The 122,128-nt window shown below is 38.6% G+C and overlaps 2 protein-coding genes and 1 non-coding gene across 5 annotated transcripts; 1 reads left to right on the top strand and 2 right to left on the bottom strand.

Moving 5' to 3' along the window:
* Nucleotides 1-1,847: 1,847 nt before the first annotated feature.
* Nucleotides 1,848-96,440, bottom strand: SPATS2 (spermatogenesis associated serine rich 2). Of its 3 annotated transcripts, none has more exons than XM_031462631.2 (13): nucleotides 96,288-96,440; nucleotides 47,536-47,804; nucleotides 35,764-35,843; nucleotides 32,471-32,579; nucleotides 31,305-31,354; nucleotides 26,184-26,442; nucleotides 24,816-24,995; nucleotides 22,285-22,420; nucleotides 11,592-11,650; nucleotides 7,875-7,984; nucleotides 5,545-5,647; nucleotides 4,096-4,310; nucleotides 1,848-3,043 (listed from the first exon to the last, which is right to left on the bottom strand). In XM_031462631.2, exons 2-13 carry the CDS (start codon nucleotides 47,558-47,560, stop codon nucleotides 2,732-2,734), a joined length of 1,638 nt encoding a protein of 545 aa, XP_031318491.1. In that variant the 5' UTR covers nucleotides 47,561-47,804; nucleotides 96,288-96,440; the 3' UTR covers nucleotides 1,848-2,731. The 3 variants fall into 3 exon arrangements, with proteins under 3 accessions (XP_031318491.1, XP_031318490.1, XP_064347021.1); XM_031462630.2 differs by having other exon boundaries at nucleotides 96,292-96,440; XM_064490951.1 differs by lacking the exon at nucleotides 96,288-96,440 and adding an exon at nucleotides 56,149-56,338.
* Nucleotides 96,441-100,243: 3,803 nt separating this feature from the next.
* Nucleotides 100,244-100,373, top strand: LOC116156645 (small nucleolar RNA SNORA11). Its single transcript, XR_004140488.1, has one exon. It is a non-coding gene; the product is annotated as a small nucleolar RNA SNORA11 (small nucleolar RNA).
* A 6,957-nt stretch (nucleotides 100,374-107,330) lies between these two features.
* DNAJC22 (DnaJ heat shock protein family (Hsp40) member C22) lies at nucleotides 107,331-112,386 on the bottom strand. The gene is given in 5 exon segments (XM_064490950.1): nucleotides 107,331-109,178; nucleotides 110,223-110,313; nucleotides 110,315-110,932; nucleotides 110,934-111,155; nucleotides 111,882-112,386. Coding segments are annotated over 4 exon segments (1,002 nt in total). The 5' UTR covers nucleotides 111,047-111,155; nucleotides 111,882-112,386; the 3' UTR covers nucleotides 107,331-108,998.
* Nucleotides 112,387-122,128: the final 9,742 nt, after the last annotated feature.

Raw genomic sequence — 122,128 nt, 5'->3', positions numbered from 1 at the left:
CATGCGTAGTATGGTTCCCATTTATGTAAAAGAAAGAAAAAAATGTATTTGCATGTCTGGATTTAGAAATTTTGTGAAAAGATATACAAGAAACTTACCAGTGATTTCTTCTGGGGAGTGGGACAAGGTAGGAGAGTATTTTTTACTTTTACATCATGTATCCCTTCATACCTTCAAAAAATTAGTCTGTTACTACTTTTTTTTAAAAGTGAATTTAAAAAACTGCCATAAATAAGGGGCCTAGGAAATATTTGGGTGTTCCTAATGAAGCCGTGCTAACTTAGCTTTTCTCTCTCAAGTGGTCTATAACTGACAAAGCTCAACCTGAAGTCTCTAGGCTGGGAAAGGGCACGACGCTGATCTCTAAGAGGAAATGGAAAGAGAAGGAACATGATGATTAGGTGGGATCTCCCTCAACACACAGCGGAACTGCCCAGGGTACAGAGCCTCCCTTCTCTTGGGAAGCAGAGAGCTGTTATGGGGAGCAAGGAATGGGCCCCACAATTCAAACTTAAGATAAAGCTAACTTCTCTTCATGGAAGAAAGTCAAATTGGCAAATTTCAGAGCAGAATATCCACAACATGAGATCCTAAATGAATTATGGTTTAGATATATTGTCTAAAAAAAGAATCACAGAATGTATATAGTATGATCCCTTTTTTATAAAAAACAAAACCAAAATTAAAAGCCCATACATCTATGTGCATGTGAACATATACTCTTTGAAAAAGGTTTATAAGGATATATGCCAAATGATTAACTCATTACCCCTGAGGAACAGAATGGGAAGGTGGAAACTTTAACGTTTTCCTTTTACATTTCTGTATTATTTGATATTTTAAATACAACTTTTATAATTAAAAACAAAATGTAAAAAAAGTTTCATAATTTTCAAACTTTTTATGGTCACAGAAAAAAAATCCTCAAATATTTTTCTACAAAGAGATTTTAATTTCAACTTCAAGGCAGTTTTGACAAATATGTGGCTTCCCATCTGTTTAGATGGTTAAATACAGTCTTGCCTGGATACAGGGACAGACCTCATAATCCTTCAAGGTCACTTCAATCTCTGGATTTCCTATAAAGTACAGGTAAGCAATTAATCAGAAAAGCGGGGATTTTTCCTGATACCAGAAGGCTGATAGTGTTGTTGGATAAATTCCCCCAAATGAGGTGACCAGCCCCTTAGAAAATGGCTTCCTAGTACTCCTTGACTACTGTTCTCTTTACTGAAAGACACACACTCGCTCTCTTTCTCTCTCAGTCTGTGCAACCAACCTGAACCCTGGAAGCTCCGCTTCAGCCAGAGCCAGGGGAAGCCCTGAGGCAGCTAAGTTCTGCACCACTGCCACTCACAGTTGGGTTTCAGACTTGGGAGAACAAAGCTGGGGAAGAAAATGCTCTGCTGTTATTAAATCATAGAGGCTGGGGTGAGTGTTGGGGGGGGGGGCTGGTACCAGTGCCACCTGCTACATGCTGGAACCCAATTACATTGTGACATCAACTACTCCTGTGAAGGGATGGGCAGTGGAGGTCAGGGGTGGGGACAGAACTTTTGGTTGCCTGGGGGAGCTGTTGGCAGCTGTAGTTTTTCTGAACTGGTAGGCTCTCTGGAAAGTCACCATTCCCTCTCCTACAGACCTGTTCCCGTGAGGAACAGCTGCATCTGCTCACCCTGGCTTTCACATTTAATTCGGTTCTGAAGCTAAGTGGGGGACAAGTGACTGAGGAATTGGACACCCTCAGTGAAGCCCCCGAACAAGCTGCAGAAGTGACTTCTACCCCATGAGGCCCAAAGAAAAACAGGTAATGAAATGAAGTCACTTCCTGCTGTGAAACAAACGTGGGAACATTTATGCAATTGTTTTTATTTATTCAACTCTAAAGATTGACTGCGGCAATTTTTTGATGGGTAACACCTTAGATTAACACTAATTATATTGCTGTAAATTTGGTTCAGGGTCAGAACAGGAAATCAGGAAAGAGAGAACAATAGCAACAAAAATCTTCAAACATTGAAACAAAGAAATACTTTTTTTCCTTTAGTTAAATGCTACTTTCCCATAGACTTCCCTAGACTGGGTTGCAGTCTAAGGTAATAGGAAACAAGGCTTTGGGCATTTGGAAGAAACTGCAGGTTAAGCTATGGTGCTAAGCAAGAGACTGAACCCTGATCTGAGCGTCAATCTCAGGCACGTTCTGCGAGCAGAGGCAGATTCTCAAATGTTTCCTAGTGTTCTTTACTTTTCACTAATTAAATTTCCTCTTCTCTGGCTAATTCAGTGCAGTTCACCATCCCCTCACTGGTCACACTCTGTTCACAGGGAATCTGACAGGCCCATGTGGTTTCTGCTTAGCCTGGAAAGGCAGCAGGACCAGTTCTGATCCATCTCCCCCCAGAAGCCTGAACAGTAGGGGCTGCCGAGGAAGGCCTCTTCAGGCACCTGAAAGGCCGGGAGCACTGGGAAGAACACTGCTTACACTGACTCCTGGTGGAAATGACTAGTCAGAATCAATCCATATCACTGGGAAAGGTGAAGGGAAAACACAGTTTCCCCTCCAAAAATGGTAAAGAGGAAACGAGGAAAGAAGAAATCAAAGTATTTAGAATGGCATAAAAAGTGATATGCGTAAACTTCTTTTCGTTATTAAGTCTAACTATAAGTTTCCTAAAGTCCAGTTACCAAGTTGAACTGTGTGGGACAGAAGAGAGGTCAAGTGCAATTTCCCTCAAGAGTTCCCGGCTTCAGGCTGAGAGGTCCTGGGTTTGCGCTGGGGGAGCCCCCTTTTGAATGAGGGCTTGGGTGGGCTGGGCTCCATGCTGGCTCCAGTTCCACTGGTCCCTGCAGGATGAGCCTGGCCCTGTTCACTAGTGTTTCCTGGTGCCTGGGATGGAGCGCTCTGGTACCTGGAACCAGATGAATACCATGAGCTGTTTCTGTAACGACCCACACTGTCATGTTGCCCTTGGTTCATGGGGTCACTGGACTTTTGGCCTTGTGACCTGTAGCTTTGTCCTCCTCGTCTGTTTCCTGGCAATACCTAAGGACAAAAGAACACAACGTTCAGAGCACTGTGGCGTTATGGCCCCGCTTTGTTCTAGTTCAGTTTATAGAATTCTGAAAGCCTCATAGTAGTATCTCATGCTTGGGACTCGGTTCTCTCTCAAGACTCAGAATTTGCTCAGCCAATCCAACCTAGACACTATATCAGAACTAATAAATCTTCCACTATTTTTACCCCCACCTTTCACCCCTAGGCTCTTCTCCACTGAAGAGGAGTTCACTTTTCGTTAGCTGGGCAGAAGAAGAAAGCTAACTCTGGGTTATTATAAGCCCCCAGCTGGGAAGTATCTTATCACATGTCTGACTTTTACAGATCATAAGCCATTTGTAAAAATAATGGACATTTGGAATAATACGATAAATGTCATTATGCTCTACTCTGCTATACATCATGAAGCGTAGATTGAATCATGCTGCTGTGACATTTAACACATCTTTCACTTTACAACCCAGAAAGCTTATGACATAGGATTTTATTTTTGTCCTCTAATTCCAATGTAACACCAGTTCTGAAGAATTACTGACAGCACTGCCTTGGATTACTCTTGTGTATCTCCTTCACACCAGGGAAAAGAAACTATGGATTATGCTTCAACTTTCCTGTGTTTGCTGCCCACCCTAGCAAGTTCACGCTCTCTCGCTCTCCCTGATACGTTCTCCGTTGTGCTTCTAGGGAGCAGCTGCTGCAGATGCATTCTGGTGAGCCTGCCACTGTGGTGCTTGTCTACCTCGAGATGGGTGCACGACTCCCAATGTGACCAATTACCAGGCAATCCTACCTACAACAGCTGGGATCACTGCCAACACCAGGAAGTCAGCGGTCTTGGCAACAAGAAATCTACACTGGCTGGTGGTTTGGAACATACGTACCAAATGCTTTCTCTGGAACTAACTGAAGCAGGAGGGATTCAAAATAGGTACGGAATGGGCATAAAGAGAGGAAGGTAATGTACTGAACTGTCAGCATTTAAACTGTGACAACCTGGTAGCTTTTCTTCCTTAAGTTGCTCAGTGTGGAAGCTCGGTTACCTCTCGATGAGGCTGGTAGGTCCGGCCACTGGAGTTTGCTGTGGCTGCAGGAGCCTCTCTTGGTGCCGGGTTTTTCTTGTTAGCACTTGTAAGGCTGGGAGCAGAGGCACAAGTGGAAGAGGAAGCAGCAGAGGCATCACATGGGCTACTCAAAGACACTGATGTAACTGAGCTACATCGAGATCTGGTTGAATAGCTGTTCTTTGGATGTGACACTGAGAGAGAAATATGAGAAATATGCTGTCATATGACAGAAAAGCATGTTGGGTAACACTTTCCCTATTTCTCCATTTCACAATGAGCAACTTAAAGAACTGTCTACCTGAGTGATCATAAAGATAAGTTTATAAATGCGTAAGGAAGGAAAATCTGCCTTATGCCCTCTTCCTCCACTCCTGCCAAATCCTCACTGCTTGGTAAAGGAACTCTGAGACAGGAGAACCTTATACAATTGCAGCGGCCCATCCCCCCACCAACTGATGACTTCTGGGCGTTTCCTACCACCTAAACTCCTGGCGGTGGCTCCAGCCGCTGACTAAGCCTAGGAACAATAGTATGGGCCATATGTTTGATTTCCTATGCAAGAACACTCCAAAGTACAGACTTCGCAAAGAAAGAAAAAGTTAAAGAAAAAGCTAAATCCTTTTAAAAAGATTCGAATGATTCAAGATGAGTTAAATATGAACAGAACTAGTCTTTACAACAAACATGTATTTTCCCAAAGTTCCTACTGCAAAAATAACCCCAAATTCAAAATACCAAGTGAGCTGAAAAATATTAATATTTTCAGTTCAAATTTTGCCAGAATTCAATGGTTTAAAACTACTCCCTAGATTTTTTTTCTTGGCTTTAAGCTTGGACTCATGTTGAGTTCACAATCCCTGCCCTAAGTCCATTATTTCACTTTCACACTGAGCCAGAGAGAACAGAGGAGCTGAGCTCAGGGTTTGGGTCTGACTGATGGGTCACTACAAGCTCTCACCTCAGAGGCACACCTCCTCCCACTGCCACACACACATCCTTTGTAACTATTAAGTACCTATTCTGTGTCAGGCAAAGCAAGCATTGTTATCTCCATTTTGCAGAGGAATAAACTGAGGGGCCAAGAGGTTAGGGTAGAGACAAGGATTCAAACTTGGTCTGACTCCAGGGCCACATGCTCTTTATGCTATATGCCGAATATGCCTCAACTCAGCAGAAAATGATGAAACAGTATGACTGCAAATTAAGGGAGCTGGAAAATACCCATCCTTGTGAGATCAAAGCATCTGCATCCATTGACTTGTTAAGTATCTCAGTTTTCTTTTCATAAAAACAAGCCAACAAACCCAAACACAAGCAGCACTGAGAAGAATCAGTGGAGAAATCAACTGGCACTTGGGTCTCTAATGACTAGAGGGTGGTCTTCTCATCACCATCCCTGGAGCCCTGAATCCCTCATCATCTCACCTTGTCCGAACGAATCAATGTTCTTCTTGAGGGTCTCTACATCACAGGTGAACCGGGCTACTCGTCCCAGATCCTCGTCATATTTACGTTCACTAACAAAGTGCTGGAGAAAAGACAAAGAAAAGACTCCAAGTGAGACAAACAGTATCCATGGAATCTCCAGTTTGCTATAAACAGATGAAACAGTTACTTTCAACTGTCATATTTTTGTTTCTCTGAAGTTCACTAAATGGCCATGATATTACCAATGCTGTGCAACTGACAAAATTCAATCATTTTCTTTAAGAGCCCAAAGATAAGTCTATTTGGGAACTTTATTAAACGCTACATGGTGGTCGTTAGGTATAATCAGAAGCTATGGAGGATGGAGAAGGAATTCATGGTGGAGAGCCATCTTTCTTCCCCCTGTTGGCTACTCTCGACATTGTTCCATCTTACACAAAGGCAGAGGCAGCAAAAATGCTCATAAGTTACAATGATTCCATTTAAATAGATGGTTTGGTGTTCTTTAATAGGAACTTCCTTAGGAAACCCACTTCATCTCTTTATAAAGTAGGATTTGTTAGTTCTTGAAATAGGAACAATTTCTTGAGATGGAAAATCATTCATGTGAAAAGTCAACTTTGCAAATGAGAAGAGCATGCTGCAAGTAATTTAATCCTTTTAAGCAGACTGAGCTGAGAAGGATCCAACCCCTTGGGTCAAAACTAACTATTCTGTAGAAATAGTGAGACTAGAAACGTGTCAGGAATAAAGTGCTTTTGGGGGTCTATTTCAATAAACAATTTCCAAGGTCGCCTAGAATCATTTTTTTTTCAGATGAAAAGGAGAGAGAAAAAGAAAAGCTAAAGGCCTGGATATAATTTAAAAGAACTGAACTCCTCAGATCAGTCCTCTAACTAGGGGTGGCCTAATTCCACTTTGGATTTTCAAAAGGTAGAATCAAATACATCAAATCCTTGCGATGCATCTAGAGGCAGTAAATGGGAGAGGAGAAATAAAAATTACCTCTGGGCCTTGAAGCCTTAAAGCTTCAGGGTACACTGTGGCTTAGGAAAGCACATGAACGTCTGTAACAAAGCCTTCAGACATGTAAGATCAGTCTGAGATTAATTCTGAAACAAATTCTAGGGTTTGCTGAGCCAAAGACATAACAGCAATGACGGAAATAAAATGATCTGGAAATAAGACATTTAAATTGCACAGCACCCACTTCGGTACACTGAAGACATGGAGAGAAACAGATCCTTAGTCAGCCTGCAGAAATATTTCTAGCAGCTTTTCAACCACGTGGGAAGGGGAACAGATGAGGCCTGTGAGAGCCAGAATTCTTATCTAATTCCAAAGGGGTTTCCGGCTTCTCCCTGATAGTTGAATGAGGATGACTGGCATCAATGCAAGGAAGACTTTCTATAAAGTTTAGTAATGTAGTCTTAGTTAATCAGAAAATGGTAATTTAAAATTTGCATTGTATATTTCACTAGTTCTCCTCAATAGAGGCTAAGGGCAAAGAGCAAGGGAATAATAACAAGGACACGTGGAAGGTCTTAGATGATCTTCCAACTATGTTTTTATTTTACAAAGGCTCTTATACAGCCTCCCCATTCGTCTTAAAAATGGCAATAAGTCTCACACATTCAGAAAGAGCACAGTAAGGGCTCTGGAGTAGAGAAGGCCAACTCCCGTGGTTCACAGAGCTCACGATTTAGAAACAAGGTTGACGTGTGCTGGGATTGGCAAGGGGAGATGGAAGGAACAGGACGTGTCTGTGGAAAGGAGAGCTGACGTGGCTGGAGTACAGAGAACGAGTCGGGTGGTGAGAAAAGGACGGCAGCAGGGCCAGGCCATGTGGAGACCTACAGGCCATCAAGGACTATAGTCTATCCGATGGCACTGGGACATTTGAAGCAGGTTACCGCAGCGTGAGGAACAGATCTGAAGGGGTGGCGAGAGTGGGGCAGTGGCCAGGTGGAGGGGTAGCATCAGTTAGGAGGATATTACGGAAGTCCAAACAAGAGTTCACAGTAGCTTGATAACGGTTGTGATGAGTGAGAGAGAAAAGCTCAGACCTGAGATTTCGCAGAAGGTCAAATGGACAGGGTCTGCTGATAGATTTAATTGTGGGAAAAGGAGAAATTTCCTAAGGTTTCCAGCTTGGACACTGGATAGATGACAGTACCACCTACAGAAAAAGGGGACCTGGAAAAGGGCCAGGTTTGGGAAGAAAAGATCATGAGTTCAGTACATTAGAGATGGCCATGAATTACGGAGATTTGCTACTTTAGTCCCCAAGGGTAAGAAGAAAGGCAGAGAAGAGAAGGAAGTTTTACCTTGATATCTGCTCTGAGCTCAACCAACTGCTCCTCTGACATTCGAACAGCCACGTCAGTCATCTTCTTTAGAAGTTCGGCTTTCTTTTGACGGCTGAGCAAAATTTCCACTGCAGAGAAAAAGGGAGTATGACTCTCAGACTCTGCTAAATAGGACAAAGAACTGGAAATACAGGACATGCAGTACGTATCTGGGCAGCCAAAGGCTTCGCTGCCCACCCATCCAGAAAATGAAAATACCAAAGGTCCAGCTTCCACTTTCCTGAGGAACTCTGAAGGCAGTTAAGTGCTAAACGCTTTTTATGAATCATAAAGACTTGTAAGTCACTTGCCATTTCTCCTTCTCCTCTTCCCAGTTAAAAAAAAAATTTTTTTTTAATCAAGAAGCATTGAAATTAAAACAAAAAATGCTTATGGTGAAAAATTAATCTAAAATAAATGGGTATAAAATGAAAAGTAAAACTGTGTCTCTTACATCCGATTTTGTGGTCCCTTCCCCAGAGGAAACCACTGCTAACAATTTCTTAAGTATACTTCCAAATACATTCTCTGCATGTACAACATCTCTCTCTCTCTCTTCCCTTGTCACAAATGGGAGTACAGCACATACACGGTCCTTCCTTCACCTTAGCTATTTTCACTTAATATATCTTGAAGTTCATTCCTTACTAACACATTAGGTTCCCCTCAGTCTGTTTAATAGCCATCAAGTATTCTACTATATGGATATAACACAATTATTTACCAAGTTCCCTAATGATGGGTATTTAGACTTTTTACAGCCTTTTAGAAGCATCTTCTTTGGCATGCGCCCAGATGTGTAACTTAGATAAGTCCATGGAGGATTACAGACAATAAAGAAATCTCAGAGTAGAGAGCCAGGGGCTACAGAGGACAATGGGCAAAAGAAATTCTCATAGAAAGCAGAACTAGGGCAGATGAAGCAAGGAAATTTCTCCACCACTGAAGCAGGGACTCGACTACTGCTGTCCAGTAAGATTTGATTATTGCTTTTCCAAGTGGGAATTTTTACTGTAATTATCCTCTTCTTTCTCTACATAATACTGGAGGAAGGTATCTAACTTTTCTTTTAGTTGATGGAATCCCAGACCACAACGTGTCATATCCAGACCTGCTGGAAGATCTGAAATTACCCAGAAGTCCTGGATTTTCAGCTGAATATATGAACTAGAGACCATGGAGGTGCTGCCATTGGGGAGGTGTGTTTTCATTTCAGAAAAAAGAAGCATCTTGGGCAGCTGAAGGGTGGACTGTAGCAAAGACTGTTCATGACTGAATAGCCATTCTCCTCTATCAGAAGTCTAATGTTGTTGCGTACCAACTTGCTTAAGTAAAAATCTACATTTCCTAGCTTTGCTACAGATGAGAGTCATTTAATATAGTTTGGCAGATCTAAGCAGAACTCACAGGGCCAGGCTTATAGGAAAGCTCTCTAAAGGAGTCTTAGGTAGCGTGCAACATTTTGCCCCTCCTTGACTGGAGTCATAGGAGGTATCTTTTGACCATAAGCACACTGTAGGGATAGCTGTGGCTGGGGAGAAGGATAGAGAAGCCTGGGTCCCTCATGTCATGTTGGAGATGCCCTGCAGCCCTGGATTGCTTACCTGTGGACCTTTCATTTCCTGAGAGAAAAGCAAACTCACATTTACTTAGGCTATTCTGTAGTATGCAGTCAAACTCAATTCCTAATTGTTATACATAGAATCCTATAACATACCAAGAAATTAACCAAATTTGTTAGAAAAAACCCAGAATTTTCAAAGAGCTGTATCAGGTATTACAAAGAGCTGAATGTCTTTAGCAAGTTTACTTAATTCAATTGCCACACACATGCCACCATGGGCTGCCTACACCAGTGTCAGGTTAATCAATAAGGTCACACTTTCCCAATAAGCTAGGAACAGGCACACAGTTTCTCAACACAAAGTTTCTCAACACAAAGGCCCAACAGCTACAAATGATCTGTTGTTCTGTCTCCCAGGATAAAACCTACTTGCCATTTGTATCAAATTCACTCTTCCTCAGCTCCAGCATTCTAGGACTCTAAGACAAAATTACAGATCTCAAGATGGAAAAAACATATCAAGTAAAGATTTCTATATGTATCAGATAACTGAGAGGATCTAATTTTGGACAAGTCACATTTCCCCCAAAGGAACTAGTTTGATTAATTGATTAATTAATTAATTAAAAACCCAACTCCTCCATAAGGCTGATGTTAAGATCATATATGAATGAATGTGAATAAAGTCTGAACTGTGAATATATAATTAATAAAACTACAATGTGTAAAAAAGAAAAATACCTTCTTGATATCATCGGTAAATGAGTAATTTCATTATTGTCATTGAAAACTTGGATTTTTATCATGGGAGAAAGGAGATACAGATATAAAATTGATGAATTTTATCTGAAGTTGATAATATAAGATTGGCCATGAACTGGTAACTGGTTGAGGCTAGGTGACGGGGGTTAATTATATTAGCCTCTATTTGAAGTATGTTCAAAATTTTCTATAAACGATGTATTTTAAAAAACACCTTCTTCTCAACAGTAAGGACAATGCCTTCTTACCAGTTGTATTTTCTCTGAAACTTCACCTTCAAAAAGAGAACACACAGGCACAAGACTGGACTGAAACTGTCACATTTAGAAATTACAGGATATACCACTCCATTTTAATGAAATCTCACGTCTGAAAAACTGTGGATCACTTTCTACCATGTATTCAGCATTTCATGTTAAATGGATAGAAACTGATCTCAGCTCAGTGCTTCAAAGCTGCCTCCTCTGGCCCATGACCATAGACACAAATGATTTAATTGTAAGTCATCATCTCAGCCTATTTCCATTCTTACCAGTTTGAAAGCAGGCTAAAAGGAACAACCTTCCTAATTACAAATCTGGCATTCAATGCATGAAGATAAACTGCTGTTGAAAAGCCCCAAATCAATGTCATTGTACAAGGTGCAGTTGACGTTCCCTTCTTTTCATATAGCTGTCTATCTTTAACCTAACCCGTAAAAGAAATTACAAAAAAAACAGATACCTGGTTCTTTAGTATAAAACCACACAAATTATCCAAGTTAGACTCTATTCTTCCATAATCTATTTTAGTAAGTTTTCGAAGAACCCCAGTCATGGTATCCTGAACCCTCAATTAATCGACTTTTTTCCTACCCAATGATAACAGACACTGAGTGAAGTTTCTACAAACCAAGAAAACAAAGAAAGTTCTGAGCGTGGTAATGACAGAAATGTATACACTAATTATAGGCAACCTAGTAAAGTCACCTCTGATTATGCCAAAGGGTTTTTTTTTTCCCAAGTAGAAAGAAACCCAATGGAATTGTTCAATTACTGGAGGTGAAACAAAATGAAATAAAACCCAGGCATCTGGAAGATACTTTATTTTCCTAAGCTGGTGCTATGCTGGCAGATACCATGATATAGTCTCTTAAGACACTAAGCTCTACATTCAAAATATTAAAATTTGGAAATAGTAAAAAAAAAAAACAGGCTCTTATAAAGTTGTTTCGCCTGAAAGGTTTCATATGACACTACAGTACAACCGCTCAAGACTGCATAACTAAATATATAAGCTCTTACTGTGGCATTTATATTGAGCTTTTGTTATGGGGGTTGAAATGCGGGTACGTATTAACTGGTAATAGCTTTAATAAAGATCAGACTTACTGGCTTCAGCTTTCACTTTGTCCATTTCAGCAAGTAATGCCACTTCTCGATCCATTAAACTACGAAGAGATGACAGGGAAAAAAGGTTTGATCAGAAACTCAAGCAGAAAAATGTCATATTGTAAATAGTGGAGAGAGGGTTATAAGTTTGTTCACTAAAAGCATCTACAAAGTAAATACTGTATGAATCACGTGAAAATTCTCTTTCACCCTTAGCAAAGACTATTCTAAGGATTCCAATTAAAAAACCTGGTTCCCTTTTATTTCTATGTATGTTACAGTAAACCAGTAGCTAGACATGTAAGAGTTGAGAACCAGTAGATGGCAGTAGTAAGCTACAAAACATTTCTTGGTAAGTTGTGCTTACCAAGAAAAATGCAGAAGTCCCTGTGGAAATCATATATTTCTACATATGTGCTCACATATTTTTCATTTTATATTTTGGTCTATAAAATTGGACAGCTTCACTTCTAATGAATTTTTACCAGGCAATACCCCTGCCAGAGCACGAAAAATTTATCCATAATTAGGATATAGATCTTCAAAACTTTACCACAATTGCACCAAGTGCACTGGCACTTTCCCTTTAGAATGCAGAGTAATCAAAAGACATACATACACGTGCTGGTTTTGAGTAAACGTTTAACAGTAATCCATGAAATATGGAATCAAAGGTTTCTGGGAGGCTTTTTACAGAAAAAGAACATTAAACAGGCAATTAGAATTTTCTCCACTGCAAATGTAAATGGTTTCTAAGCATGAAAGCTTTTTCATGTCCTTATAAAAGAACCTACCACCTTTAATGAGTGTATAAAGAGATAGCAAGTTGCCCCAGTATTCAACCTCTGGAAGGAAATAATTTTCTTTACCATATCAGTTTGCTTAGTGGTGGCCAAAAAACCCCCCACAAAAACCAAAACATAAAGTTAAAATTTTAATACCTGCACAAACATGAAATGTTCCAACTCTCTTCAAATTTAAAAATCATCCTGATTTCTCCTTTTGAATGGGAATATAACTACAGAGTTAATAAAAGTTCTACTCTTGTTTCTGGCTGTAAAGCTAATCATATATATACATACAAATGCATGTCTGTGTATACTAATTCAACATAGCTCAGTATGTAGTTACGTTAGCACAAAGTGGTTAATATGGAGACTGTAGTGTGAGATATAAAAAATATATATAAGGCAGGGTCATTTTCTCAAGGAGCAAAATCTTTTAGAGTGAAATGCTGGAGAACACAGGTTTGATAATCATTATGCATGATGTTAATACACAGACTTGTTACCAAACAAATTTGGTTGGCTTATTAATCTCAAAGCACCAGACTAGAGAGAAGATACAACTACTGTGGGGTAGCAATACTTTGCTAAGAAAGCATTTCCCAAACCTTGGCAAATATTTTGCTCCAAGAACTCTAGCAGCATTTGGAATACCTAAAAGGCAAAACAAAAGCATATCTGAGACAGGAGCTGCCCAGCCTCGAGTTTAGCATTCTCTCTCTTCTGTTGCTGAATCACCTTAAGGTGCAGACACTGTGTCCACCAGATGACAAATCTGTCTCTGGCAAAGCTTGTAAAGTATTTATTAAAAGACCTCAGCAAACAAGTAAGCTTTTTGCAGCTTACAGTCTTTACCATGAAAAAGTAGAATGTCACATGACACTTTCAGCAAGGCCAAGAAGTTCTGCACCATCACAATCAGACTTTTCTGTGACAGTATGAGCTACCACATCATGATGGCACTTGTTTTTTTTTTTTTCCCCTGTAAGAATGACTAGCACCCATTTAAATAAACTTTGTTTCTTGAATAACTCATTGGTGATCATAAGAAATTCATAGGGCAGTGTATGGACAACCATATGACCACTCCAATAAAAAATTTTCATTGTCAAAAAACACTGAAAAGCAGTAAGCACTTCTATTTCTTTTGTGTGTTGTTTGTCGTATTTCCATCTATTGGTAACACCTTTGGGAAGGGCCTGTGATGTCAGCCAAGCATTAAACAGAGGAATCTATTGGCTAACATCTGGGATCTTTCTCAGAGAAAAGGGTGATAAATATCTGTAATTTTTCATTAATTTTTTTACAAGCCTTTAAAATAGAAAAATGAATAAATATTAAAACATATGTAGTATAAGTGCCCGACTATTAGCTTTTTTGATTATAATGTAAGTGCCTGACATACTTTTGGTTGCCGACATCCATTTCAAAGACATTCATCTCAAATAAGTAGACTGCCAGCTACAAGACTGATAAAGAGCCAGGCCACCCCACCCACAAGTTCCCCTTTTAGAAAGCCCTGGGTGACCTAGATAACTGGCCACTTGAGTGACCTTACTTTTCCCTCCCACGCTTTAATTCTTGCTCTTATTGTTTTTTTATTATGTGTTTTTTGGTTATTATTAATAATGGTGCTGGGGATTGAACCCAGGACCTTGTGCATGCTAAGCATGCGCTCTACCACTGAGCTATACTCTCTTCCCACCTATTATGTTTTAAATTCACTAATAAAGAATAAACCCACAAAATTCCAGGCATCCCACCTTTGACCCCAATAAAGGCATGATCCCAGGTCTGTGCTCTCCCTTTAAACACATTTTGCTGTGTGATTCCAAGAGTGCCATGTACCCTCTCAGACTTACAGAGTAATAAACCTTTTTTCAAAGTTTTTTTCGAAGTTGCTGAGGTGCATAATCATAAGAGCCACAAGGAACAGTCCAGCTAAAACACTGGCTTGTGGCGGGGGTGGAGGGCTTGCCACAAGCAGTACAGAGCCCAGGTGAGTGCCCCCAGGCATTCTTAGCTGATAGTGTCGCTAAAGGTAGGCTGAGACTGACACAAAGCAATATAAGAACCTTCTTTTTAAAAGTATATCACATAATGTACTACAGTTGTGTAGAAGAATGACTGTATTTTAGGTAAGTAATGCAAAAGCAGTTAGGGATGACGTCATGATGTCTGCAGCTTTCAAATGGTTCCACCAAAACACAAACACACACACAGAGTAAACAAACTGATCACTGTACTATCCCTTCAACTTTTTTGTATTTTGAAAGTTTTCACAATAAAAAGTTGCAGAAATATGTGCATCACGAAATAGAGAAGGCGAGAAGAGTTCAAAAGTGGAAAGTAGGCTAAGGATAAGGATAAATAACAGGCAAAAACAGTAATTTACTGTAACATAACTTCATGACAATGAAAAAAATAACACTAAAGTTTTTCATCTGTTCTTAAGCTGAACAGTGGTCCCAGTATAGATCTGTGGCCAAGAGATTCAAAAGCACCTGTGGTTTGACGAAATAGCTTTTAGATGCTGTCACTGCAAACAATGAGTCATCTCAGAGAGTGAGGAAAGGCTCATTCAGACTGCCTGACTTTTCTGTTACCTTGCTCACTCCAATACCTGAGGGTACTAAGCTTGCAACTGTTCCGTCAAGACTTTCCTGAATGGAAATACACCATGCTGAGCATCTGATACACTGGACTCTGAAACTGCTAATGAAATTCAGCTAAATATTGCTGGGACTCTGTTGAGAAAGACACTGGGTCTTATTAAGCGTGGGCCTTATACAGCGTAGAGAATTTCCATATCCTTTCGGTGAAAGATGGTTTTAGATGTCCTGTCACAGTTGTTAAGGAAAATGACTGGTCAGTGTCTGAATGTTCTGTATTTCCTTCCCTTCTTACCAAGACTTTTGACCATCTTCACATTTGCTCGACTTATTCTAAAGCTTTTGTGTAATTTAGTTGCTCAGACTAGTTGTTCCTGTAGCATCACCATTCATATATCTGAGACATACTGTGTCCATCATTTGAAGTAAGCCCTTTATTTAATATATTTAACATGTAGCTTACTGACTAGTTATTGCCTTCAGTAGTAATTCCTTGACACCAAAAAACTGTTAACTATCACTGTTTACTTATGGTTGTTGTGTTAGAAAATAATGTTATAAGGGAAATAAATCTGGTAATTTCTGAGCCAATGATTTCAAGGGTAATACCCTAAACTACTCAATAATGTTCTTAGAAAACATTTGTACTTTTATTTTATTAACTGAAAATCTAAAACCTATTTATTCTATTTCCATTAACCAATCAAAGCAGAAATCCAAGCCAAGCAAAGCCAGTGCAAACACATCTATTTCTCTGACGACACCTCCCCCTTCTCATATAAAACAATCAAAAAAGAGAATCATCAGTAGTTTTTGTTAGCAGAGAATTAATGATGCTTCCTGTGTTTTTTAAAAGTCTATACTCTCAGCCCTGGCCTTATGAGTACGGTCCACATATCTGGGCTCAAAATAAAAACAAAAAGCATCACTTAGGTAGCCAGGTCATCATACTGAGCTGAACAACTGGGGTAAAATGAATTCAAAGAACTAGTTTATTAAGTCAAATTTGGATCTTATGAAAATTTGGTTCCTCTTTGTTAGGAGTCCTTTACAAAACATGTAATGTGATTTTCATACTTTCAAGAGTCTCAAGTAGCTTTTAAGAAGTTAGAATATAAATATAAGCTGTTCTTGTGGGACAGGCCCTCAATGGATAATCTTTCTTTCTGTTCTCTTCCAGTGGTCAAAGGCATCTCAGTTTTAAAGTAATACTAGAGACTATGTAACTTGACGATATTTTACAATAAATTTCAGAAAAAAGATCCAGTAGCAATCCAGATTACCAAGGAATTTATTGTTCAAGTTTCTAGTTGGTAAGGAAAAATAGTTGGAGTGTTAAGCCACATAGCGAATAGCTGACTAGATCTTAATTTGAAACCGTGATTTGGTTTTTTGAATCTTTTTTCTGGAATTATGATGACAATGTCTAAAGGGAGACATGTGTGGACTAGGAAGGCAAAGACCAAAAAATAAAAGCAAAGAGAGACACCTGGTATGACCCAAAAAAGGAAATATAGTAGAAAAGTGTTACTTAATACCAAGTATGACTTCAGACAAATTATTTTTTTCTGTGCCCATCTTTTCTCATCTATAAAATGAGTATAATATTACAAATGAGATTATTACACAGATTAGAGATACTGTACATAAAAGCTTCTGACATACAACACCTCAATAAATGGCAGTAGCAATTGTTCCAATTTCTGTTCTTACTGTGATCTCTCAGTTTCAGCGGAATATCTGTTTAGTAAAAGGCCCTCATATTACTCTGGTAAATCTTATACATTCCAAATCCACTGTCTAGAAATTCTTAAACGCATACACATACTAACACAGTGTAGGCAGTTATACAGAGGTGAATCAAAGATAATTTTAAGTGAAAAGAATGCATTACAAAATTATAATCTCACGGGTGGGAGTATAGCTCAGTGGTAAAGTGCGTGCTTAGCATGTGCGAGGTCCTGGGCTCAATCTCCAGTATTTCCATTAAATAAAAAACTAAAAATTAGAAAAAATTATTATCTCAGTATGATTACAACTATTAAGATTATTCATATATACAGGTAAGGGACAAAAGGGAGCACAAAAAGATTTATGTGTTAGGGTGGTAGAGTTATATGACTTTAATTTCTATTTTTAAAAAACGATTTTTATAATTATGGGAAATATAGTAAAAGTAAGAGAGAATAATGGAAACTTAAAAAAAACGAAAAACAAAATTCAGACTCCTTCTACGCTGGTCTGTGACTTCATCCCTCACTATGTTCAACTAACTGCCCTTTAAGCTCCAGCTACACTGTGAAGTCTCCACATGTCCCTGCTATGCCTTTGCTTCTATCATCTCCCTTACTAAAGGATCCCCCCCCCCCTTTCTGCCAGGGTAAATTCCATGCTTCTTTCAAGGCTTGATAATGATTCATTTCTCCAAGAAATCTTTTCTAATTGACCCCACTCCACAGTAACCTTTCACTTAATCTTCTTGCCTTTCCCACAAAGAAGATCTGACCTGAAGAATACCTTAATCACAAGTCATTCCAAATTGTGACTTAAGAAGAGTGATCTAGGCCCTTCTGAATTACAAAATGAAAGGAATATTGAATACTCCTTCTTATAGTTTTATTCTTGGAGTTTTATTTTATTGAACTATAAGAAGTACGTATAAAGGCTTTCATAGGCTCAGTCAAAATCTTGGTCCTCTTCATTCTAACCCTATTCCATAAAGACTGAATTCCCCAGCCCCTGAATTCTCCTATAGTGGGGATCTCTGTTACATAGCTTTTAAGCCGAGGAGGAAACAGTGTATGTGATATGCACCAAGAGTCTCCAGCCTTCTTCTCAAGCTTTAGTGGGGAAGTGAGCCATCAGCGATGGGTGGGATGAAGGTCATAGGTTACCGCAAGTCAGAATATAGAGATTCAAATGTTGAGCCTACAACTTATGATGTCATGTTAGGCAAATAGCTTAACCTAAGACTCAAATTTAATAATAAAGTAAAATTTAAAACTCCTAAAAAAAATTCCTACTTCACAGGACAGAAATCTGGATGAATAAATCAGATAATATGACTGAACATGTTTGGTACTGCAATCTTCATATGTTATTAGTTGTTTTCAGAGATGGTTAAAGAGTTAAAATTTTATTTTATTTTACTGAAGTATAGTTGATTTACAATGTATTAGTTTCTGATGTACAGCAAAGTGACTCATACATATATATATTCTTTTTCATATTCTTTTCCATTATAGGTTATAATAAGATATTGAATATAGTTCCCTGTGCTACACAGTAGAACCTTGTTGTTTATCTATTTTATATATTTTTGTTTATATCTGCTAATCCCAAACTCCTAATTTATCCCTCCCCTACCCACTTTCCCCTTTGGTAATCATAAGTTTGTTTTCTGTGTCTGTGAGTCTGTTTCTGTTTTGTAAATAAGTTCACCTGTATCATATTTTAGACTCCACGTATAAGTGATATCATGGTATTTGTCTTTCTCTGTTTGACTTACTTTACTTAGTATAATAATCTCTAGATCCATCCATGTTGCTGCAAATGGCATTATTTCATTCTTTTTTTATGGCTGAGTAGCATTTCACTGTATATATACACCACATCTTAGTTATCCATTCATCTGTCCACGGACATTTATGTTGGCTATTGTAAATAGTGCTGCTATTAACACTGGGGTGCATGTATCTTTCTGAATTAGAGTTTTCTCCAGATATATACCCAGAAGTGGGATTGCTGGATCATATGGCAACTGTATTTTTAGATTTTTAAGGAACCTCCATACTGTTTTCCATAGTGGTTGCACCAATTTACATTCCCACCAACAGTATAGGAGGATTCCCTTTTCTCTATACTCTTCCCAACATTTATTGTTTGTGGACTTTTTAATGATGGCCATTATGACTAGTGTAAAGTGACACCTCACTCTAGTTCTGATTTGCATCTCTCTGATAATTTGTGATGTTGAGCATCTTCTCATGTGCCTATTGGCCATCTGAGTGTCTTCTTTGGAGAAATGTATATTTACGTCTTCTGCCCATTTTTTGCTTGGGTTGTTTCTTTTATTGAGTTATATGAACTGTGTGTATATTCTGGAAATTAAGCCCTTGTGGGTGGCATCATTCGCAAATGTTTTCTCCCAATCTGTAGGTTGTCTTTCTGTTTTGTTTATGGTTTCCTTTGCTGTGCAAAAGTTTACAAGTTTGATTAGGTCCCATTTGTTTATTTTTGCTTTTATTTCTATTGCCTTGGGAGACTGACCTGAGAAGACATTGCTGCGATTTATGTTAGAGAATGTTTTGCCTATATTCTTGAGTTAAAATTTTAAATCAAGGAACATTGAGAATCATGGAGGTAAGTATTGGTGGAAATAAGGTATCAGTGTACTAAATACACAAAAACTGAGGAATAATTTAAAAACAGTGTTATGTGTCTTCTTGATAACCCACTGCAGTAGCCCATTCCTATTTCTATGCTTTTCAGACATTTTTGAAAGTGCTTTAGTTCATAAAATGATTTCTAAATTTTCAGCATTTCTATAGTAGATGGACTTCAAGGATCTAAAAGCCTTTGTTAAGACTACTGTGAGTTTAACAGAAGAAAAAAGAACCTCAAATTAAAGGTAGTAAATTTTCCAAGGTGAATGAGGAATCAGCCAGGAAAAATTTCAGTCTTCAGCACAGAGTTACATTAAATTTATGTGTTGCAGAATCTCAAATTTCTTACCCATTCTCTCCTTTTAATAAGTACCTTTTGATTTTCAATAAAATAGAAATTTTATTTAAAAGGTAGGCTGCGTGTGTATCCTGTTGGCATTTTTCACCAGCACATTATATGACAACCGTCCAAAGTAGACTATAGACTCTAGCTTCACGCTCCACTTCATTTCCTGCTCTTTAATAGCCTTAAGCTGAAGTTAACTAAGAGCTCCAACAATATGTCAGATAAATTTTATTAATTAACAAGAAAAGGAAACTCAGGTCTAGAGATAGTCATTACTGGATCACCAGTCAGAACAGATTTTACATATTATATCCTGGAAAGCCTCTGATTTCACCTTCCCACAGGTAAATGTCAGCTTTCATTTGACCTCAAAGTGAAAGCAGTTATCTGTATAATTCCCCTAGTGCCCCATCAGGTGTAATGTAATCTTATTGCTGCAAATTTGTTAGAACTCTTTTCTTTTTTTAATACTATAACCAACACAAAAAATGGCTTCCTAAGTGACATTAACTCCAAGCTCTGGTTCAGTGCCATATGGAGTTAGCTCACCTGCCAATTATGTCTTGAAGTAGCAACTACAAGGGGCATTGAAATAAGGCAGTTTAAAAACCCAATCAGCCAGAGAAAAGGACTTTACACCAGCAGGAAAGAGCAGGTAATCTCTTTCCTCAAGTTAAATTGACCTGGTTGCTACACCTGCTAATCAATCCTAAATACACAGTTTCAAGGCAGGAAACCATTTCACTTGCTATTTATTAAAGGAGGCTCCCCTTGGCTGGGTTCCAAGTGAACAAGAACTTACAAATCTCTCTCCCGGAACTGTGTTTCCTGGTTCAGGCTGGTTCTAAATAGAACCAGATTCTGTGGCTAAGTAATCAGCAAGCTAAACAATCATGGAGACTGGAGGCTTGTCAAGGCAAAGTTGTGATGCCCTACTCTTAGATCTTTATTCTTTTCCAAATGAGCCAACAATATCTGATATAATAATAATCCAAGGCAAAGGGCATGACACTTCTTCCCAGAGAGTCAGAAAGAGGAGAGATCAGTTACCTAGAAAAATTACCAGGGGAAGTTAGAGTTTATTTAAGGTGAGTTTGGGAGAATTGGTTGGATTTAGAAAGGTATAAAAATATAGGAGAGCATTAGACTGGAAAAGTGTCATTAATTATTGTATGAAAGAGGAAATGTGAATATTATGTTTTGAGATGAGTAATCTGGCTGGAGCAAAAACATATATAAGAAAAACAGAAGTTAATGACATTAAATTTCTAGCTATAAAACCTGAAAGGGAAAATTCTAGATACAGAACAAAGCATCAGTAGACTTGTAGATGAACTATCTATCCTAAAAATACCTTTTGGTTATGATGACTCAATGGACCATTCTAACACTTTGCAAGTGATAAAAGTAGGGGTCAGCAACTTTTTGGAGGCTTTATTCTACATCTTCGTTAATTCATTCCCTCTTCAATTCTACGGAACAGGAGGACTGAGGCTACCCACACTCCCTCTATCTCTTGTCTGCCACGGCATGAAGTGACCAGACTAAGTTTGTGAACTGAGACAGGCCACAGACAAGTAAGAAAATGGATGGATGCTTGGGAGGCAGATTCTCTCTGTTCACGAAAACTTCCTCTCACATTTCAATCCATGTAAATCTCACAAATAAGCAGAATGGACAGTCTTAAATCCCCAAGTATCAACTTAGCTGCCCGTCTCCCTATCATTTTACTTAATATGGTCCTTAGGTCTTTTCCATTTTCAAAAAAGTCCCTTATAAAATGCAAATACCCCTAGAAAGCAGAAAGTATGGTTTAAAAATTAGTTACCACCTTAATATCTAATAGTTAAAACAGCTTCAGTGTTCTAGAAAAAAATTAGAATATATTTCTCCTCCCAAAGACTTTATAATCAAATACATTTGAGAAACAACAAAGTATGGCTCTGTCTTACAAATTCACAATGTACATTAGCATTAAAAAGGCATTAAGAAGTCTAGTAGTAAAAAAAAAAATTTTTAAGTATTTTCAAACCTATTTAACTACTAAGCTCTATTTCCAATACAGAACACATATTAATATATTTCAAGATATGAGCATTTTTAAGAACATTTTAAAAAACACAAAATTCAAATAAATGATTAATAATAGGGCACAGAAGAGACTATTAGGGTGGGGTGCATTAGGAAAGATAAAAGGAGGTAGGAAAACAAAGACATCTTTTCTACTTTATAACTTTGTTCAAAAACATGTCCTTGGTCACAGGTTCCTGGCTAAAAGACAGACACTAATGTAAGGATGCATGATCTATTCTGTAATTAGTTGTCCCTTTCCGAACAATATTAACCTTAGGCCCATTCCTAAAGCATTATGAGTTCTCTCTATCACTCATTCCCACACTGTGACCACAAAGGAGAACAAGGCAGAAAGCTAAATAGAGCATAGGATTTTTAAGCCTTTTCTCACTATGCAGCGTAGTTAAGAGTCAGGAATTAAAGAATTTTGTGAATGGCTGACCATCTTTATAAGTGATCATTTTTGTGCTCCTGATATCAAATGCAACTTACCAGCTCTGTAATTCAGCAAAAGCTTGTTTCATTTTCTTAATGGAAGCATCCATCTCTTCTTTAACTACAACTCGATACCGTGCAAGAGACACCGTGCAGCGCTGGAGGTCTTTCACAGATTTTTCAATGTTGGAACCTTGGGAAAAACCCCAGTTAAAAAAGGAGCATAGGTAACTTGAAAGTTGGATCTGCCTAAGCATGTAATGTAACAAATGTCACATGGACTAAGAATGTTTCCTAAATGGCTACCCTCCTCAACAAAAAACCAATGTTTCTATATATTAAAAAAAAAAAAGTATCCTGGCCAAGATGGAGTAAGAATTGGATTTACCTTCCTGTCTTAAAAAACTTAACACACACACACAAAATATATGAAACAATGGTATTCAGACAATGAACAACAGGCAGTATTCCCCACTACCACTCCACCCTAACCCTACTGAGAAAACAGAAACTGAAGAAGTAAGGCCTATGACTGCCCCAATTTACTGCCACAAGAGAGTTCCAGGAGGAGATGCATGAGGAAGAGAATCCTAAGCTGAGCCTGGAAGTCTCCCTAAATCAAGGGAATAGAGTTGAGAAATCAGGGAGGCCACGGTGGCTAGAATTCTCAGGGCACAATACTGGAGAGGAGAGAGCTACACAAAAAATGAAAAAGTTATACAAAGAGCTACAGAAGATTCTGAGTGTCTTGGTGTGCAGAAACTGTCTGAAAAAGGGAAACGAACCACTGGAAAGGAGAAGGTATATTTCATGCAAGGAACATTTCATGTTCACACCAGCCGGAGTGGCGCACCAGGTAGAATACTTAGAAGGGTATTGTCTCAGTAATTAGCTCTAGACTAAAGGCTACTCTATTTCCACCTAACAAAGCTTAAGAAAGCAAGTTTCAGATTGTTTCCAAATAACAGTCCCAGAGTAAATCACAAGTATATTTAAAGAAATACAAAAGTATCTACCAATCAACAAAGCAAAATTCATAAGGTCTGGCATCCAATAAAAAATTATTAGGTATATAAAGAGGCAGAAAACTATGACTGATCCATAATGAGGAGAAAAACCAATTAACAGAAACAGATGTAGAAATGACACAGACATAGAATCAAGTAGGCAAGGACATCAAAACAGCTAATATAATCAGACACCATAAATTCAAGAAGGCAGAGGAAAAGCATAAGCATGTTAAGGAGAGACATGAAAGATATTTAAAACACCCCAACTGAACCTCTAGAGATGAAAAAAAAATGTCTGAGATGAAAAATACACTGGATTGGATTAAGAGCATATTAAAAACTGTTAAAAAAAGATGAGTAAATTTGAAGATGCAATTCTAGGAACTATCCAAAATGAAATGAAACATAGAAAAAGACAAAACAATTTTTGTAGGTACAAAATTTTCAAAACTCTCTACGCAACAGGATTTAGATGAATACAATTCACCATGTAGACATTACAAAATTGATATGGTTCTCTCTTGGTAGTACAGTTTGAAGCATTACATGTGGGTAGGCCAACTGCACAGATAAAGATGAAATACATTTACCTACCCAACACATTTTAACCAGTTCCCAAGAGTTCTTAAATTAACCTTTTTGTATTCACCAAAGTTATTACAACTGGTAGCTGGAAAACTGATCTAACAAATTTATAATGAGCCAGGATTCATATTTTCAATTTTTAATTAAATTCTTCCTCATATCAACTTGATTTATTTCAAAATTTGCCTAAAAGCTTTCAAGCCTTGTGCCTTTATTTTTGCTTGACTGAACAGTCTCAGATTTGCCTTTCTGCACCAAGTTGAGGGTTGTGTTAGAAAGATGAAAAAGGAGAGCTTCCTTTTTTTAGCTCTTATAGAATAAGTAATTCAATAAAGAGCTACAGGTTACAAGAGTCTTTTACGTTTCTCTGTTTCATTTGTTTAGCGAAGTGGATTGTCATGCTTCGTGTATGACAGTCAGAAGGGCTATTATCTCTATCTGTTTAATTACTGGCTGATTATTTAAATGACTATTATAGTTTCAAAAAAAAAAAAAAGCAAAGGGCTATTACCATCAGTCAATGCTAAGTACCTAAGAGAACTTAATGACCTTGTTTAAAGCTATGTTCTGACAGGTATCAGTAAGAGCATGAAGTTGTGAAGGGAAATTAAAATATTTCTTTAAAATGTAGTGTCAGAGATGGCAAAGCTTTTTACTGTTCCAACAAAAATGAAGGAAACAGCACAAAAATATTGCAGTAAAGCAAATAATACAAACAGGTTAATGTTAGCAGAAAAGTCATCCTCGCAGTAGAGTTTGACCTTCATTCATGAAAAGGATCCCTATTATTGTAACAGGACTGCACAGCATCTAAACTACCATCAGACTCTGTGTACACAGAATTAGGCAAAGGCTGCCCAGAAAACAGAAAAATACTACCTGCTGCCCTTCTGAAACCTTATCTATGGGAACAGAGAAAATCTGTCCTCTTTAGCTAAAAACACAGATTTGTTTTTGTTTTTGTTTTCTCTCAAAGGTATGCCTCTGATTTACCTAGCTTTTTGTTGGTGGAAGAGAGTGGGACATCTTCCTTGCCCAGATTTGAAAACTGAGGTCCTGTGGTAAATCTTGAGAGAGATTTGGCAGCATTCCTATTTTGTTGAGAATTCTGAGTAGAGTGCATAGTTGAAGACTTGGACTCAAAATCAGAGACACCATTCTCCAGCATGGATCCTGTCAAAGAAAGAGGCCAGTATTTCAGAACACAATAATACACAAAGAAAAAAGGTAAAAATGTTTGAGGCAAAATGATGCCTCTTAGAAGGCTGTGAACAAAATCAGCTGACAAAATAGGACAAAGAGCAGAAACAGCAAGGCTATGAGTAGTGTCTGGCTTAGCCCTAACTGAGGAAGAAGAGGATCTGTGTTAATCCATCTCCAAATAGGTTAGCTCGTCCCCTGTACCTTGGTAACTTCTGCAGTTCTGGACACAAGGAAGTGAAGAGAGTCAACATCACCAGCTTCTGAAAGCTTCTGTAAGTTATGTTGAGGAAAAGAGTTTTACATTCTCCCAGGGAAAGTTTTAAAAGCTTTGGGGAATAGAAAGGGCCAAGAGTTAGGAAATGAAAGGAAAGTCAGCTTAGAAAAAAAATGGATGCCACTGACTATCTTTGGTTTGTTTGAGGTGCTATATCTTCTAAGTCTTTTTGTGGGGGGAAGAAAATCTTTCTATGTGTGTGCGCAAACTAATCAACAAAAGAACATCTGAAAAGTACAGCATAATTTTTAAATTGGCATTACATTTATAAGGCCAGTAGCAACAGAGCAAGGGGAACTGGATACACCAACAAGTAATTAAAAAGCTTATTTTAAAACAGATATTCCCAATATCTTCCCAGCACTGATCAAAATGGTTAATTAAACAAAAAAGTAAAAAAATGGACAAGATATTTGAATTTACAACTAACACTAATCTTAATTCTTGACTAGAAAACAAATGTGGGACTACACATATTCCACTTCTCATGAAAGCCATGTTACAGTGATGATTATATATTCTTTACTATGTTACATCTTAGAATAATAATATCAACATCAACTCATCATCATCATTTTCCTTAATAAGTGTGCATTAAAAAAAATTGTAAGGTCACCTTCTGTAATCTCTAAGCACTATGGAACTATTAACTTAGAAGATTTCCACAAGGCTGGTTTAGACCAAAATTAAAATATGAGACAATGGAACAAGAATTCTATTTTTCTAGGCCTTTGATAGTTACAAAATGTGAAACTTTCACAGAAGAGGAAACAAAGAATAGAAGCAAAAGACTAAACAGATTTAATTTATCGTTTTCTCAACTAGAAAGTCATCTGTATTTTTCAATAAAATCCAACTTTTCAAAGACCTGTTAATATACTCACCTGTTCTATCCAGCAGATCTGGTGTAGCAGACTCAGGATCCTCCAATTCTCTGGCATCTATTGAAAGTGTCTCCATACCTTCACTGAATGACTCCACAGACTCAGTATCATTGATGGCACCGTTATGGTAACCATTAATACCTCCTTTCTCTGAGGAAGGTGCAGACTGCTCCTCTTGAACAGAAACTGATTTATTGGAATCTGGGATACTGTTACTTGCTTCTGCTGCAGGTTTTGGTTTGTTCTTCTTCTTTTTGTTCTAATGGTTATTAAAGATTCGAAAAAAAGAAAAGAAAAAGTAGACCCCCACAACCCAGAGAGGTAACTCTAGGTAACCAAAGGCAACCAATGTTACCAATTTCTCATTTGCTCTTCCAGAAATTGAATATATTTGTGTATATATTGAACTACTGACTAAAATAACTATGTAGAATACTTCGGATAAACTCCAACACAAAATATGAAATATTAATGCATGGCAAAACCCACCGTAAGATCAAAAGATAAATTATAAAATATGAAAAAAAAAGTGTAACTTATATACAAAGAGTTAAATACATAAACTGCACTATCAAAAAACAAAATAACGGCCAGAAAAAAAAAATGGCATAGGATATAAACATATAGAATGAAGTGCAATTTCAGTCTAATAAAGACATAAATCTGCACTGTAGAGAATTCTGCATCAGAAATCTGTCTCCCCACTTAGACAACAATTACACTGGCAGAATCTGTCTAACTATTTTGGAACTCTCGAGTCTTCTGATGGCATATAATTTCCAGAGGAAAGACTTAGATGGTAAATTGTGGTTAATTTCAGTCAATTTCAGTTCTGAGCACAGTAATAGCTACCCACTCCCCACCCCCAGCTAGGAAACAGGCGGCTGTGCACCTGTTCTTGGAGTAACTTGCACACAGCTTGCTGGAGCCAGGGTAGGCACAACTGTCCTCCAAATATCGGGGATCTATGCTGTGATCACGGATTGCTGCTGTTGATCACAAAACTATAGACAAAGAGGCAGGCGGCCACTGTTAACTGTACCTCCACCCACTGTTGCAAGCCCTGTTCCCTCTGGCTGAAGTTACTTTCAGAGGAAATTAAAGGGGTGGTACCACCCCTCCTCCAACTTTATTTTTCTTTACTCCCTTTTGGGAGCCGGACATCAAAGACTAGGACATTCAAAAACAATTGCATATATGGAAAAAAACTGAAAGTAACCATGCATGCCTGGGGAAAATCTTAGGAAAGACCTGAGAAGACCTTAGGTTTACACTTTAGGCTGACACTTGGTACAGAGACAGCTTACAACAATTTTAAAATGTAATAACAAAAAAACAGCAAACCCAGAGGAAGGGGGAGAATTTGATTTCCAGAGTTACTACATTATTAGATTCAAATATCTAGTTTTCAACAAAAACTCACAAGGGACACAAAGAAACAAGAAAGTACAGCCCATTCAAAGGAAAAATAAATCAACAGAAACTTTTTCTGAAAAAAAACCTGCTGGTAGATATATTAAAATCTTTAAAACAACTCAGTTCTCAAAGAACTAAAGGAAGATGTGGGGGAAAGTCAAGAAAACAAAGCGTGAACAAAATGGAAATATCAATAAAGGGAAAGAAAACCTAAAAAGAAATCAAAAAAGAAAATCTGGAGCTGAATAGTATGGTAACTAAAGTTTAATAAAAAACCAGTAAAGGGATTCAAAGGCACATTTGAGAAGGCAGAAGAATAAATCACTGAATTTAAGGACAGGAAAATGGAAAGTATTGAGTCTGAAGAAGAGAAAGAAAAAAAGACTGGAGAAAACTGAACAGAGTCTAAGGGACCTGTGGAGCCCCATCAAGCAAACCAATATATGCACCGTGGAAGTTCAAGAAGAAGAGAGAAAGGGAAGAGAGAATGTCTGAAGAAATAATGGCTGAAAACTTTCTGAATTTGGTGAAAGACATAAATATAAACATCCAAGAAGCTTAACAAATTTCAAGAGACAGTGAGATAGATTATAATTAAACCTTCAAAAGACAAAGAGAGAATTTTGAAAAAAGCAAGAGAAAAGTGACTTGTCATACATAAGGGATCGTCAATGAGAATCATGAGCAGATTTCTCATCAGAAACTTTGGAGGCTAAAAGGCAGTAGGCAGATATATTCAAAGTGCTAAAAGGAAAAAAAAGGAAAAAAGGAAAAAAAAAAACAAAACCTGCCAACCAAGAATCCTGTATCTGGCAAAACTGTCTTTCAAATTTGAGGGAGAAATTAAGGTATTCTCAGATAACAAAAGCTGATGGAGTTATGGCACCAGATCTGCTCTGCAAGAGATGTTCAACAAAGGGGGTTGTGTAATGTGAAACTGAAGAACACTAGATGGTAATTTGACAGGATGAAGCTGGAAATCAATAACCAAAGGAAAACTGGAAAATCCATGACATTATGGAAATTAAATAACTCATTTTCAAACAATGACTGGATCAAAGAAGAAATAACAAGGGCAACTAGAAAATACTCAAAAACAAATAAAAATGAAAATACAAAATCAAAACTTACAAGTGGTGCTAAGGAAGAAATTTAAAAACACATTAAAAAGCAAGAAAGATCTCAAATTAACAACCTAATTTTGTAACTTAAGCAGCTAGGGGAAAAAAAGAACAAACTAAACCCAAAGTTAGCAGAAGGAAGAAAATAATAAAGATTAGAGTAGAGATAAATTAAATAGAGAATAAAAAAGCAATAGAGAAAAATCAATGAAACCAAAAGCTGGTTCTTCAAAAAGATCAACAAAATTGACAAACCTTTAAGCTGGACAGGCTAAGAAAAAAAGAGAGAAGACTCAAATTATTAAAATAAGAAATAAAAATGGGGACACATTACTACCAATTCTACAGAAATAAAAAAGATTCAGAGAGTACTGTGAACAACTGTTCACCTAGATTAAATGGTCAAATTCCTAGAAACACAAAACCTACCAAGACTAAATCATGAAGAAATAGAAAATCTGAATAGACCTAAAACTAGTAAGGAGATTAAATCAGTAATCAAAAATCTCCTGACAAAGAAAAGCCTTGGATCCAATGACTTCACTGGTGAATTCTACTGAACACTTACAGAAGAACTAGTATCAACTTTTCTCAAACTTTTCAAAAAAGCTGAAGAGCGAACACTATTTAATTCATTCTATGAGGCCAGCATTATTTCCTTGATACTTAGCCAGCCAGAGACATATATGAAAACCATAGAGCAATATCCTTATTAACACTGATGCAAAAATCCTCAACAAAATAGTACCAAACCAAATTCAGCAGCATATTAAAAGGATTATACCTTGACCAAGTAGGATTTATTCCTTGGATGCAAGAATGGTTCAACTTAAGAAAATCAATCACTGTAATACAGCATGTTAACAGAATGAAGGGAAAAAACACAATCAGATCAATTGATGCAGAAAAAATATGACAAAATTCACCACTCTTTCATGATAAAAACACTATTAAAAACCAAAAAAAAAAAAAAAAAATTGGGAAGAGAAGGAAGCTACCTCAAGAAAATAAAAGCCATATATCAACAACCCACAGTGAACAATAGTCAAAGAATAAAGCTTTTCCTCAAAGATCAGGAACAAGGTAAGGATGCCCATTTTGGCCACTTCTATTCAACATAGTACTGAAAGTTCTAGCCAGGACAATTAGGAAAGAAAGAGAAATAAAAGGTATCCAAACTAGGAAGGAAAAAGGAAAATATCTCTGCAGATGGTAAGATCTTATATGTAGAAAACTCTAAATATTCCACAAAAAAAGTGTTAGAACTAACAAATAAATTCAGCAAACTAGCAGGATACAAAATCAACACACTGCATTTCGATACATGAACAATCTGAAAAGGAAATTATAAAACATTTTTCTTTCTCCAAATTTTAAGAAATTCATGTCTCCAACACATACTTTTTCAGCTTCATGCGTATCTTACATCATTAATAACATTATCTTGGGCCAATAAATTAATAAACTGGTGTCCTTCAGAACATACACAGCCACTCATGTTGGGTGAAAGCAATGGGAAGTTAAGCAAATATTCAGAGTTACAGGTATGGAGAGCTTCAGGAGAATCTGTAGTTCTTCTTAGAAAAAAAATCGATATATGTACAAGGTTATTCATTGGAATATTGTTAATAACAGCAAAGGATTGCAAACAACTTTCTTCTTAGAAAAAATTCAAGGGTCACTGGTCAAAACTGGTTTGAACTCCTAATGAAGTGATTTATGGTCATCAAGAAAGCATTCCAGAACTCCAGTACTAAACTAATAAAGACCCCAAAGAGATTTCATAGAAATACTTGATTAAAGTCCATACTTCAAGTATTTCCTGAAGGAACTAGATTTACAGTAAAGAGCTATGGAAAGCATTTTGAGACTAGCTAGTATCCTTGGGGGAAAGTATTTTGGTTTTAAGCAGATAAGGAGAAGGAATGAGAACTAACATGTTAGACACTGCATTAGGTATTATGTTTGTTAATATTATTTTCCTATTTTAGAGATGAGCAAACTAATGCACACAAAGGTTAAACAACACTCCCAGGAAACAAAGCCAATAACTAGTGCAACAGGATATAAATACAGTTCTGATTGACTGCACAGCCCGAAGTGCCTTCTACCTCCCTGAACTGGAACATCAGTCCCCTCTGCATAGCTAACAGTAGGAAGCTCCTCTTTAGTCTTTAAAACAAAGCTCATTAATATCAGAGACTACAACACAAGTGGTCTGACCTAAAAATCCAAACTATTTAAACTGATCTATAAGATGAACAATGTTGAAAACCACTAGACTAGGTAACTTTCTCTAGAGGAGCTCTGCTTTCCTTGACATGTTCTCTTGTTTAATCCCTGCCTAGTATTAATATACCCTCAGTAAATGCACTGTGACAGTCATTCTGCTTCCTGTCTAAAATCACATGTAGGATACTCCATGGTACTCTACGTACACAGCTGTGTTTCAATGTCACAGAAGAAAACTTAAACCAGGTGAATTGAAGATGCACATGCATATCTTTCAAATATTTTTGCAGAACCTAAATTTTTATATAATACAAATACTGATTTCCTGCTTTTAAACTTAATTCATTTTTACCTTTTTCTTGCCTGTAACTGTCCATTCTTTGAGTACTTCACTGGCACTACCTGTAAAAGAAACAAATTACAGATGTTTTCTCCTACCACATGCATGCTCAAGCAGGAGTTAGTGTCCCTGAATTTCGTACTTGCTGGAGAATTTCCAAAGTTCTTAATAGGAAACGTTAAGGTTCAAGTCTCTGAGCTAATACAGTAAGATAATCATATCATGCTTATCTTTTGGAATACCTGCTCTTTTAGATCACCCTTCTCCATGTAATTTCCTCAGTAAGTTTTTCCAAGAAGAGACTAATGCAGACTAACCATTTTGAAGATTCTTTTATTCACATAGCTTTGACCAATACAAAGGTGGGCTGGTTTCAGCCCAAATATGCCATCCCCTCTTCTACAGAAGATTACACACCACCTTTGCTACGCTGTTTCAGAGAGAACTGTACACTACCCTAGGCCCAAATACTAACATTATAAAGAAAATAGATGATGATGAAGAAATACCTGACAGTATTTGGATCTTATTCTATACTGGCAAATTCAGAAAAATAGAAACAAGGAGACTTATTCTGATGCCACTATCACTGTTCAATGATGCAATAGCTTTAGGCAAAGCTTTCCCCAAACAAGTTATGTGGAAAGAAGTTTGTGAAACACGCCTCAACTCCATAAATCAGAAGGCTTGACTAACCCTACCATTCTTCTGTATATTAATTAGATAAGGAAACTAAAATCCATACATTTGAATCACTTGCTAGAGCCAAACTAAATGGTACTGAAGCCTGGAAAAGAATGCTGAGTCCCTGAATTCTCCATCTGTGGCTGAACCACTGGACTATGCTTTGTCATTGTTTCTTAAATTCTTATTCAATCCAACTCTGATCAAGCCCTTTATTCTATTGGCCACCTAATTTCTTCTTAAATATCATTAGAGAACATTTTGAATAATATCATGGAGTCTTCTCAGCTTCTCAGCTTCCAGATATCATATAGCTTATGAATGAATTACTTCTAGAGCTGAAAGAGGGAGCTTTAAGAGACAATCTTTTAAAAATGGCATGGTCTGCTCTATCACTTATGAAACACCAGGTTGTGGAAAGAATGTTACAGAAGTCTGAAGCAACTTCTATTTGAACAAATATGAACTTACTAAAAAAACTGAGTAAGGATTACCTTCCATGAATGCTTGTACTGTTTTGTCCACACAATTATCAAAGTGCTGCAAAACCAGGATAATTTCATTGTTGCTCTTATTGGGGACTATTGCACGCACTGCATTTATCTGGAAAAGAAGACAGGGTCATTTAATTCTAGTATCAGTAGGTCAGTTGGAAACTGAGGTCTACACAGAGAATAACAGAAAGAGTAACATCTCATTTTTAACAACATGTATCACTATTTAGTGTCAGTGAGAGTACACACAACCATCTCACTGGGAATGGTTAACAGATGAGTGATAATAGCACATGAAACATTAATTTCTAGAAATAGAAGAATATTTCTAGAAATAGAAGATTTGTGCTAGATTTTATTTCAAGAAAGGGTGGTTTAATTTAGGTATCAGGTATTAATTTAGCATCAACATTTCCTCATTTTTAGCAAACTGTAGAAAAAGGTGGAAAGTTTAATGAACCACCAACAATAACAACTTAGATTTTTGTATAGCACTTTTCAAAACATTTATTTCATACCATTTACTTGTATAATAATGTTATCAAAGATAATTTAAGTTATTATAAACGATTTCAGGCGTATAAAACATAATGAACACTCACTACATGACAGCCAGTTTAATAAAACAAAATAGATGCAGTTGAAATGCCCATGAAGTCTCTTATAAATTGCATTTCCCTCCTCTCCACAGAGATTTCTACCTTGAATTTTGTGTTATTTTCATACAAGTTTTTGTACTTTTATGAGGTATGTATGTATCCACAGGTAATACATACTACTGCTTTGCATTATATAAATATTATCATATTGTGCATGTCTATATTCAGTTTGCTTTTTTCATATTAACATTGTTTTCTAGATTTTTTTCATGTTGATAAATGTATCTCTTATTCATTTATTTTAACCGCTACATAGCATTTCCATTGTATGAATATAGACAATTTATTTATTCTCCTGTTAATGGACACGTACATTTTTTCCAATGTTTGGCTATTATAAAAAATGCCTATGTATTAAACATTCCTGTGCTTGCTTGCTGCTGAATACTCAGTACCTGTAACAAATTGTAAAACAACAGAAACAACAAAAAAAATGGGTCTTCTGTGAACAGTGAGAGGCTGTCTCTATTGTATATAACCACCAGTAGAATTCCTGAACAGTAGGGCAGCTACAAATTCATTAGAAATGCCAAACTGCCCTTTAAAACAGATATACCAATTTTGTCAGCTATTCCTAAGGTTATTTTGTATGTTTTGAGAGTAAACATATATACTTTAAAATAATCGCATGTTGTTTTCATTTTTATAATCAATTGTGCATCTAGCAATTTTGATGACTTCATTATTCCTAATAATTTGTTGCTTCCTTGGTTATTCTATGTAGATAACTATATTGTCTATAAATAACAGGAGTTTTTGGGTTTTGTCCTTTCCAATCTTTATAATTTTGTTTCTTGTCTTACTGCACAATGTAAATTATTCTTCAAATAGACCTGATTCTTTTTGGTAGGAAGAGGTAATTAGAAATGAAGATCTAAGAGGTGTGTTTATTGTTACTGGGGAGCCATTATTTCTAGGTTCTTTCAGTGGATAGAACTAGGAAATTTTGTTTTTTACAATATAAGTTCATACTGAAAACTTTAGTTCAAATATAGTATTGAAAGGCTTTTTCTTAAATGGTTTTAAACATTGCATCTCCTTTCTCCAAACCAGAAGTTTTAATTCTTAAAAATATTAACTTACTTATTGATTTGCTTTATTCTGCAATATTCATAAAATAATATTACTAATAACAGTATAATATTACTACTAATGAAAAAATGTTGAATAAAATTTGATTTATTTTCAATTCTTAAATATATCCCTCTAAACATGTACAGTAGGAATACTATATTCAAAAGTCAGTGGGAAGATTTCTTCTAGTTTACCTTCCCATGAAGGTGAAATATTTTTAGGATCTCAACCTGACATAAGTTCTCAGCTCCAATTCCTAACCCAGGACAAGCTTTGGGCTAAATTTCAGGCCTTGTGTGGTAAAACCCATTTGTTTCTGAGGCTGGCAAAAGACATCAGAGCTACCTGGCTCAGGCTTACCACTCAGGTTTTTAGTTCCTTCTATATTTTTGGCCCCTAGGGATTTCCTCTACTTCTTGTATTCAGCTATAAATTTAAAATGATGTATGTTATTTTTCACTTTGTATTTCTAGGCATTTTATATTAGGTTTGTTTTCATGGTATCCAGTCAGCCACACTGCTTGAAAGGAAGTCCTCTCTTAGATGAAGAAAAGTAAAGTATCTTTGTTCAAGTAATAAGCAATCCGTATGAGAACCTAAGTCTTATTTAGTATACTTGCTTTCATATCATTCTATGCTTTTTTTCTTTTGGGCTTAACTGAACAATGATAAGGTTTAAAACTACACAAAAGTGAGAAGGTACGTAAGCTATAATCCAAAGAGGGCTAATTTGGGGGGGAAAGTTATAGGTCAGTGGCAGAGTGCATGTACCTAGCATTCCTGGGTTCAATCCCCAGTATCTCCCTTAAATAAATAAGTAAATAAATAAAATCTAATTACCTCCCCTACCCCCGTCAAAAAAAAAGGGGGGGGCTGATTTGTAATATACACTTTTGAGGTGGGCAAAAATTTAGCACTGATCACTAGAAAATGGACTTAAGGCAAAACTTACTGATTCAGTGATAAAGGTAAGATTCTGATAACTTACAATGTGAGAGTGTTTATAATACTGAACCAACATATATCTATGACTCTGTAATCAACAATATACTTTAATAAGACAGAGAACACACATAAAGCTTTGTCTTATGTCTTTCTCAATACGGCTTATCAAGGGTTATATTACTAAAAACAACCTGGCTTTCTTCCAAAGGTATGTTATTTAGAAAATCTATTTCTCTTCTTGCTCTAAAGTCTCCCAGACTTAAAAATTCTCCTCAAGTGAATGGCAAGTTCCTACTCAGACGGCTCCTTAAAGAATGTTGCCAAATGAGATACACACTTAGGCACATAAATATTATTTGTTATAATATTAATTAACATTAAGATGTCTTCAAGAGAATTTAGAATGAATATACGTATATAGATATATGCAAAGAAAATTGTGTTTGCATTAGTAAGCTCTGATTCCTTAAAATTTTCATGATAGTTACTCTCTGATACACAGTGGCATTCATATAGTTTTATTCTCAAAATTTCACTTTCTTAATCAGTTTGTGTAGCCACTGATTGTATTTTACCATGACATTCAAGTTTCCTATCCATAGTATCTAGTCATACCTTCTCTTTCATGTTCTCAAAAGCTCCTCCCTGGGCCAGTACAGTATTAGACTGCAAATCAAAAATGAATCCTGATGAATCTGAAAGAATGAGAAGGAAAAAATATATTCAACATGGTCCAAAACTAACATGTAATCCATCCCCCAAAACGGAAGAAGGGCTTTCTTCCCATTAACAGTTAACAAGAACTTAGTTGCTATTTTGCAAGTTCTATTATGTAGAAAACTGAAAACTACATTTGTGTTAAAATTATAAATAGATTTGATAGAATTTTTAATAGAACTGTAACAGCTTGAGAAAAACACTGAATATATCAACTATATTACACTATCTAGTAATCTTTGATACTTTGTTAACTATCCCATCTTAATTTTAAAGGCCCTCTAAAAATGCTGCAAGTAAACAGCTGCCCAATGTAAAAGTTAATACTAACAAATATGAAAATGTGAGCGAGAATGAGAGCTTCTGAAACATTAATAACAACACATACAAGTACTTTCATCTTCTAGACTGCACCACACACTTCATGTTCTTAGATTATGACTCTATGAATACATTCGTGTTTGTGTCCCCACAGTGTTTGATGAAACACTGTAACTGCCTTTACATTAACCTGCACAATATGGGAAATCTTAGTTTGATGTAAGTGATTACAGAAAAGAGTATGGCTTCCCTGTACTTATAAAGAAAAGGTTGTTTGAAAATTTAGTCAGTTTCTTTACCTGTGACTATATGATCAACAAATTACTTCCTCTTTAACACTTGATAACTTTGTTTTAACCTAATGAGATGCAATCCTAGGACATCTCAAATTCTGATGCTTATACTTACCATGGGGAATCTCAGGTTAAAATGCAGGTTTTGATTCATTAGTCTGGCACAGGGCCTAAGATTTTTACTGAGTAATATCAACAGTGCAAATCCATACACCATACTTGGGAGTAACTCGGGGGTTAGAATTCTACCAAAGCAAGTAAAAGGGAGAATTTTGAGAAAAGGGGTTTTTGTGGTCTGAATGCTTGTGTCCTCCCTCAAATCCGTATGTTGAAATCCTAACGTGATGGCATTAGTAGGTGAGGCCTTTGGGAGAGTAAAGCCCTCAAGAATGGGATTAGTGCTCTCATAAAAGAGATTCCACAGAGCTCCCTAGCCCCTGCCACCACATGAGGACACAGTGTGAAGTCTGTGACCCAGAAGAGGGCTCTCACGGAACCACTCTGGCACCCTGATCTCAGACTTCCAGCCTCTAGAACTGTGAGAAGTAAATTTCTGTCGTTTATAAGTCACCAAGTCTGTGGCATTTTGTTATAGCAGTCTGAACAGAATAAGATGGGGGTATAAAAAATACAGTAATATTCTATTACACTTTTCAAATTCTTTTATTACTGTTATTACAGACATGTTTTAATTAAAGCCTCTTTTACAGCTCAGACCTTATCCTGTGTTTTCAAATACCTCCTAGTTGCTGTGGAAGATTGATAATTTGTAAGTTAGGATGATAACAATATTTTAGTACTAAAAGTGGAAAAGAGGATATAAATAAAGTCTATGTTATTCCAAGAGAAACTATGTTACCAATTACCAATGGGCTATAAATTAATCTAGATGTAACCTCTGTAATGCTGGCAGTTACAAGACTGTTACCCAAATGAAAGATTAGGTTGCACTTAACACAAACTCAGTATTTAAGCCTGAGTTTTCCAGATGACTACATGATATGGTTAACTCCCAATTATCTTTGACTGAAGAGACAGTACATACGATGAAAATTCTATATAGCCAAAATACTACCCAGTAACCTTTTCAGCATTGCTTTAGGTTAGCTGGATAACTTGACTGTCATAAGCACAGTTGATCCGTGAACAACACAGGTTTGAACCACCTGGGTCCACTTACACACGGATTTTTTTCAATAGCAAATACTACAGTACTACACAACCCATGGAATCCATGGATGCAGAATCTGTGGATACAGAGGGCCAATTATAAGGATTTTCCATTGTGCACGGGGGTCAGTGCCACTAACTCCCATGTTGTTCAAGGGGGAACTGTACTCTCTCCCAAAGACATGTTAACGAGCGGTGAGATGATACAAAGGACATCAGTAATCTTATCAAAAAATCAAACTTCCAAACTCTTTAAGGGGAAAAAAGGGGATACTTAAAGTAAAGCAGCATTTTGGCATCTATATTTAAATAAACCATTGGTATTACTAGCTTCTTACACATCATCTAACACCTTTTATTTCTTTCCTTTAAAGACACACTAGGTGGAAATGAAGTGTGAGGAAAACAAAGGGTAGCTCTGCAAACATCTTGTTATTGCCCCCTCCACATTATCATAAGAATTACTAGGGTTTATTTGGCATACCAATTGGGATAATGATTAAAAATACATAAAGCTGCTATTTCAGCCAGGATTCCAGCAGGAAACAAATGGCGCACTTAGATTGGGAAATCTGAAGAGTTCAATAAAGCAACTGTTTTTGAAGGAGCTAGTAGGGGATAGGGAAACCGCAAGATGGAGAAAGTCCTCTTGGCTAATAATAGCAACGTACTTTGCTACCAGAGATTTTAAAGAGGGGTAAGGAGGGAGTAATTACTGGAACCCAGAGAAAGAGGGCTCTTTAATTTTTGTTTTGTTTCATCTGGTGTGGAGACGGCCGTAGGACAGTAGTCCTTTAGTAAAAGGCCACCGTAAGTCCACAGTGGCCCCTCAGGGAAAGATGAGGGGAATACACACTCCTACCTCGCTCTCCTCCCTGCCTCTGGTCTCCTGCCTATGCTGCCCAATGGCCAAAGCCAACCAGAAGCCCAAGGGCAAGAGAGCCACTGAGGCAGCCTGTACAGGTCAGCCACCCAGGGCACAAAAGCCCATTTTGTATTTATATTCTAAATCAAGAGCTCGCCAAAAAGGGAGAGCAATAATTTAACGTCTCAACTTGTCTATTTAGCAGCTAATGCTGCCTCTTTTTACTTAAACCATCAACTCAAGTAGATTCAAAACCTTGTTTCAATGAACTGGAGCTTAAGTGTCTCTCAACATTACAGGGAAAGTCATTTTTAATACCTACCAACAATATTCAGTGATTTAACAATTCTCTTATTGTTTTATGCAAAGAAAGCCTAAGATTTACTTCATTCCATTGGTAGGAAATAAGGTAGGATATCTCACCCTTTGATATCTACCATATAAAAGAAAAGCACATACACTCTATGAATGAATTTTTAAAGAAAAAAATGAAGTAAAGTACTCTTCTCAGGCAAGATTCATAAAGGATACCAGAAACCCTTGAGATTGAGCTTTCATATTATTATTTATTTCATTCTATCAGGAGCCATCTTACAAGTTTCTTGGAATTATTTCAAGTAGCACACATTTAGGAACATTTTGGAAAAAGTATGTTATTTACAGTATCACTGACATATTTGTAAATACTGTAGGCTTTGTTATTGTTTTCCCTGGCTTCAAAAATCAGGCAAAAGTTGTTTTAGTCAATGAGGACAACATAGAAATATCTGAGACTGATTATCACATGTATCAAACCAAACTTGAATAAGTTTTTTTTAACTGAGGTGTAACTGACATACATATATATAACATTATATTACATAGTTTTAGGTGTACAACATAATGATTTGATATTTGTATATATTGTGAAACGATCACCACAATAAGTCTAGTTAGTTAACATCCATCACCACATATAGTTAGAAAATAAGAACTTTTGCGATCTATTCTCTTAGCAACTTTCAAATATGCAATACAGTATTAACTATAATCACCAAGCTATACATTATATTCACAGGACTTATTTATTTTATAACTGGAACTTTGTACCTTTTGACCCCCTTTACTCCTTTGGCCCTCCAGCCATCCTCCACCTCTGTTAACCACCAATCTGTTCTTTGTATCTATGAGCTCGTTTTGGTTGTTTTTTTTAGATCCCACACATAAGTGAGAACATATGGTATTTGTTTTTCTCTGCCTGACTTATTTCACTTAGCATAATGTCCTCAAGGTCCATCCACGTTGTCACAAATGGCAAGATTTCCTTCTTTTTTATGGCCGAATAATTTTCCATTGTATATATACACCACAGTTTCTTTATCCATTCATCCATCAATGAACACTTAGGTTGTTTCCATAACTTGGCTATTGTAAATCATGCTGCAATGAACACAGGGGTGTATGTATCTTTTCGAGCTAGTGTTTTCATTTTCTTTGGATAAATACCTAGAAGTGGAATTGATGGATCATAGGGTAGTTCTATATTTAATATTTTGAGGAAACTCCATACTGTTTTCCATAGTGGCTATACCAATTTACATTCTTATCAACAGCTCCCCTTTCTCCACACCCTGGTCAACATTTATCATTTCTTATCTTTTTTATAATAACTATTCTAACTATAATAACTATTCTATTTTATAATAACTATTCTAACTATTATAATTTTTATAATAACTATTTATTTTATAATAAATATTCTAATGTAATATTGTACTATGGTTTTGATTTGCATTTTCCTGATGATTAGTGATGTCAAGCACCTTTTCATGTGCCTACTGGCCATCTGTATGTCTTCTCTGTAACTGAACACATATCTCAACACACTTTGAAATACAATCTAATTCTGTTTTTAATTTATAATTTAACCTGAAGACCATATTGTACTGAATGTTTCATAAATTAGGTTAAATTTCTGATTATATTCACAACTCTCAGGATGGCCATTATTAAAAAAAAGAAAGAAAACAAGTTGGTGAGGATGTGGAGAAACTGGAACCCTCATACAATGCTGGTGGGAATGTAAAATGGTACAGTTCTTGTGGAAAGCTATATGGTGTTTCCTTAAATAATTAAACAGAATTATCATATGATACAGCAATTTCAGTTCTGGGTATACACACAAAAGAACTAAAAGCAGCAAATATAACAAATATTTGTATACCCATGTTCATACTAGCATTATTCACAATAGCTAAAATGTGTAACAAAATGCCCATCATCAGATGAATGAATAAATAAAATGTTGCATACATATATATACACACAATTGAATATTATTCAGCATTAAAAAGGATGGAAATTCTGACACATGCTACAACATGGATGAATCTTGAAGACATTATGCTAAGTTAAATAGGCCAGTCACGAAATGTCAAATGCTGTATGATTCCGCTCATTTGAGGTACCTAGAGTAGTCAAATTAGAAGAGAGAGAAAGTAGAAAGGTGGTTGGTATGGGCTGGAAAGGAAGGGAGAAAGCAAATTATTGTTTAATAGATACAGAATTTCAGTTTTGCAAGTTGAAAAACTTATGGAGATGCATAGAAGTGATAGTTGCAGAGCAATGTGAAAATAATAACTAAACTGTACAATTAAAAACGGTTAAAATGGTAAATTTTATGTTATGTAAATTTTATCACAACTTAAAAAAAATCTTTAAGTTCTAATTATAAAGAATGGTAAGAAACAGCATTTTTTCTAATATAAATTTTTAAATGTAAGGATCCCTTACTGAGATTCCAAATTAATTCCTGCAATAAATAGTTGGTAAACACCTACCATAAGTCAACCTAGGCAATAAGAATACATTTGTAAACACCTAAGGTTGCTGCCCTCAGAGTTTTACAGTCTATTGCAAGAGACTAGTAAGAATATATAAAAATAAAATAACTATTTAATCACTATTTTATAATATTTGATAAATAACTAATTTATCACTAATAGTGATAGCAACTATGTATTCGTTTATTAAATTGCACAGTACTAAACTGATATACTAGACCCCACATTAACACTATTCTGAGGTGGAGATTATTAAAAGCTCTACTACTTAGGTTTAGCAGAGTTAATATTATGAGGACACAGTAAGGCTCTTTAAAAGTACTGAAGTGAATTCAATCTGATTATCAATGAGAAGACACGTAGAAACAACATATGGCAAGCATAAACCAATCATACTGGCAATTACTTTAAATGTGAGTGGACTAAACATATGGTGACTACAAAACATATTCCTTAGATTCCAAGACACAAATAGACTGAAAGTAAAAGGATGAAAAAAATATATTCCCTGCAAATCGTAACTGTAAGAAAGCTCAAACAAATGTATTACCATCAGAAAAACCAGAACTTAAAAGACAGGAAATATTACTAGAGATGAAGAAGAACATTTTATAATGATAGGAAAATCAATACATCAGCAGATATAGCAATTATAAACACATATACACTTAATAAGTCCTAAAATATGTGAATTAAAAACTGAAAGAATAGAAAGGAAAAATGTACAATTCAACAATTACAGCTGAAGATTTCAACAGGTTTCTCATAGTAAATGACAGAACAACTACACAGAACATTACTAAGGATACAGATGACTTGAAAATCATGATCCAGCTGAGCTCACTGACAGATAATAGAACACTCCACCTAACAACAGATCGATACACTTCCTTTTTAAGCACATATGGCATATTCTCCAGGACAAATCATCACAAAGACAAACTAAACACAAAGACTAGACAAACACATCACAAGAACAGAAAACTACAGACCACTATCTCTCAGGAATATAGGTGTAAAAATCTATAACAAAATATTAGCAAACAGAAGCCAGTAAAAGAAATATATACTATGACCAAATGAGACTTATACTACGAACGCAGAACTGGTTTAACATATGAAAATTAATATAATGATCTATTTTAATAAAGGATAATACCACATGATCATATTAATAGATCAGAGTTTCTCAACTTCAGGAGTACTGACATTTTAAGGAAAGCAATTGTTTGTTGTGGAGGGCTGTCCTGTGTACTGTGGGGTATCTATAGCATCCTGAACCCAAACCCACTAGATGCCACCCTGGCCCCAAGCTTGTGACCACTAAAAATGTCTCCATACATTGCCAAATATCCCCTAGGGGGCAAAATCATCCCTGTTTGAGAACCGCTAAAATAGATGCAGAAAAAACACTTGACAAAATCCCAATATCAATTCATGTAAAAACTCAGCAAGGTAAGGAAAGACAGAAACTTCTTCAAACTGACAAAGGGCATCTAGGAAAAACCTACAGCTAACATCATACTTAATGGTAAAAGACTAAATGCTTCTTCCCAAGACTGAGAACAAGGCAAAGATGTCTGCTCTCATATTTCTTTGCAACAATGTTCCAGAAGTTCAAGCCCAAGCAAAAGGCAACAAAAAAGAAATTACAGACCCAGAATGGAAGACAGGAAGAAAACCAACTTTATTCATAGAGGACATGATCTTGTATACTGAAAATCTAAGTTATCTACTAAAAAAACTAATTGAGCTAATAAGTGAGTTTAACAACAACAAAAATCAGATGTCTCATCCACAACAGTATCAAAAAGAATAAATTACTTAGGAATAAACTTAACAAAGGAATTGCAAGAGCTGTGCACTTAAATCTGTAAAACACTGGTGAGAGAAAGATCGATCTAAATAAATACAGAGATACACTACATTCATGGATTGAAAGACTTAATACTGTTTAGATGACAATTCTCTAACAAAATGTTCTGTTGATTCAATGTAATCCCTATCAGATTCCAAACAGATATTTTTGTATGAATTGACAAACTGATTCTAAATTTTATAGGGAACTATAAAGGAACCAGGATAGACAAAAAAAGCTTTGGGGGGGAAAAAGTAGGAGGACTTAACCTACACCTTACTTATTATACTATACTTTAAGAAAAAATATACTGGGCTTCATCAAAATGAAAAACTTTCGCTTTTAAAAAGACACGATTAAGAAAATGAAAAGACAAGCCAGAGATTAGGAGAATATATCTGCAAATCATGTACCTGATAATGGATGTGAATTCAAAATTTAAAAAATGCTTACAACTCAATAAGAAGACTGCTAACTCTTCATAATAACTGTAAATGGAGTACAACCTTTAAAAATTGTAGAATCACTATGTTGCACACCTGAAACATATATATTATCTTAAATCAACTATACCTCAATTAAATAAAACATTTTAGAGAAAAAGACCTATATCTCAATTTTTTTAAGTGAATAAAGAATTTAAATAGACATTTCATCAAAAAAGATACACAAATGGCTAATAATCACAAAGAAATAGTCAACATCATTAGCCATTAAGAAAGTACAAATCAAAACCACGAGGTACCATTACACACCTAGTAAAATAGCCATAATAAAAAGACACCATACTAAGTGTTGGCAGGGACATGAAACACCCAAAACCAACATTTGTTGCTGGTGGAATTATAAAACGGTCACTTTGGAAAACAGGTTTTGGCACCGCAGTTTCACTCCCAGGTATTTCCCCAAGAGAAATGTAAGCATATGTCCACATAAAGACTTGTAAGCAAATACTCATAATTTATAATTATTCAAAATAGCCAAAAGTGGAAATAATCCAAATGAATAATCAATTGGTAAATGGATAAACAAAACAAAATGTGATATAACCCATGATATTGTAATATAATAAGAAATACATATTTTGGTCTTCACCTCTGGCTCCTGGCTAGAGCACCTAAAACCTCTGTAATTTCCTAAGCAGTAAAGGTACTAGGAGCATCTTGTGTTCTAATCTTAGGTATCTGACTCCAGTTCCTAACTGAGACAGCAAATGCCTTGAAATTTCCTGGGTGATAGGAGCACCTTTTGTTTTAATCAAGCAACTTGAACTCCCAGATAGCTTTGGGGGGTGGTCACCAGAAAAATCAAGCCATGATTAGAGGCTTAGAGCTTTCAGCCCCACCCCCATCTGCCCATACAGAAGAGGAGAAGAGTTAAGAGATAAGTTAATACTCAATCACTCTGTGATAAAGTCTTAAAAAAAATCCCTAAAGTATGAGGTTCAGAGAGCTTCCAGCTTCCAGGTTGGTGAACCCATCCGTGTGCTGGGAGGGTAGTACATCTCACTTTTTGGGGACAGAAGCTCCTGCACTGAGGACCCTTCCAGACCTCACCCTTCATCTGCCTGTTCATTTGCATTCTTTATCACATCTTCCATTATGTAATAAACCAGTAAAAGGAAATGTTTCCCTGAGTTCAGTGAGCATTATAGCATTACTTAACCTGAGGAGGAGGTCATGGAAACCACCCATATGTAGCCAAGCTGGACAGAAGGATGGATAACCTGGGGATCTACTATTTGTGATTGGCATCTGACGTGGGCGCAGTCTTGGGGGACTGAGCCCTTAACCTATGGGATCTAAAACTAACTGCAGGCAGACAGCATCAGAATTTAACTGAACTGTAGGACACTCAGCTAGTATTGGAGAATTGGTCGGTGTAAGAAAAACACCCACTCGTCTAGTCACAGAAGTGTTATGAGTAGTAGAGGGTAAAAGAAACAGGGTTTTGCCTTTTCAGAACCTTAATGCTACTCAGCAGTAAAAAGGAGCAAACTACTGATACATTCAGCAACACTGATGAATCTCAAAAACATTACACTAAGTGAAAAAAGCCAGACACAAAAACTTATTGTATTAATCTATTTATATAAAATCTCTAGAAAAGGAAAAACTAAAGAGACAGAAAGTAGATCAGTGTTTGCCTGGGGTTGGGAGCAGAAACTGATCATAAACAGGTAAGAGTGAAATTTCTGGGGTGAGAAGGATATTTTAAAATAGGATTGTGGTGATGGCTGTACAATTGCATACATTTACTAAAAATAATCAAATTGTGTATTTATAATGAATTAATTTTATAGTATTTATATCTCAATAAAACTGTTTTGAAAAGGGCTTGGATGTTATAGTACAATTAAATCACTACAGAAGAGTTTCTAAACACTCTTCATTTCTAAATATTTCTCTACTTCAGAGACAGGCACCAGTCCACTGATTACAGGTGGAGAAGCATTGATCTGACTTCTGCTAGGTGTTGCCTAAAAGGTTTGGAGCAATCAATATTTGTAATTGAAGTTGAACTCAATTAAATTTAAGCCATACAAGTTTAACTTCACTAAATATGTCTTTAAATAAGAAATTTACAAGTATTACTGACAAAGGAAAATATGGAAACATGGTCTATTGTGGAATAAAAACATAACATTACAAAATGACACTTAGTAAATGAGTGTCACTAGAGAACAAAAACTATCATAGTATCTACCTTTTTAATGTGTTATAACTAAGTTGATAAAGTCAGTATAATTATTTGGATTAATAAAACCCAAAACAATGAAATTTTAAATATATAAATGAATAAATGCGATAGAATTTTATAAGTATTTTATATTTTTTTTGTTCAAGTATCAGTTATATATATAGATTTACTTCAGAGAACGTCCTAATGACACATAAGCTTTCTTTTGTTTCCAACTAAGTGTAAATCCAGGCTATGTTCAATTGAAATGTATTAGCACTTAATGCCTATGATGTGATCTAAAATTTATATTCATTTTATAGTAACTGGATACCAATTACAGAAAGCAATGATACTTTTTTATAGCTCTGGCAAAACATAGGCATGAAATAAACACTCTAGTTTTTAAAAGATCAAAGCAATATGCTGAAGTTAACTTTTTTAGGAAAAATTAAATGCTAAACTTTTTAGATGAAATTACTTTACTTTAAAGTCCAGAATCCTATTTTTACTACAGCATTTCTCACTTGCAGGAGGAAAACAGATACTCAGTATTTCAAACCTAACTTGGAAAAAGCAAACTGAATTATAATGACTAAGAAGAAACAAACTTGGATTATAAAAACTTTTCAGTTGGTAAACCTCATTCTGTAGAAGAGTTCAGCTTCTTTAGTAATCTAACCATTCCTTAGAACTCAGATTTTCTTTATACAGATTTATTATACAGTGTTCAAAACCACATGCAGCTCTGGTATGGTATTTTCTTATAACGAAGTTTTTAAATTGCCAAGTCAAAATTAAATTTAAAATCATTTCCTTCATATATAGCACATGAGACCTAGATCTGTAGCTTTGTTTTGTATTAAAGAACATTAACGTTAAATTGAAAATTAAACTGTTATGAGGTGGAAAAAATCCAGGATATCTATGATCATTCTTTTAACAAACATATTCCAGTTATGTGTAATATTTCTAGTGCTTTTTGTCCCTTGAAATTTCCGCAGCTATTCTCAGAAAGTTGAAAAAGTGATTTCATTTTTCTTTGTTGTCCTTTCCTTCTTATAACTATTCTTGGTATGTCTTGACTCTTTGCAACTTATATTTTACTTTATACAAAAAGCTAGAGTCATAATCCCAGAAGGAAAGCTTAAGAAGGAATCGACAACTGGAAGCATTTACTCTTGCTACATTTCCTGTCTACAAAGAAACATCAACTCACAGGATATAGAATATCCTGTAGTAAGTTATCTCCTACCACACTCCCTGTAACATATGTGCACTCTCCAAAAATGGAGACTCTTTCAAGATGCATTTGGCTTTCCTGAAAGTATATTACAATCTAGTAAGTTTATAAGAGTAGAAAAGCAATTGTTATATGAATTAACTCCCAAACTGGTAACACAAAAAGCTATAATCTAACATCCACAAATACGTAGGTAGTTAAAAGCACAACAAGATAAAGTTATGAATGTTCTGGACTCTTCTAAAATTAACTGCAGTCACGACAAAAAGATGTTTTAACTATCAGTACTGGGTGAGGGGAAGTATACCACCATTCAGAACACATTAAGAGAACATTTTTTAAAACTACCTATAGATAGAAATGGTGATCATAACCCCACAACTATGCTTTTAACAATTTATGCCCACATGTACTCTTACCCTTCTGGTTCTGTTTCCTAGACATTTCACAGTTTCTTTAATCCCAGAGAATACAGAAGAAAAGTATCTCCGCCTTGTTTGGGTTCTGATTGTAGTTATCTCTGATTTAAAAGTAGGCAACAGAAGTCTGCAGTTGGAGGTGATAAATGTAAAATCCTGGTTATTTGAAATTCTGCTCACTAGCTGTCGATCTCTTTTCCTTCTCTTGTATCAACTTCTTGTCAGGAAATATCACTGCAGACATTCATGTCTCTTTTTCCAGGGAGATTCTGGAGGGAAAACACACACACACATTCACCATTACAGTAACAGCTACATATAAGAAATTTCTAAGAAATACCCACAGGCTTTATTTTGCACTTTTTCCTAAATGAAACTAGTTATTAAAAGTACTCCAGAAAAAACACAGTTGTAAAAAGTAGTATTTTGCTTCCTAAGAAACTTAAGTCTTAGAATCAAAACATCTTCTTAGTTTAGAAAAGCATGATTTTTTATTCTTCTTGTATCCATCTCAAAAATCTTATCCCCATCTCTGCATCACAAACTAATTACCTCTTATCACTCTCTAAGATCTCTCTCTCCACCTGCTCTTCTTGTCTAAATCAAGGGTCTTTTCTCTTCCTCTACAATTTCCTAGATCTAAGCCCTCCTCAGGTTTCCCAGCTCAAACACGGTTGCAAGAAACTTGGGGGTGGGGTGAGTGAGGAGAGCATAAAGGAAATTTAATAAGAAAAATTGAAACATCAAAATTTAGATTAGTCAATACTGAAAGAAACTTTCATAAATTGCAAAGATACAAATGTTTTTTTCCCCACATTACTAAACATTTAAAAAATACATGTTCAAGATTTCTGGGTAAAGAAAGCATGAGGAGGACCACAGAACTCTTATACCTGGACACATGATAGAAAAAACATTTTACAAAATGCAACCAAAGAAGGAAATGAGAGTAACCTTATATGAAATACTCTCCAATGTGGAAGAAGGAAAATGAAAGGGATGAGTAAATAGTCCTGGGTAAGTTTTGGTTTTTTTTTTTTAAACCATCAAAAGTAAGAGAATCTACAAACCACTATGGGACCACAGGAAAAGCATGCTGAGTCTCTGGGGCTTAACATCTTCCAGCGAATTGAGCCATATTGGGAGAATCAGCCAAAGTCTATGGAAAGACATGGAATTTACCACTGGATAGAATAAGCCTGATAGAAAACACTTTATGAGATTATAGAAAAAAAGGTGGAATTCAGATCACTAGAAATTATTAAACTCTTCAGTGGAAAGCCTTTCTCTACCTTCATGCCCTCAGCTTAAAGAAAAGAGGAAGAAAGCAACCATAAAAAACTAACCATAGCTGATGAGCAGGATTGCATTGGGACAGGTCCCAAATAAGGTGAGAAACACCAAGGATATCATATCCATATTCTGTCAAACAAAAGATGTAAACAGAACTGTCCATATAAAACATAAAGAAGATTAATAAAAATGACACAGCAACTGTCAAATATCCTATAATAAAAGAGAGACGAGAGAAGAAATTACCATGTAGCAAGAAAGAACCCAACCTGGAAAACAATGTAACCCCCCAAAACCAAAAGCAGATTCTCCCTTGAAGATTGATTTGAATACTTTAAGTAAGAATTTAGATTCAATTTAAAAAAAGCTAGGAAATAAAGGACAGAATGAATAAGAATAAATAGAATGAAAAGATGACTGCAAAGCTAAAGAAAAACTGAAAAACAAAACACCATCACAGATTCAATAACATGTCAGAAATAGCAAGAAATGGAACAGATGAAAATAGAATGAACAGAGAAAGTCTTTCAGAATAAAAATAAAAGAGATTAAAGCAATCAGAAGACAATATTAGAATATAAAATGATCCAATCTAAGGATAATTAGAATCAATATAATAGACTCAAAAAATACAGGAGTCAATAAAAGGAACAAAAAAAGCATTCAGAGCTAATATAAAGGAAACTCCCCTTGAAATAAAGAGATCTGAATCTGCTCAGTCCCCACCTCCAATCCATCAGAAGAAATCCTATCTATACTACCTTTTACATACACCAGAACTGGACCACTTTTAACCATCTCCACTGCTAACACCCTTGTCTAAGCCACAATCATTTCTCACCTACATTGCTACAGCAAGACTGTAGTAGTCTCTTAATTGGCATCCTTCTATTCTGCCACTCTCTGGCTGCTTTTAAAATTGTAGACAAATTATGTCCCAATCATGCTGTTTAAAGCCCTCTAGCAGCTCCTTGCTTCATTCAAAGCTAAAGCCAAATCCTTTACAGTGGCCTAAAAGGTCTTAGCTGCTCTTACACCCTGTCCCCATCCTCCCTTTATCTCTCTGACCTCATTTTCTGCTAATCTTCCCCTTAGGTACTTCACATCAGCCACACTGGCCTCTTCACTGTCCCTTTTATAACCTAGATACATTCTCACCTTAAGGCCTGTAAGGTGTTGCCTCTGCCAGAGATGTTCTTCCCCTGGATATCTACATGGACTACCTCCTCACCTCCTTCAGGTCTCTTCTCAAATATTACTTTCTCTGTGGTTATTCATGAGAAACTACTGAACTTGGGGTAAGAACAGTGAGAGTCTGTGGCATTATTACCTAAAGCTACTACCATCACCCCAAGGTCAGTGCGAAAGGTAGTTCTAGGTGGGTGAAAGCCATGAAAAGGCAGTAGCTTTACTGACAAGAGAGGGCTGACTTGATTTACAGCAAAGCACAGAAAAACCTCATACCTATCAGCATTGTCAGTAACAGTCTGCATTCTTGGTGGCAAACAAACAAGCAAGACCAAGGGGCCAGCTAGCCTGGGGTTGCTGTCATAGTGCAAGCAATGGACAGAAATCTAAAAAATAAATCTGGAAACAAAACTATAAGGGACCTTGATAAATGCTCTACACATTCACACTGGAGAGACTGGAGAGAGCCAACCAGGAGCCTGCATACAGAGGCAGAAAAGACACAACAGGGCCCAGTGGAAGGTAAAAGTAAGGGCAGACTTTTAAACTGTCTGAACTTTGAAGGAGCTTCCCCAACACTCACAAAGATTAGCAGGGAGTGGAAGCCTTACTGGCTCAAGGTGTTTATCACTATCTTTGACCAATCAGTAACTGACCATTAAGCAATGCAGATACAGGTATGACTTCAGGAAGCCAGACTTAAAAATTAAACAAATTAAAAACAAAAACTGAGCAGATATTAGCAGCTACACTCCAAGGAGAAAGATTCCACAGATTTAGTCCAGGCAAGTTACCTATAAAACAACAATAACAAAGCAACAACAACGCTCAAAAGGGGGGAAAGCATCAGAATCCAAAACTGTTACATTATATTATGTAAAATGTCCACAGTTTCAACAAAAATTTATGAGATGTAAAGATGCAAGAAAATGTGACCCAAACTCAGAAAGGAAAAAAGATCCCATGTGATTGAAAATGTCCCTGAGTAGGCCCAAAGCCAGACTCAGCAAACACAGATTTCAAAAGTCTGTGTTTTGCTTTTGCTCAAAGGCCTATGGAACAGTGTCAAGTGTACTGATATACATGAATTAGGAGTTGCAGCAGAAGTGGAGACGAAGGACAGAAACCATGACCAAACTGATTTAAAAAAATTAATATAGAGATTAAGAAGCTCAAGAAACCACAACTACAATAAACACAGAGATCCATACCTAGACATACAGTAAAACTGATGAAAGTCCCAAACAGAAAACGTTGGGAGTAGTAAGAAAAAACAACTCATCATTTACAGGGAAGCAAAGATATGACTAGTGGCTAACTTCTCATCAGAAACAAAGGAGGCCAGAAGGCAGTGAGATGATATATTCAAAATGCTGAAAGAAAATATTGTCAAGCAAGAATTCTTTATCCAGATTTCTAAACTGTCTTTCAAAATGAAGGTGAAACAAAGACATTTCCAAAGACTTAGAAAATCCACTGACACCAGAGGGTAACCTGAATCTACACAAAGAAACGAAAAGCACTGGGAAAAATAAATACATGGGTAAAAAGAATGTATTTTTTAATTTTATTCTCTTAAATTATTTAAAAGATAAGACTGTATAAAATAGTAATAATAACACTGTATTGTTGGGTTTATAACAAATACAGATATAATACATACAATAAAAACTGCACAAAGTAGGGGGAAAGAAAAGCTATTTTACAGAATTAAACTAGTATTAATCTAAAGTAGACTGCAATAAAGAGGCATTTTGCTATGCCCAGAGCAAGCACTAAGAAAATAACTCACCACCTGAAAGCCTTTGTATTTTAAATTATCTGCTTCTTTTTAATTGACTAATTAATTATTTCCACCTTGCCACTTGGCAGGTAGGTGTCGATTCCTTTTTACAGCATTAATGAACCCATTTCCCTTTTCCTCCATGTAATTAAGACTACGAGTTACAGATCACATTCTTAAATTGGCTTAGTGTACCACCAACTTGGTCTTTATTAAACAAAATATATGACATCAGGTATTTCCCCCTGAAAACAATGTTGAGTTTCTACTGAGTTATCCTGCAGTTGCTGTTATGAGAAGGATAACTGTCCTTTTTATTTTTCAGAGAAGAATCACCAACACTTATGGTATTTCATTCTTAATCTACTTAAAGTTTGGAGACATAAAGGACAGATGATTAAGAAAATAACTCAACAGTAAAAACAGAAGACAACAGCAAGACAAAATAATTTAAATTATACATTAAAAAAATCTAACACAAAATAAGGTAATAAAGGAGGAAGAAGGAAACAGAAAATACATGAGGCATACAAAAAATGAATACCAAAGCGGCAGAATGAAATCTAAAGATATAAAAATTACATTAAATATGAATGGACTAAAGATTCCACTCAAAAAGACAGAAACTGTCAGACTGGATGGAAAAGCAAGATCCAACCATATACTGTCTACAAGAGACACACTACAGATTCAGGTATGAAGAGACTGAAAGTAAAAGGATGAAAAAAGATGTGTCATACAAATAGTAACACTAAGAGAGCTTACTATCAGACAAAATAAACTTTAAAAAATTACTAGAGACAAAAAGACATATTATTATGATAAAAGGGTCAGGACATCCCTTTTCTGGAGGGAGGAAGCATGTATCTCTGAGAATGAACATGAAGGAAATTTCTGAGGTGGAAAATGTTCTATATCTTGATCTGGGGGGGTAGTTAGTGAGTGCATATATATGTTAAAATTCACTGAGCTGTACTCTTAAAGTTTGTGCATTTTACTGTACATAGAATATAAATTAAAAATCAAAAATTTTTTTCTGTAAAAACTAGGGGAAAAAAACTCAAAGAATACTCTTGACTAAGCCACTCATTTGTACACAAGAAACCAGTCAAGCATTTTTCCCAAATGGGGACAAAATGTATATAATACCTCATTGTATTGATTAAATTAAAGCCTCAATGTGGGAAAACTAGTAATCAATAATGGACAGATATATTGAAAAGCAAATTAAATGATTAAATCTGGATGTTTTCTATTAATCTGTTGCTCCTTACTGAACAGTAGAGCAAATTCAAAATGGTCAGTCTGGGATTAGTGACTTCAGTGAGCTAGAGCTCAGAGCTAAAAAAACCAATGAACCAGATTCCATCTTCAGTTAGTTTTGCTCTAAAGAAGTCCATGGTCACAGACCACACCTCCAGTACCTGCTATGGAAACACATGGTGCTAGTTCCTAGATGCCCTGAGCCTAAGGGTACAGCTCAGTGACTCTCAAGGTAGGGAAATGGGAAGAGGATGGGCACATACAGTTTTAAAATCTATTACTTTGAGTTACTGCTATATGTTGTATTTATTTTTCATTTCAAATCACAACAAAAGTGGACATAAAGTTTTTCTATTTATCAGAATGGGAACATGGGTTAAAAAGGAATGAGAAAAAGAGAAAGTAGAATAGAGGTTACAAGAAGCTAGGAGTAAGGAGGAAAAGAAGAGTTATTAATGGGTACAAAGTTTTTGTTGGGGATGATAAAAAACTTCAAGGATAGATCGTAGTAATGGTTACACAACACTGTGAATGTATTTAATGCCACTGACTTGTATATTTATGAATGGTTAAAATACTAAATATTATGCTATATATATATTAATTTCAACTAGACTCAAATAGACAAAACAATCTTGAAAAAGAACAAAGTTGGAGGCCTCACACTTGTCAACTTCAAAACAGATTACAAAGCTACAGTAATCAAAATAGTGCAGTAATGGCATAAAGACTAACATTTAGACCAATGGAATAAAACAGGGGGCTCAGAAATAAACTCTCACATATACAGCCAAATGATTTTTGACAAGGGCACCAGGACCACTCAATGGGAAAAGAAGAGTCTCTCCAACAAATGATGCTGGGAAAACTGGATATCCACATGTGAAAGAATGAAGTTGAACCCTTCACTTACACCATATACAAAAATCAACTCAAAATAGATAAAAGCCCTAAACATAAGATCTAAAACTCCTAGAAGAAAACACAGAGGAAAAGCTTCATGACATTGAATTTGGCAATGATTTCTTGGATAAGACACCAAAAACACAGCAAAAAAGGGCAAAAATAGACAAATAGGACTATGTGAAAATCAAAAACTTCTGTACATCAAAGAAAATAATCAACAGAGTGAAAAGGCAATCTATGGAATGGGAGAAAAATATCTGTAAGTCACATTATAGGATAAGGGGTTAACATCCAGAATATATAAAGAACCCCAACAAGTTAACAACAGAAAAATTAATGACCCAATTTAAAAATGGACAAAGAACTTGAATAGACATTTCTCCAAAAAAGATATGCAAATTGCCAACAAACACACAAAAAGATGCTTACCATCACTCACCATCAGAGAAACACAAATCAAAATCACAATGAGGTATCACCTCATACTCATTAGGATGGCTGCTACCAGACAAACAGAGACAAACAAAACACCAAAACAAACCAACCAACCCCAGAAAATGTACTGTCAAGGATGTGGAGAAACTGGAACTCTTGTGTACTGTTGATGGGATATAAAGTCGTGCAGCTGCTATGGAAAACATAAAGGTTCCTCAAAAAATTAAAAATTGAACTATTGTATGATCCAGAAATCCCACCTCTGGGTATATATCCAAAAGAACTGAAAGTAGGCTATTGAGAAGATATCTGTACACCCATATTCACTGTAGCACTATTTATAAAAGACAAGAGGTGGAGACAATGGATGACCAGATAAACAAACTGTGGCATATACATATAACAGAATATTATTTGGCCTTTAAAAAGAAGGAAATCTTGACAAATGCCACAACATGAATGAATTTGAGGACATTACGTCAAATGAAGTGTCAGTCATAAAAGACAAATATTGTATGACTCCACTTACATGAGAAACAGAAACAGAATGGTGCCTATCAGGGGAAAGAAGGACAGGGAAATGGGATATTGTGATTTAATAGGTACAAACATACTCAGAGACATTGCAGGTTCAGTGCCAGATCACTACAATAAAATAAACATTGCAACAAAGCAAGTCACAGGAATTTTTTGGCTTCCCAGTGCATATACAAGTTGTTTACACTACACTGTAGTCTACTAAGTGTGCAATAATAGCATTATCTCTTCAAAAAATGTACATACTTTAATTTAAAAATACTTCATTGTTAACCATGATCTGACAACGCAGGGTTACCACAAACCTTCAGTTTGTTAAAAAAGAACAAAAACAAAAAGAAAAACAGTATCTGTGAAGTGCAATAAAGTGAAGCACAATTAAACAAAGTATGCCTATAATTTCAATATTGTTCTCTTGGAATAGGGAAGCCTGAGGAGAGGGAGAGAGACAGGGGAACAGCCAGTTGTGGAGCAGTCAGAACATATAACAACATTCACCAATTAAGTTTGCTGTCTTGTGTGGGCATGGTTTGCGGCACCCCAAAACAACTAGAATAGTAACATCAAAGATCACCGATCAAAGACCACTGTAACAAATATAGTAATACTGAAACAGTTTGAAATACTGCAAGAAATATCAAAATGTGATAGAGACACAAAGTGAGCAATATGTTGGAAAAATGGCACCAACAGACTTGCTTGACACAAGGTTGCTACAAACATTCAATTTGTAAAAAAATGCAACATCCATGAAGTGCAATAAAGCAAATCTCAATAAAACAAAAGGATGTCTGTAGAAAGTTTCAATTTTACAAGATGGAAAATTTCCACAGATCTGTTACACAACTACATAAATATACTTGACTACTGACCCATACATTTATAAATGATTAAGATGGTAAATTTTACATTATGTATTTTTTATCACAATAAAAATTTTTAATTTTTTTAAAATTTTCAGGAATACACTGATTTGGAAAAAAAGAAAGAAAAAGGGATGAGAAATATTAAACAGGGATGGATTGGCATAAATCCATCACCACTCATGGAAAACCAAAACAAAACACATGCTCTACTGAGGTTAAGTACATCACTCGTATAGATGCAATGTGGTGAGTGGATAAGTGAGGGCTTTAGAGCCAGACTGCCTGGGTATCCATCCCAGTTCCACCACCTCCTAGCTGAATGACCAGAAGCAAGCTACTTACCTTCTCTGTGTCTCTGCTTCTTCATCTGTAAAATGCAAATAATGCTAGCATCTTCCCCACAGGGCTGTTGTATGATATAAGTGAGTTCATACAGATGTAGCACTTAGAAGAATGTCTGGCATTTATTGACAACCACTGGTTGATAAACACTGGTTGATATTAACTGCAATGAAAGATGTGTCTCCTAAAACTAAAAGGTTCCAAGAATCATACATAAGTTACTTAACAAAAATGAATGGAAACTATACCAAGACTATGAGTTACTAGCAATAGGTGATAATTTCAGGTACTGTTAGAACTTTAAAACAGCAATCCCATCTAATTTACATGATGTGTAGTTACGAAATCAGAATGGTTCAAAGTACTCAAGATATAGAGGGTATGATTTCCAAATCTTGGGGTGCATAACTTTTCACATTGGCATGCATTATAAGAACCTGACACACTAACAAATAAAAGGTAAATTAGGCTGTACATAAACATATTTGCAGTTATTTTAAATTTAAAATACAGATTGTTACAGAATCTACCTATCAGTAGAACCAGGGAAAAAGGGAGGATGGGTGAAGAAGGAAAAAAACATAAGAAAATTAAATCCTCATCTTCCATAATAGGATTGCCCCTAAAAAGATTAAGAAGTCAGTATAGCCATGCTACTCAGAAATATGGAGGTTAATGCCAGAAGAAATGTTTGTAATTACCCATGGAAAACTAGAATAGGGAATAGTAGGGAAGAGGGGAGAAGAAGCAAAGGACTGATTTTTTTTTTTAATTATTATAAGCCTTGTAATACTCTCTGACTTCTTATACCACATGCAGTCAGTCCTCCATATCTGGTTTCTGCATTCTCAGATTCAATCAACCAAGAAACAAAAATATTCAGAAAAAAAAAATCCAGAAAGTTCCAAAAAGCAAAACTTGATTTTTGCCACACACCAGCAACTATTTACATACCATTTACATTGTATTAGGTATTATAAGTAATCTAGAGATGATTTAAAATATACAAGAGGATATTTGTAGGTTATATGCAAATACTACACCATCTCATATAAGGGACTTTAGCATCCACAGATTTTGGTATCTGTGGCAGGTCCTGGAACTAATTCTCAGCAAATACTAAGGGAGGACTATGTGTATACTTAGATTAAAAAATATTTTGGCCTATTTTACGCAAATTAAAACTACTAAGACACTGTTTTTTACCTTCAGATTGACAAATGTCCCAAAGGATTATACACACTGGTAGTAAGGCTGTGGAAAAACAGGTACCTGTCTAAGTGAGAATGTCAATTTGTACAATACCTATGGTAAACAACTAGATAGTAGTTACCAAAATTAAAAATGCATATACTGACCTGAACAAGCAGTTCTCCAAGGAAGACACACAAATGATCAATAAGCACATGAAAAAAATGCTCAATATCACTAATTATCAGAGAAATGCAAATCAAAACTACAAGGAGGTATCACCTCACACCAGTCAGAATGGCCATCATTCAAAAATCCACAAATGACAAATGCTGGAGAGGCTGTGGAGAAAGGGGAACCCTCCTACACTGCCGGTGGGAATGCAGTTTGGTGCAGCCACTGTGGAAAACAGTATGGAGATTCCTCAAAAGACTAGGAATAGACTTACCATATGACCCAGGAATTCTGCTCCTGGGCTTATATCCAGAAGGAACCCTACTTCAGGATGACACCTGCACCCCAATGTTCATAGCAGCACTATTTACAATAGCCAAGACATGGAAAACAGCCTAAATGTCCATCAACAGGTGACTGGATAAAGAAGATGTGGTATATTTATACAATGGAATACTACTCAGCCATAAAAACCAACAACATAACACCATTTGCAGCAACATGGATGCTCCTCGAGAATGTCATTCTAAGTGAAGTAAGCCAGAAAGAGAAAGAAAAATACCATATGAGATCACTCACATGTGGAATCTAAAAAAAAAAAAAGCATAAATACAGAACAGAAATAGACTCATAGACATAGAATACAAACTTGTGGTTACCAAGGGGGTGGAGGGTGGGAAGGGATAGACGGGATTTTAAAATTGTAGAATAGATAAACAGGATTATACTGTAAAGCACAAGGAAATATACACAAGATCTTATGGTAGCTCACAGAGAAAAAAATGTGACAATGAATATATATACATGTTCATATATAACTGAAAAATTGTGCTCTACACTGGAATTTGACACAACATTGTAAAATGATTATAAATCAATAAAAAATGTTAAAAAAGAAAAAGGTAAAAAAAAAATGCATATACTGGGGGGAAGGGTATAGCTCAGTGATAGAGCCTGTGCTTAGCATGCAGGAAGGAGGTACTGAATTCAATCACCAGTACCTCCATCAAACAAATAAATAGACAAATCTAATTTCCCACCCCCTAAAAATTAAACAACAAAAATGCATATACTATTTGACCTAGCAAGGCAATTTCTAGGAATTTGCCCTACAAGCATATTTACAAATGTCTGCACAGGTATGTCCAAAGTTATCAAATGTAACATTATTTATTAGAGCAAAAGATTGGAAACAATCTAACTGTCCATCAACAGGACATTAGTTTAATAAATTATGGTTTATTCATACAATGAAATAGTATGCAAATATTTTTGAGAAGAGAGAAAGCTCTTTTACATATTGATATGTAAACAGGTAGCCTGTTTTTCCACAGCCTTACTACCACTGTAGTAAGAAAAATACCATATAATACCGTTTATATGTGGAATCTTAAAAAAAAGACACAAATGAATTTATTTACAAAGCAGAAACAGATTCACTGACATAGAAAACAAACTTATGGTTACTGGGAGGTGGGGAAGGAGGTGAGAAGGGATAAATTGGGAGCTCAAGATTTGCAGATACTAACTACTATATATAAAATAAACAACAAGTTTCTACTGCATAGCACAGGGAACTACTATATTCAATATCTTATAGAAACCTATAATGAAAAAGAATATGAAAAGGAATATATGTATGTATATGTATGACTGAAATATTATGCTGTACATAGAAATTGACACAATATTGTAAACTGACTTCAATAAAAAAAGACTTTTCAATCTACCTTTTTATACTTTGGCATTAGAACCATACAGACATCTAATCTGTTCAAAATACTTGTAATACTTTTTTTTAAAAAGATCACTTCCCAGTAGATTAAATCAAAGCTGAAAAACATCAGTTGAATCTAAATATCATTTGTTGCAACTCAGAAACCCAATCAACAGGATGAAGAAATGTCAGTAAGAACTTACAAACACTAACTCTCTAGACCTGCAGAATAACAATCAAAAATAAGAAAGTGGAGGTGTTCCAAATAAAAGCACTTTCCCCTGACTTATAAAAGGTTTTGGTTGTGAGAAAGTAAAGAAGAGTTCTTATTCCACAATAACTCGGTTTGACAATAAATATTCTCAGTAGCTTTATAAAGGAATATGAATAAGGAGAAAGACCCAAAGTAATGCATTCATACATTCTAAAAAATAATTAGGAAGAAAAGAGATGACTTCCATAGGTCAAAAAGGTGAATATGAGACATTTCCATAAGTATGTTTTCTCAACAAATGTCTTTATTCATTAGCACTAACTTTCCAATTCATATGCCTTCCTAACTGAAAAACTCCCATAATTCTAAGAAATGATCACTATAAATTTTATTTTTGAAAATGAAACTTTCATTTAGAAAAATCAATAAATTCCCTTTTTAAAATATAAACCTTGAGTTGGAACAACACAGAATTGGAAATTGGAACAAAATAGAATTTCTGGAAATTTAAAATACATTCTGGGGGGTGGAGGGTGGGAAGGGATAGACTGGGATTTCAAAATTGTAGAATAGACTACACTGTATAGCATAGGGAAATATACACAAAATGTTATGATAACTCACAGAGAAAAAAATGTGACAATGAGTGTGTATATGTCCATGAATAACTGAAAAATTGTGCTGAACACTGGAATTTGACACAACATTGTAAAATGATTATAAATCAATAAAAAATGTTAAAAAAAATACATTCTAAGCAGAAAAATCAGAAACCACGTGATACCACAACTGTTTGATACTATTAAAAGACACAGGACCCTCTAAATTGCTTAACGTTAGTCACCAGTGGCAGCTGTAAGTGTGGGAGCAGAGGGGGCTCAAAAGGAGCAAAGCAGGAATACATATATGTTTGTCTTCCTATTTCACTGCCAGCTGGGTGATAAGAGTTGTCTGTACCCTCCCCTTCATGCAGGTGGCTGTAACCCAAGTCCAATCAAGCCAAATTATCCTCATCTATATAAATTCTTCAATAAGGTTTTGAACAATACTGATCATTTCACCCCTACCCCACTCCACACATACAAAAAGGCCATTCCTTCCATCTCCCTGAAGCACAGATGCACAAGCAGCACAAGGGAATGGAGGCAGCTATGAGGCAAAAACAAAACAAGGCAATTAAGAGCAACTTTATTCACTGATTGTAATCCATAAAGGGAAATCCTATGCATATAGAAAAAGTGATTTCTAATACACCTGCTAACTTAAAAAATATTAATTGATCAATTAATAAGTATTTAAGATGAATCACTATGTGCCAATACTCAACACAAGCTAAAACATGGATAAACCTTAAGGACATTATGCTAAGTGAAATAAACCAGTCACAAAATACTGTATAATTCTACTTATATGAGGTACTTAGAGTAGTCAAATTCATAGGGACAGCCACCTACATGTGGAATCTAAAATATGATACAAGTGAACTTACTTACAAAACAGAAACAGACTCACAGACATAGAAAACAAATTTATGGTTACCAAAGGGGAAAGTGGGTGGCAGACGGCTAAATTAGGAGTTTGAGATTAGCAGATACAAACTACTATATATAACACAGTTAAATAACAAGGTCCTACTGTATAGCACAGGGAACTATATTCAATATTCTGTAATAAATCATAATGGAAAAGAACATGAAAAAATATATGTATACACATATATATAAATGAATCACTTCGCTGTACACCAGAAACTAAAGTAACATTGTAAATCAATTTTTAAAACAAGAAAACGTAAATAGTCCTATACCTATAAAAGTAACTGAGGTCATATTTTTAAATTCTTTCATAATGATAAGGATCTCATCCCTGATCTACTGCTGGTAGGAGTATAAATTGGTACAACTTCTTTGGAATACAGATATTATTTTGTAAAGTAGAACATTTATCAATCCTATGACACAGAAATTACATTCAGTGCCAAGAGAAATTCTTACTCATGGTACACCAGAAAACGTAGAATTCTTAACAATGAGAAATGGAAACAACCCAAATATCAACAGGAAATGAATAAATTGTGATGTATTCACTAAATGAAATATTGTATGGCAGAGAAAATGTGTCAACTACAACTACATGCAATAATACAGAAGAATCTTAGCAATATGATGTTAAGCATAAAATGAAAGAAATTTACAGATTACATATACATGACGTTCTTGTTTAAAAAATTAAATACAAGTAACACTAGACAATATATTATTTAGATACACATATACATCTAATAAAACTATTTTTTGAAAAGGTAATGGAAAGAGTAAAAAAAAAAAAGAAAACTTAGGATAGTATTTACCTTGAAAGGCAAGAGGACATTAGAGGGGAGAACATATAATACTGTCTATATTCAATATTAAAATTCTTAGGTTAAATGGTGGGTTCATGAATATTCTATATAATATTTCTAAAAACCAAATACACAACATAAACAAAATGACAAAACAAATACATAACGAAGTTTTTTTAAAGGGCTGTTGAAGGATGTGGAATAACTGATTTCTACACATTACTAGTGGGAGTGTAAAAACTATTCAGTAGAATGTACTAAAGCTGAACATAAGCATATCCTATAACCAGGTGTCTCACTCCTATGTATATGCTCAACAAAATGCATGTATATATGCATGTATGTGAGACATGTAAGACATGTATAAGAATGTTTACAGCAGAATTATTTGTAAGAGGCCAAAACTAGAAATAAACCTAAACATCAATCAGTGACAGAATGGATGCATAAACTGTGGTATATTCACAGAGTAGAATACAATACACTGCAGTGAAAAAGAGTGAGATACTGACATAACATGAATCTATTTCAAAACCACTGCTAAGCAAACAATGTGGTTTCTTATCAGATTTCTTTAAAAGCAGTGATTCAAAGCCTTAGTGAGCCTTCAGTGATAGTACTCTAAAGCTTCTAATTTCATTCATTATTCAAGTAATATTCATTGAATACCTACTACATTCTAAGCCTTGTGGGAGCTTGATTGGGAGGGTGCTGTTTCAGATTCAGGGGAGAATTACAATATGTCAGAATGCAGGGGTTTAATGTGAGAGTGGAGATGGAAAAGTGGCAGCCAAACCCCTTACCTATTCAGCTGAGAAGTCTAACAATAAGGGAATGAAAGAAACAGGATATTAGCCAGAGTTCCAGCAAGGCCAAGCAAAAGGGGTTTTCCCTTAGAGTTTCCCCTTTTAAAAAAGGAATGCTTTTTGAAAGAGGAGAAGGAAAGACAAACATAGTACAGAGAAGGGTAATACTTATAAAAGTCTAAAATAACTTAGAGAGGCAATATCAAATATAAAATTAGCCTTACTTTCAGCTCCAATTAATCTTCTTTTAATGCCTACTATGTGCTAGAAATGTACTAAGCAATTTCATACACATTATCTTATTTAATCTTCACAACAACCCTGTGAGGTAAAAGAAACATACTTCTTAAACAAACAAACAAGACAGGAAGAAATATGGATATAGAAGAGGGAAGACAAGGGAGGTTATACCAAATGACCCCAACTGTCTGAGTAATGGAAACAAGAGGAGAGAAAGCAGGGAGGTTTGAGGGCCTGCGAGGAGTAAGAAAGAAAACACTTACGGCCCACCATGTGCTGTTACATCCCTTATAAACCAAGTTCATGTAATCCTGCTTAGTATTTGTTATCTATTTAACTGAAGAACTTGAGACTGTGAGACTTTCTCAAGTTCTAACAGCTGGTAAGTGGTGGGGTGGTGATTTAAGCCCAGGGATATGAGACTACAAATTCTATTTCTTTCTAGTATACCAAAGCTGCGTCAAAATCAGGAAAGTGCAAGGGAATAAATATGAGAGAAATTAAAAAGGTCATGAAGCAGGAAAGGTCCAGTTAAAAGTAGACACCATGAAATATAGATGGAAAATATCTGGAGTTTGAGCCTGAGCCACTAGGTAGCTCTACAGCAGCGACATACATGGGATTGTCTCATCTGCAGACTGGCTTGAACTAAATGAACGGTAAGATTCTTTCCAGGTACTGAAGCTCTGTGGTATTGTAAATAAATTATGGTCTCTGCCAGATTTCATGGCAATCTTATTATTTATTCCTTCATAATGTGCAAAAAGTAGGTTCATTGATTTAGTTGAATATCAGACACCAATTTTGTTCTTAAAATATAGTAACAGTATTTTTCGAGTGATATAGTTTAATATACTTAAATTAATTTTGTTATAGAATAGATATTTTAGAAGTTGCTGAAGTAGGTGATAACCCTGATTGAAGCCTGTAGATTCCCCAATCAATGTGAAATATATCAGAATTAGAATGGGATCATGGTAATACAAGAATTAGCTCTTAATAAAGTCATAAAATATTTTTCCTTCTCTCTTATTTGCTTTTCTTGTATATTGAAAATTGTTCATATTGGATTTAATTAAACCACAAACAAGTGCATCGAATTCTTACAATTCCAACTAAATGACTTTTTAGCACCTTTGTACAAATTAATGTAAAGACACTAATAATGGATATCCTTTGCTGAGATTCATAATTAAAGCTAACAGTTTTCTGTGGAAAGAGAAAAAAAAAAAGTAGACATCATGAATTTGGAGCAGATAATGCCAACTCCATGCCCTCTCCCCCGCTGGGTTCAACTACCCAGATAAAAAGTATTTAACACTGGGAAGTTGCTAAAGTTGTAATAAATTAATACTTTTTTAATGAATTAAAATAGGGCAGGAGGGTTCTACCTTCCTTCAAATTATCACTATGTCTTTACTAATGGAGTATCTACAAAATATTAGGCATTGGTAGTCTTATGAAACTTGCTACCTAACTATTCAAAGCCACTGGTGGTTTAGGTAACTGCTAACAGTCCAAAATTCAACACTAATCTAAGTGTTCTAATGTCTATCAAGATACTAGAAAAATCCATCCATTAAGAATAACTTAATTTTCCTTCATTTTAAAAACTGACTTCATTTACAAGGAATGAAAGTGTCTAAGACTAACACACATAGAATTGTTGTCAAAAAACAGAATCCAGATCCATTTATTTTGTCCTTTTATGACAAACTGTGAAAGACTTTGAAATGGACCAAAAAGATCACCTGGCATCTTCAATGGTCAACTAGGCATTGTGTAATATGCACCTTCCTAGTTACCTGATTCTAAAAGGTTTGCATTCTTCATGATCTTTGAGCTGTTTTATAACTGTAAGTTGTAGATAAATGACAGTAATACAAGGCATTCTTGTCCATACACTTGCAAACAAATTCTGGCCAGTGAGGGAAGAATGATTTCCTCATGTCCCTGTGGAAAAAGCCAGTTTTGCATCCATTTGTAAATTCATTTCAGCATACTTGATCCTAGATATAGATATAGACATAGATAGTACTTTGAACTTTCCTTGGAATTACTTTTAACATCTTACTGGTTCTCCTGTTAATTAATGAGTTAAATAACATCTTTTACACTTTCTTATTTTATATTTCATGAAAATCATGGTTCTAACTTTTAATCCTTTAGCAATGAATTTTATATAACATGTAGTAGCTACCATGGAAAATGAAAAATGTAATGCAAAAGCTCAAGGGAAGGAAACATCATTTTCTACTCATATATATATATATATGAGTAGAATGCATAATGCATATGTATAAGATATATATATATATATATATATAAAGAAAACCAGACAAAAATTAGGCCTTGACTCTTCCCAGTTCTGAAATTTTAAGACTCTAAGAAGCAGTCATTGTTGAAGTTGGTCATTCTTGAAAGAGCCCATAACTCACAAAAAAACTCTTTGGAGTGATATTTGCAGCTGCTTTTATCCCCCAGTGCAGTGTAAACAAAGCACTGTCTCAAGAACAGAAGCTTCATCATTTCAGAAATGCTTAGAATCTTTTCTCTGAACTACTTTTGTTAACTAGTCACTAAAAAATAGATGGTACATCTTCATATTGAACTAAAAATCTACATTTGACAAATGTTTTTTCGATCCAAAAGATTTTTCTGCCAGTCAACATCTGTATGATCATAAAAATATTAAATACATTTGCTGTTTTCAAAATAATAGTTGTCATCTATTGGTGTATGTCACATGAAAGGACAGAATAATTATGTATTTTTTAACAAAGTAACCTGAATCAAATATTTACAAACAGTTTAAAGAAGCCAAAGACAGAAATCAATATACAAACTAAATATCAAATCAACAATATATTTCAAATTTATTAATGCAGGAGATAAAGGTGTATCAATGGTCAAATCTTCTGGCTTCTAAGACCCAGATTAAAAATATCTCTAATACCACTTGTCTCTAAGGGATTACTGGTTTCACAAAGCAGCTTTATTCCTCACTCAAGATCAAACTAATCCCCTGACACTCTGAGGAAAGAAAGAGTAAAATCAAGTTTTACCAAAAATCTTTACACTCAGCATTCATTCAGATCCTTCCAAACCACTTTCATGGCTTGTATCATGCCAGAAAAATATTACTCTAGCAAGTAATTATTCTGTCCAAAAACGAACAGAGTAATTTAAATTGGAAATAATTTGCTGCCCATGTCATTCATAAATCCATGCTACTATATTATAATTCTTAAAATGAATGCATAATGCATGCAGCATATCATGCGTTAAATATTCTAAAAGGTAAGTTTTCATCTAGTTAAACTTAGTTAAGTAGATACTACCGGATTTAAAAGCATGACAAGTTAACCCTTCCTTCTCCCCTCCTCTACTCCCTCCAAATCAACAGGAACCTTTCAGGAGGTAATAATACTTGTCAATTAGTAGGAAAGAGGAGGCAAATGAATAAAACAACCGGGAAAGGTACAGAATGCTACTCTCCCAAAAAGATGTTACCTCTTCCAAATTGCAACTGAAGTTAAAGAACTAAAGTGAGAAGTCTTCAACATTTTCAGTAGTTCAAGGTAATATATTGTTCTTCTTGGGAGTGTAACCCATTTCAAAACTTTCTTTTCTGACTCTTCTCGAGGTTCTTAAACTTTGAGTACGTATTTCTAGGATTTTATTAAAGCTCTGTAAAAGTATTTTTCAAAGACCAAGTAGAAAAAAACAAAAACAGAATCATCTAAAATAAAAGCTAATGACTAAGTCAAGTAAGTCAGAGAAAGACAAATATATAGTATCACTTACATGTGGAATCTAAAAAATGAACTTATTCACAAAACAGAAACAGACTCAGACACAGAAAACAAATTTATGGTTACTAAAGGGTAAGGGGGAGGGATAAATTAGGAGTATGGGATTAACAAATACACACTACCAAATATAAAACAGTTAAACAACAAGGATTTACTGTATAGCACAGAGAACTACATTCAATATCTTGTAATAACCTATAATGTAAAAGAATCAAAAAAAGAAGAGACATATATATATATATATATATATATATATATATACACACACACACACATGCATGTAATAATCATTTTGCTGTACACTTGAAACTAATACAATATTGTAAATCAACTATACTTCAATTAAAAAATAGAAAGAAATAAAAGTGCAAGATAATTAAATATCATTTTGGCTTTATTTTCATCGTACACTATTAAAACGTATTATTCAGGGGAAAGGTATAGCTCAAGTGGTAGAGCGCATGCTTAGCACGCATGAGGTCCTGGGTTCAATCCCCAGTACCTCCTCTAAAAATAAATAAACCTAATTACTCCCCCTCAAAAACAAACAAACAAAAAAGTATTATTATCTGAAAAATAAATAACAGCTAGTAGGCTTTTCCCTCTACCCCCAATTCAACAATGTACAGATCTGGATATCAAGAAAAATAAAACAGGTAAATAATTAAATTCAGGCATTTCTTCTTCCCAGAGTAGGAAGAGCAATATGGCAGGCAGCTATTTCTTTAACAACTTCCTATTCACTAAGCAATTTTCTTTTTTTTTCAGGTCGTCAGACAATTTGGGTGAATCTCTCATGATATACAAATCCAAAGAGAAAGGTAAAGAAAGAAGCAACACTGGAAGAAAAAGAAAACAAAATGAGAACACAAAAATGCAATATTCACATTGCCTGTTTGACCCTAAACAAATAAAGCAAAATATACTCACTGACACCTTCTTTTCGTCTAGAGAAAAAAGGAAAAAAATAACACAAAAGCCTCTACAAACACATATCAAGAAATACTCCAACTTTTTCAAATATTTTAGCTCCAGAGCTAGGTCACTATAATAAGGTAAGCAAAGTCTTCTCAGGCAGTCAGGCAGTAGAGCGGTTCGAGACCATTCCCTAATGCTATCCAGAGTCTAGAGTAAAATCACTTCTATCACCCATCCCCTCTTCAAAATTTCCCTTAAAGGTATCCCTGCAGGCATTAAGAAAACTAGATATTCAATTTAAGAAAAAATCAATTCAAACCAGAATTTTTAATAGTTCGGCAGCTTTTTTCCTTTTTCTCTTTGTTCCTTTTGTTTCCTCTTTTAGGATGGAAGCACTATTACGCCTACACTCATACAAAAGAAAGAAGAGAGAGGAAAAGGAAGGCCAAGTCCAAAACTTCCAAGTCCTCTCTGCTGAAGAAAAGAGGTATTTCTTACCGTGAAGTCTCCTTCCAGGGCTCTTCACAAATCCATTGCTGAACATTAAATAAAGGGAGAATATCTCCTACCTCCACCACCCCATGAACAGGGAGTAGAAAGCCTGCCCTAACAAAGCATGACCCACCATACAGTCTAGCTTCTAAAAAATTCTGATAGGTGTATGTATGGGGAATTTTGTATTTTAAAACATCTCTGCAAATTTTTTGATCTTACTCCCATCAAAAGGTAGAGTCTAATTCTCCTCCCCATGAAGAGGATGAAGCGGAAGTGACACTCAGCAACTTCAAAAGTTAGGGCATAAAAGATGATAAAATTTCTGCCTGGTGCCTCCCAGTTCAGGCAAGCTTGGAGTCCTGAGTTACCATGTAAGACATCCAGCCACCCTAAAGCCCTCATGCTGGAGAGACTATGGGAGAAGGCCGCGGAGGGGTAGAGAAGTCTGAGAGTGTCAGCCGTTCTAGTCTTCCCAGCTCAACCACCAGACTTGTGAATGAGGAATCCCTGGAGATGACTCCAAGTCCAGCTACCATCTGCCTCTAACTGAGTAACAGACTTTGGCGAGGAAGACTTTTAAATGATTCCAGCCTCAGCTATGATCCAATCGCCTGCACATGGAAAACCATGAGAAAGAACTGCCTAGCTGAGCCCAAACATCAGAGCCATAAAAGATAAAAAGGAGTGCTGTTTTACAGCACTCAGTTTGGCATGGTGTATTACCCAGCACTAGGTAACCAAAACAGATTTTGGTAGAGGGAGTGGGTTGTTTCCATAACAAAAAGTTAAGCTGTCTGGCTTTGGGACTGGGTGGCAGGAGAAAGCAAGGGCCTTCAAAGTGTTAGTAAAGCCTGAAGGATCTTAAGGACACTGGTAGAAGCTGTCAATAAAGACTTAAAAAAGGGGTCAGCAAACTACAATCTACTGGCAAAATTCAGCCTGCTGCCTGTTTTTGTAAATAAAGTTTTACTGGAACACAGTCACACCCATGTGTTTACACAGTCTATGTCTATGGCTGTTTTCTCACTACAATAGCAGAGTTGAGTAGGTGTGCCAGAGATCATATGGCCCAAAAAGCCTAAAATATTATCTGGCTCTTGACAGAAAAAGGTTGTTTGCTGATCCTTGCCTTAAAAGAAAATGAAAAAACTATTACTGGAAGCTATAGGAAAGGAGAATCTTACTAGATTATGGTGGAAAGTTTAGCAAAGATGTCATCTACAGTAATGTGAAAAACAGAAAATATCTAATGAACTGATAAATGAACTGGTAAGGAGATTTCCAGGTAGAATGTCAAAAGAGTCAAGTGCTTTTTTTTTTAAGCTGTGTGCCACAAAGTACAGGTGGAGAAAGATGAGACAAAAAAGGAATTACATGATTTCCAGGCAGAATATAGAGGACATATAAAGGAGTCAGAACTTGCTAGGTCCAAAAATAAATGTTTCTTATACCCAGGCTCCCCATATAGCAAATGTTTTTCAAATTAAGAAATGCCCTGGGCAAAGATCAAACTAAGGCAGAGTCAGGGAAACATGGCCTCAAGATTAAACTTTTGTTTAGACCAAGAGTTGGCAAACTTTTCCTGTAAGGGGTCAGATAAATATTTTAGGCTTTGAGGGCCATATATAGTCTCCGTTCAACATTCTTCTTCTTTTTTTTTTTATAACCCTTAAAAATGTAAAAACAAATCTTAGCTCACTGGCCATGGTTTGCCTACCCCTAAGACTTCAAAGAGTTTAAGATGGAGCCTCAGAGATTCTGTCAAACCAAAGGCCTTCTAAGAATCTTAAAGGTGTTGTACCACAAAAGGCTTAAAGGGAGCTGACAGGGTTCAGGAAATGCCACCCCAAAATATGACACCCTGTTTTAAGATGAAGGATCTCGAGAAAATAGCAGAATGAGGAATGTCACTCTGACCTTCCCCTCAACCATTCTCCCGGAAGGAAAAAAAAAAGCCCTGTAAGAGGCAACTCCCTACACTTGAAGAAAGGAGCATCCTTATCTCCAAAGACAAAGGGACACAGAAGAATCCCAACAAACAGACTTTGCTAAATTTCCCCCAGTTTACTACACTTACTTCATACTCTTTGATCCATCATATTTCTCCACTGTCCCCTCTTCATCAAACCTAGCATAAAAATACTCAGGTTTAGATTTACAAATGTTAGCCATTATATATAAAAATAGATTTTAAAAAACAGTTTCTTTTGTGTAGCATAGAGAACTATGTTCAATATCTTGTAAAAACCTTTAATGGAAAAAATATGAAAACGAATACATGTATGTATATGTATGACTGGGACATTGTGCTGTATACCAGAGATAGACACATTCTAATTGACTATACTTCAGTCAATCAATCAATCAATCAAATTATCCCTAGAAGGCTAAAAAAAAAAAAAAAAAAAGCTCAGGTTTAAATATTTAGGTCTTCATTTATGTCTCCCATTTCACATAAAACTTACAGTAAACAAATTTGTATACTTTTCTCCTCTTAATCAGTCTTTGTCAGTTTAATTTGCAAACTCAGCCAGCGACCCTAGAAGGGTTGAGGAAAACTATTTCTTTCTCTACAAAGCCTAAGGTAGAGAAGGGTTTATATCAACGTGTAAGTGTGGCTTTTTTGTCTAGGAGATTGAACTCCTCAATAAGATTCACAGGGAATTTTATGTTCGGCAGCATTGTCACCTTGGACTAAAAAGGACAGAAACAGTACAAAATGAAAAAAGGCTTTGGGGACCTGCATCCCACCCCGCCCAAACCTCTATGGGCAGGAAACAGGCTGAGAAAATTACTCACCTGCAAACACAGGATTCATTTTATGGGAAAGGGAGGATATTCAGAGGGAAAAACCAAGAGCTGAAGGGGATGGCTCCTAGGCAGCAGGGGCTGAACCCTAATCACAGAACTAGCAATATGTGCCTGGCTGGACTTCAGGTTTGGTATGGAGCAGTGACTATTCTGTTCCTTACATTTTTCTTTATTTTTGAACAGGAGCGTCTATAGCTGTTATCTTATGCCTGTCCATTGCGGCATATAGGGTAGGCTGGGCATAGGGGATGATAACATGACTCTTTAGTTTACAGGTCTTCAAAGTGAAAGTACGGTAACTCAAGGACTAAATCTAAATAGCCTTAACTGCATCTGGATCTGATTTAGATGACATCTTGGATCTCAAGCCTCAGCCTGAAGCTATACTAGATAAGACTCTGGGGGCCTTGAGAAGGGGTAGTGTGTTTTGCATGTGAGAGGAATGTAAATAATTCATAGCCAGAGGGAAGAAAGACTAAGGTGGCTTTGAAATGGTCTGCACAATTTTGACACTCCTCCCAGCAAGAGGTGGAGTCTAGTTCTCTCCACCCCCCACCCTTGAATACAGGTCATTCTTAGTGACTTGCTTCTAATGAATAAAACGCAGTGGAAATGACAATGATTCTGAATTTAGGTCATAAAAGACAGTATCTTTCTGGCTCTCTTACTCAGAGTAAGTGCTGTTGGAGCCCTAAGCCTCCATGTAAGAAGTCTGGCTACCATGAAGCCCCGATGCTGGAAAGGATATACAGAAATAGAGAGAGAAAGAGATGTTCAAAGAGCCCCAACTATTTCAGCTTCTACTGATTTGCATTTCCCTGCTCAGGTGCCAGACATGTGAGTCTGGATGGAAGCCTCCAAGGTAACTCTAGGCCCATCTGACTACAAGTGCATAAAAGAACTCAGGCAAGAATCACTTGGCTGAGTCCAGTCAACACCCAGAACCATGAGAGCATTATGCCAAGTTTGGAGTGGTTTTGTGCCTTAGCAATAGATGACTGCAACAACATGCCTGGAGACAGACCCTAGCCTGAAATGGTGGGAGGTCCAACTTAGTGTGCCTTCCTTTATTAACAACCAAATAACATGAAACAACATCTTCATGTTCATCCACCTCCTCCTTCTTCTTCCCCCAGCTGAAATATTTGATCTGACCGTGGTGAAAAATATTTTATGACTGATTTAAATGCATACAATTATAACATGATAATTATTATCTTTCAAATTATGTATCTAACTGTTATTTGAAATCACCCATATTTACACACACACACACACAGTCAATATTTTACTGCTTACTAGTATATCATTTCACTTACTTTACAAATTTTTTTTAATGATTAAGTAATTTGAGACTGGTAGTCATACTACCTCCTCTGCAACATAATACTAATTTGTAGTGTTTTAAAAGTGGTTATACCTGCAGCAGAACTAGAATAATCATCACTAATATATAAAAACCACTATTTCTAAGGTCTCTTCATTGTTAAATGCCATGATCTACATGCAGAGAAATAAATATTTTACATTGAAGATACAAAGTTCCAACATGTTTTAGATCACTGAAAGGAATTTAACATTCTAGCTCTTAGAAGAAATGGAATTTGATGTTCACAGATTATAAACATGGTTAAGCTCAGCTTCTTTTACAGAAACTCAAACAGCTGAGCCAAGAACTAATTGGCCCCAGCAGAATGGCAGAAGGTGCTCTGGAATAGGAACAGTAAGGAGGCCGGAGGTCAAAATAACTTACTCTGAAAATGTAATTACTTTCTCCATTGTATAAGCACTTCCAACCAGACATTTTAAGAAAAAAAGCCTTAATCCTCCATGCCATCAAATAACTAAAACATCCTAAATTATTTAGCAGCAGTTTAATTGACCTTTGTTCACTTTTTCCTAGACTGTCAAATGTCTGGGCTTTTTTAGGAAGCAACTGAGAAGAAAAAAATCAAACATAATCATAATCAGTTTGACAAGAAATTTAAAAGAATAAAATATGCATTCTGCTTCTGCTTTATGATTCTTTTGAGCACTGAATAATAAATATACTCCTAAGTGTACACATACCCAGTACATATCTCACATATTGCCGAGTTTGGGTAACTAAAAGGAAAGAGGTCAGTGTGCAAAAGTCTATTTAACCCGTAACACAGCTGATTTTAAATATCAGTTGGAATAGATAAAAAAAAATTTCTTCTGTATAGCACAGGTAACTATACTTATTATCTTGTAGTAACTTATGGGGAAAAAGAATATGAAAATGAATGTATGTATGTTCCTATATGACTGAAGTATTGTGCTGTACACCAGAAATTGGCACAACATTGTAAACTGACTATACTTCAATTAAAAAATATATGTATTTTATATGTGTGTGTATGTATATGTATATATACATATACATATAAATGAAAGAGAGAAGAAAGGTTCTCTCTTACTCACTGGGCAGAAGTTTAGGCCCTGTAACAAATTTTGAAATAAATAAAGGTTACCTCCCTCAGACAGTCCACAACTACCTAATTCTTCCTTCCTCATTCAAAAGCCCCTCAATGAAATAGACCTGTCAGTTTAGTGTCAGAAAAACATTAAACTCATTGAACTAAGTCACATTAAAGAATGAATGTTTGAAAGCCTCTAACCTTCCCATGAGATAAAAGACTGTAAGCAGCATAATGCAACATAGTGGGAAAAATTCTGATTTCCAAAAAAAAATTCCCTTTATACTCTATATAAAAGAGATATGGCCATTATACTTACCATTGTACCCCCCAGCACCTGGGAAAGGGATAAGCATATAAGTGAGCACTGAAAACTTTGCCCAAATGAATAAATTCTTTGCTTTCACCCCCCATATAAGAAACTTGCATTCTAGTTCTGTTCTATCAGTAACAAGCTACATAACCTTGGACAAGGTATCTCATCTCTCAAGCTTTTGTTTCTATTACAACATAAAATGAGGTAAGGTGGGGACTGGGAATGAGGATTAGACAGTCTCATGAGGGCAATGACTCTTGTCTTATTCATCTGTAACCCAGTATCGAAAAGAGTGGCTAGAGTACATTCAAATATTTACTGGACAAAGTTTCTTCCAGCCCTGATTCTAGAATTCTTTACCATTTAAAAATTATATTTGTTTTTTAAGCATACATATTACAGTCCAATAAGCAAAAGATTTAAAATTCTTTCTCTAGGAGGGAGGGTATAGCTTAATGGTAGAGTACATGCTTAGCATGCACAAGGTCCTGGGTTCAATCCCCAGTACTTCTATTTAAAAAAAGAGATTCCTTCTCTACACTCAGCTCAGCTACCAGTAAAGGCCTTTTAAAACTAAAACACTTCTAGAATCCTCTCCACCTCTCCAAACAGGTGTTTTGTGTGACTGATACTATTTATCCCCTGGATGCAGGTTTTAAAAAGGTAAGATTTGAACAAAGATAGGATGCCAGACGTAATACAATTTTCCAGATTCTAAGCTGTTTTTTTCCAATTTGATTTTATTATGCTAAAACACTATTAGAAGTATCTGGAATAACCAGGTTAATCCATTTGCAATCCAAAAACATATTCCAAAGTCAAATGCAAATTTTTTTATCATCATCATCATCATCTATTCCATATGACCTTCCTTTAGCATAAATGCCTGAGAGGAATATACATTTATGTACATTCATGTTTTTCACAGCATGCAGCCAACAACTACTACCTACTCATTACTTACAGTCCTTTCTGTAGCACTAGATTAAAAGGTAATATTTAAAAGGATCTTATGCCTTTGGAACACTATCACTCCAAATTAATTAGCCTTCAAAAGGTTGGCACATCTCTGCTATCAGGTAATAATGACTATAATAAATTCAAGAACTTCATTTAGAACAAATTATTATGGTTGACATATTCCCAAATTATCCTAATTATTAAAGTCTAATAACAACTTTTAAAATATTAACCCATATCTTCACTAGCAATTTAGTCTGTGCCCTGCCAGTCAGCACTTCCTGTATGCTCATTCAATCACCTACCATGTACCAGACATTGTTCTAGCCCAGGGGTCAGCAAACTTTTTCTGTAAAGGGCCTGACAGCAAATATTTTAGGCTTTACAGGCCATACAGTCTCTGTTGCAATACTCAACTCTGCTGTTGTGGTGTGAAAACAGCCACAGACAATACACTAATGAGTAAGTATGGCTGTGTGCTCATCAAACTTTATTTACAAAAACATGCAGCGGGCCGTTTTTGGCTTGCCAACACCTGCTCTATGCCTATGAGGAGAGAGCAGTGAAACAAATTTTTAAAAGCAGTTAATACACCTGAAACTAACATTGTAAATCAAGTACATTTCAATAAAAAACAAAATTAAAAAAAGTAAAGTTAGATTTTAATTAATTAATTAAAATACACATGCATACACACAGTCTGTCAGATGCTGATAAGTGCTATGGAGAAAAATAAAGCAGAATCAAAGGGATAAGGAGACCTAGAGCGGCACTGAAATGATGACATTTGAGCCTGACACCTATAGAAAGAAAGAGGAAACGCCACACTACCTCCATAGGAAAAGCATCTCAGGGACAGGTAACAGCAAGGATCAAGGTTCTGAAGAAGGAACAACCTGGTGCCTGGAGAAAAACAGCAAGGATGTCACTATTGGGTAGAGGGACACGACCAGGGGAAACAGTCATAGGAAATTAGGCAAGAGAGGCAAACTGAGGCCAGGCTCTGTAAAATCTTTTAAGGCCACTTTCAGAACTTTGTCTTTTACAGGAGATGGAAAGCCCCGAGAGGGTTTTGAGCAAAGGAGTGACAACCTGATTTGACTTTTTAGAGGATCATTCTGGATGTCTGTTGAGAACAGACAGTACAGAGACAAGGGCAGAAGCAGAAAAATGAGTCGGATGGTTAACACAATAATCCAAGGAAGAGAGAATGGCAGTTTGAATCTTGGTGGTAGCAGCAGAGTGATCAGATTCAGTACATATTCTGAAGGTAAAACTAGAATAGATGTGAGATGTTACAGAGAGAGAGGCATCATCTAGGTTTAAGGCTCAAGGAACCGGAAGGACATGATATGATGACTGTGGGAAGAATCTTGGGGGAAACATATTAAGTCTGACATGCATATTAGACATCCATCCACATAGAGATGTTAAGTGGGCAATGGGATATACAAGTTTGGAGTTAATATACTTTTGCATCATAATTGTTCCCAGTATGTTTGATCTCTCCAACTGGGAGATCTTAAATCCTTAAGAACAAAACCACCTCACCTTCACTTTACTCACAGGTTATTATCCCCAAGACTATGTACTTACTTTATACACAGTTTTAATAAGATTAGATATCTAGTTTCTGAATCCATAAATGATAGGAACAGCAAATTTAAAATGAGGCAGGGGGAGACAGCAGCTGTAACTGACAACTGACAAAGGAATACACAGAAATTATAAAACACTGACAAAAACTAGAAATATCTAGCATTCTGAGATTACAGTTGTCCCTCAGTACCTATGGAGAATTGGCTTCAGGACCCCTGCAGATACCAAAATCCTTGGATGCTCAAGTCCTTCATACAAGATGTCACAGTATTTGCATATAACCTATACACATCCTCCTGGACACTTTAAGTCATCTCTAGATTACTTATAATACCTAATACAATGAAAATGCTATGTAGCTAGTTGTAAATACAATGTAAATGCTATATAGACAGTTGCCAGCCCATGGCAAATTCAAGTTATGCTTTTTGGAACTTTCTGGAATTTTTTAAAAAATATTTTCAATCTACAGTTGGTTGAATGCACCCATGCAGATACAGAGGGCCAACGACATTTACTATAAAAACAAAGAGCTGGACGTGTATGTCAGTAAGTAACTCCTCAAGGCATCTGTTATACCAAAAATATTTCTAATTATATTTAGTTACATTTAATATAAATAATTTTAAGTGACATTTTAAAAAATATTGCTAATAAAGGCTCATTCTGGATGGCTGTGGGGTCAAATACAGACCTAGTCGTGGCCCCCACCCCCATACAAATGGCTGGCCCTGCACTCATGAGAGCCTTGGCACCATCCTCTCCTTACTCACGACCTCCAATAAATCCTATTTTCCTGTCAAAAAATATAGATATATCGCTAATAAAAATGGAAGAAATGGTATGTAAGAGAGTAAATAAATATCAATCATTTGAAAGTTCTATGTATGTGTTATTCTCACAGGATTAGGTACAAGGGAGCAAATGAAATTATACACATGAAAGTCATTTAATAAACATTTACTTTATCATATAATAACCTTCAATGAAAAAGAATATGAAGACAAATATATGTATGTATATGCCTGGCTGAGACATTGTGTTATACACATTGTAACTGACTGTACTTCAATTTGACAAAAAAAAAAAAAAAAAAAAGAATGAATCAGAAAACAAACAACAACAAAAAAACTTTTACTTGGGACTCAATCTGTGCTGGAAATGGTAGATAAAAGAAAAAGCAAGCCATCTTCAAGCTCAAGTCTCTTCTTGAGAGATGAAAATATAAACAACTAGTTATAATACAATGTGATCAGTGGAATGAAACCAGATTTGGGATTCAGACATCTGTGTTTGAATTTTGCCACCATTTTTGGCTTGCAGTTTGAGCCGCTAACTATACTTATCTTGCCGACCATTCAAAAACAGCAGCAGGCCAGACCTATGAGCTGCAGTTTGTCAGCCTCCGGTGTACAGGAATATTGGGGATAAAGACAGCAATGAGAATAGATGATTCTGCTCCCTGTTCCCCTGGGTAAGATAAGGTTTGGATGTTGGAGAGCCAAAGACAGTCCAGCTGTGGCTGCTGGACATGTAACTTTCTCCCTATTCTCTTTGCCTGGCTAATTCCTGCTCTTTCTGGTCCCTGTTCAAATGTCACTAACGCCAGGATCTGCATTTTTTCCCTCCCTCCCCCAATCTGAGACTAATCCAATGCTTTTACTACAGGCTTCCCAAAAACCCTCACTACTTCTATCAGAGCTTTCACATTAAATTGTAATCTCTTATTTAATTGTCTTTGCTGCTAGACTGTAAATCCAGGTAAGCAAGAAGCTGTCTACTTGCTCCACCTGATCTCCCAACCACCTAGTCCAGTGTCTGGCATGTAGTAAGTACTAAGAAACATCCATTGAAATGAATGAATCTAGCAATAGTCCAGTCTGCCATCCAGCAACAGCTCTTTAAGGACTCTGTCAGGGCACAAATCCACAGGTAGGTTCTGTCCTTCCAAATAACACTTTCCTTTCCCCTCCCAGGACACAAGTCAAACTCTTTCCCTCTTCTAAGTCCTCTGTTTCTTGGCCAGATTTAAGGAATCAAAAGCTGATTCTGCCTGAAACCTCTTCCCTCCCTTCCCTTTCCAACTGTAAAGCTGAGCCTCCCCACTTCCTTATTGTAATCATGTTCCAGCAAGCTAATAACATCATTTGCCAGTTTCCAGGATATTTAAGAATAGGGTACTGAAAACATCCAAAGATTCTACTTTTCAGTAAGAAAGGGGAGAAAAATGGAAGCAGGGAAGGCAAAAACAACAGAAAACAGGAAAGGGAATTCTAGTTTGAAGAGCTGGATTAACAGCTTTTTTACTGCAGACCACTTTGGCCCCACGAGTAGAAAGCAAGTAACAGCTCCAACTCTCTGCCTTTCCCCCAGCCTCTCCACAGGCATCAGCAGTAATAAGACCGCTTTACTCTATTCCCACACCTCTATTCTGCACCTGCTTACACAACAATTTGCCTTGAAACACAGAGACTAATCTCATTATGATCACTGTCCCTCTTTATACCACTAGAACAAGAATCCCAGGACTCGAGTCTTTCCATATCCTCCAACTTTCAACCCCACATGGCTAAGTACATCCCCTTTCATGAACCACCTCTCTTCCCACTCCTCCCTCAATTTCTGAAATCTTTCCAATATCAGCAAAATCCCCTGTATCTTCAACCTCTTGTCTGAATGATCCCTTCACCTTTTTGCTCTGAGTTACCTGAAATCACAGTTTTGCTTTCAGTTATCTGTAATCTCACTGCTGAGGCCATTGCTCTCTCTACAGCCCTACCTATGGCTGTTTTCTGTCCCACACCCCTTATACTACTGGGCCTAGGGGTAGAAAAAGGAGGTATTCACCTTGTACCTTGTTTCCACTTCCAAATTAGTCCCCTTTCTTCCCTCTGAAAAAGGCCTCCAGACCATACCTCCACCTCCCCACCCCCTGCTACATTCATCTGGATAAGCTGGCTCTCTTCTGCTCAAGCCTCAAGCTTTTAGTGCCTATCTCACTGGCCTGTCATAATTCCAGATGATTTCAAATGTTCACCAAGATGACTGCTCTGATACTGTCCTCTCAGTTCCTTGACCTCCTCACATGCAACCATCTTGTCCTCTACCTTACTTTAGCCACTCGTTCCCTGAGTCAATATTCTAGAACTTGTCAATACGGTAACTATGGTCTCTCCACGATCTCTACTTCATCTGCACTCCGCTCTCCAATCACCACTTCCTGTCTTTTCAGGTTGCTCCAACACCGCAACCCCAACAATACTTTGACCCAACCAGGACTTATAAGCCATTGATTCTGTTCCCCTCTCATGTCCTCATTTCCCACCTTAGATTAGAGCTCAAGGCCCATCATTACAATCACCCCCTTTCATGCACCTCAAGACTCCTGCCCCTTCCCTCACTTCATCGTACTTGCCTGGCAAAACACTTACCCTTGTTACACATAACTCCATGTCAAACAACTTACTTACTTAACTACTTACTTATTTTCTAATGAAAGTACTGGGAATGGAACCCAGGACTTTGTGCATGCTAAGCAGGCACTCTACCGCTGAGCTATAACCTGACCCCCATGTCATTTCCTTCTTCCTCGAGCCATCAACACCTCTTCATCTTCACTCCCAAATGCTGCCCTTCCTTCAATTATCCCAGTGAAATAGAAAGCAACTGCCACCACTACTAGCATTGGTTCCCATTTGCCGTGTCTTCTCTCCTGCTAATTACTGTGGATGAACAGACTGCTCCTGTCTATGGTCAACACCTCCACTTTCTTCCCTTTCTCTTTCAAAAATCACTCCAATAGGCTTTTGCTCCCTGATTATACCTCCAAAGCCTCTCCTGCTGTTAACTGCTAAATCCATTGATTAATGTTCAGTCCTCATCCAATTTACATACCTGCAACATCTGGCATGTCAAATATATTTTTATTTTGTCTAAACATTTCCCTCCCCAGAATGTAAGCTCAGTGAGAGTAGGGCTTTTTCTTTTGTTCACAGCTATATCTCTAGCACTGAGAAAGAACAGCGTCTGGCACATGGGACCATATTTCACTGATTCTAAGATGCCTTTTTTCCTTCATATTTTAACATCTCTGAAATCCAAACACAACTGATGACACCTTACAATTGTTATTTGTTTCTTTCAAGCACCTATGACACTACCAACCTGAAACAATTTATAATTAAAATCTCTGCTTGAGTTTTTGATACCATATAGGTAGTGTGAATTCAGACTGAGAACCAGTTCAAATTCCAAAGAAAGTTTTTACCTCTCCTACATAATAACGTCAGGATTGAGACATGCAAGTTGCCTTGCTGTCCCTTTCTGTGTGGTGGGTTTCTCATTTACGTTCTCATGTAGCTTCCCGGCTTTAAGCAGGGACTCTTACAGATCACCCAAGATGGAGCTAGTTCCCTTTTTCAGTAGTACATAAAATAATGGTGCATCTTACAACTGATGGTACCAAAACAGCAATACAAGTATATCATTTAGAGAAATGGATACCAGAAAGTGTTAACTGAAAAAGCTAAAAGTGCCTCTTTTAAGAAAGGGAAATAAAGGAGGAAAGGTGCTTTATTTTTTTTTAACAAACTTTACATAACTATTTGATCCTATAAAGTATGTATACATATAACTTTGACAAAAATGAATCCTAAAACCTAAATAAAAGAAAAAAATTAAATGATCTCTGAGAAAAACAGGAGAGGAAAATATATGCAGACATGGGAAAAATGCAGGGGTCAGAAGGCAGAAATCAATCCCTTGAGTCTATCTGGCAAGGGCAGACTAAAGAGGAAGGACAAAAACAAAGGGAAGAAAAATCTAGAACAGCTTTGCAGGGACTGGAGACAAAGCATGCCAAAACTGCCTAAGATAGAAACAGTCAAAATGTCAGGTTGTTTTAACTGAAATTACAGGGAATAGTACAGAAACAGACTTTCTCAACTGAGCTCTTTATTACCTATCTACATCTCCACCACCTGGATAGTCCGCAGGACACTCACACTAAACATGTCCTTGGTGTAAGAACTGCTTAACTCATATCATTTTCTGGAAAAACAAAAGGTGGGTGGGTTTTGTATACTTACATATAAAGGATTAAGTATGTGTGAGGGAAAAAAAAGAATATCCATAATCCAGCTAAATCAATAATCAATAAAATTATCCAAATTTCCCAAGTTAAAAAAATTAACATGTCTCAATTAAACCCATCCACTCCCATACCTGCCCTTCTTCTTAGAGTGCCTACTCTAGGTAATAGGCATTACTCAGTCTCCCAAATAAGAAACTCAGGAAGTGATGCTAGATTCTTCCCCTTCTTCTCCTACCTTAATCCAGTCACTATCTTAACCTAATATACTTCTAAATTCCCTTGAATTTACCTTCTCCATTCCAGCTACCTTATATCAGGGCTTAATCTCTTTCCTGAGGAACAGCCATAGCTTTATAGTGTTCCAACCATCCTCCAAATAACTGCTGAAAAGATCCTTCTATATTGAATATAAGCCTGCTCATGTAACTCCCCCACTTGAAACCCTCCAAGAAATCTAAATTTGAAGCTTCTCAGCACTGCAAATAAAATTCTTTATCAACTGACCCTTCTCTGGCCTCCATCCTTATTTAAAACTACTTATCTCACTCACTGATTCATTTAGTCAGTCACCGAATATTTATTGAGCACCTAGAATATGCCAGATTCTGTACTAGGCATTGGGAAATACTCTGGTAAACAAAATAAAATGTCCTTACAGGCTAATGGAGGAAATTACTCAATGAATAGATTCATCCACTTAACAAATTTTGTTGCATGACTACTTGTACAAGCAGTGCTGGATATACGATGCTGAGCAAGAAGGTCCCTACCCTCAGATAGTTAGTATCTGAGAGAAACTGTAGAAATGCCTTGAAAATTAAGCTCAGGATGCTATGAGATACATAAGGACAGGGAAACCTGAACCATCTGAGGCATCAGGAAAGACTTCTGAGGAAGTGATATTTGAGATAAGACTGCAGAGATGAACAGGCAATGACAACAGAAGGTGGTGAAGAGCATTCCAGGCAGAGGGAACAGCCTTTGTAAAAGGCTCTGAGATGAGTGGGAGACCAGGACATTAGGGAAAATAAAAAGCCAGAGTAACTAGAGAGTAGCAACGGCCCAGAGGAAGCTGAAAACTTAGGCATTTATTAAATCAAATAAACAGTCACTGTGTTGGGAATAGATGATTAGGGGTAGAAGGGTGGAATCTGAGGAGCCCATTTAAAACCCACTGAAAAGGCTATTACAGTAGTCTAGAGCTGCATCCAACTGATGCACAGGAGCCAAAAGATAAGCATAATATGATACTGCTTTTATAAAGTTTAAAAATTAAAATGCTGTTTTCCTTCTAAGAAGCCATAAATAGGACACATTATTATCTAACAAGCCACTAAGAAAAAAACTCAGCCAATTAAACTCTAATTGATTATAAAACACATCACAAATTCAGAGATTAAAAGGGGGGATGTAGAACATGCATCTAGAACCAATAAAATACTCTTCTACATTACTTGTGTATATATATATATACAAAGTGAAAAACTGTAAAGCATTCAGGGGATTAACAGTCTCTTAATATATTATAGTGGCTACCTCTGAAGGAAGGAGAGCAAAGTCACTGCCATGCTTTCTCTTTTTTTATATACATTTTATTGAAGTATAGCCAGTTTACAATGTTGTGTCAATTTCTGGTGTACAGCATAATGTTTCAGTCATACATGAACATACATATATTCATTTTCATATTTTTTCACAAGTTACTAAAAGATATTTAATATAGTTCCCTGTGCTATACAGTATGAACTTGTTTATCTATCTTATATATATTAGTTCATATCTGCAAATCTCGAACTCCCCAATTTATCCCTTCCCACCCCCCTGCCCCCACCAGTAACCCTAAGTTTGTTTTCTATGTCCGTGAGTCTGTTCCTGTTTTGTAAATAAGTTCATTTCTCTTTGTTTTAGATTCCACATATAAGTGATATTATACGGTATTTTTCTGGTTTGATCATTTTCTTCTGTATTAGCTTGGTTTCTTTTTGGTTTTTGTGACTCTACTGTATGCTTGTGATTTGTGGTTACCCTGCTTTTCAAGTATGTTAACTCTTTACTATATCTGTTTGCTTTAGACTAGTACTCATGTAGGCTTAAACACATCCTAAAAAGAATGAAAAAAAAAAAAAAAGGAGAGGAAAAAAATCTACATTTTCTTGCTCCCCTCTCCCACCTTTTATGATTTTGGTGTCCTTTTTTTTAATCTTCATGTTTATTCTCTTGCAACTCACTGTAGTTATTGCATTTCCAATTATGGTTTTCTCATTTCTGTAGTTCTCTGCTTCTTTTCTATTTAGAGTAGACCTTTCAATATTTCTTTTAGGATAGTTTTAGTATTGCTGAATTCTTTTAGTTTTTTTGCTTGTCTGTGAAATTCTTTATCTCTCCTTTTACTCTAAAGGATAGTCTTGCCAGATAGAGTATCCTAGGTTGCAGCCTTTTCTCATCCAGGACTTCGAATATATCTTGCTACTCCCTTCTAGCCAGCAGTGTTTATATAGGGAAATCAGCTGAAAGCCTTATGGGGGTTTCCTCCTGACCTGGCTTAAATTCCACAGTGTATTATCACAATCACTCCCTTACATATGTCCTCTATTGCCTTGACCCTCTCATGCTTTGTTTTACTATCAGGGTAAAACCTCTCTCTGGTTAAATCTACTCCAAACATACACCCCCTGCAGCTGAATGTGGCTGGAGGAAAAAAAAACCGTACTGACTAATCTCACTTTAAATCCATGACCACAAGCCTCAAGGGGCCCTTAATGCCACCTGGCAATCATACAGTATATCCCGGCTGCAGCCACTCTCTCACTCTCCTGAACAAGTTCACACCTTTTCTCTCCACAGACCTCCATCACCTCCTGCCCACCCTCACTCTCAACTGAGCACTTTGATTCCTTACTCACTGAGAAGATTATAACAACAGAAGAAAACTGTCACAAACTCCTACTGCCAAAGCAATCCATCTACTCGATGGAGGGTTTGAGATATATTTTGAAGATGAAATCAACAAGAATAGGAGATGGATCTGATGTGAGTTGTGAGGAAGAGAAAGCAATCAGAGATGACTTTTAAGTATTTGCTCAAATATTATTTTCTCAGCAAAGCTTTCCCTTAACACCTTTCAGTCTCATCAGTTTCTCTCTCTCTCTCAGATACACACATAGAGTCACATGATCACAGTGTCCCTATCTCCTTTCCTGTTTTTGTTTTGGGGCTCTCCCCTCAATACCAGTTATCACCAACTGAAATATTAAACAGATGCTCCTTTGCTTAATATCTCCCTTCCCCTACAAGAATATAAACTGCATGCAGGCAAGGATTTTTCTGCTTAGTTCACTCATGCATAACAGAAAGACAGTAGGCACTCAAGAAAACTTTGTTAAAGAAATGAAATGTTCCCAGCAGGAGCAAATGGTTGGATGGTGGTGTCATTCACACAGAAAAAGTATACCTTAACAGTGGAAAGAATTTAAGTCTTTGTACAAAGGAGCTTATAATCTAGTGACAGAAAGACACTGAAACACGTACTTATAACATATTAAGACTCTGATTTCTTAAATTTATGATAAAAGCAAAATTGAAGAACTAATATTCCATGATCCCATTTTTATCAAAAATGTACACTTTCATATATGCATACACATGTGTACATACATACAACACATATAAACATACCTCTGCACCTATACAGAAAAAGTTCTGAAAGGAAAAATGCCAAACTATTAGCCTATGGGGTGAGAATAGTAGTAGGTATGCAGAATGAGACTGAAGAGGGGGTGGGGAGACTTTCACTTTTCACTTTATACATGTTTTACAATAACCACATTACTCTCATAATTTAAAAAAGAGAGAAGGAAAAATTTTCTTCCCTAAAAGGAAAAAAATTATAATTAACAGATTAACATCCAGGGTGTAAAAAACTATAAAACCAACAGAAAATCCAATTTAAAAATGGGCAAAACACATAAAAAGACAATTTACAAAGAAATATAGTCAATAAACATATAAAACACACTCAACTTCATGTTTAACCAAGAAAAATAAAACATTGTTTTAATTCATCAGGTAATAGCCTATGTTTTAAGTGTGTAAGTTTGTTATCCACAACTGCTGGTAGGAGTGCAAACTGGTATTTTTTTTAAAGTAATTTAGTGAGCAAAGTAAATAATGTTATACTCCAAAGAATAATAAATGTCCATAATTCTATAATGTGTAAATAAATTATTAAATAAATAGGCGACAAAGCACAAGTCTCCTTAATTCTAATTAATAAATGTAGATGTAAAAGGGAAACAAACTAACCATTACGATACCACAGTAATAACTGCTGCAGGCAAGATCCACTGATGAATGCTAAAGTTAACAGGTGAACTTTTAAAGAAAAGCAGTGTATTTGCATAGCCTCAAACTATTGCCCTAAAATATCTACTGCGGAGGTTTAAACGTGTGTCCAAATTCTTTTAAGACTTCTCCCTCCAGAAGGTGGAACTTAATTCCCTTCCCCATAAGTGTGGGCTGGACTTAGTGACTCACCTTTAACAAACAGAGTACAGAAAGAGAAAAGCAGAAATTCTACAGTGATGAAACCCCGCAGATATCCCCTTAAGTAATCAAGGTTAACATCACCAGTACTAAGACATGTTGATGCCATCTACCCTGGATACAATGTGATGACAAGGGCCCATCACCTCTGTGGTATTCTTCCCCCCAAATCTGTAACCTCTGTCTGATCACAAGAAAACATCAGACAAACCTATACCTGACCAGTACTCTTCAAAAGTGCCAAGACATTGAAAAAGACAAGGAAAAACTGAGAAACTATCACAGACTGGAGGACACTTGAGAAATGATGGCTAACTGCAATGTGGAATCCTGGACTAGATCCTAGAAACTTTTAGAACATATGTGGAAAAACTGGGGAAATCCAAATAAAGTCAAACTTAATACTGTTGTACCAATGTTAATTTCTCAGTTTTGATAAATATACTATGGTCATAGAAGACATTAACAGTAGCAGAAGGTAGGGAAAGGGTATATGGGAACTCTCTGTACTATCTTTACTCTTCTGTAAGGCTAAAATTACTTCAAAATAAAAAGTTGTTTCGAAAAAAGCAATTTGGCAAGGTTCACCAAAATTTTTAGAATAATATATCCTTTATACCCAGCAATTCACTTCTAGCAACCTACAGAAACACTCATATATATCCAAAAAGAAGCCTATAATAAAAGTATTCATTGAAGCATTGTTAGAAACTACAACAGAGAGATGGATATAGATATAGGTATAGATCTAGATATATCTTCACCAATTGGGAAATGATTAAAAAAATAGTGTATGCATAATATAGAATGAACACCTTGCAGAAATTAAGAGATTAAAACAGATCTGTACATACTGATGAGAAAAATCTCCAAAACATATTAAAAAGAGGAAGTTACAGAGTAATAAATGACCATACATTTACATATGTATATTAAAACATTTCTGTAAGTGGAACAATCTGAAAGGATACACACTAGGCTTATAACAGGATTACTTCCGGAGAGAGGAAATGTTACTGGGGAGGAGAGTTACTATAGGAAGGACAAGGGTTAAGGATCAAGGTAAAGGGAATCTTTCACTTTTCACTCTATATATTTCTATAATGCTTGAATTTTTTAATACTTATAAATTACTTTGCAATAAAAAATAAGGAAAAAATTAGTATTTCATACACTATAAAAATTATTTATCAGCAAAGAATAACCTGGAAGGACATACTTCCAGAAAGTATTACCAGTGACTGCCTTTGGGGAAGAGAACTGGAAAAATTATTTCCACCATTTACTTCCAGACTCTTCAAATGTTTACCATGCGCATGCACTAATTTTTAAAAATTTAACATGCATTTTTAGAAGTACACTATGATAATCTGCTATTATGAAAGTATGCTACATGTTTAAAAGCCCAAAAGGTAGTGTTTGGTCTGCCTGAGAGACTTTAGGAAGGCCAGAGTCCCCAACAGACCCAGAAGGCATTCCAGGCAGAGTTCACAAAGTGGGCAAAGGAACAGAGGCATCACAAAACATAGAAGGGTTCAGAGCTGAGGCATAAAGAATAAAGCTTGGGAGTGCAGGGGGAGAGGGCCTTCAGGAAGAATCTGAATAAACACCAGTTCCTGAAAGCACACTGCTTTTTGCTGCCTTTTTCAAGAAAATAATCAAATACAGATTTGCATACAGTATATTCTGTATGTTCTGCCTAAGCTACTGCCCTACTCCAAACCATGACATAGTGAAATGAGTATGCTTACCCATAAACCTGGCAGAATATTCATCAGTTCAAAATGGCACAATCCTGACTAAAGGGCAAGATTCTAAATTAATAATTACTTTGATCCCCTATTCTCATCTATCTTCTTTTGACCAGCCCATAAAGCCAAGCTGCAAAAAGCATAAAAACAATGATGATACATCAGCTGCATACCATTAAATATAAAAAGTAGGCTTCCCTGACCCAGTTTTCAAAAAATTTTGACTGTGGCATTTATAACAATGTCTCATAACAGGGTAGAACAAAGACAACCTAAATCTCAGCTATAACTAGATGGCACTACTGCTTTATAGTTCTTAGGAATAAACTAAACATTGATGAAATACTGATTTCTGCCAAAGATAAACTGTTTTTATGTGTTCCTAATTTCTTGATCGGCAGGCATCAATCAAAAGAAAATTATCAACACTGACATAGTCAAATCCTTATTGACAACAAATGATAGGTTTTGTTGCCTCTCCACTCCTATTTGGAAAAACTAGGCAAAGTTTCCTTTCAACTTAGGCCACATGTAGAAAAATAATTATAACTTAATGTTTACTGAGTGTGTACTACATGTCCTCACTGGTCTAAGTGCTTTATAACCATTAAAGGCAATGGTCATGCATACAAATAGCCAATAGGCACATGAAAAAATGCTCAATATCACTACTTATCAGAGAAATGCAAATCAAAACTACAACGAGGTATCACCTCACACCAGTCAGAATGACCATCATTCAAAAGTTCATGAACAATAAATGCTGGAGAGGCTGTGGAGAACGGGAACCCTCCTGTACCGTTGGTGGGAATGTAGTTTGGTGCAACCATTATGGAAAACAGTATGGAGGTTCCTCAAAAAACTAAAAATAGACTTACCATATGATCCAGCAATCTCACTTCTGAGCATATATCCAGAGGGAACACTATTTTGAAAAGATACACACACCCCAATACTCACAGTAGCACTATAAACAATAGCTAAGACATGGAAACAACCTAAATCTCCATCGACAGATGACTGGATAAAGAAGTTGTGGTATATACATATATACAATGGAATACTACTCAGCAACTAAAAGAATAAAATAATGTCATTTGCAGCAACATGGATAGAGCTAGATGATCATACTAAGTGAAGTAAGTTAGTCAGAGAAAGACAAACATCATATGATATCACTTATATGTGGAATCTTTAAAAATGACACAAAAGAACATATTTACAAAACAGAAAGAGACTCAAAGACAGAAAACAAACTATGGTTAGCAGTAGGGGAGGGGCAAGAGGGGATAAAATGGGAGTTTGGGATAGGCTTATACAAATTACCATATACAGAATAAACAACAAGGTCCTACTGTATAGCACAGAGAACTATACTGAATGGCTTGTAGTACTCTGTAATGAAAAAGAATATATATGTGTGTATATATATATGTGTAACTGAATCACTATGATGTACAACAGAAACTAGCACACATTGTAAATCAAAAATAAATAAATAAAACTGGAAAAAAAAAAGGCAACGATCATAACTCAACAAAAAGATAATCTAATTTTAAAATGGGCAAAGGACTTAAATAGACATTTCTCCAAAGAAGATATACAAATGACCAATGAGTGCCTGAAAAGATGCTCAACATCACTAGTCACTAGTAAGGAAATGCAAATCAAATTCACAATACCATTTCACACCTACTAAGATGGCTACAATCAAAAAAGAAATAGGGAAAATAACAATTGCTGACAAAGATGTGGAGAAATTGGAACCCTCTTACATTGCTGGTAGGAATATAAACTGGTGCAGCTGCTGTGGAAAACAGTATGGCAGTTCCTCAAAAAGTTAACTATAGAAATACTACATGACCCAGCAATTCCATTTTTCAGGTAAAGACCGAAAGAACTGAATACAGGTATTCAAACAAACACCGGTATGTGAACGTTCAAAGCAGCATTATTCACAGCAGCCAAAAGGGAGAAATGATACAACTGCCCATCAACAGATAAATGGATAAACAAAATGTGATATATCCATACAGTAGAATAGTATTCAGCTATAAAAAGAAATTAAGTGCTGATATATGCTACAACACGGACGAACATCAAAACCGTTATACTAAGTGAAAGAAGCCAGACACAAAAGGTCATATATTGTATGACTCCATTTACTGAAATATCCAGAAGAGGGAAACTCGCAGAAACAGAAAGCAGACTGGTGGTTACCAGAGACTAGGGGAGGGGAGACTGAGGAGAGACTGCTTGATGGGTATGCAGTATCCTTCAGGGTTGATGCAACACTTCTGGAACTAGATACAGTGATGACTATACAACACTGTGAATGTACTAAGTACCTCTGAACTGTATACTTTAAAAGGGTTAATTTTATGTTATGTGAATTTCATCACACACAAAAAAAAATCCAATAGTCATGACAACTCTGTAGCAGGGATTAACTGCTGTACCAATTGTGCAGCTTCAGAAACAGCTCAGAGAAATTAAATGACTTGACCAAATCCAGAGGGAGTAAGCAGAGAGACAGAGATTCAGAGCCAGATTTGTTCACCAGATTTGTGCTTTTTCTTCTTTATGTTCATAGAATGTAGGACCTTGATAGCCCCTCTTCCCAACAATTAAAATTTTATGCAGAGCTGTCCATAATCCAACTTATCAGCAACTCCTACCTGATACAACTAACACTTCTGTGCTCTTAACAAACATTATACAGCTTCCCTATTTTAATTATAAATTAGGAGAAAAAATCATAACATGGAAATATTATAAATATACCATCAGTATTGGCTTGATCGTAACTAATACCATTCAGTAGATCCACATTTCAGGCATCAAAAAGTCCAGCTGCCAAGAAGTTTAATAATATACTTGGGGCTATTTCACAATTGAAACGATTAGCCAGTAGAGTATGAAAGGATCATGTGTTCTCAGATTTACTGCCCAATCAAAAATGTAATCATGTAAAAATTGCATATAATTCTACTTAATCTTACTTAAATGTTAAGATTTCAGGTATCAAGTAACACGATGAAGGTGCCAAATATCCCTCCTTTTTCGGGAGCTTTTTCTACTTCATCAGGTTAGATGCCCTAACACGAATTTAGCCATCACTGCTGTTGTGTTGTTTCCTGTGCTCCCAAATTACAGTAACATCACATAACAATACATTGAAGTCTAACTTACTGGATCATAATAATATTATGGGCTGGCAGACAAATGACTAATGTCAAATAACTTTTAAAAGACTTCCATAAAATACAACCTTTGAATAGTGACAGAGGTAAAAAAGATTACCCAACTAAGCTCTGTTTAAAGTATTATCAACTTAATAAGAAATTAACCATCTCAAGAAACCTAGGGTGTACTGACTAGTAAGATACAATAAAACATCAGGTTTGTATCTAAGCTAAATGGCTGACTTAGTTTGTGGTAGTCTGTACCACCCATTAATCAGGTACAATACTCTGATTTTCTGTCATTCCATCTTAGTTATAGATGAGTTTCACTGTTTTCATCAAATGTGAGGGAGCTTCTAATGATGAGATTCTTGTACTGAGGACTCGTGTAGGATATGCAGGTAGGTTATGATGGCAATTTACTATAAAGATATGAAGATAACCAAACAAAGTAAGCAGAAGAGTCACTTCTACCACACACTAGGGCACCCTTCATAAATGAAGATATCTTCATTTATCTAACATGACCCATCCACACCCATAGAACAGTCTCATCACAAACTTCCTTCTCCTCAGTCCCAATACTCTTTAGCCAATGCTAAAGAAGAACACACACATACTCCACAGCTAGTAATCATGTCTTTTACTAATTAAGTCATATAAAAATCCTTCTTACCAGCAATCCAACGTTGTCATTTAAGGTTTGAACTAGTAAGAATCCCTGTGTAAACCTCAACCACAAATTAGTCATAGGACAACAACTGCAGAAGTTGCCTTTTAGCTGATAGCGATGTCCTCAGACCCTGTAGAAAAGTTTTAAGGGCCTGGGGTTGCTGAAGAATCTGTGTGGAAGATGGATGTATATTTCAGGAACCCACCCTAAACAGCTGTCATAGTGGATTTGAACATAAAGAGTAAATGCTGGCCTCTGGCCAATCCTTAATATCCAGCAACCTCAAGATAAGGTGTTTAGAAACCTTAAGTCTTTTTAAAATATTTCAGAATCAACAGATTACATCCAAAGTAAGTGTGGTCTCACTAAGACTCCTATGACGCTCTCAGAAGATGGCATGTGAGCCTGAAGTCCCTCTGTAAACCAATAATCTCAAGAAACAAGATGGAAGGATAATTAACCTCTTTGTGACATTTAGAAAAAATGAAATGGGAGGTTAGATCCATTCTAAGAGACAGTTCACTGGCAATCTGCAGCTACTTCAATCTGTTTGGTATTATGTGACATCTCTTTCTCTCTCTCCCTCTCTCAAATACATATAAAAGGAGAGAGAAAAAATGGAATCAAATAACACTTTCTGTATTACATTACCTTCTGGAAATATTTAAAGCATATAGCAGGGACTCAAACTTTTTTCAGTGAATAAAGAAGGGATACAGAAGGTAAGCAATACTCAGCAGCTCATACATGTAAAACATTTTTAAATGGAAAAAGTACCCTGAATCTCAAAGGTAGCAAAGTAAACTGAAGATGCTCTACACTATTTTTCCCCCTTAACTGAGGCACTGGGGATTGAACCCAGGACTTTGTGCATGCCAAGCATGCACTCTACCGCTGAGCTTTTCCCCCCACCACCTATACAATATTGACACATTTTTCAAATACACATACAGATAACCTTTTTAAGATAATCATCCACATTTATAGATACTTATCTTTCCACTGGAAAGATCTGTATATAACAAATGGTTCCTTCACACTGAATACATTTCATACTTAAGAACTTAAAATCCCATTTTCCTCATCAACTCAACAGTCTAATAAAAGATTTTCAAAAGTAGTTTCATTGCTGAGTTGAAGTATACTTTACTGTGCTTGCTAGATGTCTTGATACATAAATATAAGTAGGCAGAAGCTAAGAGAGAGCCATGAAAACTGAATAAATCATTTCCTTTTTAATGATTTCCAGTGTAAGTATCCTTCAAACAGTACAGAAAAAGTCAGAAGAGGAAACAGCAGCCCTCAAACATAAGGTGAAGTGCTCTTCAGGTGAACACATAATAAAACCACCATTTAAAAGTAACCAAACTACCACAAAAAACTAAACATAGGACTACCATATGATCCAAAAATCTCACTTCTGGTTATACACCCAGAAGAACTGAAAGCAAGGACTCGAACAGATATTTGTACACCAATGTTCACAGCAGCATTATTCACAACAGCCACAAGGATGAAATAACCCATGTCCATGACAGATGAATGGATAAACAAAATGTGGTATATGCATATAATAGGACATTATCATTCCTAGAAAGTAATAAAATTCTGACACAAGCTAAAACATTGACGAACCTTGAAGATACTGTGCTAAATGAAATAAGCCAGACACAAATGGACAAACACTATATGATTCCACTTACATGCAGTACCTAAAATAGTCATATTCCTAAAGACAGAAAATGGAATAGTGGCTGCCAGGGGCTGGGAGAAGACAGGAATGGGGAGTTATTGTTTAATAGGTACAGAATTTCAGTTTGGGAAGATGAAAATGTTCTGGAGATGGATGGTGGTAGTGGCTGCACAGCCATGTGACTGTACTTAATGCCACTGAACTGCAGATATAAAAAGTGATTTAAATGGTAAATTTTGTGTTATTTACAATTTTTTTTTTAAGTAACCAAGCAAGAATGATAGTCAAACCTTTATGGCAAAAACATACCAAGAAAAGTGGTAAGAGTCTACAATAGGCATGCTTCACTGTCACCCTCCAGAGCCTAGATGACTTACCTAAAAGTCAAGGCTTCGGAATAGGAGGAACGGATATGCCACTTTCATGCTGCCACAGGTATATATCAATATTATATTATCAGTATATAATGTGAATATATTAGTAGGTGAATTATATTCTACAGTAGATCATTTGCTAAATAATGAATGGGCTCCCGTTCCCAACAATTAAATCAGAAACATATAAGCTTTACCTTCCAGTCTGCACTGTGAGCAGCAAGACTGCAATAATCAGCTTTACTTCTAACAAAGAAGCACAGTGGATCCTAAAGAGTGACTTTAAGTTTCCAGTTTTAATATGGTGGCTCTATAATAGAAACTGTAAGCAGCAAAATAATAATAATAAAATAATAATAATACATGCAAACTTCCTTCACCATCATTATGAAGTTTCTTAACCTTTCTGAGACATCTAAAATATGAGGATAATGCTTACAATTTCTTTATAAGGGTTGTTTGACGATCTAATAAAGTAGTACATATAAAACACAGAGTTCAGTCCCGAGAAAACACAAATACTTAACAAATAAAAATTTCCTCCCCTCCTGCCATTCACTAGTATCTACAGCCTTTGCTACTCCTGGATCCGCCTCCAGGGACTAGACTGATGTTTAGGCCAGTAACCTCTGGCTCCTCCCTGAGGCCCCAGCTGTTTCTCTCAGTTCTAGCTGTTTTACTGCTGGTTTCTAGGCGGATGCTGTCTATATTTAAAGACAATGCCAGTATCAACTGTGGACTCAACAGGTGCTTGGAGGGCACTTGGGCACTCAGGACTTCTCTATTGTTTTCCAGAGTTAATTGGTTTTGGCTCCACAACTGGCTGCCTTGACTTCTACAGGAAGAGTGCCACGTATGCATAGTACTTCAGCAGTACACTAGACTAAACAGAAAATTAAGCATGCTCACAGGACAAACCTTTAACAAGACGTTTTTGCCTATTATCTGGACCCCAGAAGATCTGTTAAATCACAGGAGCAATAAACCTTCAATAAACTCTACAGATGTAGCCCCAGTAAACCCAATCTTCATCTAAATGACTATATCAGACCCAAGTTTCAACCAATTCCTGCTGCTAGCACTACAACCAAGACTGGGAGGAAGAGAGCGCAGGAACAACAATCAGGCAGAGAAGATTTAAAGAAGGCATCTAACAGAGCTGGATCTGAATTCAGCTTTATTTACTAGCTTTAGTAAGTTATTTAACCTCTTACTTTACCAAAAAGGAAGTAACTGTGAGGATTAAATTAACCAAGATAATACATGCAAAATAATCTTAGCACCTTGCCTAGCCTACTGTAAGACGTCAATAAACAGCCTCATTATTACTAATGAGGAAACTGCACTCACCTCCTGCTTTGTTCAGTTTTTTTAACATAGAAAAGTGACAATTTAGATCATCATTTTTGGACCTTTATTAAGTAGTCTAATGCTACTATCCAAGACATAGCTGAGAGATATAAACCTTCTGAAAAATTCCCAGAAATCTTAGATGAGTCAGCAAAACTTAGTGCCCAATAAATAAAAAGCTTTAATATGGACTATTTATGAACACATGATAATGACAATTTCAAAATCAGCAATCTTGTATCTAAAACCACTCAGAATCTGGTCTGGAAATCCAAGTATCAAGGAAATGCAAAGATCATAACTCCAGAAATACTTTCTCACAATATTTTCAAATCACCTTAATTCCAACTGGAAGGTACAAAGCAGCCTGATAATTTGAAATCAGTATCAAGAATTTCTTGAGACAAAATCCAAACTCTCTCCCACAAGCATAAAACCAGTAACAGATGGTACATGATAATTTCTCAGTGAGAAACTGTAATTCTAACAAAGTACAGATAACTTAGATTTTTATCAAGGTTGTTCATCACCTTTTGGTCTAAATGAAAACAAACTCTTGGTTCTCCCCCAAACATCCTAAACTCTGCATTATCACTGACCTAACTCAAAGCAAGATGCCTACTTTTAGTGATCTGTCCTCTCCTGGTTCATTAACCACAGGTAAATTACATACAGAGGGGAAATAAATATTACAGGCAGGTTTTATCAATGAAATGGACTACAAGTGATAACCAAGTTATTAAAAGAGCGGCTTGCACTACTTGGCAGTGGGACATGCCAGAGAAAGATTCACCTTATAAAAGAACCCAGTCATCCTGGATGAATTAGGAGAAAGATGCCACTCCAATCAACCTACCCTATACTCTGTAACTGGATTTACCCTTCTGCTTTAATTCAAGCCCAAACCACGTCTGTTTTATTTCTCTGTCCCTCTCTGCTTTATTTTCCGTTTCCTGCTCCCCTCATTCCACGAATGTCCTTCTATCTCTTATTTTCAAATCCCACTTTGTCCCCAAATCCTAGGGACTTCGGACACCCACGCAGATGACCTTAACGCATCCGCGCACAATTCCCAATTCACTGTACTTCTCATACCAAATGATCCATTCTTTCATTCCTTTCGATCTCGTTGTTTCTTAAAATCCAGTACCCTACACACGCTCACACCAGAGTTCCCCCTCACTCCATTGTTTCCCCGGCCTATGCCTCAGGAAATCCCCCAACTCGGACCCGTGTGCTTCGGCCTGCCCCACTGACCCCAGAAACCTTTCACCATCTGGCACTCCCAAGTCCCAAAGGGCTCACGTCCCCCTCCCCCTCGGTACCCCAACCCCCAACAACTGCCCCCTCCCCCTGTGCCCTCTCTCAGTCCCGCTCTCTGCACCTCAGTGATCCCCCTTCACCCCCTACAAACCCCTCCACTCAGCACCCTCAGCCTCACCTACCCCAGGCCCCCGCAGTCGCCGCGTCCCCCTAGTTCCGGCTCGGCGTCCGGGACGCTCCGGGGTCTGAGAAGAGGAAAGGAGCTCCTCTGCGTCTCCTCCTCCTCTTCTAGAGCCGCCGCCGTCGCGCTCCTCCCCCAGCTCTCCCGGAGCCGGACGCCGCCCCGCCCCCACCGCCCCCACCGCCCCCACCGCTCCTTTCCCTGCTTCCCCCTTCGGCCGGGCGGCGGACTGTGAATCGCAGCCGAGGCTGGGGGCCGGAGTGCCAACGGATCCACACCAGTCTCTCCGGTGCTAGAGCTCTTTGCCCCGCCCCGGAGCCCGCTCGGGCGCGTGCGCGCTGGCCAGCCAGCGCACAGGGCGCGTGCTCGCGCCGGCGCGAACCCGGCGCGCTGAGCTCGAAGCCGTTGTAGCCAACCCGCGCGCGAGCGCGGCCCAGGCGCGAGGCGGCCCGCGAGCCCGGGGCCTGCGTGCGGAGAGGCGCGGGGCGGGAGACAGCCACCAGTACGTCGGGTTACCGCCCCTCTCGTGACCGGATCTCGCGGTCTCACACCGCCTGGCGGGTCGTGGGCCTGAGTTTAGGGAGCTCGGCCGTAGCCGGGGATTGGGAAGAAACAGGAAGAGACGGGATTGGAAGAGTGGGTCGGGAACAAACTAGATAGGAGTGGGGACGAGTGGGAAACGAGGTCGCACGCACGTGCAGAACGGCTCGCGCCAAGAAAGAGCGGGGCGACGTGGGGGTGGGAGGATAGCGTGGACTGGGAATTGAGGGCCCGAGCTGGAACTGCCGGAAAGAGCCGAAACTCCCCCGGAGGTTGCCGAAGGCGGCCGCCTCGAGGGAAGCGTTGCAAGGGGCTTTTCTCTCTAGGTCTAAGCCGGGACTCGGTCTCCCAGGCTGCTCGCCTTTTCAGCGCTACAACTCCGCCCCGACGTATTTCCAGCACTTTCCCCATTGCTTTCTTCCCGACCCAAGTTTTACTGCAAAAGGCCATTTCAGAGCCACCGGCTGAAGGAAACGTCCGGACTCCCCAGCCACTCAGCCTCCTGGGAATCCATCGGGGCTGGTGCGTGGTGTTGGGGGGAGGTTGCGCCTTCCGGACCTGGCGCAGGATAACCTCAGCAGTGAGTTGAGGATTCTCTGCCACGTCCGCTGGACATACTGCCCAAGTCCATTTCTGTGGCATCCATCTATGCTGCTGGCACAGATGGGGGTCAGGCACATTGCCTGTTTTACGTTTCTGTCAAATACTCTAATGTCTTCATGGTCAGATTCCCAAGCACCCCAGGATAAGAACGATCTCTAATATGTGTACATCTTTCTAGCAAGTGTCCTCCGTGTGTGAAGCACCCACCCCACAGCCAACAGATCAGCCATCTATTAGGAGCGACTAGAGGCTGGATGTTTAGACAATCAGCATTGGAAAGGTTAATCAGAATCTATCCCCACGTTCTTATTTTTTGAGGCCAAAGCATAAGGGGCACTGGACACCAACGACAAGCCCGAGAGTGTGTGTGAGTGTGTACAGACACCACAGGCACAATGTAGTTTGGTTTCCACATGTTTGTTATTGCCGTTGCAGTACATGTAGTGGGGTCCTGTAGTAGATCTCTACGAAGTCATTTGGTCCTTTGGTTTTTAAATTTGCAGAGGGTGGAAGGGTCAAAAATCCTCCGGAGCCCACTGGCCCCTGGTTAATAATTCCTAATCTGATCCAACCATATTTACAGATCTAAAGAAACAGAAGATGAGGTCATCCAACTAGTTAGGGCACTACACCATGTGTTGCTTATTACTGAATCTTCTTTCATTTACTAAATTGGCCACTCAGTGAGTGGTAGGCATTGTTCTAAGCATGGGTCACTTACAAAGAACAAAACTAGATCATTATCCTCCAGGAAAGTATCCAGTTGTACTGGAGGATAAAAGCTATTAAATAATTAACTATAACATGTGATAAGTGCTGGAACAGAAAACTGCAAAGTGGTATAGGAACAAAGAGGAATGAGTGACTAATTCTTCCACAATTCCCCTTTCTTCCCATACAGCATGGGATGGGATGATATGACCCTGGTTAGTAGGAAACGTCTTACTGAAGAATAGGACCTGAACCAACAGGATCCAAGATCTTGTTCTAGAAGGACTGATTTCACCTATCCATAGTCACTTGGGAAACACCTTCATTGTAGTACCTGATGCTGCTGCAAAACCAATGTATTTTCTTTGGGAGGAAAATTAAATCCTCACTCCTGGAAACCTTACAGCCTGTTAGGAAAGACATGATTCCTTTCCTAAGAGAGCCCCTGGTCTAATGAGAGTTTTTATAGGTGGGTATCGCACTCAAGGAGAAGGGAGATGGATTAAGGAACATGCCTAGGCCCAATCTATGACAGCTGTCGAAACATCACTGGAAATCGAATGAGAGGAAAAATATCTAGCTAATCTCCTCTAAGTGAGAGTCCTGAGTATGGTTGAGAATATTTTGCTAAGTCCCTGGGGTGACAGTAGGGGTAGACTCTTCACAGGGATTTTACTCAAAAAATAATGGCCCTCCAAGGAGGGCAGGTCATATAGAGTGTATGTTTTGTTGAGTGGGATTTCCAAGAGGGCTACTGCAGCTCATGACCCACCTTGGCCCTTTTCTCCATGCAGCACTCTCTTAAAGGACATTGAACAAATGTTTCAAAGTACCTTTTGGACCTGGGTTATTAATTTTATCACTGTTCTTTATATTACATATACATTTTCCATTTTATATGCTGTACTTTACAATAAAAGAAAGTGATCATTGCCTGCTTTGAATTAGTGGCAAATTCTTTAAAATCTGCCTACAAATTATATTGGAGGAAAAGAAATCCTGTAATAAATTCAACATGTAATTCTTGTGGCCCACTCAGAAGAAAACACAAAAACAACCAAATTTCTGAAATGATTAGAGTAACTGCTAAGGACTACAACAGAAGATATTTAGAGATAACATCCATATGTCTCAGTTCAGCCTTAAGGGAATTTACCCCAGGTTACCTAATGAGTGAGGCAAAATTGGAATTAAAGATAAATCATGACAGGAAACTTCACCTTGGCAGATATATTCATGTTAATACATGACCTAATTTAATATATTTCCAAAGTAGATCCTTGAGATCAGAACTTTTCTCATATTTTTGTTTGAGTTGATATTTTGTATCCGAAATGATTGATTGCCAATTTCATGTTTTCCTTAGGAAAAAAAAGACTGAAGTTAAGATCTCTTTTAACTAAAGCTGAAGTCACAACAGGAATGACGACCAGCAGAGAACATCACATAAGGGTGAACATTTACCTTTGCTTAGACTACCTCTGATACCTAAGGATATTCATGTTGGCAGTCCACACTGTTTGTCTTAGAAAATTAGTTTCATGGGATGCTGAATAGATGTTATCTGAAAAAACTGCTCCAGGTCCAAGTAGTTTGAGAAATTCAGGTGAAATCAAGATAAATTGGTTTCTTTACTTCCCAGAGCATTTAATACGGTAATGTGCTTTGTTAATTGAAGGGAGATGCTAGGAAAACTGGACAGCAACATGTAAAAGAATGAAACTAGAACATTTTCTAATACCATATGCAAAAGCAAACTCGAATTAACGACCTAAATGTAACACTGGATACTATAAAACTCCTAGAGGAAAACATAGGCAGAACACCCTTTGACATAAATTGCAGCAATATTTTTTTTGGATCCATCTCCTAAAGCAAATGAAATAAAAGCAAAAATAAACAAATAGGACCTAATTAAACTTGAAAGCTTTTGCACAGCAAAGGAAACCATCAACAAAATGAAAAGAAAACCTACAAAATTGGAGAAAATACTTGCAAATGACATGACTGATAAGGGGTTAATATCCAACCTATATAAACAGCTCATACAACTCAATATCAAAAAAACAAACAACACAGTTTTGAAATGGGCAGAAGATGGGGTGTGCTCAGAGCAGGGGGCCTGAAGAAATGGATCCTCTGTTTACAACACAGCCAACAGGAATCCGGGTTCACTGTGACAACAGGCACAACACTTGGGGCCCTCCTATGAACACATACCCTACAGGTATTCCCCTGCACCTCCACATGGCTGCTGGGCAGGACCAGTGGGACAGGGCTCAATATTGGAAGAAAAGCCAAAGTATTTAGTAGGGGAATTTGCCACCTAGAGCCTGTCCAGTCCATGCATGGGTGAGCCATGAGTGGTCCTATAGACATGAAGGCTTTGAACCTCTTTTCAAGGAAAAAAAGAGATTCCATATGCCATTCTGGAGTAGAGGAGTTTTTAAGAGCAGTGAAAATACTTTGTATGACATTATAATGATGGAGATCTATACTTTTGTCCAAATAGGTGAACTGTGGACTTTGGTGATTATGGTATGTCAAAGTATGTTCATCCTTAGTTTAAAAAAATAAATATAAATAAAAATAATGACTGGTTAATAAAAATAATGGCTATGCGTATGTGTGGAGAGGGAGTATATTGGAACTTTCTGTACCTTTCTGTCAATTTTGTTGTAAACCTAAAACTGCTATTTAAAAAAATGGGCAGAAGAACTGAATAGATGTTTTTTGAAAAAGGAAATGCAGATGGCCAACAGGCACATAAAAAAGATGCTCAATATTGCTAATGTTCAGGAAAATGCTAATCAAAACCACAATAAGATATCACCTCACACCTGTGAGAGTGGCTATCACCAAAAAGACCACAAATAACAAATGCTGGAGAGGATGTGGAGAAAAGGGAATCCTCCTATACTGTTGGTAGGAATGTAAATTGGTGCAGCCACTGTGCAAAACAGTATGGAGGTTTCTCAAAAAACTAAAAATAGAGCTACCGTATGACCCAGTAATTCTACTCCTGGGACTATATCCAAAAACACTAATTCAAAAAGATATACACACCCCAATGTTCATTGCAGCATTAGCTACAATTGCCAAGATACAGAAGCAATGTAAGTGTCCATCAACAGATGAATGGATAAAGAAGATGTGGTAAACACACACACACACACAGGAATACTATTCAGCCATAAAAAAGAATTAAATTCTGCCATTTGCAGCAACATGGGTGGACTTTGAGGGTATTATGCTAAGTGAAATAAATCAGAGAAAGACAAATACTGTATAATATCACTTATATGTGGAATCTAAAAAATACAACAAACTAGTAAATGTAACAAAGAAGAAGCAGACGCACAGATATAGAGAACAAACTAGTGGTTACCAGTAGGGAGAGGGAAGAAGGGAGGGGCAATATCAGAGAAAGGGGGTTAAGAGATAAAAACTATAAGGTATAAAATAAGCTACAAGGATCAAGGATATATTGTACAACATGGGGAATATAGCCAATGTTTTATAATAACTATAAATGGAGTATAGCCTTTAAAAATTGGGAACCATTATATTTTACACCTGTAACTTATATAAGATTGTACAGCAACTATACTTCAATTAAAAAAATATTACGGATAAATTTGGGAGTTTGAGATTTGTAAATGTTAGCCACTGTATATAAAAATAGATTCAAAAACATAAATTTCTTCTGTATAGCATAGGGAACTATATTCAATAAACTTTAATGAAAAAGAATATGAAAACAAATATATATGTATATGCATGACTGGGACATTGTGCTGTACACCAGAAAATTGACACATTATAACTGACTATACTTCAATTAAAAAAAAACTCTTCTTCTGAGTATAAAAATAATCCATGTCCATTATAAAATATTAGGGAAAATAAATGAATTTCACATTAAATAAAAAATCACAAATAAAAAAAATACTGAAGGGAATGCACTATATAGTATGCAGCTTTCCCCCAAGGAAACTTTTTTCTCCCAAGAGACTTCCTTGCAGGATTACTGTTTACGTGGACATCTACTCTATAAAGTCCTATTGAATGGGGTTTGATTAGGTTGGCATTTCTCACTTCACAGATGACAAAACTAAGTTCCAAAAACATGGGTAACATACCCAAATTCAGTTGTGTATCAGACGTTTGGAGCTGGAAAAAGCCTTAAATTATCAAAGGTTGAATTGTTACATCATAAAATTAGTGGCAATGTCAGAACCAAAATTGAGAAACACTCAGTTTGGTAAGAATGCCTTGCAGGTTCATTAAACTTGGAATTGATTTTTAGTGAATTTGTTTCTTAGTGTAAGATATTTAACTAATACTGCTTTACTGTAAGTTCATTCATAGAATTTCAGCATACTCTTTCATTTATACAGCCTGTCACTATTTGTTAAAAAGTGATAATGCCACCCTCTGTAAAATGTTTTATGATTTATAAAGTGCTCTCAACACATTATCTCATTTAAATGTCTCAACATCCCTGTGACATCATTATCCCCATGTAACAAACGGGGAAACTGAGGCTCCAAATTGTTAAATAACAATTTAACATATTTAGCAAATGTCCTATTATTTGCACTGGGAGAAACGAAGACAGTCCTTGCTGTCGGGGGCTTTGGTATAGTTAAGGAGACAAAACTTAACAAACACGAGCTAGAGAATGATGTAAGAAAATGCTTGATAGAATGGTACAAACTAGACAAGAATGCTGAAGGAATTCAAGGAAGAATGATTACTAGAAATGGAATTAATCAGTGAAGGCATCATTTAGGGATAAACCTTAAGCTGGATCGTAAAAGAAGTGTAAACATTTGGATTAGCAGCAAGGAAAAAGAATTATAGGAAAGACTGACATCAGCAAAGGCATGAACATGAGAACAAGAAACACTGATGGAAAAGAATTAGAGTTTGAAGGAAGATGGGTCTGAAATGATCAGTCTTTTGGCTGTGCAGGAAAAGTCAACTGCTAAGGGACAAAGAGTCCCCATCACTGAATATAAAATAATATGGTACCACTTGCCTGGATTGAACAAGTGCTTTCCCACCCAAGTTACACAGAGAAGCAGTAAGCTTACACTCTCTGTTGTGGCCCCAGGACTGAAGAAGAGAAACTAGCAAGAGAAGCTAAGTCCAAACTGGTGGTTATAGGTAGGAAGGCATGGGGAGGGGGAGTAACATGAGCCTCACTGGCCCTCAGATATTGACTGAGAAATATATGAATAGAATACATTTATATTTCCTCTATACCCTTCGAATTTCTTTCCTGATACTAATTCATCTGAAAGGTGCCTGACCTACTGATGGTAGGAAAATGCCCTTTTAAGTGATGCTTGTGAAGCCAGACTCTCATGATAACTCAGTCACTGCCAAGTGAAGGATGTCCCCCACAACCATTCTTAGGCCCAGAAATGGAACTAAGGGCTGGCACAGAAGGGGTTAAAATCATTCCCCTCCAACTCTCCCACACAGGGCACTGCTCTCTTCTGTTGAAACTTATCAGTGAGGTTTAAATCTAGAAAATCCAAGGTCTTCCTGAAAGTTATAATAGTTTGCAAGTAAGCAGATGGATGAGAGGTGGGGAGAAGAAAGAGAATTGTGAAGAAAAGGAAAATGAAGAAAGCAACAAATTATTGAAATAAAACCTCACTTAGCTGGAATCCCAGATAAAGTTTTCTGCATTTGTTCTTCAAAACCCACCCTAGCAAAACAAACAAACAAACAAAACCGGTTCATTGAACAAGTTTCAAATCCTTGCCATTACTAAGAGAAGGAGATGGCAAAGAACATGAAGAGAAACAAAAAAAAATCAGCTTCTCAGGGTGTAAACTTCAAAAACCAAAGCAGTGGCATGAAATTTGTGTTTAAGCAAAGCTCTAATATGAGCTAGATTTCCCCAGAGTTTCTGAGGCGATCAAATAACCTCTAGAAAACATACTTCATTTGGAGTTTGCCCTGAATAACACCCAAATCCAACTTCACAGTTGCTCTCACCTTCCCAGCAAAAGGAGGGGATAAACTCTAGTAATGAATCTGCTACAGAGGTGCCACTACCAGATTCCAAAAAAATGAAGGGACATATTTTACCCTGTGACAGCCTTAAGGCGCCATCTGCAGTTCTTAGTTAAGACTGCAGTAAACCCAGACTTGCTGCTAGCTTATTAGGACCACCCACCATTAAAAACAAAACAAAACAAAGAAATACTAAATTCAGGCTAAGGAGTCCTCAAAAACCTCCTGGGTCCTAAAGTAGATGCAACAGCTTGAAGACACAGTGCCTAGAAAAAGACCTAAGGGCCTTAGTTGGCTATAAGCTCAATGAGCAACCAAAAAAAAAAAAAAAAGCTAATAAATTCTTAGACTGCTTGATTTAAAGGATGATATACTGTCCAGACCTTGAGAACTTAATAGCTCCACAGTACCTTGTTCTGTCTGAACTCATCTGAGAATTGCATTTAGTTCTGGACACCACAATTTAAGAGCAATATTGACAAGAGTCATAAAAATGTTCATAGCCTTTGACCCAATAATCCCACCCAGGGGAATTTATTCTGATATAATTCAAGAGAGCAGATGAATTAGAAGCATGAAAATATCGATGCAGCATTCTTTACAACAACAAATATACATATCTATTAATAGCTTAAATGTCTCCCGAGAAGGGAATATTACACAGCATTAAAATATAATTCCGTGTTATTTGAAAAAATTAAAAATATATAATAATAATGCAGGCTACAACATGGATAAATCCTGAAAATATTATGCTAAGTGAAAGAAGCCAGACACAAAAGGAGACATTGTCTGATTCCATTTATAGAAAATGTCCTAGATAGGTAAACCTATAAAGATAGAAAGTAGATTAGTAGTTACTGGGGGCTGGGGGGAGGGGAGAATGGAGAATGATTGCTAATAGGTAAGGGGTTTCTTTTTGGGGTGGTGAAAATATTCTGGAATTCGTATTTATGGTTGTACAACCTCATGAATATACTAAAAACCACTAACCTGTATTCTTTAAAAGGGGGAATTTTATGGTATGTGAATTATATCTGAGTAATTATATATATATAAAGTCTCAATGAGGGGAAAAAACTACAAAATTAGATCCCTGATATGATTCGATCATGTAAAGTTAATTATGTACATTTACGGATGAGGACTAGAAGAGAACATGAGTAAATGGAAATAGTTTGATACAGGTGAATTTCTGATTGGTCATTATATTGCCCTTTGAGCAATTAAACATTTTATTTTCTTCCCGACAGTGTCCACAAGAGGGCAGAGAAAAGATGACAAAACAAACCGTTTAACAGAAGCCTCAGCTGAAGTTAAAAGCCCAGAATCCAGTGTGGAAAGCAATCTTAAAGGTCATGTGAGTCCAACCTCTTCACCATACAAGGAAAAGACTGAGGCCCAGAGTGGCCTCATCCTAAGTCAGCAGGCTGGTCACGCAAAAGGCAGAAGCTGAACCTCATCTCCTCACTTCTCCATCCATCCTCTTTCTACCAAACTACGGTGCTTCCTTAAACAAGGTGATGTTTAATCTGGAAAAGGGAAGATTTAGAGGGATATGAGGTGAAGGGCAGGTTCTTTTCAAGAAAGGGTTTTTTGTTAGTTTTTGTTCTTTGTAGCAAGAGATGGCAGATCTAGGAATAAATTTCAGGGAAGAAAATTCCAGTCTAATAAGAGAATGACAATTAAGGATGTCCCAAAGGTGGGACAGGCAGGGGATTTCTAATTCAATCAAAAACCAGAAGGGTCATCTCTGAGCAAGCTATTCTCATGATCCTGCACTGAGGGGAAGGGTATAGTTCAGTGGTAGAGTATCTGCTTAGTGTGCACGAGGTCCTGAGTTCCATTCCACATACCTCCATTAAAAAAAAAAAAAAAGCAAAAAACCCATGAGAGTCTAGAGAAGGGAGGACCACTTGTAACCTACCCCCATCACAACACAATCCATCTTCCTATTTACTTCTTTCTAACCATCATTTGTAAGCATTCACACAGGAAAACAAGAGGAATTTTTTAAAATACAAAATACACTAATATACTCTAGGAAAATTTAGCCTTATAGATAGAAACTTCATTCTGTACCAGTGACTCACTAGACACTCAAGCCCTATTTCTTTACATAGGCTGAAAAGGGGAAAGGGAACTTCTAGTTACATTTGCTCACTCTACATATGCCAGCTTCTTTATCACAGCAACCCTTTAAAAGTACATACTATTATCCCAACTTTAGAGGAAACTAAGGCTCTAAGTGGCTAAAGAAACCCAAGATCACAGAGCTAGAAAATCATGGAACCAGATTCAAGCCCTAATCCTAATCCTTCTGACTCTAGAACTCATGCTTAAAGTCAAAAGACAAGCCATAGACTGGGGGGAAATATCTACAACACATGTGGCAAACTGCTAAGGTTCCTAACAAGAAAGGATACCAAGAAAATAGATTTCACCAAGACAAGTAGGAACACGATGAAAAAAAAAATAGGTAGATGACATGATCAGACAATTCAATGAAGAGGAAATTCAAGTGCCCAATAAACATTTGAAAAGATGCTAACTTCACTAGGAGTCAGGGAAAGGCAAATTAAAGTCATCAGATAGTATTTCTTTTGTGTATGTGTGATTTAGATAGTGTTTTTTTTTAATTTTATTTTACTGAGTTATAGTCAGTCTACAATGTGTCAATTTCCAGTGTAGAGCACAATTTTTCAGTCATACATGAATATACATATATTTATTGTCACATTCTTTTTCACCATGGGCTACCACAAGATCTTGTATATATTTCCCTGTGCTATACAGTATAAACTTGTTTATCTATTCTATATATACCTGTCAGTATTTACAGATTTCAAATTCCCAATCTGTCCATTCCCAGCCCCCTCCCCCGGGCAACCACAAGTTGGTATTCTGTGTCTATGAGTCATCAGATACTATTTCTTACCCATCACCATGGGAAAAATTTAAAAGAGTGATAACAGTCTATACCAGTTACAAAGAAAGGGCCACTTGTACTGCTGGTGGAAGTGTAGGATGTTATAATCTTCTCAAAAAGTACCCTGATACAATATCAATAAAAATTTAAAACATACATTCTGTTTGAGCCGACATTATGATTTATTGGAATCCACGTCAAAAAAATTAAAAAACACCAGCACATATATTTAAAGATATTTATTGTAGCATGGCTCATGTTGGAAAAATAGAGACTGCTCATCAACAGTTCCCATTTGAACAAACTAAAATATTGCATATTTTGTACAAAAACTCCTAAGAAAATTTGAGAACAGTAAAATAATTTTCCAAATCAAGTAAAGCCCCAGTCACTTTTTGTCTCTTTTTCCTTATAGACTGTTATTTAATATATTTACATTTTGCAGATGTACTACTACATATCATATTAACAAATTATTAATAGCTATGAAAATGTCTCATTAAAATTCCACATTATAATCTGACAAATTATAAATGCTTTTCAAAGGCAATATATATCAATTTCTGTCAACTTTAAAAAGGTGAGAAAGTTAATTTGGTCTTGAAATCAAGGTACATAAATTCATTGACAATTTTTTTAATATATGGATGCAAAGAAAAAACATCTACAAATTTCATTCCTGTCAACTGATCAGACCATTTTTTTAATTAGTAGGGAACACTAGCCAAAATAATCCTACTTGTTAAATATATATATACTACTCAGAGTTAACTTCCAGAAAAAAGAAAAAAAAAGTGTAAGGGACACACCCACAAATAAAAAAGAGGAAGAAAGCTGGAGTAAAGGTACATAATTTTAACATCATGTTCCTGGTCTCCAGTCTTCCTCTGCAAACTGAAGCATCCTGGGCTATTTCTTCCACACTTGGGAATTAAATAAGGCCCCCTTGAGATATTCAAGCTATTGGTTCCCTAGGGTTTCCCCAAAGTCCTCATAAGGGCGTATGAGATATAAAATCATGAATTTTCCCATGAGTTCCTATAAAACAATGTCGTCTGTCTCTTCTGCAACATTCTAATGCATCCTAGTTACACCACTTAGAACGCAGTTCAAAACACTGAGTGAGGTGGACTTGGTACCTGTGTTCCCCCACTGGACTGTAAGCAAAGAGGGAGCAGGATGTGTAGCTCAGAATTAAATCCCAAGGTTTGGGAAGACCTGAGAATTCAGCCAGTCCAACACCCATGTAGGTTTTGAGGGCATTCCACAATACCCCACCACGCAGAAGAGTCTATGATGAGGGGACTGTCGCTACCCCAGAGCAGCTTCTTTCTTCTTGGGAAAAGTGTAGCTCCTAGAAAGCTCTCCTAATAAATGGAATTAAAATATTTTTTCTGAAATTTTGAAATTTAACCCCAGTCTTACCCCTTGGTAGTCCAGAGAATAGATCAAATCCCTCTTGTCACAGGACAGCTTGTGAAATACTAGAATCTTATATTTCCGTTCAATCACCTAACTCAGTACGTGGCACATTAAAAAAAAATTTGATAAATAACCTTTCCCCATCACTCATCAATGGACCAGGGGTGAAATAATGTGGTATAGTCTCTAAAAGATATTTTGTTGGTTTTATAATATGTCTTTCATTTGACTATCTGGTTTTAAGAAAAAAATAATCAGGAATATAATAGTCAAGAATTCAGAAATTCAAAAACATAAATACGTTCTTTCATCACAATAGCTTTCTCACCTCTAAGGTTTTCTCATTTCTGCTGCAAATGGCAGTTTCTTTAACATTGTTAGGATGCCCCAAGTAGACAAAGCTGGGCTAGGACAAGCTCCCCAGCTCTGCCAGGAAGAGTCTATCCTCAAGGGGAAGTTTCTTCTCACCTTCAGGAACCCCTGGGCTTCCTGAGCTGATTCAGGGCTTCATACGCAGCCTGGATCTCCAGGAAGTGCCTCTGAGCTTCCTCTGTCTGGTGCCGGTTGTCGTCAGGGTGCCAGATCTTCACTAGCTCTCGGTATCTGCGATGTATTTGTTCATTTGTTGCCCCCTCTGAGACACCCAAAACCTTCAGGAAACAGAAACTAACAAATTAGAACCTCATGAGTTGTCAGGGCATCTGGGCCTCTCCCTGCTCCCTTCCTAAATCATGCTGGAATTGGCTTCCACTTACTGGTCAAAAATGCCCAGAGCCTCAGATTAGAATTCCAGCCTTTTGAAACACAGACACTCTCTGGATCGCATGGCAAGAACCAGGATTTGCCTTTAATCACAGATACCCATTTTCCAACCTGGAACTTGGCATCTCTGATAAGATGTCCTCCTCACAAGAGAAATAAGCATATATGTTCACCAAAGACATGTACGAGAATGTTCGTAGCAGCTTTATTCAGAATAGCCCCAAACTGGGAACAACCCAAATGTTCACTAACAACAGAATAGATAGATACATTGTGGTATATTCTTACAATGGGATACTACACAACAATGAAAACAAACCATTTATAATCCCGTGCAACAGTATGAATAAATCTCACAAACATAATATTCAATGAAAGAAGTCAGACACAAAAGAGTACACACTGAATGGTTCCATTTATACGAAGCCCAAGAATAGACAAAGCTAATCTATGGTGACAGAAGTCAGAAAAGAGGTACCCCTCCCAGGAGGGGATTGGAAAGGGGCATAAGTAAACCTTTTTTTTTTTTTAATGGAGGTACTGGGGATTGAACCCAAGACCTCCTGCATGCTAAGCATGCGCTCTACCATTGAGCTATATGCTCCCCCAAGAAACCTTCTTACTACTGGAAATATTCTATACCTTGATCTGAGTGGTAGTTACATAGGTGTATACAAAAAATTAGTGTACTTTATATATGTTGTACCTCAAGCAAAGGTAAATGATATAGACATACCTTTTTCTGCTCCCTATTAGAGCTCTGCACCTTCATTCATTGCACACAGAAGCCCAAACAGGCTAGAACATCCTTCTGGGGCCTGACCCAGCAGACATGAAAACAGTATTTCCACATAAGGGGCACCAGCTCCAATAAGGCTTAGCCTAACCCCCGGAGCCGACCCAGACAGGACTGAGAGAGGAGAAAACCTTACCTGGCGAGCCAGCTGACACTTCTCATCCTGAAAACTGTGAACAAACTCGTACAGCTTCTCCCACTCCCGGAAGTAGCTGCTGCTGAAGCCATAGCCTCCAGACTCGGTAAGGCAGAAGGAGGACAGACTCCATCAGGCGGCCAAAGAGGGGGAAGAAGCTGAACCAACTCAAGAAGGAGCCTAGGGTCTCCGCCCCATAGCTGAGGGTGGCAGCTGTGCTGTAGAGGGCGCTGTACGCTAGCGGGCCTGTGAAAGCAAGGTAAGCCAAGCCCAGGCGGTAGAGCCGCACACTGAGCGTCTCTGACCCAAGTGAAGATTTGTATCGGCGATGCTTCTGGGCTGTGATGCTGGCAGCCAAGCTGATGGGCAGGATGGCTATGGGGCGGCCATAGAAGATAGGGGAAGTAAGAAATGCCACCCCTAGAGTGTTCTTAAAGTCTGAGGTCTGGTTGCCAACAGCAGCCACCAGCAGGACCCCTAAGCCAACTGCCAGTGGGAGGCCCACAATATAGAAGCTGGCCATGAAAGAAAGGCTAATGAGAGCCACAAGGCCAAAATAGATGCCCACTATCATCTGGGCAGCAAAGCGAATGGGACTCAGAGGGGGTGTCCCCCCTCCTGAGCTCTGCCTCTGCCCCTGGGCTCTGTTGGCCTGAGCAACAAAACTTGGGAGCTTCCAGAACTCCCAGAGCCAGCCTAGCCCCCCCCCCCAGGGTAAGCATCCAGAGCAATGCATGGCTGTCCCGCCCCAGGTACAGGTGGTGGAGCCCAACAGGGCCCCCTACAGCCCAGAGGACATAGGTCATTAAGAGCCCCTTGGCCATCCTCTAGGGAAAGGGTCTCAGAACAAGTCCAGTGGCACCTGACATTACTCAGAATGCAGAAATCTGGGATCCTCTGTGAGAATCACGGCCCCAGAGTTATCCTTAGACCCTAAGACATGGAAAAAAGCAGTTGTAAGACTATATCCAGTTCCCCAGCACAGTAACCCTTTCTCCTTCCAATATTAATCAAGTCCAGATCTTCCTGAGTGTCTCTGAAATTCTGCTTCTCCCATACCCTTTGGTCTAGCACCTCATCTCTGTTTTTCACAACCGCACTGACTCCAAATTTAGGGGAGAATGTTTTAAATGCTTTCAGTTGAGTAACTGAGAACCCAGCACACAGACAAAAAGGCAGAAGCTTAAATTTCAGACCTCCCCTCAGACCACCGACCTCCCGAATTAACTCATGCATTGGGGGTGGGGGGTGGGGTGGGGTGGAGTGAATCTGGATGGATACAATGCCCTTTTAAAGTTCCTACACGTTTTTAAAGTCCTCTGTCACACAGCACCCCTGCCCCCACCCCAATTCCCACTACTGCTGCCCTCAGACACTTGGCTGAGGTTTTATCCCTCTGCAGCCTCCCATCTCCCCAGATCAGGAAATCTTCCCACAAGTCAAACTTGAAAGAGGTCCTGAATTCCCTCCAGCTCTGGAAAACTACATTTTGACTTAGACCCTGGCACTCCACAATTCAACCACCAACTTTCGGCGCAGACTTGGAAATTCTCTCCAGAGCGGCCAGGTTAATTCCCAGAATATCAAACCAGATGCCAAAAAGTGCCTGCCAGTCTCTCCCCTCTACACAGAGTGCACCTCATGACCACCAGCTAGTACCTGCTAGTCCCAGGGTGAGCAGCCGTACCTGGGGACCTCGGCTCCCAGACCTCATCAGATCAGTCATTTTCTTTGACCACAGAGTCAAAATGGCCCCTCTCATTCCGCTCCCACTTCCATCCAAATGGACTTTGTCTTTCTGTGTTTGCTGTATCACGGAAGTCGGGCCGTCCTGGTCAGGCCCCTCCCCAAGGCCCTTCCTGGACCCTTAGGGATCATTTTTCAGGCTGGGGCTCCTCTCGCCAGCCCTCTCGGGTAAACTCGGTTTAAGGTTTTCCCGGCGTATTCAGTGTCCCCAGGTTCAACACGGCTGGCACAGCGCCCCACTCCAGGCCGAGAACGCCTGCACTGCGGCACCACGACCACCAGGTGGCGTTGCCGTTTACGGACGGGTGGTGCCGGGCGGGTCCCCGAGACTCACCTTGTCCAGACGGCCCCGCAAAAAGCAGCCCAGGGCGGTTCCCCATAAACGCAAAAAACCGCCCCTGATCGCCCCCTTTCCACTCCTACAAATGAGAATGTGTCTCCTTTCTCACCTCGGGCTGCACTCCTCTCTCCCTACTCCATTGCTCTTCAAGGCTGTCTTGGATGGGTCCACTTCCAGTTCCTCTAAGGCAGAGACACCGACAGACAGGCTGCAGAGAGGGTCTCTTTCCCCGAGTTTGCCTCACTGCCCTGCCTCCAGGCCTGCCAGTCAGGGGCACTACATCTAGATCCTAGATTTGAGCCTGAGACCTGAGGAGCCCCCTTATCCCTCAGGAACCCATGTCCGCTGTATCTCGCTGACTTTGGCGAGAGGGAGAACCAGAAGCAAAAGGGATGGGGGCGAGGGCTTCCCCAGCATGAGAATAGTCCACATCCTCCCGCCTCGATGCTGGGATGGACCTGGGATGCAAGATGCCTTCATTTCAATGTCGTGGGCTCCAATCTTGATTCTGTTACGTGACCTTGGCAAGTCTTGCCGCTTCTTGGGCCTGTTTCCTCCTCTGCAAAGGAAAATCTCGGATCTCTAAGGTCCCCCAGCCTTGATTTGGGGGTGGGCTGGGCCTGGAGGTTCTTCACCCAAGTCGCCTCCTAGCAGTCAGCAGAATGTTTCTGTTCCCTCCACATTCCCAGCCTCCTCAGTCCTTATCCTGGCCTGGGGAGGGAATGTGGCTCCCCATATTGCCCCCGGGGCACATTGTGGGGCTGGGGAAGGCCCCGAAGCAATGCTGGAGCCGCCAGCTGAGGGGCGGGGGCGGACCGGGGCGCTGAATAATGAATGAGACTTAATTGGGCCGGCACTGTGCGGCGGCGCGCTAAGCTCGGCAAACAGCTCCGGCGGCGGCGGCGGCCGCCGCTGGACAAACAAACTAGCTCCCCGCGCAGAGAGCCGGGTGGGGGAGGCAGCTGCGGGAGGGGGAGGGAAGCGGCAGGCCGCCCGGGCCCCGGGGCCTCCGCGCGCCGCTGGCTCTGAGGCCGGAGGAACCCCGGAGTGCCGGGCTGCGCCTGCCTCCCGGAGAGTGGGGGACAGGGAGGGGGCTCAGGGCTCCATCTCAGGAAGCTGGGACTAGGGAGGGAGAGAAGGCGATTTTGCGGTGGAGTCAGTGCCCCGAGGGCGATAAGCGCGACGAAAAGATGGAGAAACAAGTGGAGGGCGGAGGAGAGAGGGAGATCTGAGACAGGGAAAAGCTCTCCGGGGGAGGGGCTGTGGCGGGGCGGGGGCGGGAAAAGAGCCGTTACTAAGAGGAAAGGGAAGAGCGATGGAGGAACAAGCGAAGGGAGGCGCGAGGAGACGGGGGAAGAAGAATTGGAGAAGAGTCAAGGAGAAGGATGGGAGATGACCGGAATGAGAACGAGAGGGCGGCGGGGCGGGCGGGAGGCGCCCCTGCCTCCGCCTCGCCCCGCCGCGCTCCCGCCCTAGCGCTCTCTCCAGCCGCCCGCACTCACTTTGTCACAATTACGGGGCCGTCACTCGGCCCGGATTGTTTTCCCCAAATTGTTGTTCTATAAACTGGCGTAGGGTGGGGAGTAGGGGGATCTGACAGGCTGAAGCAGGAGGGGAGGGTCTGAGCTGCGGTGGGGGCCTTGGTGTTGTATTTACCTTCAAGCGGGCCTGGGGCAAGCAGGTGAATCCTGAGACCCACGCAGGAATTATGGTTGCTGCCCTAGCCTCATCGTTGATAGCGCTTTTAACCTTCCTGGCCCTTCTCAGCCTCGGGTACCTCAGTTTCCCCAAAAGAGAACTGAGAGGCTTAGAAGGCAGGAGCAGCGAGGCAGCTGTAGGTGGGGCCCGAACTTGCCTGCTCGCCCCATTCTCTTTTGTTGTCTGCTACCCTGGTCACATGGAGAGGGGGTCTATCCAGCTCATTCTCCCCAGACCGCCCTCGGGTGCAGGCTCAACCCTGCTGGATGACCAGACTCCCACCCTCAACAGGTCTGGGCCGCCCCTTGCCCCGCCTGCGTCCTCCAGCCCAAGCTCCGCGCCGCCCGGTGCCCAAGCCACCTTGCTGTCCCTCAATTCCGCAAACATCTGTTGCGCGCCCACTGTGAGCCAGATCCGCGCCAGCCTCCCCCATCCACCCCCGCCTCTCCCCCGCCACCCTCCCCTTACCGGCCGGGCCGGCCTGTCGGCTTCGTGACAGCCGCCGCCGAAGCCCAGGCCCCGCGGGAGCGGCCGGAGAGGAGCCGCCGCATGGCTGGCTCCGACACCGGTCTCCCCGGCGGCTCCAGGGGCAACGGAGGGTGGCGGCCGCTGAAGCGAGACCGGAGCCGGCCCGCAGAGTTATCAGAGCTGGGCGAGGGAGAGAGGGGCCATGGGCAGGCTTGTCTCTGAATCTCTAAGGCCTGTCTGTCTCCTCATTCCATTGCCCTAGGGTTGGGCCGGGGCCGGGGCCAGGGCCGGGACACCGCCTGGCTCTGCGCGCCTGGGACGCAGTTGGCTCCCGCGCCCCCTCCCCCAGTCCGGGTGATTTACACGCGGGCTCCGCGCAACGGCCGCTTCCCAATCAGGAATATCGACCCCGGGCGGGGCCTCTGGGCCGCATCGATCCCTCTAAGGCTCGGGATTTAAAAATGTCAAATTTGCCTTTTCCAGGCGGGTGGAGGGGGCGGGGGGTGGATTTGGAGGAGGGCCGCTTGGGGGTGGGGGGCAGACAGAGGGGCATCGACCAGGTGCCTGTGCCCTGAATGAGAAGCGACCCGGCCATGGCCGGGCCCTGACACTAGCTGCTTATCCTTAGGTTGCAGTCACCTCTGGATGAGGGTAGGAAGGAAGCCCTACTCCCCCTCCCCATCTCCATGGACCGCACTGTTGCGGTGGGGTATTCCCAGAAAGAGAAGCCCCAGAGGAACAAAGAAAGACCCCCTAAACGTAGGGAGACAAATTTGGAGGAGATTCCTAAATGTGGAGGCATACAGACACAAGGAGGGGTGTAGAGACACAGATACAGAGGCTCCAGGAGATACCCTATGTATAAAGAAGAGTAAGGCACATGGAAGGGGCTGAAAGACACACCAAGTGAAGAGAGTTATTTAGGGAGAGGAATTAGAATGTAATTAGCATTATCTTCCCAAAGTGTCAACTAGCAACTGGACCTGAAATCCAAAAAGTAAGGGTCCCAGAAGCCACAAACCCAGCCCCAAAAGAGGTGGGCTCTCTTGGAGGTCTGATGGCCTTCCCCTCCCTTCTGGATATCCACCTCCTCCTTTCTGTCCACCACCAGCCTGGGAAGCCAGATGGGCTGGAGATCACATCTTATATTGGAGACTGTATATGTGATGGAGACTGCGTGAGTGTGTATATGTATGTGGACTGTAGAAAACTCTGGAAGTAACTGCTTCCTTCTCTAGAACTTAGCAGCTGGGTCTACAGACTTTGGAAAAAATCCACCACTCTCAGGAAGCTTGGGAAAGGGATGATGTTTGGGTTGGAGGTGGTGAAGGGAGCAATTGTCCAGACCAGCACCCTCACAGTTAACATCTATCCCCCACACCCCCAGCAGCACACCTCAGCTGTCACTGTGCACACTGCTGTTTCCTACAGAATTGGAGACAGAGAGCTGACAGCAAGTAGGGTGGGGTGGCACAGACATACAGGGAGAGGCGGCAGCTCATCCTCAGACACAAGCATCACACACCTCCACTGACAAAATCAGGCCGACACATCCCTACCACTGACAACACACAGTCACTGACCCCCACATGCGACCAACACGCATCAATCCCTGTCACATACACCACCTCTATGCGCACAGACACGCACAATTCCTCCTAGGTCAGGCCAAAGCGCCTAGTCTTAAAGCCTGTCTACACCCTTTCTTGACATCTTAGACGTTAAATCGCCTTATCTGAGCAGAGGGCTTAGGTCCCTGTCCCTGCTCCCCAAATTCTGCAACCAGGGCCAGCTCCAGCAACTAAAAGGCCAATCTCGAGGAAGTCAAGTACCAGGGTCGAGGCAAGGAACCGGGAGCTGACCGGGCAGTGGAGCTGTTATACGCCTCCCTTATTTCCCCTCCTGTCACTGTCTCTTTCCCGGCACGTCCACTCGCGGCCCGCCGCCCGCCTGTCAGTCGAGTAATGAATGCGCGCTCCGGGCCCCGGGCTCCCCTGGAATCGTTCATCACTGCCAGCACCGCCCACCTCTCTGCGCCTGCCGGGAGGGCTACGCGGCCCAGGCGGCGAGACCCCCTCTCCCTCCACCTCCACTACTAATTGTCAGATTGAGATGTTGATTTGTAAGCTAGGAGCTAGCGCCAAAGAATCCGCAGTAAAACCTGGGCTCCTTGAACTTCCTCTGCCTCCATTTGGGGTCGCCCAGCCTTGGAGCCTTTCTGGATTTGATGTGCATGGGTTGGATTTCACTTAAGAGACCGAGAATAGAAGAACAGTATCATTTTATTTCAATGGGAGGCGCACCAGTCTAGAGATCCTTAGAGGGCTTGTCCTGGGCTCTGTCCCACTTCTACAGACGGGAGACTCTTGGGCTTCGTCCCTCAGACTCCCAGCAGGCGGCGCCTGGGCCACCAGTCTCCTCTCACTCACAGCTAGTCCCGGCTTCCGCACTGGAAGCCCCCAGGCAGCCGTCCCCAGTCCGCCTTCAGTGAACGATGGGGGCCATATACTGCCCTCTCTTTCCTCCCGTGACTCTGGCCTCCCGCACCTCCGGCCTTCCGCAGTCCTCCATTCTCCCGCAGGAGGCGCCCTTGTTGCAGGTCTGCCCTCGCCCTGCCCTAGGAGCCTAGGCTGCTGTCCCACCCCCACCCTCCCCCAGCCCGGGCCCCGGAGCTCCTCGGGCGGCAGGCTGAGTGACGGGCGGCCGGCGATTATGCGGAGAGGGAGCGGGGTGCGCCGCGGGCGGCAGCGCTGACCCTTCACATTTCCGATCCGCCGGGACCCTCATCCATCCGAAGCTGCTCTTTGTCTGGCCGCCTAATTGCCGGCGGACAGGATGGATGGCGGGACCGACAGCCGTGGAATCCCTAATAAAGGCCGCGGCCGCCGGGGAGGGAGCGCGGGAAGGAGGGGGAGAAAGAAGGAAGGGATGGAAAGAGGTAGGGGGAAGTACGGGGCCGCGGCCGCCGGCTCAGAACCGCTGCACGAGGCGCACATGGGAGCCAGGCTGGCCTACGGTGCGGGACCAGGAGTCTAGGTCGGTCCCTGGGTCAGGTGGGTGTGGGGGTTCGTGAAGTCTCCCGCTTGCTGGAGAAGAAGAAAGAGCTAGGGGCAGAAAGCATCCTAGGGCCAACCTCGTTTAGCTGAGCCTTCGAAGATTACAGCCTCGCACTGCCTCTTGGGCTCCCGGCTTTCACAAGCCCAAGCCCCGCCCTCGGCTCCCCACCCCACCCCCCGCCTCCTCTGCTCACCTGTCGGTCTCAGCGCGGGATCCAATATCCCACCGGAGAAATGAGGGGTCTGACAGCTGTCTGTGCGGCCGCTCGCCACATTTCATTAACTGGAGGCTGGAGCTGGAGGACGATGGGGGCGAGGGGGAGGGAAAAGAGGGTGGAGAGAGGGGCTAGGGCGAGGAGCCGCACCTGGCCAGGGGTCAAGGGCTGCGGAAGTTAATCTGCGTGATCTGGCCTGACGTTGGAAGCAATCTCTACCCATTCTCTGTGGAGCCAGGAGCCTGTTCTCAGCCTTGTGAGCTCTGGTGGCTGCCCTTTGAACCTAAGTCTGCACGGAGCTGCGATGCCAGGGGATCCGTGCGGCGGATGAATGGAAGCCCTGGGCCGGGCGGCGGACTTGCCCTCTGGCGGGTCGCTGAGGCCTGTCGACCTTCTGAGAGAGAAGGCAAAGTGCGTGCGGGCTCTTGGGCCGTGACTGTTTTCCCCTCGGTGGTGGGAGGAGAGACGTCCTTGGCTTTCCTGCCTTTGGCATCTTGAGCACATTTTTTTTCTGGGATTCCCTCATTTCCTTCTCCCTCCCTTTTCTCTTTTCTCTCCTCTTCCGACTGAACTAAGTGACTTCTCCTTAGCTAACTTCGGCCAAACATCCAATATCCATTAGCCAACAACTGAGCACCTATTGGGTGTTAGGCTCCACAGCGCTGGAGGTGGGGGTTGGGGGACACGTTCAGTCAAGGTCCTGCCTGCCCTGTTGGCCTCACACGCATAGGTCTCCCCTGAGACCCATTCAGATCTCTCTTTCCCACTCCTGTCCTGCTTTTCGCACCCTTCCACTGCTTCCGGTGTCATTTCTCTTCTCTGGGCAGTGAGAAGGAAACCAGGAGATCAGAACTCTAGTTCTAGGGCTGCCATTTACAGGGTGATACAAGACAAGTCATTTTTCCTTTCTGGGTCCTCCTTCCCTCATCTGTAAAATGGAGACAATATATCCATCTCTCAGGAGTGTCTCCAGGATGCAATGAAAACTTGTTGGTAAAAGCTCTGGAGTGGGGGAGGGTATAGCTCAGTGGTAGAGCACATGCTTAGCATGTAGGAGGTGCTAGGTTCAATTTCCAGTACCTCTGTAAACAAACAAACAAACAAACAAACCTAATTACTCCCCCGACCAAAAAACCCAAAACATAAAAGCTCTGAAATACAGTAAGCACATAATAATGTTATTTCCCTTTCCGTACTAGTCCCTGTGCTCTCAGGCGGGCAAATTTCCTTCCTCTTTAAATCAGAGGTCTGGTACCAGGCAACCCAGGTTGCATCCAGTTCTGTGTGATCTTACTTGTGGGAGCTGAAAGCCAGTGTGTAGGGGGGAGGAGGGAGGAGTGGAAAAGAACCACACTATAAATGGCCCTTAAAAGATGAGGAAGGAGAGATTGCAAGGGGAAAAAAAGACGTTTCTTTAGATCTTAATGTAACATAAGCCAGATGGTTCCTCTCCCCTTACAGATGAGGAAACTGAGGCCCGCGGAGGTTACACTGTAAGTGACAGGGGCAGATCACACTTCTGGGATCTTTCCTCCCGTGAGTCCTCTATTGTTTGTTTCCTCCGGCCCCCTTTCTTCCCTTGAAGGGGTCCAGGTCAGTGACAAGGAGTGTGGGAGAAGGAACAAAAGAGAAAAACTTCAAGGAGCCAGGACCTTTCTGCTAGACTTCATAAAATTTTAACAAGAAAACTTCCTCAGAGTAGAAGGTACATATCATATGCAAATCATATGCTAATCACATGCTAATCTAAAGTCTGGTCCTCAGAACTCTGACACACACCTGGCTGTAAGCCCTGGGGGAAATTCTTGGGACACCCCTGTGTTCCAGGACAGGACAGGTAGGGGTGGGTTCCATTTAGAGTCAAGTTATGGAGTTAGGATTCATTTTAGGATTGGAGAGGAGTCAAGTGTATACTTTGGGATTAGGGTCAGGGCTACTGCAGAGTTAAGGGCCGAGTACAGTAAGGCAGGATTCAGACTGGGCTGTGCTTTTAAATCAGGGAGCCTAAGGGACTTAAAGGCTTTCTCTCTTCTCCCCTCCTCCCCATCAGCCTTGTCCCCACCTCCACTGCCCCTTCTGTGTCCTGCAGCACAGCTCTCAGTCTACTTCCCATTCCAAACCATACCATCCCTCTGAGGCCTCCCAGTTTGGCTGCCCAAGGAGCTCTGGGTAAATTGTCCCAGACCCCAGCCTGGGCCCCCGTATTTCCTCTTGAGCCCAGACCCTTGGCTTCTGGCCCCAGGAGCACTGGCTGGCCTTGACCCTGCCCAGGTCCCTCCTTGGCCGAATGTGACAGCTGCAGGGGAAGCAATAAGGACCTGGTGAGCTGGCAGCTTCATTCCGGAGTGTGGGGAAAGAGCAACAGAACATGAATAAATTCATGGAGCTGGCCCCTCAGCTCCCTGTGAGCCAAGCCCGCTTCCCCCACCACACACACCCGCTGCCGCCTGCAGCCCTGCTGGTCACTGAAACTCAGAGCCTGGGCTGGGGATGGGAGGAGAAGGGAAGCTCCAGAGAGAAGAGGGCTGGGACCTGGGTGAGTAGGAGAGGGGGTGGGGGGCCGGGCTGAGCAGAGAGGACCTTCAGTGTGTACATGGGGGGAGAGGGGGGAGGAGAGGGGTGGCAGGACCTGAGGTCGATGGGGCTTGGGGATCAGGCAGAGGAAGCCAGGGTGAACCCTGGCCTGCTCTCTGTCTCTGATCCATCCATCATCCAGCTGGGGGAGCAGATTCAGAATTAGACATGCATGGGGCCGACATGGCCCTCAGCCCCCCGAGGAAGACAAATGGCGACAAAGACCTTGAATAAAATTTGTATTTATGGTTGGAGGAGGCCCCTCCCCCACTGACTGCCAATCCTTTTTCTCCCAACCCTTTCAAGCATGTAGGGGCCTCCCTCCACACAGGCCCAGCCTCAGCAACCTGTTTTTTTCCTGCACCATTATGGGCTGGGAGGTGCAGGGAAGGGAAACAGGAGATGAGGGAATCACCTTCCACCCAATAATTATGCCCTGATGTGCTCGGTGCTCTCCATTTTACACAATGTACTCTTACATATCACAGTACTGGCTTATCCTCGTCTCTAAGAGATCCTTTGCAGCTGTCCACCTCCAGGGTCTCCAAACAACCTACTTTTGCCTCTGGCCCTGGGGTTCCTGTGAGCAAGAAATTGCCCCCAGAGGGGTCAGACCCTGAGGAAGGATGAAGATCCCTCATAGAGAAGGATCTATCAAAGCTTGTGTTTCCTCTTGGTCACTCAAATGACAGACACAGTCACCTCTCACAGGAGGGTTCCGAGCACTTAATCTGCATTTTAGTTATGTTATTTGCATAAACAATTTCAAATCCCTCCCCCAAATATTTATTACGTGGGGTCCAATCTCTATGAGTTTCTCTCTAACCACAGACCTGTGAGGAAGAGTGAAGGGGCAGAGATCCTGGGGCTAGACAAGGTCTGGGACCAGGACAAGGGTGGCAGGGCAAGAACTGCCTTCTGACTTTCTCCCTAGTAGACTCTCCTCTTCAGTCCTGAGGTGGAAGAGATGACATTCGTGGGGTCCCACATTTAGGAACTAAGAAGAAGACAAATGCAAAACCTCCCTTTAAACAGCCCTCACACATACACACACAAAGACAACAGCACAGTCCACAATCCCACTCACCCAGGGACACACAAGGCCAGGGTCCCATGGACACGTCCACACTTGCCAGCACACTGTCACAATGCACAGGCCCAGAGCCTACCACACTGCTGGAAGAACCGCCCCGCCTCCGCGTCTTCCCCACAGTTGATATGTCACATTGAAGTCCGAACACGGACCTGGGTGTCTCTCTGCAGCGCGCCATTTACATTTCTCTCTCGATCTGTCAACCTGTCTTGACTCCCGTCTCTCTCTCTCCGTCTCTGTCTCTCCCTCTCCCCCTCTGGGGCTGTCAGTTAGTCTCTTTTCCAAGCTTTGTCTCTGTCTCTGCATCTCTATCTGGCTTTCGTCTCTGATTTCTCTGTAGCTCCTTCTCGGCTTTCCTGTCGGTTTCCTGCTCACTCCCCAGGCTGATCTGTTTTCTCACTCTCTAGCTCCCTCACTCTCTCGATTGCTCTGCGCCCCTCAACACTGGGGGTCGAGGGTAGGAGTGCCTGGAGATTTGCCTCTTCTAGTTCAAACCAACACATACCCGTTGAATCCTTTACCATACATTATTGGGTCATTGGCACTGAGGGACATGGGGTAGCAAATTTCTATTTTTTTTCTCGCCCTTCTTGTTTGTTTGTGAGGTTTTTTTTTCTTTCTTTCTTCTTATTTATTTATTTATTTATTTATTTATTTATTTATTTATTTATTTATTTATTTATTTATTTATTTGGTGGGGGAGACAGGGAGGATTC

The sequence above is a fragment of the Camelus dromedarius genome, chromosome 11 (genome assembly GCF_036321535.1).
Source record: "Camelus dromedarius isolate mCamDro1 chromosome 11, mCamDro1.pat, whole genome shotgun sequence".
NCBI lineage: Eukaryota > Metazoa > Chordata > Mammalia > Artiodactyla > Camelidae > Camelus > Camelus dromedarius.
The sequence above is the reverse complement of the archived record's forward strand: the minus strand, read 5'-3'. Positions and strand labels throughout refer to the sequence as shown.

Coding starts and splice junctions, on each gene's coding strand:
- SPATS2 (XM_031462631.2), bottom strand. CDS start 47,560: ATGTCTAGGAAACAGAACCAGAAGG. Junction 35,844..47,535: donor TAGGAAACAGAACCAGAAGG/GTAAGAGTACAT, acceptor TCATTCTTTCAG/ATTCATCAGGATTCATTTTT. Junction 24,996..26,183: donor AGATCTGCTGGATAGAACAG/GTGAGTATATTA, acceptor TTTCTTTGACAG/GATCCATGCTGGAGAATGGT.